General features: G+C 50.9%; 3 protein-coding genes across 5 annotated transcripts; 1 reads left to right on the top strand and 2 right to left on the bottom strand.

Moving 5' to 3' along the window:
• Positions 1-791: 791 nt before the first annotated feature.
• On the top strand, positions 792-83,696 carry BICDL1 (BICD family like cargo adaptor 1; the record flags this gene model as incomplete). 3 transcript variants are annotated; one of them, XR_013997211.1, is made up of 10 exons in its annotated part: positions 792-1,220; positions 8,382-8,597; positions 57,144-57,260; positions 59,843-59,989; positions 65,961-66,140; positions 66,681-66,899; positions 74,494-74,624; positions 79,367-79,487; positions 80,166-80,274; positions 82,285-83,696. XR_013997211.1 is itself a non-coding variant. In XM_081113352.1 (10 exons), 10 exons carry the CDS (start codon positions 792-794, stop codon positions 82,444-82,446), a joined length of 1,866 nt encoding a protein of 621 aa, XP_080969478.1. In that variant the 3' UTR covers positions 82,447-83,696. The 3 variants fall into 3 exon arrangements, 2 of the variants coding, with proteins under 2 accessions (XP_080969478.1, XP_080969479.1); XM_081113352.1 differs by lacking the exon at positions 80,166-80,274 and adding an exon at positions 68,002-68,145; XM_081113353.1 differs by lacking the exon at positions 80,166-80,274.
• On the bottom strand, positions 45,419-56,298 carry LOC308534985 (uncharacterized protein; the record flags this gene model as incomplete). Its single annotated transcript, XM_081113707.1, has 5 exons — positions 45,419-46,194; positions 46,244-46,900; positions 46,990-47,539; positions 55,971-56,066; positions 56,260-56,298. 5 exons carry the CDS (start codon positions 56,296-56,298, stop codon positions 45,419-45,421), a joined length of 2,118 nt encoding a protein of 705 aa, XP_080969833.1.
• A 569-nt stretch (positions 83,697-84,265) lies between the features above and the next one.
• RAB35 (RAB35, member RAS oncogene family) lies at positions 84,266-101,815 on the bottom strand. The gene is made up of 6 exons (XM_081114103.1): positions 101,547-101,815; positions 96,177-96,227; positions 92,442-92,565; positions 87,862-87,986; positions 87,647-87,771; positions 84,266-86,446 (listed from the first exon to the last, which is right to left on the bottom strand). The coding sequence occupies exons 1-6, from the start codon at positions 101,596-101,598 to the stop codon at positions 86,318-86,320; spliced, it is 606 nt and encodes a 201-aa protein (XP_080970229.1). The 5' UTR covers positions 101,599-101,815; the 3' UTR covers positions 84,266-86,317.
• Between the last annotated feature and the right edge of the window lie 2,740 nt (positions 101,816-104,555).

Below are 104,555 nucleotides of genomic sequence, written 5' to 3'. Positions count from 1 at the left end.
CGGAGGGCTGACGGCACCGGCGCCACCTGGCGCCGCCGAGGAGCCCCGGGAGCCAGCGAATCCCGCGCGGCGCGGCGAACAGGTGCCCGCGCGCGTCAGGCGGCGGCAGGGGGCGGGGCGAGGGGCGCGGCCGGAAGCCCGGGGCGGGGTGCGGGCGGTCCGGGGAGCGCGAGGGGCCCCGAGAGGCAGGAAGGAGCTCGCCGGGCTGCGCGGCGCGCGATGTGGAGCCGCCGCCTCGGCGCCTGCAGCAGCCGCCGCCGCCGCCGCTGCTGCCGGGGCCGCCGCCGCGCGGAGGGACATGGAGCGCGGCTGCGGAGCGTGGCCGCCGGCAGCAGCAGCAGCAGCGCGCGTCGGAGCGACAGCGGAGCGCAGCCGGCCCCGTGAGGCGCTGCCCGGCCGGTGGCGGCAGCGGCGGCGGCAGCAGCCACAGCAACAGGGCGGCTGAAAACCCGGCGGCGGCGGCGTTCCTCCCCGCAACCTCCCCTCGCCGCGCCGCGCCGCGCCTCGCGGCCCTCAGTCCTCCTGCGCTCGGCCTCCCCGGTGCCACCCGCCTCCGCGGCGCGCCGAGCCGAGCAGCTGAGCCCGGGGGCGGGCGGAGGGGCGCGTGCCGCCGGCGTGGGGGAGGGGCGGGCCGGCGCGCGCCGCGCCCAGGACTCGCGGGGCCCGGGGGGCGCGTGCCGCGGCGCGAGGCGGGCGAGGCGAGGCGCGGGGCGGTGCGGCGGGGCCCCTCCCCCTGCAGCCTGGCGCGCGCCGGCCGGGCCGCACCGCTGCGGGCTCCGCGCGCGCGGGCCATGTCCGCCTTCTGCCGGGGCTTGGCCGGCCGCGCTTCAGCACCCGCAGAGCCGGACAGCGCCTGCTGCATGGAGCTGCCCGCCGCGGCCACGGACGCCGTCGGGAGCCCCGTCGCCGCCGCCCAGGTCTCCTTCCCCGGGGGCCCCGGGGAGCTGGAACTGGCGTTAGAGGAGGAGCTGGCGCTGCTGGCGGCCGGGGAACGGCCGTCCGACCCCGGAGAGCAGCCTGCGGCCGAGCCCGGGCCTCTGGCCGAGGAGGCCGGACTGCTGCCCCTGCCCGCCCAGGACCCCGAGCTGCTGTCGGTGATCCGGCAGAAGGAGAAGGACCTGGTGCTGGCGGCCCGGCTGGGCAAGGCGCTGCTCGAGAAGAACCAGGACATGAGCCGGCAGTACGAACAGATGCACAAGGAGCTGACCGACAAACTGGAGGTGAGTTCGTCCCCGCCGGGGTGGGTGGGAAGCGGGGAGCCCCGGCACCTGCCAGGCCCTGGGCAGCTTCCGGAGCCACTCACCCGCTCCACCCCTCCCTTGCTCACCTGGAAGCGTGGGGGGCGGATGGAGGGTTTCGGATTATCAGACCAGGGCATCCAGTGAATACACCCGCTTTGCCACCCTGTTCACGGCAAATGGGTGCATGCCCGCTGTGGGCCAGTCCACAAACGGACCGTGCACAGCATCTACCATAGAGCTGACAGCACGACTAACTCATACAGCACTGGGGTGCTGTCTGCACACTGAGAAGTGAGAAAGGGTAAGCATTTAAAATATGCTTCAGGTTTTCAGAGAAGTAGTTAATCTCTAATCAGGGTGTTAGCCTAAAGCTTCCCAGCTTGGGCATTCAGGCCTCCAGGTGCCCTTGTCTTCACTTCCCGGCGGCTCAGAGTTGTGGGAACAAGTGCTCCTAAAGGAGCTTTTTATAGCCTTCAAATACTCGGGGATTAGGGAACGTGGTTCCATTGCAGCCAGGCAGGCCTGGGCTCGGCACGTGACCGCTGGTGGTGGATTTAATGTGGACCTCAGTATTTATGTGTATTTAAACGGCACTTTCCTGTGTTCTGGGTCTCACACGTGCAACTGGATGGCCAAATAGGAGAACCATATCGTTTCAACTATTATACATACCCCTCAAAGGAGCTAGAAGATTTCTGCCGTTTCTTGCCCTTAACTAGAAAAGGGTCTTAGCCAGAAAGTGGCATGGAGCACCACCAGCATTTCTAAAAATTAGGGAGATTTAAAAAGGGGAGGCGTCTGTGGCAGTGGAGACAAGCTTACCTTTTCTCGGCCTGTGCATTTACTATTGTTACCCACTTTGGTTGCAGCCAGTTTTTTGTTTTTTGTTTTTATTGGTTACAGGAGAATAGTACAGTCCTGAATAAGGTCTGAAATGGACCCTAGTCTGGTTCTATATCACGTGCTACTGGTCGAACGGTCAGAATGTAGGCTCCAAAACTTTTCTAGAATACGATCTAAGTGTGTCTGTAGTCCAGCAACATACCGAAAGTAAATCAGGGAGAGAAAAGGGAAACCAACGAGTGCCCTGTAGTTCAGTTGGCCTGTTAACTAGGTCTGCCAGTCGATGAACTCCCGAGATACCTTTCTGAAAAGCGGTTTGTGAAACCTATAGGTAGACTGCCAAAAAGCAGCCCAATGAATTGAATTGTTTCATTTTCACTTGAAGTAGAGGTCTCCAAATAAAAGGGTGTCTTTTTTTAAAAAAGAGATTTGATTACACGGCTCTATATAGAAGTACTACTGCAGAGATTTATCCTTGATTTGAAATTCCTTCAGTGAGGGACTTGATTGAAGAGACAGCCGACTTGAAAGGACCATCATATCAGTCGGCTTGATGAGTGGTAGATTTCAGCGTAATCCTGAGAGTGCAGTTACACACATCCTGGGTTCCGTGTGGAGCCTTTAGACATTTCTTCAACAAAGGAAAAAGGATTTCAAAATTCAGTTCCCAGAAAGGTTCTGTTGTAAGTGAATAAATTACCTTTGACTATAAGATAGTTTAAAGCGCTTAAACTAGTTTTTAAAATCTTCACTGCTCTGCAGGCCAGCACTATGAACGCTAGTTAAATTTCTGGAGGTTGGTTGCCCAACAGTGTGAATGTACTTAGCACTACTGAACTGTACACTTAAAAATTAAGACGGGAAATTTTATGTTATGTATACTGTGGCCCCCCCTTATCTGAGGAGATGTCCCAAGACCCCCAGCAGATGCCGGAAACCACAGATAGTACCGAACCTCATATGTACTGTGGTTTTTCCTATACATATATACCTATGATAAAGTTTAATTTATAAATTAGACACAGTAAGAGATTAACAATAATAATAAAATAGAACAATTAAGCCGAGAACTTTTACCTTTTCACTTACAGTAAATACTTCACAGCTTCCCCGGTGGCTCCAAATTGCCAGCATTACTACTCTTGTGTTTTACAGCCATTGTTAAGTAAAATAAGGGTTACCTGAACACAAGCACTGCAATACCAGGTTAGTCGATCTGATAACCCCGAGGGCTACTAACTGACTCACTGGCGGGAGTGTCTACAGCTGGACAAAGGGATGATTCACTTGCCAGGCAGGATAGAGTAGGAGGATGCGAGATTTATCACGCTTCTCAGATGGGCGCAAAATTGAAAACTTATGAATTGTTTATTTCTGGAATTTTCCATTTAATATTTTTGGACCAAGCTTGACTGTGGGTAGTTGAAACTGTGGAAAGCGAAACTACAGATAAGGGGGGGAATGCTGTACTTTACCACAATTTTAAAAAATAATGTTTTTTTTTAAGTTTATTTTTAAAAAGCCAAATATCGAGCATTATTAAAACTGTGTGATGAAGAGTTCAGTTATACTATTTCTTCTAGATAGGTTTGAAAATTTTCTTTAAAATTTTTAGTTTTGCTCTGGCCAGGGGACTTGGTTGGTTGAAGTGTTGTCTGGTACACCAGAAAGTTGTGGGTTCCATTCCGGGTCAGGGCACATACTTAGGCTGTGGGTTCGATTCCCCCGTGAGAGCACATACAGGAGGCAACCGGTAAATGTTTCTCTCTCTCTCCCCCTCCCCCTTCCTCTCTCTAAAATCAAATTTTTTAATCTACAATTCATGGTAAATAAAAGGAAACAGGCCCAGAGAGACTGTAGACCCCAAGAAGGCAGGCACTATATCAGTTGTTGTTTTATTCTCACCCAAGCATATGTTTCACTGATTTGAGGGAAGGAGAGAAACATTGATGTGGGAGAGAAACATGGATTGGTTGCCTCCCCTACAGGCCCAAATCCACAACCCAGGTATGTGCCTTGACTGGAAATCAAGCCCTCAACTTTTTTGGTGTAGAGGGTGACACTCCAATCAACTCAGCCACCCAGCTGGGGTTCTAGTACTATTTTTTTAAGAGGGCAAAACAAGTAAGATGAAATGATTACATAATGGGACTCAGTAGTAAATTTAGGGAAGCAAACCTAGAAGGTCTTTATTTGCATTCAGTGCTAGGTCCACTTTAAAAAAAGGTCTTTTTTCTTTGTATTTTTTAAGAATCATATCCTGGACTTAGGAGAATGGTGTTGCTTTTTCAGTTCTTTGCAGAAATCCATTTCTGTGACAAAAATTTTGGGTAGGCTAATGGTACTAGATTTGTTTTTTCAGAGTTTTAAATAAACTTTTTTTTTTTAGAATGATTTTAGATTTTCAGAAAAATGTGGAAAGATGGTGCAGAGAGTTTCCATATGCCTTGCACCCAGTTTCCTCTATTACTAACATCTTACATTAGTATGGTACACACTATAATTAAGAAACCAATACTACCTTGTCAGTGTGGCTCAGGGGTTGAGCCTCAACCCAGGAACCAAGAGGTCTCTAGTTCGATTCCCTGTCATGGCACATTCCATGGTTGCAGGCTTGATCCCCCAGTGTGGGGAGTGCAGGGGGTAGCCAATCAGTGATTCTCTCTCATCACTGATCTTTCTATCTCTCTCTCCCTCTTCCTTCCTCTCTGAAATCAATAAAAATACATTATTTTTTTTAAAAAAAATAAGCCAATTCTGATATGTTATGATTAACTAAAGTCCTGAGTTTATTCCGATTTCCTTAGCCTTTACCTAATGTATTTCTCTGTTCCAGAATTCCATTCAGGATACCACATTACATTTAGTTTTCATATCTTAGTCTCATCTTTGCTGCAACAGTTTCTTAGACTTTCCTTCTTGTTGTTGTTTTTTTAATTGATGTTTATTCATTGATTTATTTATTTATTTATTTATTTATTTTAGAGCTAGAGGAAAGGGCGGGGGAGAGAGAGAGATAGAGAGGGAGAGAGAGAGAGAAACATAGATTTGTTGTTCCACTTATTTATGCATTTATTGGTTGATTCTAGTATGTGCCCTGACTGGGCATCAAACCTGTAACTAACTGAGCTACGTGGCTAGGATGAATTTCTTTGTTTTGATGACCTTGACCCTTTTGATATTAACTTTTTCCTCTGTGGAGGTATAATTGACCTATAACATCATGTTGTTTCAGGTGTAGATATTAACTTTTAAGATACCATATAGTCCTGCCGAAACGGGTTTGGCTCAGTGGATAGAGCGTCGGCCTACGGACTGAAAGGTCCCAGGTTCGATTCCGGTCAAGGGCATGTACCTGGGTTGCAGGCATATCCCCAGTAGGAGATGTGCAGGAGGCAGCTGATCGATGTTTCTCTCTCATCGATGTTTCTAACTCTCTATCTCTCTTCCTTCCTCTCTGTAAAAAATCAATAAAATATATTTAAAATAAAAAAAAGATACCATATAGTCCCAAGAAACAAGGAATAGCATGGGCAGAGCCTCCGGACCTCCACACTTGCTGACAATTCTGCCTAGAGCAGCGGTTGCCAGGTGGTCCGTGAGGTCTGAAAGGTTGGCGACCACTGGTTTAAGGAAACCTTTGGAGCAGCGGTTGCCCACCAGTGGTCCGCAGATCACTGGTGGTCTGTGAGGTCCGAAAGGTTGGTGACCACTGGCCTAGAGTTTACTGGTTAATTCAGCACTTAATTGAAATATAATTCTAGGAGAAACCCTTCTTTTTTCAGAGTAGATAAAAAGCTACATTTTGTATGTTTATAAATAGGAAGGTCTTAATTCCTCTCCCCCCCACCCCCACCCCCAAGTGTTGAGAAACCTGCATTAGGAACTTTGTCTCATGTCCAAAGAAATGCAAGGACAGATTGATCAGACCACCTGTCCTCGGCCCCGCCCCTCAAGCGGATTGGCTTGTTGTAGTTGCTTGGTCGGGCTGTTCGCTAACAGCTGTTTGCTGCATATTTTTAAGTCTCTCTGTTCTTTTAGAACACAAGCCTGATTTATCTGGCCTCTCAGTAACACTGTGAGTACTGAGTTCTTGCTGTTGCCGTCTGCTCAATAGTTTTCATTTTGGAAAAACTCGATAAAACCAAGAATTACCATTTTAAGATTGTAATTATCCCTTGCTTCTGCATTTCATCTCCCTGAAGTGTCTACAGTGAGTAAAACATTTCCTTTTGGAAGTTTAGCAATATGAGGGAAGCATCGCTAGAGCATGACATTCTCATGCTGACGAGCAGAAGCCCTCCCTGGTCATTCCTTTCCCCACATGCTCCAAACAGAGGCTGTATAAAGTACAACCAAAAAGTGACTTTTTCAACAAATATACTAGCGTGGCTATAATCAAATGAGTGGTTCCCTTAAGGTGATCAACTTGAGCTGTACATTTATTTCAATATTTATTAACAAACTGCCTTTGCTAATGTGCTCGGAACGTTAGTTTTGGATCACTGCTTTTATCTTTTGGCACATTGTTTGGACTGTTCTGTAATGGTAAATTTTCATCTTTTGGAGGTAAATTCGACTTTCAGAAACACTCACACCTCACCCAGAGCAAAGTAAGGAAGGAATAGATGTCAGGGTGACATGACATCACCTCTTTTAGACACATCTCAGATGTGAAGTAATGGGACTGATTTTCTTGTGTAACTACACTCTGGCCCTTAAGGCTTCCCAAAAGAAGCATTCCAAAAAACATTTGAAAAGTGAAATCTTGGATAGATGGATAGCCTAGCTTCCCAAGGTGAAGAGATGACTGAGTCCTCTGAAGGAGATTCGCATGCTCCTGTTAGCCTGTTGAAATAATTTCATGCTTGATATCAACCTTCAGTGCATCAGATCTTGGGTAGATGGGCGGGTAGGTGGGTGGGTGGATGGATGGATGAATGAATCGATGCCTAGGCCTCTTCCCATTCTTAACTAAATCACGATCTTTGAAGCTGGGGTTCAGGTGGGTATATTTTTGGAAATTTATATCAGAGCTTTTCTGAAAGACGGAAAGTTGAGGACCATCGCTTTAACTTATATTCATATAATCCTTTAGGTATAGACTTGGCTTTTTTTTGTACATACTATGCTTTCAAGTAGGAGAACATACTTGCCTCTGAAAAGAGGCAGCTATATTCATCGCACAGAAACAGAAAGATGTTCTTATTTCCTTCAATCCAAAAGAATCTTTTTCTATTGAGCTGCTACTTCCAGTCATTTATACTTTTTCCTGCATACCATTTCTGACTCTCCACTTATTTCAGGTATCAGCCCGTCCCACTGGGATAAAAACTCCACGTAGGCAAGGACCATGTCTGTTTTGTTCATCACTGTGTCCCCAGCACAGTGGCTGGCTCATAGTAGGCACTAAAGAATGGATCAGCAAAAAATATGCAAGGCTACTAGGCCATGATTTAGAGCAGGCCTGAACCTGGCCTTGCCTTAATGATTTTGAAATACAGTGCTGTATATATAGCAACAAATATTTATTGAGTGGTGATTTAGAGCACTAAACAGTCAAATGACTAGACACAAATCCCAGCTCTGTCATTTACTAGTATTGATCTTAAGCTCATTACTTAACCTCTTCTGTTGCCTCATTTGTAAGAAAAGATAGTTCATCTGAAGGATCTCTGGAGTTCTTTCCGTCTCTGAAAATTCTGTCTGGTATTGTGCCAGGCATAAAAGACGCTTTCAACAGAAGCCTTCTTAAATAGTCATTTTAAGTTGTTTAAATGTATAGTTCTGCTAATTAGGCAACTTGCTAAATTTCAAGTGAATTCCTAAGTCTAGAGCCCCATGCCCAAGGACAAGAATAAACATAATAACTTCAAGTATTTTCCATAGGAATGGCATTCCCTTTATGAAACCAACTCCTTTTCTACTCTGGACGAAGGGAATATTTTCGTAGCTTTGAAATGGGCAACTTTTCCCAGGTGGTAGTGTTTTGTTGTGCTAAAAAAGAAAAGTTAGGAGAGGCCCTGGCCACGTAGCTCACTTGGTTAGAGCATGGTCCCAATATACCAAAGTTGTGGGTTCCATCCCGTCAGGGCACATACAAGACTCAGCCAATGAATGCACGAGTAAATGGATCAACGAGTCCGTGTTTCTTTCTCCCTGCCTCCCTTCCTCCCTCCCTCCCTCTCTCTCTCTCAAATCAATACACAAACAAAAAAAGTTAGGGAAGTGTGCAGAGAGAAAAATGAAAGGCTGTAGAATTTTTAACAGGTTTTTAAACCTTCACTTTTCACCCAGCACTTAGAACAAGAGAAACACGAACTGAGGAGACGATTGGAGAACCGAGAAGGAGAGTGGGAAGGGCGTGTGTCCGAGCTGGAGAGTGACGTGAAACAGCTTCAGGATGAGTTGGAGAGGCAGCAAGTTCACCTACGGGAGGCAGACCGGGAGAAAACACGGGCTGTCCAGGAATTATCGGAACAGAACCAAAGGTTGTTGGATCAGCTCAGCAGGGTGAGTCCCAAGTTAAGAACTGATGGTGTAACATTCTTCACTGAATTCGGAAGCTGAAGTAGAGCGTCTGTATCATGTCAGTCATGTATATAGTAAGCGTCATTCTCTCTTCTGTTGCATTTGGTGTTATATCAAGTTGAATATTTTTCACCTGTAAGGACTTAGCTGTGCCAAACTATGAATCAGGAGCCAAGACCTTTCCCGGCAGGGCCAGCTATTGAGGCTTTCACAATCACTTCACTTGGGGGTGTTCTCATTTTTGAAATGAAAGAGTTGTGTTTAATGATTTCTGACATTCCTTGTAGCTCCAAAAGTCTATGATTCCTTTAACTAGAGAAAGCCCATCACTGGTAAAATTATGTTAATGCGTTTAGTTCATTATCAAATGCCTCCGTCTTTAAACTGAAAAGCTTAGGGAAGATTTCTAGGGCAGATGATTTTTATTGATGTTGTCTTTGTGAATATAGATTCCTTCGTATTATTTAAATATGAAAGGAGGTATGTGTATCTGTATTTAAAATTTGTTCTCTTTATTTCCACACTAAGTAAAAATTTTTAAAAAAAATTCTTGTAGCATTTATAGGGTGGTGTCATGAAAGTACTAATTAACCAAGGTCAAACCTGTAAAATCATTGCAAAGAAAGGGTTTGAGGGCTGAATAGGTGGAAACCTAATTTAAATATAGAACATACCTTTTTAACAAATGCAGGAATGTTGTTAATGCCCTGGTCTCTAAATCCACCCACTTTTGAATTAAGAGCTGCATTTACTATTGTACCTAAGTCCTTCTTGTGTGTTGAAAAGAAAGCTGCTAACTCTTTAGTTACCAAAGGAAAAAAAGAACTTCTCTGATCTCATCCCTAAGCATTAATATTCTTTTAAAAGAATTTTTAAAGTTGATTTCAGAGAGGAAGGAGGGGAGAGAGAGAGAAACATCAGTGATGAGAGAGACTCATTGATTGGCTCCCTCCTGCACGCCCCCTACTGGGGATCGAGCCTGCAACCTGGGCATGTGCCCTTGACCAGAATTGAACCCGAGAACCTTCAATCCAGGCCAGCGTTCTATCCACTGAGCCAAACCGGCCAGGGCAGCACTAATATTCTCATGAGAGCGTGCCTTTGTCTGCATGGTTCGTTTTTGGTTCTTAGATCTTTGGGAAAGGCTTGGCTAGAACAGCATATGGTAAATTCTTGGTGTTTCCACTAATTCCATGACTAACACTTGTATGAGGTTATTTCACTAGTCAGTTGCTCCCAGTGGGTACGCTGAGACTATTAAAGCCTTCATTTCTCACAAGGAAGTGTGAAGTAACTGCTACTAATAGAGAAAGGAAGAGGAAGGGGAGGTAGAGAAGGAGAGAATGGAAGGAGGAGGGAGAATGAGAGTAGGGGAGGGAGAAGGAAGAAAGAAGGACAGGAGAGAAAGAAAGAGAAAGAGATGCATTCATAGCAGAATGTATCTGAAAGGTGGCCCTGGCTGGGTGGTTCAGTGGGTTGGGGTGTCCTCTCAGTGCACCAGGGTTGTGGGTTCCATCCCCAGTCAGGGCTTGTGTAGGAATCAACCAATAAATGCATAAATGGGTGGAGCAACAAATCGATGTTTCGCTCTCTAAATTTTAAAAAATTTAAAAAAACAGGATGTTATGAAAGGTGAGAATTCAAGCGCTAGATCTAAAGGTCTTAGCTGCAGGTGTCCTGTCCAGGAAATCCAGTCACCATTTGATTGGCTGGAAAGGAAGAGTTGGACAGGCCTTCAGGAGGTCATTTCCAGGGCCAGCTCACAAACAGCGTTTCTGACTCAGTTCTAAAACCATTTTCAGCAACTGGGAAGGAAATCTCCAGGCTTGTGAGATTGTAGACAGGTTTTTGAGTCTTCATTATTCATGAAAGATTAAACTAACCATATCGGCCTCGCCACATCGATTTGTTTGTTCAGGAACATTTATTTCATACTGATTCTGAGCAAGTATTTCTTATGGAGACTTAAGAAAGGAACCCAACAAGCCAGAACAATGAGAGGGGAAATTATTTCTTGAGGCTAAATTGACGTTCTGAAAGAACTCTAGGGAGCCAAGAGAGATGACGGGAGAAAGCAAACATTAGCATGACATAGGAAAGAGCCCAGAGCTGGGAATGTAGATGCTTTTCATTAGCAGGTGACCTTCTTTGTGCCTCACTTTCCTTGTCCTTAAAATGGGGGTAAAATTTGTGCTGCATCAAGTACTGCTGACGTGAAAATAAGATAAGGTGATTATGTTAAGTCGTATAAGAAGGTAAGGATTGGTGTCGGTGTGGATGGTTCTTTTATGAAAGCAGTGTCTTTATAGTTGAGGTTCCTTTGCCTAATTTCTCTGTAGAAATTCCCGATAAGCAGCTCCCAAAAGATCATAGGAGGATAACATTTCCACTCGATCTAGATTCTTCGTATCCTCTCTGGCCTTGAATGAAGGCCCTTGGTGAGTTTAGTGGCCCTTTTTCCCTTTCTCTTTTTAAGCAGGACAATTCCCTGGGGTTTCTTTCCATCAGCAGCCAGTTTAGAGTACATTACATTTTCATTTTATTAACTGGGTATTCAGGAACTTGAGGACTCGAGTGGTACTTTGAAGTGAATTCAGATTCTCCTAGGACGAGAAAACAGCCAGCAGAAGTAATAGAAGGCCATACTGTTCTTGCAGTGTACATAATGTGCTTTTATAAGCATGAAATGTATAATATCGAAAATGCAGTACAGTATTTCTGTGGTGCTTTTGTTCAAAGTATTTTAAAATGTATTTCCTTTGCTGCCATGTTTTCCAAGGCATTTGTTTGTTTGTTTTTTAAATATATTTTTTATTGATTTCAGAGAGGAAGGGAGAGGGGGAGAGAGAGAGAAACATCAGTGATGAGAGAGAATCATTGATCGGCTGCCTCTTGCACACCCCACACTGGGGATCAACCCCACAATCTGGGCATGTGCCCTGACCAGGAATTTAAGTGTGACCTCCTGGTTCTTAGGGCGAAGCTCAACTACTGATCCACGCTGGCTGGGCTGTTTTGTTTTTTAATAATAACTCTATTAAGATATAATTCACAAACCATAACATTTACTTTTTTAAAGTGTACAGGTCAGTGGTTTTTAGTATATTTACAGAGTTGTGCTACCATCTCCACTATCTAATTATAGGATATTTTACGCCCCCCCCCCAAAAAAAACACCTGTACCTATTAGCAGCCACTCCCCGATTCCTCCTAACCCTCTACCCCCTGCCCTGACAACCACTAATCTCTGTCTCTGTGGATTTGCCTATTCTGCACATTTCATGTAAGTGGAATCGTACATACTAGTATGTGACTCTTTGCGACTGGTTTCTTTTCCTTAGCATAATGTTTCCACGGTTCATCCACATTGGAGCAGGTATTAGTACTTTATTTGTATAGATGAAGAGAGTTCCGCCACGTGGATTTAACACATTTTGTTTATCCACTCATTATTTGATGAACATTTGGGCTGTTTCCACTTTTTGGCTACTATAAACGTTCATATACAGGTGTTTTCTGTGACTAAGGTTCTTTTCAGCTCTAAAATAGGGTGCTGTGAGCACGTGAATCCCATGAGCTTCTGGATCCTCATTACGATGAAGGAAGGGAAAGGTATTGTTCTGACTTTATAGCTGGGAAAGCCTTAGGGACAGAAAGAAAGATACGTGACTTGATTAAGGATCTTCCTTTTTAAGCTGATTGGGCCTCAGTTTCTGATTTCTGAGGCAGCAATTAAGATCATAGGCAATGGAGCCAGACAGCCCTGGGACCAAACACAGACTCTGCTATTTACTAGCTGGGCGAACACGGAAGTTTTTTTCACCTTAGTTTCCTTCTCCATGTAGTAGAACAGTTATATTATTTCTGGTGCGTGATAGTGATGTGAGGACTAAGTGAGAGAATGTAGATTACAGCTCCAGTCACAATATCTAGCATATCTCAAGTGCTCGATAAGTGTGGTAGCTGTCATTATAATCATCATGCCCTCGTCGTGTCAGTGGGACTTCTGCATTTGAGGAAACATGGATTCTCTCACTTGAGAGTGTCCCCAGCACATGCCAGTGTGTGAAAATGTTTTGTTTAGTAGGTCAGTCCCTATGCAAAAATATTTGTGTGAAATTGAGTCGGGTTTACTCTATGGCACCCTGTATTCCCTGGACGCTGGTGCATATGCCCTGGGTACGCCTGTATCGCCTGTTTATTTGCTTATTTGGACAAAACGCCCTCTAAATTCTCTTCTGGCTTCTAAGATCATGAGTCTTGTTTTGTGAAACTCAGGCTGATGTATTTGGAGAAAGTGGAATTCGCTTCCTAAGTTAGAAAGCAATGCCACGATGGCATTGACAGTGGAGTTTCATAGGACATGGTAGACATTTATCATCCAGACTATGTCAGGAGTGGAAAGAATACAGCGGGCCTTGCTTTCACAAAGGGCTCCTGGCTATCCTTGTTGTCTAAGGAGAGTCTCCCTTGAAAAGCTTGAGATGGCGGATTGGTGGGAAGCCTTCTGACACACAATACAGTATTTTTCATGGGCATTACAGCAAAAACCTCCAGAGCCCCAGACGACTCTTCTCAGCAGCAGCAGCAAAGACACCAGGGTTCTGATCCGTATTAAAGAGTCTTGAAGTGGTTATTCACTTATTTCTCCTGCTACAGCGTGTACCACAGTGTAGACACCGTGGAACGTTCTTGCATTCTCTGTGTGTGCGCTGACAAGCCACAGCAGTGATTTGAACAATGTAGAAACAGTCTTGTTCATTATAAGAAGAATATCAGCAATCGCAGGCTTCTTATTTGGCCTTTTCAGGCTTTAGAGGCAGTTGAAATAAGATATTATTTTCAAAATGAATCTCAGTGGTGTTAGAAACGCCAGTCAGAGTTAAAAGAAAGCATTTTCATGGTACGAATAAAACCCCGCTCGCACATTCTTGCAAACACTAAGGTCAGACTTGAGCACCTGGTGACCAAAGAATGGGAAAAGCAATTGCTTTCTTCTTACAAAAAATGGGGTTTAAAATCGCTTAGGGACTTCTAAGGTTTTTCTTCCCCCAAATACATAGCTCTAGAGTTTGTAAAAACTGGCCAGAAAATGTTCTTACACTTTTCCCTGCAATTTTAGGCGTGATCTGTCAGTCACACCTTTTTTCCCATCTCCTTCCCTCCTCATCCTACCAACAGCATGTGTGTGGTCCTAGCCCATTTTCTTCACTAGGAGTTAGGGCTTCAGGCCCCTGCAGGCTTGAATGTATACAATCTTAGTGATTCTTTGGTTATTATGTATTAGACTAGGGGCCCGGTGTATGAAATTCATGCACTGAGGGGGGTGGGTGTCCCTCAGCCCAGCCTGCCCTCTCTCACATAGTGGGAGCCCTCAGGGGATGCCCTAGTGACGGCTTAGGCCCGCTCCCTGCTCCTCTTGGAGAGCGGGCCTAAGCTGCAGTCTGGCCTCCCTTTGTGGGAGGTGACCAGGCTGATCAGGGGAAGGCACCAGCCCCATCACCCCGCTGCTGCAGCCACTGCCAGTCACCGCAGCCAGCAAGGTGTTTTCATCAACACGGACTCCAGTCCCTTCACCATGAAAAAATGACAACTTTCTTTAGGCATTTTCAAGATGTGTCTTTCATATAATAATAATTTCTTTATTATCTTTTTTTATCTTCACCTGAGGATATGTTTCCATTGATTTTTAGAGAATGTGGAAGAGAAAGGGAAAGACAGAGAGAAACATCAAAGTGAGACCTGGGCCCTTAGATACTAAATATTTTTAGTTTGTTTTTGGAGTCTTTTAGTAAACAGAAGTGTGTACTTTTTTATATATATATATTTTTTTATTGATTTCAGAGAAGAAGGGAGAGGGAGAGAGAGAAACATCAATGATGAGAATCATTGATCAGCTGCCTCCAGCATGCCCCCTACTGGGGATCGAGCCCACAAAAATGTAAGACTTGTCTTTTGCATTTAGATCTTTAACCTACCTAGAATGCATTTTTAGTATTACATGACATAGGAATCCAGTTACATTTTCTACGTGAATTATTGTCTCAGCACTGTTTATTCCCCCATGGGTTTCTAACGCTGCTGGATTTCTTAATGGAAAAGAAAAATCTTAATGTTTACTCTTGACTAAGAGCCAAGATAACTTAAAATGAAAACTTTAGAAGGTTGTAGAAAACTGTATTAGTTTGCTAGGACTGACATAACAAAGTACCACAAACTGAGTGGCTTAAAGAACAGAAAGTTCTCATCTCACAGTTCTGAGGCTAGAGGTCCAAAATCAAAGTGTCATAGGGTTGGTTTCTGAGGGCCATGAGGCCGGATCTGTTCCAGGCCTCTCTTCTTGGCTGGTCGATGTCTGTCTCCTCCCTGTGTCTCTTTCCTCTTTGTATATTTCTCTGTTATCAAATTTCCTCTCCTTGTAAGAACACCAGTCATATTGCATCAGGGCCCAGCCTGCTGGCCTCTTTCTGACCTGATTACCTCTGCAAAGACTCTGCATCTCCTGATAAGTCACATTCGGAGGCAGTGGGGTTTGAACTTCAACATATGAATTCCAGCCCATAATAAGAACCATTTTTAGGTGTGTGTTTTTCAACAGGTCCAGCTCTTGGATCTTAGGAAGTGCTGTCTATGAGAGGTGTTCACAGTGGTGCCAAAGGCACATGTGCCGACAACCAGTTGACTAAGGGTTGCCATGACCAATGGGGGAAGGTTTATAACCCTTAATTTTATTCTTTGAAAAAGTCCTAGATCTACCTCTCCCATCACTCTCCCTTCATGACTAACTGGCATTCTGTTCTTTTGAGTAAAAGAGTAAAACCTTTATTATTTTTTAGATCTTCTTTAATTGAACATTCAGCAAACATTTATTGAGCAAGGCATTGGGGATACAGTGGGTAGCACAAGGCCTTTGTTGTGTGAAACCAGTAGGAAGGGAGAGCGATAGAAATGACTGAACAACTAAACAGATCCGCGAGAAGGGGGGTGTGATGGCAGATGACCAGAAAGAAGGGAGTGACCTTAGGAGGGGTCCGTAGGGAAGCTCTGCTGAGGAAATGCATTGGAGGTGAGACCTGTGGGGTCCTGGAGAAGCTGGGAACAGGGTTCTTTGATGGGTTCCGTTAAACTGTAAACTCTTTGAGAACAGGGACCACGTCGAGCTTGTTTATGGTTAGAGACAGGTATCGAGCAGAGTGGGCGTTCAATAGACGATTGTTGGTTGGCCTGACTGGAGTGGCTCAGTTGGTTGAGCATCGTCCTGTGCACAGAAAGGTTACTGGTTCGATTCCCGGTCAAGGCACAAGTCAGGGGGCATACTGAAGGCAACCAATCAGTTGATGTTTCTTACTCTCTCTAAGCATGTCCTCAGGTGAGGATTAAAACAGAACAGGATTGTTGGTGGTTATTTTTGTTAAAGTGACTATCTAAGGTGCACGACATTAAAGAAATATTTAGAACTACTCTAACTTTCTGAAGAACACACTGTCCCTCCACGCACTCTGCAGAAGAACACTTGACTCTTTCAAACTCACTCGTATGCCGCGTGGGTGTTGTTCGAGAACCGGTGGTCAGAGGGGGACTGTGGACATAAGTGCTGTGACAGGCAAGCTGCAGGTAATGGGAACTCAGTTGCCCAGAGAGCTAACATTGTCTTCATGGATGCTCCTGGGATTGCATAAACACCCAGTCTTCCATGAATTGAGAAGAATGACTACAGAATGGGCAGAGCTTTTGTGTCTTGACTTAAAGCCTGCCAGTACCTGCATTGTGCCGTATTTCTCCAGTGGCCGGTAGGTTAACCAGTTAGTGCTGATGGAGATAGAAATGAACATTTTGCTCTGCCCCCCCATGATCTTGCCTCATGGGAGGGTTGGCCATGATTTGGGTTTGGGTGTCATTATGGCCCCCCCTCCCCCCCCCCCCACTTACAGGGCGCATAAACAAAGAACTCCCTGTCTCCAACTACCTGTCATCTTAGCTGTTCTTAGAACCCCAAATGGTCTGTAGTGTGCACATGTAGGCAGACATTCCCCTTCGGAAAGCTCATAATGACTGCTTTTGGACAGAGCCTCCTGGAGGATGTGCAGTTGGTCCGTGCATTCACCTTAAAATCATTATTTCCCCCCTGATTACTTGTTCCAGTGCTGTGCTGTATTCTTTCAGCTTTTATTTCCCAGTGCCCTCCCTCTTAGTCATTTCCCCTTCACTGCAGCTCTACCTGTGTCTGTAACAAACCTTTCTCGAGTCCTCACATCCAGAAGTGTGGTCATGTGTCCAGTCACTATGACTTTGGATAATTATTATTTAATTATGCCCAAGAGAGGAGCTATAGTTGGGGCAATATTTTTAAAAGGGGCCAATTCAAAGGCTGTGTGAAGCCCCAAAAAAGGTTATAGAATCACAGATGGAGAAGGGGATGAAAAGAATTCAGCAGGAAGTTCAGCTTAGGTCCAAGGCCAAGGGAAATCAAAGCTTGCCTTTTAAACTAGAAGGACTTCAGCCAAGAGGTACCTGGAGGACTGGTCTGAAGGTTGGTGATGAAGAGGTTGAAATAAGGGAACAAAGATTCCCTTGTAGTTCAGGTGAAGCCTGACAGCTTGAAAGCTACGTCTATGAAAGCTTGGCGCCCAGTGGTGTGTTCTTTTGTGAAGCTTGGTTTATCTAGCTGGGATCGGGGTGGCTTCTTCAGGGAAGAAACCTTACTGAATGTCCCTTACTACATATTCAGGAATTCTAATTTTGCCTCTGCTTTTAAGTTCCTACTCATAGATTTTTTAATTAAAAAAACAAACGCCCTGCCCTAACCGGTTTGGCTCAGTGGATAGAGCGTCGGCCTGCGGACTGAAAGGTCTCAGGTTCAATTCCGGTCAAGGGCATGTACCTGGGTTGTGGGCACATCCCCAGTAGGAGGTGTGCAGGAGGCAGCTGATCGATGTTTCTCTCTCATTGATGTTTCTAACTCTCTATCCCTCTCCTTTCCTCTCTGTAAAAAATCAATAAAATATATTTTAAAAAGCAAACAAACAAACAAAAATACAGGGAAAATCCCCATGATCCTCTGTCAGAGAAAAAACTAAAGACGGTACACCAAGGTTACAGGTTCTATTCCCCATGAGGGCACACACAAGAATCAACCAATGAATGCATAAATACGTGGAACGACAAATCTCTCTCCCTTCCTCTCTTTCTCTAAATCAATTTTAAAAAATAATTCTGTTATATTGAGGTGAAATTTTGAGTTAAATTTCCCATCCAAGCTCTCAGTACCTGAGGCTCTGTACTGGTACCTTTTGTTAGGTGACTGAAACTATAGTCAGATGAGTGCCTACCCCCCTGTGACTTCTGCCCTCTGTGGTCCCCCTTCTCTTTCTCCGCAACCCCTCCCCGCCCCCCAACTCTCAGCTCCTAGAAGAGTTGTTGTCGGTGGGGTGAAGTGTGTAGAAGGAAGTTGATGCAAATAGGTGTTTTTGTTTCCTGCCTGTTTGGAGCTGTATTCCTTGGTTTTGCCTCTAATGTCTTATCCACACACAAAGAATATAATGTGCATACTAGCTGGAGCTAATCTTCCCTGAAAAAACTAATTTTCCTCTGAAGTGTAAGCTGGCTCTTGTTCTTTAAACAGTTCCTGTGGGATTAGCAGTTCTGCACCCAGTAACTTCTTGATACACACACACACACACACCCGGTTCCCAGGTTTCTCTCTCAGGGCTGCCGGCTTAAACTGTGGCCATTAGCGTCACAGTCTCTGCCTCTGGTGGGTGACACAGCCATTTTTGTTTCTAGGACACTTTCCTGTGAACAGCAGCTGCTCATCAAAAGTAGTTTTGGTTGCTGAATTGGGTTTTGGTGGGTTTTTTTTTTTTTTTTCCTTTTAGGGTGGGGACTATTGTTTTCTTCTGAAAGTCTGCTTCATTGCAGGCGTTGCGTTGCCGAAAAAAGACATGGCGGTTATTAGTCAGACTGTCCTTGAAAGAAGTTGGGAAAACAAGGTTATTTCCCAACCGAACAAGAATAATTTGAATTTCCCGAGGATGCTCCTGTGTGAGACCTCCTCTCGCCTCTTACCACTCTGTGACGAAGTCGCGGTAATTACTCTTCATCTGACCGAGAAGGAAACTGCAGATCAGAAGCTGAGTAAGGTTGCCCGGAGGCCTTGCTCGGTTACAGGTTAACCACCGGTTTGGAGATTGGTTTTTGTACATTTCCAAGGTGGGGCGTCAGTCAGAAACAAAAAGCTCCTCAGCGCATCTCCATCCGTGGGCGTATTTTTTAGGTGGTAGTTGGCTGCATGTTGTCTGGGTGCCCCAAACCTCAGAGTCACCGTGAATCCAGAAGTGGGGGTCCCCGTTTAGCAGTTTCTGTTTGTTGTCTCAAGGTGTCGAGAGGGTCCCTTGAGCTGGAACAGAAAAGGGGCTTTGCCTGCGGGAGCTCTCCTGGGTGAAGACAGCCCGGCCAGCGTTGCCAGATTGGTGTTGTTGCTAATTAGCAGGTTAAACACACCAGGGGGCAATTGCTTATTCTTTCCGCAGATGGGTGTTTTTATTGGTAGATTCGTGTCTTGATTATTTGAGCCTGTTCTTAATTATTTACCCGGAGAGAACCATGCCTGGTTCAAGAGTCTTCAGGTTGGTTGTGTTAGTGACAGCTGTACCTAGTTCTGATTAGCTTTTTCTTTTCTTTTTTTCTTTTTTGTTAATCCTCACTGGAGGATATTTTTCCACTGATTTTTAGAGAGCGTGGAAGGGAGGGGGAGAGACAGTGAGAGAGAGAAACATTGATGTGAGAGAGAGATAAATTGGTTGATCTCCTGCACACGCCCCAACCAGGGCTGGGGAACCGAGGTGTGTGCCCTTGACTGGAATCAAACTTGGATCCTTCAATCCACCGGCCAACGCTCTATCCACTGAGCAAAACCGGCTAGGGCCTGATTATCTGTTTCAAAAGAAGAGCACCACCCTGACCGGTTTGGCTCAGTGGATAAAGCATTGGCTTGCGGACTGAAGGGTCCCAGGTTCGATTCCGGTCAAGGGCATGTACCTTGGTTGCCAGCACATCCCCAGTCGGGGGCGTGGAGGAGGCAGCTGATCAATGTTTCTCTCTCATCAATGTTTCTAACTATCTCTCTCCCTTCCTCTCTGTAAAAAATCAATAAAAATATATTAAAAAAAAAAAAAAAGCCGAGGCCGGTTTGGCTCAGTGGATGGAGCGTCGGCCTGCGGACTGAGGGGTCCCGGGTTCGATTCCGGTCGGGGGCATGTGCCTGGGTTGCGGGCACTTCCCCATTGGGGGATGTGCAGGAGGCAGCTGATCGATGTTTCTCTCTCATCGATGTTTCTGATTCTCTGTCCCTCTCTCTTCCTCTCTGTGGAAAATCAATAAAATATATTTAAAAAAAAAAAAAAAAAAAAAAAGAAGAGAGCCTAAGGTTCTAGCATTAAATCTAAATTCAAGTGGCAACCCAAGATTCATCAAAGCCAAAGATTTTGATGAATAACTGTGGAAGTAGATCTTATTAATGCTGCTAGCTTTGACTTAATATAATGGCAGCCAGACTTTTTTTTTTTTACATTGAAATTTGAGTTCCTTCAGTCCCTGTAGACAGCTTAGGGCTGTGGTTCTCAACCGTGGCTGCACATTAGAATCACCTGGGGATCTTTTAAAATCCTGATTTCTGGGCCTCATCCTCCGGAAATTCTGTTTCTTTGTTATGGGGTGGAGCCACATTAGTAACAAACAGAATTTCTGGAGGATGAGGCCCAGAAATCAGGATTTTAAAAGATCCCCAGGTGATTCTAATGTGCAGCCAAGGTTGAGAACCACTGGCTTAGTGTCTCGTATTGGAGGAGTGAAAACAGTTAAATGAGCTGCCCCTGTCTGGTGTGAGGTGGGGCCTCCAAATTTTGTACCTGCCAAGTGGGTTGCGGGTGATAGAAAGATTGGAATTTACTGGCAAGAAAAAAAATTGGCAGCAAGCTATGCATACGCTTGTTACCCAGGCAGGTTAACCCGGAGTTCCGGTTGCTACATCTTGTTGCCTTGGAAAGAAAATATCTGTATTCAGTAAGTAAACATAATCAGCAGAAAAACAGGTAATGTTTTGCCTCTGAGCGCATCTTCATTGGAATCCAGGAAATAATCCACCGCTATCCTGTAATTTTCAGGCCTGAAAAAGAATGTCTAGTCCATTGGGAGCAGAGGTTAATAAAACGTTTGCTTTTCAGAGATTCTTCAGGTTTGATTGTGTTTTCTTTTAAGTTGTAACACTTTGAAGAACCATTACCAAAATAGAGAACATGGCTCTCTTGGGACGGGCGCCACATTTCACAGCTGAACGCCTGCTGGGGCCTCAGCCTGTGCTGTCTTTAGGGACCTGGGCCTACAGCCTCTCTCGCCTCCCTGTGAACCAAGGAGCATTACGCTGTTGGGAGCTGAGTTGTGCAAAAGCTGGTGGTATTTGTAACGGCATCCCTGGGTGAATACAGTTTGTTTCAGTACTTTAAGATCAGAGGTAAATCCACAAATGCTCACGACTGAGTGAAGCTGCCACTGCTATCCTCATCCTCCAACTTCAGATGGTTTTGAGAAGGCCTCATTGTTCCTGTTGTGTTTATTAGTTGTATACGTTCAAATGTATGAAATATTTAATAAAATACCACGTTTATCTGTATCTATGTAGTGAAGCTCCTCGTAAAAAGGGTTGTGCTGTCGGAAAACAACAACAATCCATGTGTGGAAAATGGGTGGTTTAGATCAGTGGTTCTCGAACTATGTTCTGAGGAGCCCTAGGGCTCCCGAGGTGCCTCAGGACTATTACAGGGAAGAGCTGAAAGGGACAGTGAGCTGGTGGGTGTCCATTCAAGGAGGTCCCCCATCAAGCCCCGCTGGGCCGGGGGGCACGGCCTCAGGTCCCCTGCCCGGGCCCGGCGCCTCGCAGCCTCAGGTCCCCGCTGATTGCTCATTACGGCTCCTTACGGGAACCCCGCCTCTGCTGTGGGCGCAACCATCTTGTGTCACGGGAACCCTGCCTCCACTGTGGGTCCAGGAATCTTGTGACTGCATGATGGAGTGAGGGTCAATTTGCATATTGCCTCTTTATTATATAGGATACATACTATTCTGTCCCAAGTAAAGAAGCAGTGGTTTTTTTGAACTCAGGTATACCTCTGTTAATCACAGATTTGGGTAAATTTCTCTGAAGCTGTAACTTGATCGAGAATCCCTCAAATTTTTTTTGAAAGTGGATATGTTTTTAGATTGCCTTGGGGTGAGATATATCCATGCATGGTTACATTAGATAGGATAAAACTGTTATATCAGACTAGAGGCCCAGTGCATGAAATTCATGCACTCAGGGGTAGAGCAGTCCCTCAGCTTGGCCTGCACCCTCTCGTAGTCCGGGAACCCTTGGGGGATGTCCGACTGCCACGGAGGTGGGAAAGGCTCCCGCTGCCACCGCTGTGCTTGCCAGCCATGAGCCCAGCTTCTGGGTGAGCAGTGCTTGCCCTGTGGGAGCACACAGACCACCAGGGGGCAGCTCCTGTGTTGAGTATCTGCCCCCTGGTGGCCAGTGTGTGTCATAGTTCCACTGTTTGGTCGATTTGCATATTAGCCTTTTATTATATAGGCTAAACCCTAAGATCTCAATGGCTTTACATAATAGAAGTTTATTTCTCATTCCCATAAAGTTATGTTTTAATGGAAAGAGTTGGCCTGGGAACACTGAAGACCTCACCACCACCCTGTCACTCACTTCCATGCTCTGTCACTCATGGACCTTTACTAAACCCTCACTCTGGGTCTCAGTTTGTGTCAGTAAAACAAGGGGATCTGGAATCTATGGTTCTCACTCTCTGAATGTTCACGTGATTATATGTGATGGCTACTAAGAAGAAAATCCTTCAGGGGCTGTTCTCATGCTGTGTGGTACATGGTGAGCCTGGTCACTTATAATGTTGCCTTTATGTGCAGAGCATTTTCATTTGCAGCTGGGATCAGGGCTTCTCTCACCAAAATCCAGTGCCTCTCTCTATGTAATGAGGAATAGAGAAAGACTGAGATGATTGGTGCTACGACAACATTTATTTTCCATCTCAGTAGTGACACAGAAGGGACTTTCCCTGAACCTGAGCGATGATGTGGGCAGTGAGGAGGTGTTTACCTGTTTTTCCTGTTTAAGATTAGGCAGCATAGTACTCAGGTTTTATGAGGCTGCCATTCCCAACTCTCCACAGATGAGTCAGATCTTCCGCATTGCCCTAGCGTTACTCGTTGCATTCAGTGCTGCATGACTGTCCTTTGCAGAACTGGAAGAATTCCCCCTACACGCACCTCTCGTCATCAGTCGCTAGGTTACAGCGTTTTACATTGTCCCAGTCTGGTGATGTTGCTATGGATACCAGTTATTCCTCCTCCTATGACACTGTTCTGGTCAGGCTCAGAGTGCAGACAAGACGTAACTGTGAGGTCAGCTGTTTAGAATATGGCTTTCCCTCTACCTTAATGATAAGATCTAAGTAATAGCTATCAATTCCGTGTTTTCTAATATAGAAATTAAGGAAACAAGGCATAGCTGAATCCTGGGCGCACCACGCCTTCACTTGGACCTGTATTCCATTATTATTCTACAGAAGTAAAGCTAACAGATTTGAACTTGGAATGAGAGAGGTGCTGTGTTGTGTCCAGCGCATGCTCCAACAGAACAGCATCCTGCCTCCTACAGGGAGGGCTCTCCATGGGAGATGGCCATTATTTTTTGACATGTCCCTCAAAGGTTAGGGACATTGAGAATGTTCTTGGTCAAAATTTGTCAAACTCGATTGATCTCAGTGATAAACCCTGTTTAAATTTTATTGCCACTTAATATCACACGTGGTTATGTTTGTCTTCCTGCGAGGTTTTAGACAATGTGAAGGCGGGGACTGTGTCTCTAACTGGTTTTCGCCCCCATCTGTGCATAGAATAGCAACACACACACACACACACACACACACACACACACAGCACACACACCACAGCAGGGAACCAGAAAACGTGTGTTGATTTGTTTTGGAGACTGAAAGAATAGGCCATTACTAACTGGACTTTAGATTTCTAGCATGTTGTAAAATGGCGCGAAACCCCTTCATAATACAGTCATTGAAGATTGCGCTTAACCCGTGTTATTAAGCTGGCATCTCGTCTGACTCTTTGATCTCACAGTTGAAGAAACAACAGAGGCCCTAAGAGGATGTGACTCATCTAAGGTCACCGAGCAAGTAAAGCTGTGGTTTCTACAAACGTGTTATAAAAAGTCTAAAAAAAACCCAAAAACCAAACAACAGTTTAAAACATTTGCAGTAGAAATAATTCTGTGTGCTTAAACAATCGTGTTTGGTTTTATGCAGTCTGTTTACTTAGAAATGGGGCAGGCAGACATACGATTAACTTTAATAGGAGCTCTAAGAAGACCATACCAATTTTTATTTCCAGTCAACTCAAAGCCTTGCAGTCCACTTAACATTTGACTTATCCCTGAAAATCCAGGTTGAAATTGAACATAGCATAGGATCCAGGGCAGCCTTTCAAAATTAACATCCTGTTTAAAAATGGGCCAAATTTGGCCCTAGCTGGTTTGGCTCAGTGGGTAGAGCATCGGCCTGAGGACCAAAGGGTCCTGGGTTCAATTCTGGTCAGGGGCATGTATCTTGGTTGCAGGCTCCTCCTCTGTCCGGGCCCTGGTCAGGGCTCATGCAGGAGGCAACCAACCAATGTGTTTCTCTCACGTCGATGTTTCTCCGTCTTTCCCTCTCTCTCTCTCGCTCTTCCTAAAAATCAATGGAAAAATATCCTCCGATGAAGATTAACAAAAAAAACCCCAAAAAACAAACACACACACACAAAGAAAACAGGCCAAATTTGAATTAAAAAGTCATCCCTTGCATGTGATGGCACTCCCCTAAAGGGAAAGGAGTTTATTTACCAGATGGAATTCTTCTCTTTGGGAGCCACAAAGTGAATGAGAACATGTCTTCTGAAACACGGACTGCCAAAGGCCAAGGGTGTCCGTTATGGACTTTGTCAGCAGGGAAGACCAGACAAATCCCATGAGATTCCGCAAAGTAATAAGGCACAAGCGTCAAACGATGACACATCCTTCCAGGGGAAGCCCCCTCCTCCCTGGACCAAAGAATCAGAGAGTCTGCCCCCCCCCCCTTCTCTTCTCACTGCCACAGCCACGGCCACAGCCCTTGTTGAAGCTCTCTGAACTTTAGGCAGTAATTCCCCCCACATCTCTCTCTGCTTTTCGGCTCTGCCCCTCCACTTGTCCCATTGTCAGATTACCTTCCTTCATGGGAGTTCTGAACAGCTCGTTGCCTTCAGGGGGCTCCCGTTAGCCGACCAAATTAAGTTGCGACCCCTTGGCCTGGCATTCAAACCGGGTACCACCTGGACCCAGTGCACATTTCCTACCTTCCCACCTGTGACCTGTGCGTCAGGCACATTAGCGCGTTTCCCGAGGATGCCCAGTGCTCTCCCGGCTCACGTAGTCCCCTCTCCTTGCCACCTGCTGGAATCTTCCCCGGCCCCAAGGCCAAGCTCAGTTGCCACTTCCTTTATGAGGTCTTTGCTATTCTTTCCCCTCCATTTTTCATCTCCCCTCCCACGGACCACAAAGAGCACTTTCGTACCTTTCTTTTGTCCAAAGAATAGATGCTAAGTTTTAGAACAGCATTCACAAGTAAGCATGTCAGACCTGTGGTTCAAGTGTATAGCAAATTTGACTGTTTACTAAAAGGTTTGACCTTGAGAATCAGTATTTTACTTCCTTTACACTCCATTTTTAGGGAATATTTATCTTTCATTAACTTTTGAGATATAATTGACATATAACATCATAGAAGTTTTAGGTATACAACATAATGATTTTGTATTTGTATATATTGTGAAATGATCACCAAATGCACACGCATTTTTGCTGGGTTCCTTCACCATTGCTTATATCGGTGGCTCCCAGTATCTCAGTATGAGAACCCTCACCCTTTAAAGATGTAATCCAATTACCGTCTACAATATTTTTGAGCACCCTGATTGAGGTATAATTTTCACTTTATAAAATGCACCCATTTTAAGTACAGTTATTTTTAACAAATATAGATTATTGTGCAACCATCACCGTAATCTAGTTTTAAAACATGTTCATAGTGCTCTCCTGCCCCCCCAAAAAGTTCCCTTTTGCACTCAGTCCTCACTCTTACCCCCTCCCTCAGCCCCAGGAAAACCAGTCAGCTTTCTCTCTGTATTGAGGTACCTTTCTGGGTATTCGGGGTGCGTAGGTGGAATCACACACTACAGTTTTTGTTTCTCTTTCCCCAGCACAGTGTTTGTGAGGTCCGCTCAGGCCGTGGAACACATCAGTAGTTCCTTCTTACTGCTGAACAGTGTTTCGTTGTGTGGACATACCCATTTCATTTCTCCATTCACCCGCTAATGGGCATTGGGATTGCTTCTAGTTTTGCCTACTAGGGACACTGCTGCTATGAACAGGAAGTTGATGTAGGTACCTTCCTTTCTGGGGACGTGTGTTTCATTTGAGCAGATACCTGGGAGCAGACTTGCTGTACGCTATTTCTCTGTGCAACTTTTAAAGAAACTGCCAAACTGGTTTTCGGAGAAGCTGCTACCATTTTATATTCCCATCAACAAACGTATGAGGCTCCAGTTTTTTTTTGTTGTTGTTGTTTTAAATATATTTTATTGATTTTTTACAGAGAGGAAGGGAGAGAGATAGTCAGAAACATTGATGAGAGAGAAACATCGATCAGCCGCCTCCTGCACATCCCCCACTGGGGATGTGCCGGCAACCCAGGTACATGCCCTTGACCGGAATCGAACCTGGGACCTTTCAGTCCGCAGGCCGACGCTCTATCCACTGAGCCAAACTGGTTTTGGCGAGGCTCCAGTTTCTCCACAAAAGGGCTTCCTGCTTGATATTAAAGAAAGGACTATAGATGCTCACGATAACAGATGTCACTTTAGTATCTGCAGATTAATAAAAAGTATACAAGTGCTGTAACCGGTTTGGCTCAGTGGATAGAGTGTTGGCCTACAGACTCGAGGGTCCCAGGTTCGATTCCGGTCAAGGGCATGTACCTTGGTTGTAGGCACATCCCCAGTAGGGAGTGTGCAGGAGGCAGCTGGTCGATGTTTCTCTCTCATCGATGTTTCTAACTCTTTATCCCTCTCCCTTCCTCTCTGTAAAAAATCAATAAAATATATATTTTTTAAAAAGTATACAAGTGACACATGATTAGGGACTTGGTAATAATTTTAAAAGGGTTTCTACAGGCATACCTCCGAGATATTGCAGGCCCGGTTCCAGACCACCACAATAAAGCTGGTTGTAATCCCTTTGCTGGTGGAGGGTCTTGCCTTCAATTTGTAAAAAAGAAAAAAAGAGGTCTGTAAAGAGCAAAAACGAGGTATGTCTGTATTCTGTAATCACAACAGCACTTGGTGACATGATGTCACTGCACAGGAAATGCTCCGGATGCACTCTCAAGCAATCCAGCCCTGAATGGTTTGGCTCAGTGGATAGAGCATCGGCCTGCAGACTGAAGAGTCCCAGGTTCGATTCCAGTTAAGGGCATGTACCTTGGTTGTTGGCACATCCCTAGTGGGGAGTGTGCAGGAGGCAGCTGATTGATGTTTCTCTCTCATCGATGTTTCTAACTCTCTATTTCTCTCCCTTCCTCTCTGTAAAAAATCAATAAAATATATATTTTTTAAAAAGCAATCCAGCGTCCCCAAGGGTCTGTAGTTGTGACCTACTTGTTTAGAAATAAATATAAACTACCTTATGTCTTTTTGTGAGTCATCTGCCAAATAGGGACCTACCTCATGAAGTTGTTTGAAAGACATGTCAAGCATTTGGCCCATAATAGGTGCTCCCTTAGTGACACCTGCTAGTCCTAGGAGTCAGCTGGGTTAATAGAAGGAGCAGAGGCTTGGAGCCGCACAGGTGAGGATTCTGGCTCATTTGAAGCAGGTAAATTACTAGCGGTCTCTCCTCTACACAGCCTACCTTGGAATTGAGACTGCGTGGATTCTTGTAAACACCGGTCTTCATACCTAATTCTTGCTAACTTCAAATTTCTGTTTGCGTCTACCCATTTTCTCTAGTTTCATCTTTGTTGGATAGGAGCCTTCTTCTCCCCCTCCCTCCTAGTTTATCCAAGTCACTTCAAAAATGTTCTTCCTGCGTTCTCAACAGGTAGCTCATCCCTGTTGCCCATTGGGGTCCACCTGGGCAGCTTTTGCGCTGAATACAAATGCCTCGGGCCCACCCCCAGAGATTCTGATTTAACTGCTTTCGGGATGTGACCCGGGGGTTGAGGTTTTTAAAAGCAGGTGATGATAACGTGCATCCAAGGATGGGAATTACTATTCTAGTGTGAACCCAGGATTGGGTGGCAGCTGTTCCCGCCTAATGTAGCATCAGCAGCCAACGTTACAAGAACAGGCAGACCCCGTTCAATTGCGCCTCACGGATGTTGTGTTTTTTCCCAAACGGAAGGCACAAACCTCCACCAGCGAAAAGCTTACAACTCGCTGTTCTGCAGGGGTCTGAACCCGAACCCGCAGTATCGAGGCACGCCTGTATCTTGATTCCTTTGTCAGTAAAGGGATTGAGCGAAATGGAGCCTCTGGGATACCCTGTTATGTGAAGGCAAACCCCTATTCTGTAAAACTACCCCGAGCCCACCGCGGTGAATGAAGTGTAACTCCAAACTCTCAGAGCGTTGCTTGGTTCTTGTCCAGTTTTTCTGTAACAATTAACGTGACACCAAGCCCCTGGGGGAGCCGCTCAGGTAAGACTTTCTTCCACCCAAGTATCCAGTCAGTGTCTGAAAGGAGGGTGTGTGGACTGAACGCAGGAACCTGGCTGGAGGGAGTCAGGGCCGTTTCATCGTCCTCGTCCTTCCAGGAGGCCATGTGCATCGTGAAATGGACGCAGGTTTGGGCACTGGGTGAATCGGGTTTATTTTGGCCGTGTTGATTACTAGCTGTGTTGGTTGAGCTTCCGAGAGTTTGCAATTGCACATTGTCTTCTCATCAGGAAAAAAAACTGATTATTAAAAACAAAAACAGAATCATATACCTTTGTAGGTTTGCTTGGATTTTAGACTATATATAAAGCCCTTAGCATGTGTCCTGGCTTGGCAAATAGCCTTATTGATATGACTAGCCGTGCTGTGTCTCACTAATTGGACGTGAAAGCCGGGGACAACGAAGCCGGAGACTGCATTAGACTCATTTGTCTCTCTGGTGCCCTGTGCTCAGGTTATAAAATTCGATGTATAGAAAATAGAAAACTTGATATCTTTTTTTAAAAAATCGGACTTGTTGATCTCCTCGGTAAATAATTAACAGAGATGTGGCAAGTGAATGTTGCTACACATTTTAATGTCAGTATTCCTTCATTTTTGTTTAATGAGATTCATGGTCAAAGTCATGCAATGTCATACAACCCAGGGACAAAAATAGCAGTACATAGTATTCAGCAAGAAATGCTTCAGTAGTTTCAACAAGTTTGATATAAGCAAGAAAATAGGTATGAGGGACAGCTGTAAACAATTACCAGGCAAGGAAGGAGAGAGAGGTCAGAACGGGTATGAAGGATACAAAATCAGAACATTGAAATTTAATTCCTTTTTTCCCCCCTAGCTCTGTCCGTAAAGGGCCAAGAAGCAATGAAATACTGGTAGTCATGAGCACCCCTAGTGCCAGATTTTACTTTCTAAATAGCGTCCCACTAAAAGGAACCAGGCTTCCTGGAGAAATGAATAATTCCAAGCCTGGGGTAGGACACCCTCTTGCGCTACAAGCAAGAAAGCTTCCAAAATCCAGTGGCATAACTATACGTTATTGAACACAGACTAGTGGAGTTGGGTCAGAAGGACACAGACGTCCATTTGAAGGGACTCCGACTGGCTAACGTTGGGACAATCGGAGCCTCAGGGAGAAAAATGGCTGCAATCGATTTATATTCACGAACATGTGAAGATCCATGAGTGTGTATTGACACTCAGAAGAGAGAATGCCCAATTGTCAGCATTAGCAATTACTCCAATATCAGCTCCTTACTCTAAGTATTGGTAAAATTAAAAAATTGAGCATTTTCCCAGGAGCAACTGTGTGTTGTGTTTTTTTTAAGGTCTAGGTGATAGGGAAATGCTGTTCTTTACATGAAAGCAGTTTTAAGGAAAAAAGAAAAGGGGCAAAAACAATAGAAGGTAAGTGCAAAGCACCTGTCACAGGGAGCTGTCCTAATAACGGAGTTCAGGAGGTTCGCCTGTGGGAGGAAGGACCGGCCACTGTGCGGCCTCCCAGCACGTGTCGAGTGGGGGCGCGAAGGAGGGTCCTGCTGCGTTGTCACGGGGCTTTAGCTTGCTAGTCAGCTTTTTTCTTTCTTCGCTGTCTCTGAGGGTGTGATTATTGGTATGGGGTCTCCGTGCGATGGCTTGACAGAGATTTGGGAGTTGTTTTCCCCATGTCCAGCTGAGTTGGAATTTGTGTTAAACTGTGGTGGAGCCCTGGCCGGTGTTGGGCTCAGTGGTGAGAGCGTCGGCCTGCGCACTGAAGGGTCTTGTGTTCGAATCCTGGTCCAGGGTACATGCCTGGGTTGTGGGTTTGATCCCCAGTAGGGGGTGTGCAGGAGGCAGCCGATCGATGTGTCTCATCCAAGGCTTCTTTCTCTCCCGCTCTTTCTCTCAAAAATCAATAAAAACATATATATTTTTTTAAATCAATGGAAAAAATATCTTCAGGTGAGGATTAACAAAAAATAAAAACTGTGGTGGAAATTCCGTGAGGAAATGGGGATTATATAGAGAATATGAGTTATTGACTGTTTTGGTGCTTGAGATGAGAAGAGAATGAGAATGATGGGGTAATCGCAAATCCCTTAGCAGGGAAGTTGAGCCTCCTCCTCCTCCCCTTGTGGTACCTCTCCACCTGGAAATTGCCTGGGAATAACACTTCCGTGCTTTATAGTTTGATCTGTTATGTTATCTGATCTGAGACCCAGAGCTGTATTGTTTGCTGCAGATAAGGAAACTGCGACCCAGAGAGGCTGGGGTTTGCCCAGTGCTGATCGGCTAGGTCCTTCCAAACGGCCCTGTTGTCCCTGTCTGTCTTCTGTCATGGATGTTTTCCTCAGACTTCTTTCAGAGCTTAAAGAATTCCATTTGCACTCCCCAGGTGTTGTTGAAAATATGGCTTTTCTTGTGGAAAAATATATGCTCCAGATTTTTCTTTTTTTAAAATCCTTGCGCAAGGACCTATTTTTTTTAAGTGACTTTAGAGAGCAGAGGAGGGGGGGAGAGAGGAACATTGATGGGTTGCCTCCTGTACACACCTGGACCAGAAATCGAACCCACAACCTAGGTATGTGCCCTGACCGGGAATGGGACCCGAAATCTTTTGGTGTTCGGGGCAGCGATCCAACCAACCGAACCACCCGGCCTGGGCTGTGCCCCGGAAAGTTCTCTCGCACATAGTGTAGTGAGCGTCCAAAATAGATTTGGTCCCCATAGGACCAGTTTAGCTATTTTAATCCAGGACAGAGGCTAACATCATTAACGCCGTTATTCCCAATTAACGCATCTGTTTACTCTCAGCTTGCAATTGTGGTACAAGATAAGCTAACAAGAAGATTCGGAATCAGAAGCACTAAAATGTTGATTGTCATGTACCTAAATGGTGTTTTAAGACAGCGTCTTAATAGAGGCAGTGGTGGGTATTAATCTCTCTCCTCCTTACCTTACCCCTGGACTGTCGAAGACTCGGGGTTCACCGAGGACAAGGCTGGCTGTGGAATGGCTTGTCTCTCCGGTAGCGTCTCATCCTGGGGTCATGACCATCGGTGCATCCGGGGCCTGGAATGGAATGCAGCTCCGTGGTTTCCTGGGGCTACCGGCCTTATGAGGAAAGCCAGTCTGGCAGTCCCTCCAAGCCTCATTTCACTGGAGTTTTCATTAATAAGAAAACATCTCAAGTTCTGTTTTGCTCTCTGCCTTTCAGACTTTTCTGCTTCACTGGCTTTACCACCATTTCAAAGGCCCATTTGTCAGTCACCTATCGGAGAACTGATCCCTCCCAAAAGAGATGAGTATTGAAAATTAAAAAATGTGTTACTGCCCTGGCCGGTGTGGCTCAGTTGGTTGGGCATGTCCCATACACCAAATGGTCAGGTTGTAGGCTCAGTCCCCAGTAAGGGGCACGCAGAAGGCAGCTGCTCGATGTTCCACTCTCACGTCGATATTTCTCTCTTTCTCTCCCTCTCCCTTCCTATCTTTCTCTAAAAATCAATTTTAAAAATCTTAAAAAGAAAGAAAACATTACTTTGAAAAAGGCAGCAATGATATAGTGGTAGCTAGAAACCTAGCTATTCAGGCAGTCTGCAGATTCCATAGTTACAGGTAATCGAGGAGTCAGGGGAAAGCAGCAGCTGATGTAAGAAAACAGGGCCCTCAGAGGTGGTCGTGATCCAAGAAGCCAGTGGGGAGGCTCTAGCAGAGTGTGCTGAACACAGGTAGGCCCTGATTCGGAAGTGTGGGGCCTTAGAACCTGGCTGTTAGTGCTGTGGTCAGAGGCCTTAAGTCATGAAGGGGAGGCATGTTAATTAAGATCAAAACAAGTGCCCAGCCAGCGTGGGCTCAGCAGGTGAGCATCACCCTATGAACCAGGAGGTCACAGTTCCATTCCCAGTCAGGGCACATGCCTGGGTTGCGGACTTGATCCCAGTGTGGGGCAAACAGGAGGCAGCTGATCCATGATTCTCTCTCATCACTGATGTTTCTCTCTCTCTCCCTCTCCTTTCCTCTCTGAAATCAATAAAAATATTTTTTTTAAAAAAAGATCATGACAGGGAGGACTGTGGAGCCCCAAGGGCAGCTATAATTTCACCGGAAGGTTAGCCCCGTTTCCCCTCAGTCGGGAGGACAGAGACCCCTCGGCTTCATCCTCTAGAACACCGTCTCTGACGTTGCCATTGCTATAGCTGCTCGTGTTCTTTTTTATTTCTGACTTGGTTGCCATCAGTGGAACCCTGGAGTGAAATGTTGGTCTATGTAGAATTTTTCCGGAGTGTTGACAGCAGCTTTCCCTCAAAGCGGGCCATTATAGCATCAGTCCCAAGGATTGTGTATCAGAATAAAGACTCCAGGGCCAAGGGAGTCCAGGAGACATGTAATATTATGTCTCTCTCTCTCGGAGAGTTGCAGCGTATATTCATATACTAAAGGGTTTTGTAAGTCTTCTAGGAAAGAAGCCTACTGGACCCAATGTCTCCCAGACTTTTTAACTCCAGAATTTTGTTTTTTGTTCTACTAACTTTCTTTTGAACCAGTATTTCTCTCTTAACTTGGGAAATGGAACATACCCTTGGAATTAATAACTATATGCCAGGTGGACTGAGCTTGAGACAAGTAGAGAAGATTTAGATGATCGGTAATGTAGCCCCAGGATTTAGAGAGAATTTCAACATCTCCTAAGGGAATAGCTCAGGGGCTAGTAATGATGAGATGGGTGTATTTTGGAAAGTGGGACAGGCCTGCATCACTTGGACCTAACAGGACGAGGAGGGTACCTCAGGTTCGTATTAAGCTCTCAGATTTACAGAACTGACATTTCCACCATCGGGACCCTGTGAGGTAAAAGAGGCAGATGCTGTCTTCATTTAACAAAAGAGAAACCGCAGGTTAAATGGCTTTTCCCAAAGTCACATGACATGGCTAATTATGTAGTAAAATGAGTATATCTAGAACTCTGGGCTTAGTCTGCAAGTCCAGGGTTTATGCCCACATCACCAGAGTGGTTGCTCACGTCTGTGCTAATGAGCGCTTCTCCTATAGAAGTGTACACCTTCTCTGCTTCGCTTTCTTCTTTTCCCGGGATGAGTGCCTCTAGTTCAGTGGTTCTCAACCTTCTGGCCCTTTAAATACAGTTCCTCATGATGTGACCCAACCATAACATTATTTCCGCTGCTACTTCATAACTGTCATGTTGTCATGTAAATATCTGATATGCAGGATGGTCTTAGGCGACCCCTGTGAAAGGGTGGTTCGACCGCCAAAGGGGTCGCAACCCACAGGTTGAGAACCGCTGCTCTAGTTGCCTTTCTACCCCTGAATTCTTTGTAGCCTTTGCTACTTCCCACAGCATCAGAGTGATGAGCAGTCTAGATATCACAAATACCTAGTTTGTCATCCTGCTTCGCAGAGGATCACAAACTTTAGACCTGGACAAATTTCAAATTCCTCGTATAGAACGTGATTCCAAATATGAATGTAGAACCTACTGTGTGTCGCCTTTTTTGGTTTCGTTTCCATAAATTCGGCAGACGTTTACTGAGAACCGACCACCAGCTTACCGGCCAGGCATCACGTTACCCTGCAGTCCCTTTTATCTTCTGATGCATTTCATCCGTGCACTTTACTCCTTAACACTTCGGGATGTATGTCACTCGCTAGAGTTCAGTGTTTGTTTACAGTTCCTTTTGTGTTTGTGTGTGCCAGGCGCACGATAGGTGCTTAACAAATGTCCATCGGTGTGTGAAGGACTCCATCAGATCAAAACACAGGAGAAAGAAGGGTTTGCGCATGCCTGAAAGTAATAGAACCCTATGGAGTCTGACAGGGTCACGTCGGCTGTCTTAGTAACCTCAAAATAAAATTCCTTCCAAAAATAAAATAAAATAAAATAAAATTCCTTCCACATCTTCCCTTCGCCCCTTTACATGCATCCGGGGCCCCACCTGTACCTGTGTTAGAACATTCCATTCTCAGAGGCCACGCATTCCATTCTCAGAGGCCAGGGAGAGGAAATCTTTCAGGGAAATGAGGCCAGAATAGGTCAGAGCTCCTCTTCCCAGTAGTGGCTTTCGGGTCATGAGCAATGACAGGGATAAGAAGCATCTGATGAAGATTGAATGGGAGGATTGTTTGTCTGTTTAGCCTATTTCATGGCCTAATCAAGGGATCCTTCATACAGGCCCGTCACTTTCAGGCTGACGATGGGTTAAAGAATCAACAGTTAGTTTCTGCTTGTCCACATTCCACCCACTTTTCCAGGACTTGGCTGGCAGTTCATCTCCTCCTAAAGGCTTCTCTCACCATTCCAGCCCAGGGATTGCTCCATCTAGTTGGCATTCATTATTCACTGCCTTGGGAATTTTGTTTTGCTTGACTTATTTTTTTAACTAACCTTTTTTTTAAACCAAAACCGTATCATCTGCTGCACGAACTATTTCATAACCTGCTTTTTAAGTTAGTGATCTCCACTTTTCTACTCCAGTAATTTTCCCCTCTAAGTCAGCGGTTCTCAACCTGCGGGTTGCCAACCTGTGGGTCGCGACCCCTTTAGGGGTCGAACGACCCTTTCACAGGGGTCGCCTAAGACCATCGGAAAACACATATAATTACATATTGTTTTTGTGATTAATCACTATGCTTTAATTATGTTCAATTTGTAACAATGGCAATACATCCTGCATATCAGATATTTACATGACGATTCATAACATTCACATTTCCCTAATTGATCTCCAGAAATGTCCTTTACTCTTGGTTTGCACATCAGAATCTAATCCAGGACCGTGCCTTATTTTATTGCGTTACATGTTACCCCTTAAGTGTTATTTATTTTAGTACAGTTTCCCCATTGGCGTTGACATGTTTTAAAAAACTGGGCCGGTTGTTCTGTAGGAAGTTCCAGCCTCTGAATTTGGTTGTTTTCTCATCGTGACATTTAGCTCATTCTTCTATTCTGTGGAACCTCCTGTTAACTGGAGGTTCTATATTACAGCGTGGTGGATTCTAGTCAGACCTTCTTGGCTAGACGATACGCACTTCTGATGCATAACATCAGATGGCATAGGCTGGTTGGTTGTCCCCCAGACTAGGGAGATGATGTGAGGTCCTCCCTTGTTCAGTTGTGTTTCTCCCCTTTCGACAAGAAAAGTAGTCGATGGCGTATTCAGGCATTGACTTTTGAAAGATTCTTTTTCAGCACCACCAAATACTGGAACATAATTTCTCTTCCTTCGAAGCCATTGAGCATTTTGGTGAAAATAGCATATCACCAACTAAATTTTCCCATGAAGATTTCCAACATGGTGTTTTGGTCTCTATAACTTACTGTTCTGAATTCTGAAAAGTGAACCAGTTTGGAAGACTAACAGAAATTACACTTTATCTCTAAGGTTGAAATTCGGAAGACTTCAGGTACAAGGGATGGGCCCTGCCATCTGTGGAAATGACAGAGAACTGCCTCTTAATGGGCACAGGTGTGGGAACATGCACAGTGCAACCAGGGTGATTCAGGAAGGAAGGACTGGGCTTATTCTCACTATAATTATAATACTCAAATTACATACCATGGAGGTTAAGAGCTGCCGGCTGGCATGGGTCTCCCTCCCTGGATTGGGGTGCGGGGCTCCAACAGGAGCATTGGGTCCTGGGAAGTTCATACCTGGATGGAGGGGGCATGGCATGTGACTTCATGACCCCGTTTGGGACATGCGATCATCCAAGACTCTTCCTAACTGGAATTTGGCTTCACACGCCAGTTTTTTTCAAGCGGTGCAAGGGATCCGTAACCTTCATATTTATTTCTCACCACTGCTGGTGGTCAGGAGTTGGGCATGAATTAACTGAGCCCTCTGCTCAGGGCCTCTCAAGCCCCTCCACAGCACGACCCCCTTCTTCTCCTGGAGGAACCACTCTCCTAACTTTGATGGTAATCAGGCCTTTCCTGCAGCGGTTCTCAACCTGTGGGTCGCGACCATCGGAAAACACATAGCATATCAGATATTTACATTATGATTCATAACAGCAAAATTACAGTTATGAAGTAGCAACAAAAATGATTTTATGGTTGGGGGTCACCACAACATGAGGAACTATATTAAAAGGTTGAGGCATCAGGAAGGTTGAGAACCACTGCTTTACAGCGAGTTTCACTTGCTAATTATGTATCCATAAAGAATACTTTATTTTTCCTATTTGGGAATTTTGCATTAATAGAATCATACAGTGAGAATTATTTTGTGTCTGATTTCTTTCACTTAACGATTTGATTTTATAGTTTATCCATGTTGCTACAAGTAGCTTCAGTAATTTTCATTTGCTTTGGCATATTATAATCCACTAGAGACCCGGTGCATAAAATTGGTGCACGGGTAGTGTCCCTAGGCCTGGCCGGTGATCAGGGCCGATTGGGGCCTTCCTTCTGACTGCTGGCTGGGACCTCCCTTCATTCAGCGCCACCCCCTGTGGGTCAGCACACGTCATAGCGAGCGATTGGTCTCCTGGTCGAACTCCTGCAGGGACAATTTGCATATTAGGCTTTTATATAGAGACTAGTAGCCCTGCGCACGAATCCGTGCACCAGTAGCTTGCTGCCGCCCTCCTGTAGCTCCCTCTGCCCCTCCACCCCGCCCCGTCATAGCTTGCTGCCCTGCCCCCTCCTGTAGCTCTCCGCCACTTGCTTGTAGCTCACTGCCCCACCCTCCTGCTGATCCGTGATCCAGTCATTACGTGGTCAGCCATTACATAATAACCATTTGCATGTTAACATCTTTATTATATAGGATTATATGAATATATCATACACCTGTTTTATTGGTGATGGTTGTTTATAGGTTTTAGTTATTAACAAATAGTGCTGTTATAAATGATCTTGGGCATATATTCTGGTGAACACAGCTCACATCTCTGTGGGATGTACACCTAGGGAATTGCTAGTACATAAATCTTTAACAGCTTCTTTTATTATTCCTGAAGCTGGATTCCTTGCAGTAAAATTAATGGCTCAGAAGATGTAACCATGGAAGTCGATTTCAGAACCACTATGATTTTGCTCCATGATCGTCAGTAAGATAGCCTTTACTCTAGTCTTATTCTTTCTGCTCTGGTGCAGACCAGCCACGCTTCGTTCAGCCTGTGGAGACGAGGTATAGAATCAGTAAGCAGTGTCCTTGCTCTGGGAGCATCAGACTTGGTTTCCCTCAGGTTCATCTGGAAATGTGCCCCTTTCATGCTGCCTGTGGCCCGTGCTTGCGGGTTGACATAGCAACTATGTCTGACTGGCTGGCAAGCTTTGAACCGTTGGGGAATGTCACTGCATAGAAACATCAATTCACCACGATCAAATGTGTAAATAAATATGTTGATGCAGTATATTGTCTTTTAGGATTCACTTTTCCAGAACTTAACGTCTGTCATTTGAATGTTTGAATGTATGTGCTTTTGGGTTGTTGCTTTTACTTTAACAAATGGAACCCTTAGCTTGTTCTTTCCGTGGCTCGCGTCCTTCCTTGAATGCGGGGCTACATCTTATTCATTGCCTAACATATCGCCTTGTCTGTGGTAGATGTCCAGTAAGTATGTGCAGTGGGTCACCGCATTATTTGGGATTGCTGCCTGTGTTGTATTTTTGGTCTTCCTTAGTGTGTTTGGTTTACTAATGAGTGATCCTTTTTATTGAGGAGAGCACCTTCTCCGCCAGCTGGGAGCTCTGAGGTGACAGGTTATTTGGGTTCTCGTTGGCTTGGAATAATTATTCTGCCATTTCGTTGCGCCTCTGTCTGAGTGTGCTCCAAATTTTCATTTCTATCTTTTCAAGCTTCCTTGCTCCCAAAAATGTTCTGGCTTATAAGACTGCAGTTAATTAATAATCTCCATCAGGGCACCCAGATAGGCATGGAAGTTGACTGACAGGAAGGAAGCAAGTGTAAATAGGAAGGTGCATAGCAGTGAGGTAGTACTTTATGCCTGAAAGCCTTCACAGACATTCATCAGTTTTCCAACACCTTGAAGAAGAAGGGAATGGGTTTTTATTATGTATTTAATATCTGAGAAAGTGAGATACGCTTTTAATCTTTTTAAAAAAATACATTTTTATTGATTTCAGAGAGGAAGAGAGAGACGGAAACATCAATGATGAGAGAGATTGGCTGCCTCCTGCACGCCCCCCACTGGGGACCAAGCCCGCCACCCGGGCACGTGCCTTTGACCAGGAATCCACCAGGACCTCCTGTTTCATGGGTCGACGACGCTCCATCACTGAGCCACACTGGCTGGGCTTCATGTCTTAACTCTTCCTGAGAAATGGATGTCACTTGGGAACAACTTACTTTTGTAGCCTGGTTTACATAGTACTTTTTTTTTTATCAGACGCACCCTTTGACCTTCCATTTTTCTCAGGAGAAAACTGAGCTTCAAAACTTACTGGTTTCATGTACACACAGCCGACGAGGCACTTTCTGGAAGAAGTAAGCTGCTCTTGCTCCCTTACCACCTTGGAGAAATAAGAAAATAGAACAGATGCCAGCCCACAGCACTGATGAAGTCTCAGTGCCCCCGAGGACGGTCCGGCAGTGGGTAGGGTTCATTTGTCTCATATTTTTTATTTTTTAAATTTTTATTTATTGATTTTAGAGGGAGGGAGGGAGAGAGAGAGAGCGAGGGAGAGGTTGATTGTTGATCCATTTATCCGTGCATTCATTGGCTGCTTCTTTCCTGCCTTTGCCCTGACCGGGATAGAACCCACAACCTTGGTGCATCGGGACAAAGATCCAACCACCTGAGCTCCCTGGCTGCGGCTGCCCCGTGTTGTTAAAGGCCTGAGGAAACAGGCCAGACTGCTTCCGTGAATTGCTTGTGTTCAGCCAGTGAACCAGGCAGGTGGAACAGGCGATCTGTGTCCCAGCACTTTTTCCTGACACCAGTTTTAAGCCTATTTTTCCGATCCAGACCACATGCTCAGCATGCCTCTGTGACGCTCATTTAGCAGAAGGGACTGGCCATCGCTACACCTTTCGTCTCCCACTCAAGAAAACAGAATGAGGGAACCTTTTGAATTTGCTACTATTTATATTGTTTAACGAAAGTATTTGCTGCATTCCTCTATTAGTAATAACAAATTATTTGCAGCATATATCACAGCTGGTCGTGACTGACACCAATATGTTCATAGTTATAGCTTTATGGAAAAGTTTTAATTATTTTTTTCAAAATAGTACTTGACATTGTTAGATGTCTTCAGTACTTTTGATTTCTTAAAAATAAAAATCAGCAGACTGTGCCTTCTCAGCCACTCACATCCTCTGTCGTTCCTTTTTTTTTTTTCATTGTTGATTTTCTTTAAGTCATTTTTTGTCAACTCACTGCCTGTTGTGAGCCCCGCCCTTTCTGGATCCTGGAGAAGTTGCCAGAGAAGTTGGGCCACCCTTTCCTTTAAAGAACCTACGGGTTAGCACCGTGATAAGCTTGTTTTTGGGGAATAAATTGTCCTACTGGAGAAGTCGGCCTCTCCACAGTTCAGTGCCCTCGTTTAAGTAGCAGGTTAGTAGCATCTCCCCGGTAGGTGTTGTTATGAAGACTCGGTGAAGTGGTCAGTGTGACCGCACTGAGCGCTGTGCCTGGCGAGGTCGGCACTCAGTCACTGTCCACTCAGTTTGCATTTAGGGCGCCACGGAAGGCACTAACCAGAAGATACTCTATGATATGAAGGCCATTTTTAAAAAATGTGAATTGAGAGACAGAAACAAGAACTGAGAGCTGGAGCTTATGAGGAAAGGCTTCATGGAGAATGGAGGGTTCAGGGAGGCTCGGAACTTGATGATGGAGCTGTAGGTGTAAGGGTAAGGAATGGGCCGAAGCCGGTTTGGCTCAGTGGATGGAGCATTGGCCTGCGGACTGAAAGGTCCCAGGTTCGATTCCGGCCAGGGGCATGTGCCTGGGTTGCGGGCATATCCCCAGTGGGAGATGTGCAGGAGGCAGCTGATCGATGTTTCTCTCTCATCGATGTTTCTAACTCTCTATCTCTCTCCCTTCCTCTCTGTAAAAAATCAATAAAATATATTTTTTAAAAAAAGGGTAAGGAATGGATGGACTCTGCTTTGGAGGGAGAATTGAGGCTCCCCTACCTCCTCCGCTTACAGAGAGTCTCACCAGCTTTCTATCCCCCCATGTGATATCTGTGTGGCTTCCCCAGGGACTCCACAGAAAGTAATTCTGCACCCCGTGGTAAAGCCCTCTGGGGTGATTGTGGTCAGCATTACTATTATTTGCAAGGCAAACATCAGATGATATGTCATCTTAGTGAGGCAAGATACAACAAGTATTTTCATCAACAAATCCCCAGATTTGCTGGTAGAATGGCCCACAGGGAGATGACCAGACTACTTCAACTCTGCTTTTCCATATTTCTGTGTGTAAACATGTAATAGGAGATGATTTTAAGAAAAAAATCTTGCCATGGATTTTTTTCTATAAGGAAATAGCATCACGCTTGAATTCTGTTTGAATCGTTTTTGCAAAATGGACATAACAGATGAGGTAAATCTGAAGGGGGGGGGGCATTTAAATCTAATTTATGTAGAGTTTTGTGACTACTGGTTAGTAATTAGGGGGCAGTGGTAATAACTGGCATGATTCATCTTCTGTCAGTTTTGTTCAAATGCAAGGGAAGATTTAAAAATAAAATTCTCGTGCTCGCTTCGGCAGCACATACACTAAAATTGGAACGATACAGAGAAGATTAGCGTGGCCCCTGCGGAAGGATGACACACAAAATCGTGAAGCGTTCCATATTAAAAAAATACATTAATAATAATAATAAAAGTCTTTAAAATTTAATAATTTAATAATAAAAATATTTAAAAAGTTTTTCAGGTAAAAAGTGAACTCATTCTGGCCCTGGCCAGTGTGGCTCAGTTGGTTGGGCATCACCCCAGGCACCAAAAGGTTGCCAGTTTGATTCCCAGTCCAGGCATGTACCCAAGTTGCGGGCTCGGTCCAGGAGGCAGCCAATCAGTGTTTCCCTCTCTCCCTCTCCCTTCTTCTCCCTCTGAAAAATCAAGAAATAAAGTTTAAAAAGTGAACTCATTCTGTAATACGGGAATTTTATAGAATTTGTGTAGTTCCCTCTGACATTTCAGAGTATGTTATAAGCAGCTGTAAGTGAAAAATAAGTGAATTGATGTTTTTCCTTGGATTCAGCAAATTTGTCTGCAGTGTGCCCGGCACATTCCTGAGCGCTGGGATTATGGCGGCAGAGGCAGCGAAGGCCCTGCCCTTTGGAACTGGTATCAAGGGCCGAGAGGCAGTAATTCAGTTAACAAAGGCGTATATATCAGGCGTGATAAGTGCCATAGAGAAAAGCTAAACGGAGGAAGGGACTAGAGATTGACACGTGAGGGCAGGTGCACAAAGGAGGCCTCTCTGATGGGATGACATTTGAGCAGAGGCCCGAGTGAGTGAGAGACAGACCTTGTGAAGGTGCCAGGGCAGAGAGTGCCAGGCGGAGGGATCGCAGTGCAGGCCGTGGTGTAAGAATGTGCTCAGCGTCAGCACGGCGGCCAGGAGAGTGGAACAGAGAGGATGCAGAGGACACAAGAGGAGATAGTGCCTGGCCAGTGGGGCTCAGGGGTGGAGCGTCGACCTATGAACCAGGAGGTCAGGGTTCGATTTCCAGTCAGGACACATGCCGGGGTTGCAGGCTCGATCCTCGGTGGGGGGGGCGGGGGGGGGTGCAGGAGGCAGCCGATCAATGATTCTCTCTCATCATTGTTGTTTCTATCTCTCCCTCACCCTTCCTCTCTCTCTAAAATCAATGAAAACATATTATTTTTAAAAAGAGGAGATAGAGAGGTGGTTGGGGCAGGAGAAGGAATCTTGTACAGTCTTTTAAGGCACGATAATGACTTTATTACGTGTTTTATTCTGAATAATACAGAAAGCTTCTAGAGGAGTTTGAGCAGTGACATGCTGTGACTGTCTTTATTTTTTAAATACGTTTTTATTGATTTCAGAGAGGAAGGGAGAGGGAGAGAGAGAAACATCAATGATGAGAGAGAATCATTGATTGGCTACCTCCTGCACACCCCCTACTGGGGATTGAGCCCACAACCCAAGCATGTGCCCTGACGAGAATCCAACAGTGACTTCCGGTTCATAGGTAGACGCTCAACCACTGAGCTGCGTCCACCGGGCGTGACGGGTGCTAGGCTTGCTCTGCGCGATGGAGAGTTGGCTGCAGGACGCCGCTGGGAGCAGGGAGACCAGCTAGACCAGTGGTTCTCAACCTTCTGGCCCTTTAAATACAGCTCCTCATGTTGTGACCCAACCATAAAATTATTTTCGTTGCTACTTCATAACTGTCATGTTGCCACTGTTATGAATCGTTATGTAAATGTCTGATAGGCAGGATGGTCTTAGGCGACCCCGGTGAAAGGGTCGTTCGACCGCCAAAGGGGTCGCGACCCACAGGTTGAGAACCGCTGAGCTAGGCGCTCCCTGCAGTCCGTAGTCGGGTGGGAGAATGGAGGCAGGGAGACGTGGTAGATGCCGGATGTTTATTTTACTCGGTAAATACTCACATAGTGCTCATTATGTGCCAGCACGGCTTAAACGGCTTTAAAATACCAACCCCTTCATGCTCAGATCAGCCCTCTGAGGTGAATTTCGAAGGACAGCCCCCGGGATTTGTAGCTGGATCGGATGTGGGTATAAAGGGAAGGAAGGGAGTCCAGGGTCATTCCTGTGTTTGGGCCTGAAATGCCTCGGGATGGAGTTGCCATCTCCTGAGGAGGGAAGACGCAGCACCCATGGGTGGAGGCCGTCAGCCCGGAGTGGGGTTTCTCTGCATGTGAGCTGCCCAAGTGGACGTGGTGAGAAGGCAGGTGGCTGGGGTCAGAGAAGAGGTCAGGGCTGGAGATAAATTACAGAAGAGGTCTCAAAGCATTCTGGAAGAATGGCCAACCGGAGGTCTGGTTTTTGCTGCTAAACCCCAGCAGCTGTGGTGACAGCCTTTTTCTCAGGCACAGTCGTGTGTGCTGGCGTTTTCATGGGCTTTGGGATCAGACGTGCATTGTGAATACAAGCGCCATCGTTTGATAATCTGAGTGGCCTCAACTGTGTGACTTAATCTCTTCCAGCTTCTGTTTCTTCAGCTGTGGCAGTGGTTCTCAACCTTCCTAATGCCGCGGCCCTTTAACACAGTTCCTCATGTTGTGGTGACCCCCAATTTCATTGTTACAGATTGAACATAATTAAAGCATAGTGATGAACCACAAAAACAATATGTAATTATAGATGTGTTTTCCGATGGTCTTCGGCGACCCCTGTGAAAGGATCGTTCGACCCCCAAAGGGTCGCGACCCACAGGTTGAGAACCGCTGATCTATGGAGTCGGTTAACAGGACACACCCCACACATAGCATTCAGATAAAGTGAAGTAAGGTATGTTACCTAGATCCGCGCTCAGACATAGCGAGTGCTAAATACGCATTCATCGTCTTCCTTCCTTCAGGTTTACTCTGTTGCATTCAACCCTAACAGGACACGAGAAATCTAAATCTGAAGCCTACTCCCACATACGCTGTTTTGAGAGGGCGCCTGTTTCATAACAAGCTCCGAAAAGGGCTTTCCGATCTATCAACTATCAAAAAATAACCTTTTAAAAGGCAGGAGTTTAGTGAGGTTTACAGAAGGCTCGGGGAAAGACCAGGGGTGGGTTCTAAGGAGAAAAGTTTTCACCTGAGAAGCAGCGTGAAGGCCCAGGTAAAGCACCCAGCGGCAAATCCGCGGATCCGTCACGGGCACTTCGCACGGAAGCCTGAGCCACGGCGACCTCACAGAGGGAATGGTGCCTTTCCTGGCATGGGCTGTTTACATCAAAGGGAATTGCCTCATTAATTCTCCGATGATCCTGCTCGTACTTTACAAAGGGACACTCTGGGGGTTTAGCTTAATCCCACTTCCATTTTCTACCTCAGAAAGTACTTACGTAAGGTTTTCAGATTTTACCTCGTACAGCAAACATTTCAGCCCCTAATATGTGCCGTGTACTTTTTTAGGGAAACAAAGATAAATAGGAGGTGCGATTCCTGTCCTTGCGTCCTTCACCGTGTAAGAGAGGAAGCAGACGTGTAAATAAATAAAACAGTGGGTGGTAAACAAACAAAATAGAGTGTAATAGGACTGCGAATAATGTTGTAATTCTCTCCTGGCAGATTATAAAAGCAATATAGTGGTTGCCTATGGGAAAACTGGGCTGTTCAGGTTAAGAATTTATCAGGTGAAAATTTTCAGGGAGAGACATTCCAATAGGCAGAATGCTGGAGACAGGTCCAGGGGAAAGAAAAAGGCTTAATTGGATTAATCGTTTGTTTTTACAGTGGTGGGAAGAAAGTGGCCGCCACTGTGAAAGCAGTTTCCCCTTAATCCCTCTCCAGCTCCAAACAAGAACGTTTGAACTTCTTAACCTTCCTTTCGAAGTCTAGACGCGTGCCCTGGTGAGCCCTACGACCAAAAGGGAAAAAAAAAGTACTGGGATTTTCTTTCTTAATGAGGATTAGACGTGGCAGTTATTTTTTGAGGGACTCCATTTGTCTTCCAGTGAAGAGTTCCTGAGTGCTTCCCCCGCCATTCCCATCGCTGCCCCAAATTAAAATGGACGAAGTAGAATGCCATTCCAATACCCACCTTCCCCTGGCCCTTCCTGTTTATGCTGAGAAGATGATTCCTGTCTTTTCCAAGTCTCTTCCCGCAACCTCCTCTGAAGCACAGACACGTCACCTCCTGGGAGCCCTCCCACACGCAGTGCTTTCAGCCCTGAGCGAAAGGGCGGCGGCTCCGAGAGGCGTGTTTGGGGACAGCGCACGCGCGAGGTAACCGGACAGGAATGCTGCTCTCCGGCCTGCGTTTGTGGGTCCACCTTCTTCTTTGCCTCCGAGACCTTTCGGGGCTTCTCTGTTCTTACCCACCATCCTGGGTGATGACCCTGCCTACGTTCCCTGCAGCGCTGCCACCAACCTGGGTGATGGCCCTGCCTACATTCCCTGCAGCGCTGCCGCCATCCTGGGTGAAGGCGCTGCCACCATCCTGGGTGAAGGCCCTGCCTACATTCCCTGCAGCGCTGCCGCCATCCTGGGTGAAGGCCCTGCCTACATTCCCTGCAGCGCTGCCTCCATCCTGGGTGAAGGCCCTGCCTACGTTCCCTGCAGCGCTGCCGCCATCCTGGGTGATGGCCCTGCCTACGTTCCCTGCAGCGCTGCCGCCATTCTGGGTGATGGCCCTGCCTACGTTCCCTGCAGCGCTGCCGCCATCCTGGGTGATGGCCCTGCCACCATCCTGGGTGAAGGCCCTGCCTACATTCCCTGCAGCGCTGCCGCCATCCTGGGTGAAGGCCCTGCCTACATTCCCTGCAGCGCTGCCGCCATCCTGGGTGAAGGCGCTGCCACCATCCTGGGTGAAGGCCCTGCCTACATTCCCTGCAGCGCTGCCGCCATCCTGGGTGAAGGCCCTGCCTACATTCCCTGCAGCGCTGCCTCCATCCTGGGTGAAGGCCCTGCCTACGTTCCCTGCAGCGCTGCCTCCATCCTGGGTGAAGGCCCTGCCTACGTTCCCTGCAGCGCTGCCTCCATCCTGGGTGATGGCCCTGCCTACATTCCCTGCAGCGCTGCCTCCATCCTGGGTGAAGGCCCTGCCTACGTTCCCTGCAGCGCTGCCGCCATCCTGGGTGATGGCCCTGCCTACGTTCCCTGCAGCGCTGCCGCCATTCTGGGTGATGGCCCTGCCTACGTTCCCTGCAGCGCTGCCGCCATCCTGGGTGATGGCCCTGCCACCATCCTGGGTGAAGGCCCTGCCTACATTCCCTGCAGCGCTGCCGCCATCCTGGGTGAAGGCCCTGCCTACATTCCCTGCAGCGCTGCCGCCATCCTGGGTGAAGGCCCTGCCTACGTTCCCTGCAGCGCTGCCTCCATCCTGGGTGAAGGCCCTGCCTACGTTTCCTGCAGCGCTGCCTCCATCCTGGGTGAAGGCCCTGCCTACATTCCCTGCAGCGCTGCCTCCATCCTGGGTGATGGCCCTGCCTACATTCCCTGCAGCGCTGCCTCCATCCTGGGTGAAGGCCCTGCCTACGTTCCCTGCAGCGCTGCCGCCATCCTGGGTGATGGCCCTGCCTACGTTCCCTGCAGCGCTGCCGCCATCCTGGGTGATGGCCCTGCCACCATCCTGGGTGATGGCCCTGCCTACATTCCCTGCAGCGCTGCCGCCATCCTGGGTGAAGGCCCTGCCTACATTCCCTGCAGCGCTGCCGCCATCCTGGGTGATGGCCCTGCCTACATTCCCTGCAGCGCTGCCTCCATCCTGGGTGAAGGCCCTGCCTACATTCCCTGCAGCGCTGCCTCCATCCTGGGTGATGGCCCTGCCTACATTCCCTGCAGCGCTGCCTCCATCCTGGGTGAAGGCGCTGCCTCCATCCTGGGTGAAGGCGCTGCCTACATTCCCTGCAGCGCTGCCTCCATCCTGGGTGAAGGCGCTGCCACCATCCTGGGTGATGGCCCTGCCTACATTCCCTGCAGCGCTGCCTCCATCCTGGGTGAAGGCGCTGCCACCATCCTGGGTGATGGCCCTGCCTACATTCCCTGCAGCACTGCCTCCATCCTGGGTGAAGGCCCTGCCACCATCCTGGGTGATGGCCCTGCCTACATTCCCTGCAGCGCTGCCACCATCCTGGGTGATGGCCCTGCCTACATTCCCTGCAGCGCTGCCTCCATCCTGGGTGAAGGCGCTGCCACCATCCTGGGTGATGGCGCTGCCTATGTTCCCTGCAGCGCTGCCGCCATCCTGGGTGATGGCCCTGCCTACATTCCCTGCAGCGCTGCCTCCATCCTGGGTGAAGGCCCTGCCTACATTCCCTGCAGCGCTGCCGCCATCCTGGGTGAAGGCCCTGCCTACATTCCCTGCAGCGCTGCCGCCATCCTGGGTAAAGGCCCTGCCTACATTCCCTGCAGCGCTGCCGCCATCCTGGGTGAAGGCCCTGCCTACATTCCCTGCAGCGCTGCCTCCATCCTGGGTGAAGGCGCTGCCACCATCCTGGGTAAAGGCCCTGCCTACATTCCCTGCAGCGCTGCCGCCATCCTGGGTGAAGGCCCTGCCTACATTCCCTGCAGCGCTGCCTCAGGGCTGGCGTTTTGCATCCTCCGTCAGTCCCTGTGCCAAATTTTCTCAGACTCTTCAAGATCTGCCCTCATTAATATTTAATCTTTTAGACATTTCTGTGCCGGTGATTTGAATGTCGGGTGTTTTGTTTTTAATGGATTGGTTGCTCCTTCTTTCTTGCTCTGAGCCGGGAATCCAACCCAGAATCTTGGCGTATTGGGACGACACTCTAAAGCAGGGGTTCTCAACCTGTGGGTCACCAACCTGTGGGTCACGACCCCTTTGGGGGTCGAGCGACCCTTTCACAGGGGTCGCCTAAGACCATCGAAAAACACATATAATTACATATTGTTTTTGTGATTAATCACTATGCTTTAATTATGTTCAATTTGTAACAATGAAAGTACATCCTGCATATCAGATATTGACATTACGATTCCTAACAGTAGCAAAATTACAGTTATGGAGTAGCAACGAAAATAATTTTATGGTTGGGGGTCACCACAACATGAGGAGCTGTATTAAAGGGCCGCGGCGTTAGGAAGGTTGAGAACCACTGCTCTAAAGTTTAGAGTCTAACCCAGCCGTGGGCAAACTACGGCCCGCGGGCCAGATCCGGCCCGTTTGAAATGAATAAAACTAAAAAAAAAAAAGACCGTACCCTTTTATGTAATGATGTTGACTTTGAATTTATATTAGTTCACACAAACACTCCATCCATGCTTTTGTTCTGGCCCTCCGGTCCAGTTTAAGAACCCATTGTGGCCCACCCCTGGCTAAACTACTTGAGCCAGCCAAGGCAAACATCAGATCTGAAATCACATAATAGTGCTGAAAATGACAAAAATAGCAACAGCTAGCACGTCTAGTACTTAGTGGGACCAGGCACCTTCGAAGCCCTTTGCACGTATTAATTTATTCCACCCTCACAATGACCTTTTGAGGTAGCTACCACTTGGTCCTCATTTTACAGGTGGGGAGACATTCTGCCTGAGGTCACCCAGGGAAGCAGCCCGTAGAGAAGAAAGACGGTGTTTCTTTCTGAGCTTGAGTTTGGAACAGTTTTCGCACAGGAGCTGAGTCTTTTTTGTCTTTTTTTTTTTTTTAATATATTTTATTGATTTTTTACAGAGAGGAAGGGAGAGAGATAGAGAGCTAGAAACATCGATGAGAGGAACATCGATCAGCCGCCTCCTGCACATCTCCCACTGGGGATGTGCCCGCAACCCAGGTACATGCCCCTGACCGGAATCGAACCTGGGACCCCTCAGTCCGCAGGCCGACGCTCTATCCACTGAGCCAAACCGGTTTCGGCAAGGAGCTGAGTCTTATGCATTTGTCTCTGTCCTTAGTTTCAAGCATAGAGAGCAAGTGTCCCGTCCACATTGGAATTAGTGCACAGGGCCAGGCCATCAAGTTAACACACAGGATTGTGTGTCATTTTGGTTCAAAAAAAAAAAGACTTCGTGAATCAAAAGCTCTGGTTGTGAATACAGTATATTGGGAATATCTGGGGCCTGTCTTATTGTAGGAGCCCTCATAGAACATTTAAAAATAAAAACTGAAAAATATATTTTCTCTGAGTTCTTCTGAAGTGGTTTTTTTTTTAAATTTTTATTAAGTAGCAATAGGACCTGGACATTGAATAACGGCCCTGTTTTAGAAACAAAAGCAGATTAACAATTAGCATCTGTCCTTTTTTCCTTTTTCAACTTGGTGCCCAAGTTGCTGGTCTTTGATGCTGAAGGATTGCGTTGGTGACAGTGGTTGGAAGGAGGATAATGAAACTGTTATTGTGCTCTTCCCTTAAAGTTATTTCCAGTGAAACAATGAGCCGTGGCCCCCATCTAGTGTGTACACACACGTAGAAAGACTGATGGGGGGTCAACAAAATGCTAACAATATTTTAAAAGCATTCTGCAGTGGGGTTCTCTTTACATTTAAATTGAAAAATAGATTCAATTGTTTTGAAAATAGCGTTCTAAATTAGCAAAGTTTTCAACTTCAGTACATTACAAATGATTTTAAATAGTTCCCTCTCTGTCTGAAATGAGAATAAATTCAAGGTAGTGGCTCTAACGTCACTTTCACCTCAATGAGCATTTTTGAGAGGGAGCAAAGGGGGGCCGGGAAAGGGGTGCTCTGTGTGGAGGCTGAAAGGACAAGTGCAGAAGCTAAAGGTCTGGTGGGAATTCCCGCTCAGCACCTACCAGCACAAGTATGACCTTGGGAAAATGACTCACCCTTGGTGTCCTCATCTGCAGGTAGAGTCAGACCACCTCCTTCTCCCGTTATTGTGAAGATTAAATGAATTAATAAGCATGAAATGCTCACACCAGGGTGGAGCACGTAAGAGATGCTTGATACGTGAGGCGTTGCTATGGTGTCATCATCCGGATTGTCACTCTCACTGCCACGCCCGAGGTAGTTCAGGCCTGTTATTCATCATGCCCTGGCAAAAAAGAAAAAAAAGTTGATATTTTTTTTCTTTCCTTTTTTTTCAAATACAAGCCAAAGTTTATTTAGAAAGTCCCAGGGGTACAAGTAAGTCAGCTGGGCTGCATGGGCTCAGGAAACAAGTTACTGAGGCAAAAGACGGGTCCTTGGAGCTTAGGAGAAAGACAGGCAAGGAGAACACACCTGGGGGAAGGAGGTGGGGAATGGCAGGCTCGCAAGCGAGGCACGCGGCCACCGACCTCGAGTCTGACATGCTTGCTCGGAAGAGAGTGCTGGGGAAAGATGGGGGTGGGGAAAGGCACAGGTGTGGTCTAGAGAGAGAGCACTGATCGTTTTTCTTTTTAAAAATGTTTTTGTTGATTTCAGATAGAGGGAGAGGGAGAGATAGAAACAGCAGTGATGAGAGAGAATCATCGATTGGCTGCCTCCTGCCCGCCCTCTACTGGGGATCGAGCTTGCAACCCAGGCAGGTGCCCTGACTGGGAATGGATCATGGACCTGGTTCATAGGTTGATGCCACACCAGCCTGGCTGAGAGTTTTTTCTTAAAGCTCAGTAAGTCAGGCAAAGTATTAAAATAGTATATCTTTCCTGCTATGATTTCTAAGTTAATTGGTTCATTTTTTTCCTTTTTTGACAAACAAGTTAAATGGATGCTCACATGTAACTAATGCAATTTCCTTTCCTCCTTTTAACAAGAAAGTATATAGTTAACAGTTCTGCTTTGGCCAATTTAAACAAATTTAATCTAAATGTTCCATTTGGGGGAAATGTTCGTATGTTATTAATCACGTCAAGAAGAAGAGTAATCACGGAACAGCTCTGCTCAGGGGGGAGAGCGTAATCTGTCCAAGATGGTCCACTGACCACATTGAGCATTTGGGGAAAAGGAACACAACATCCGTGTTGTTTTTTTTTGTATTGTTTAAAGTATTACATGTCTCCTTTTTCCCCTTGATTAACCCTGCCCCCCACCACCACTCCTACCCCTGAGGGCAAGCCCCCACCGCCCCGGTGTCTGTGTCCATTGGTCATGCTAATATGCATGCATACAAGTCCTTTGGTTGACCTCTAACCCCTCTCCCCACCTTCTCCCTGCGGTTGGATGGTCTGCTCGGTGCCACCTTCTCTCTAGATCCATTTTTGTCCATCAGTTTATGTTGTTCATTATATCCCACATATGAGTGAGATCATGTGATATTTATCTTTCTCCGACTGGCTTATTTCGCTCAGCATAATGCTCTCCAATTCCATCCGTGCTGTTGCAAATGGTAAAAGTTCCTTTTTTTTATAGCCACATAGTATTCCATCGTGTAGATGTACCACAGTTTTCTAATCCATTCATCTGCTGATGGGCACTTAGGCTGTTTCCAAATCTTAGCTATGGTGAATTGTGCTGCTGTGAACATAGGGGTGCATATATCCTTTCTGACTGGTGTTTCTGGTTTCTTGGGATTTATTCCTAGAAGTGGGATCACTGGGTCAAATGGGAGTTCCATTTTTAACTTTTTGAGGAAACTCCATACTGTTCTTCCATAGTGGCTGCACCAGTCTGCATTCCCACCAGCAGTGCACGAGTGTTCCTTTTTCTCCGCATCCTCTCCAGCACTTGTCGTTTGTTGATTTGTTGATGATAGCCAGTCTGACAGGTGTGAGGTGGTACCTCATTGTTGTTTTGATTTGCATCTCTCGGATGATTAGTGGCTTTGAGCATGTTTTCATATGTCTCTCAGCCTTATGTATGTCCTCTTTCAAAAAGTATCTATTTAGGTCCTTTGCCCATTTTTTTATTGGATTGTTTATCTTCCTTTCATTAAGTTGTATGAGTTCCCTGTCAATTTTGAAGATATAACATTCGCAAATATGTTCTCCCATGCAGTGGGCTTTCTTGTTGTGTTGTTGATGGTCTTTTGCTGTGCAACAGCTTTCTGTTTTGATGTAGTCCCGTTCGTTTATTTTCTCTTTAGTTTCCACTGCCCTAGGAGCTGTATCGGTAAAGGTGTTGCTACTAGTACAACTTATATCTGATATTTTGCTGCCTATACAACGTCCGTTTTGTTTTGCCATTTTGAAGATTTATTAATGATAACAACCCAAGCACTCACATTATAAAAGGAGCTCGCTTCAGATAGCTCAAGGGCTATTTAAGTGTTAAACTCTTCAGCATTCTTTAACAGAATTAGAGTTATTTCTCAAATGTCTTGTTTTTATAATCATCCAAGCTGTATGGAATGAAAGTAAGAGAAAATTTGAGAATATTAGAAATCAATATCTAAAGTCTAACATGTTTCATAATACCCACTGGAGGCAAAGTATTGAGAAGCAGACATATTTGTACTCTGTTGGTAGGGATATAAATTAAGGCAATGCTCACGGGGGGACAGTTTGGCAATACCTATCAAAATGAATATGCGGATCCTTTTACCTTGTGATTCCACTCACAAGAATGTATTCATTTCTAGGACAAAGATAGGTAAGCAAGGATTTTTTTGATTTTTTTGCAGCAAAGAATTGGAACACTCTAAATGTTCACAGGTAGGGACTAGTTCAATAAATTATGGTATATTTGTATAACTAAGTATCAGACCATTGTTAAAAAGAATAAGGTAGATCTACATATTGACATAGAAAGACGTTAAATGTGTATTTTTAAAGGTAAGTTTTTTGGTAATGTTTTCGACAGATATGAATAGAAAATTCAGAGAAGAAACAACTCCAGTGGGGGTGATGTCAGCGCTATCACTAGAGAACGGGACTTTAACTTCCATTTCGGTCCTTTGGTCTCTCCTCCCCCCACTTTTTTAAAATTCTGAACGTTTGTTACTCTCATAGAAAACAATTTTGAGTTGAAGAACAAGAAAAACCAGAGCTGAAATCACACCATCCTTTTTGTATTATTGATTACCGATGGCATTCTTTGCCACAATTCTGCCGCCACTGTTCCTGGCTACTTAATCAGACGTGGTAGCCAAAACCCACCATGTGCAGAAATAAACCATGAGTCCTGTCCTGCCATTTTCCATGATCAGAATGAACTGTTCTAAGATCAGGCCGCCGCCACCTCCTCGTCCAAAACCTGGAAGGAGGAAAATTCTTATTTCCAAGGGCCATGACTGCTGCCCTACACCTAGGTAGGAAAATTTGCATCTCCAAGAGAGCTGTGGCTCCTGGAGATTGGGTGGCTACTGAATAGCTTTGAAAGGTCACCAGGAGACCAGAACCGAAAGGTATGGCTGCGAAATATTTCTGTATTTCCCCCTATTTTCTAGCTTGACCCACACCTTCATGATGTTGGCTGAGTCACTTAACAGGCTGTTTTCAGTGCCGACCCCAAAGTGGACTGTGTCTGTGACAGCACCCTGTGACGTTTACATGGTGTTCTCAGTACCTGTTTTTTTGTGTGGATTTTTAAAATATTTTTATTGATTTTTAGGGAGAGGAACGTGGGGAGAGAGAGAAGCACCCACGTGAGAGCAAAACATCTATCGGCTGTCTTCCCTACCAGGGATCGAGCCCACAACCTGGGCACATACACTGACTGGGAATCCAGCTGGCAACCTTTTGGTGCACAGAGCAACGCCTAACCAACTGAGCCACACCAGCCAGGGCTCAGTACTTGGTTTTTAAGAAAAACAACTGATCCTTGGAAAGTTTAATGTTTTACACAGTTGCCCTAAATTTGTAGCAATGCAATATTTCTTTCTTTATTTCCCTCAACTTCAGTGATTTGACTCAACCCACAAAGTCCTGAATAAGAAATAGGGAAATGGGTGTTCCTTTAGACCAGCGGTTCTCAACCTGTGGGTCGCGACCCCTTTGGCGGTCGAACAACCCTTTCACAGGGGTCTCCTAAGACCATCCTGCATATCAGATATTTACATTACGATTCATAACAGTGGCAACATTACAGTTATGAAGTAGCATCGAAAATAATTTTATGGTTGAGTCACAACATGAGGAACTGTATTTAAAGGGCCAGAAGGTTGAGAGCCACTGCTCTAGACCCACCCTTTTTGTGTTACTGTGTGAAGGAGAAACATGTCTATAATTTGGGAAAGAGGGGTTAAATTACATAACAACTCGTCCACATATGATGGTGGAACAGGAATTGTAACCCTGACCACCTGACTCTCTTTCCATCAGGCCACCTCCTCTCAGGAGTGGAGTGGGTCCCTTTGGTTACCCTGGCTAACTAACTCTCCTACTTGAAGAACTTCAGAGAAGCTGGGAAATTGATTATGGAGCTAAAAGGGCTTTGTAGGTTTCCTGATACTTTGATCAGAAAGCATTTAGAACATTCGAGTTGTGTTACTTAATTTATGTGCAGAAATAGATAATATTCATTCTGATGGGTCTAAAGATCTAAGCCAGATTCCATCTCGGAAAAAAAGAAGAAAATCATTTCTGTTGAAAGGTGCATTAGTTCCTTGCAGATGGTAGCTTTATCCGTCCGTCCGGTTGATCCATCCCCTCCATCATCATCACAGGCAAATGGCTGGCCACCTGGTTGGAGGGGGAGCACAGAACCTGTCGGGCAGGGACCAGGGCAGTGCCACTCCCTGTCAGCCTCCACCTCCCTGTCTGCAGAATGAGGCCAGTGATTCCTGGGTTCCTGCTTCGTGGGGCTCTTGGCAGTTCAGATGAGAGTGTAGATTAAAGGCCTGTGAGCACTGTGTCCTTGGCACATCTGAGGAGTCGGACATTAAAGGAGGCCTTATGCTCAGTGGTTACGCACTCAGATGCTGGAGTCGGGCTTCCTGGGGGGAAGAGACGCGGTTTATTTCTAGGGAGGTCGCTTTGAGAGGAGACACGTCCACAGGACCACACCTGAGACCACCTGGGCTAGATTTGTAGCCTTCAGTGCCCCTCTGTGGCTTCGGTGTCTCAGGATTCATGTCAAGGCGGTGATGCGCAGAATAAGGTCAGCTGCCTGAACTGCCCAGCACTTTGCAAATCTACACGTATTTGAAACCCTGGGAGGGTTTCAGCTGCATTCAGCGCAGGCAGTCACACTGCAGCACGTATGAGATGGGATTTTCCTCCTGGGCCCTAAATTCTATTAGAAGAAATTTTAAGAGTCTTAAATAAAATTGCTTAGTGCTAAAAAATAAATAAATAAACAGAAATAAAGAAAGAGAGAAAGAAAGAGAGAGAGAGAAGCCTTGCTAAATTGGACTCACAAAGTTTGGTTTTGAGAGTGAGCCATAGAAATGGGAAAAACTATTTCAAGATCAAAGAAGGCAGCATCGCAGTCCTAACTTGAGAGTGAGATGACCCAAAGTTTGCCATTCTGATGTCATCGCTTACGGAGATGTTGGGCAAGTGTCCTCACTTCCTGTTCCCTCAGGAGTAAATTGAGGGTGCTAGGCCTTACTTTGGTAAGACAATTGAGACAATGCATTTAAAGCATTTAGCATGGTTCTTAGCACATAGACTTGGTAAATATTAACGTTATTTTTAGGCAAGGGTGACTGACATATTTTTAAGTGATTAAGAAGTCTAAAACAAGCTGGCAGTGTCTGAAATTAAATTTAGAATATGAAGGAAAAAGTGGTTTCATTTTATTTTGTTGTGTTTTATTTATTGATTTTAGAGAGAGAGGGAAACCTCAATTTGTGGTTCCATTTATTCATGCATTCATTGGTTGAGTCTTGTATGTGCCCTGACCAGGGATTGAACCCGCAACGTTGGTATATCGGGGCGATGCTCCAACCAACTGAGCTACCTGGACAGGGAGAATTGTTGTTTTAAAATTAGAACTATAAGTTAAGATTCTTCTTACGTGCCTCTCTAGTTGGGGATGGAGGGGAGGGGCAACATTTGTCGAATCTGTGGGACCCAAAAGAAGACAGACAGTTGGTTATATCGCCCTTGAAGATAAAAAGAACCATTGAGCCTGTAACCATTACCGCGAAGGCCTCATTGAACAGCTGGCCGACCGTTTCGGCGTCATGGCGTCCCACCTTCTCCAGAAAGCCTTTCCTGAGCAGCTCGGCACAGGTGATCTCGCCGGGAACCGTAAAGCTTACTGACCCCCATTTCGACCCAGAAAAGCATGGAGCCGTCCTTGCCGGTCCGGTGGCTCTCCTCTGCACTGGGCAGTGTTCGGGGAGCGCCTGAGTGGGGCTGGGCTGGAGCCCCGGAGGAAGACTCGAGTTGTGTCTTATCCAGGGAGCAGGGAGCGTTCTTTCAGAATACTCGCCTGCCTGCGTATTCGAGAAGGTGCTGACCCGCCATGATACCTGGCGTTGCTGTTTCAGCATTAGAGAATAAGTGGGTTAGGGTGGGAAATGAGCAAGCACCTCAGCCAGCGCTCCCCCAGAGAATTAAAAGTTACAAAATAGCCCTGGCCGGCGTGGCTCAATGGTTAGAGCACCGGCCTGCGCACCAGAGGGTCTCAGGTTCGATTCCTGGTCAAGGGCACGTACCTAGGTTGCAGGTTTGATCCCTGGCCCCAGTTGGGGTGTATGCGGATGGCAACCGATAGATGTTTCTCTCTCCTCCCTTCCTCCCTCCCTAAAAATCAATGGGGAAAAATATCCTCTGGTGAGGATTAACAACAAAAAAGATGTTGCAAAATAATGTCCTTGAGGAGTGAGAGGCATAACTCCTAACCGGCAGGACGGAGTTTTAAATAGTGCCGTGCTGAGTGGACGTGAGCAATGCAGACCACGATGGCCCCCTGGGCCCCGCTGAGGAGCTGGACGGGAGAAATACCGCATTTCTCCGGTTGTAGGTCTGTCTGTCTGATTCTTTCGTGTAACTCACCGAGGCTTTGCTGAGCTGCTGCTGTGAGCCGAGTCAGGATGGTGATGGTAACCTTTCCGAGCTGACTCCTTTCTAGACCTTTGGCCTCTGACCAGCAGAGTGGTCTGGACCCCGACAGAGCCCTTGATGGTGGAGGTGGGGGCGGGGGCCTGTCTCGTGTGGGTGCTAGAGGACCTTCGAACCCGGGGAGGAAACCAGCCTCTCATCTTCTCCTCAGAGAATAGAGTTGCAGAGAAATAAGCGCTTGAGAAAGGAAAGGCAAAAAACCGGAGCAGCCGCTGTGGCGCCCCCTCTGAAGGTCTCTCTGCTTGCAGGCATCGGAGGTGGAGAGACAGCTGTCCCTGCAGGTCCACGCCCTCCGAGAGGACTTCCGGGAGAAGAACTCGTCCACCAGCCAGCACATCATCCGCCTGGAGAGCCTGCAGGCCGAGGTGAGCCCCGGGCACGCCGCTGGGGTGCAGGTGCTCTCCTGTTTGCGGGCGCTGGGTCCGGTCTTTCCGATAAGGAGCCCTCTGACCCGGGAACCAGAGCCCTGCGCTCTCAGATCCTAGAGAGACAGGGCAGCGAGAGGCTAAGCGGGGAGCATGGCCACGCTCCTGGGGAGCCCGTGGTCTGGAGGAGAAGGGAGCTGAGTTACTGCTCAGCGTGTTGAAATCATGAGTGACCTGCTTTGTACTGAATATGTTGATTCCTCCAAAAGCATCGGGCCCATCCTCAGCGGGAGGTGGGAAGGGGCTCTTCCCTCCCTCCACTCCACCGGGTCCCGTTTACCCGCCTGAACGGGCTATTCTCACCTCCAAAGTGAGCATAGTAGAGTAGCTGCTTCGAGGGTGGTTGGGAGGATTTGGTAAGTTTACACGTGGGAAGCGCTGGGTGTGGTGGTTGTAATGTTATTGAAAGTGGACTCGTGGCCATCGGGGTCTGTGGCCCTGCGTGGGCGGGAGGGCAGAGCAGCGTAGCACTGAGGAGGCGATCCTGGGAGCACGCAGGTGTGGGCGGTGAGGAGAAGGGGGGTCATACCGGCACCCAAACAGGCTTTTTCCTGGGAGGCTGCTCCCTGATCTGCTCCGAGGACCCTCAGCCACGTGCCCGAAAGAGCCGCCCGTGGCTGAGTCACACTTTGGAGGACAGACCAGGGCCGGGCACACGGGCACCCGCTGTGGTTAAGGAATCCGCCAACCTGGTCAGGCCCGAGGCGGGCTGCTCCCTGCTTCGTGAAGGACCCAAAGATGTTTTCCTAAAGTCTGTCCGCGTCTTCTCTTTCCTCCTGCCTCTCCTTCCCGACCTCCCTCCCTCCCCTGGGATGGAGCAGCAGGTCCTTGAAGTAAGTAGCCTGCTCCGTGGGCCTGGCATGCCTGTCCGTGTCCGTCTGTGTGCATGACTTGCCACTCACCTGCCGCCGCCAGGGTCTGACTCCCCGAGTGGCCTGTCTTCTCTCTCCCCGCACCCCCCCCCCCCCCACATCCACTCTTCCCACACCCTCACTGCACAGGCCCGTTCCTCGGAACGTGCATTGCCAGATTTGGTCACAAGTTCCGGGGGACGGGGGCGGGGGAGGGGGTGTTGTCCGCCTCCTGCCGATGCCTCGCTCCCAGCAGCACTGCTGTTGTTAAAACCCAGGCTGTGAGGTTACTCGTTTCAAACAGGTGACTTCATGGGCCCGGGTGGTCTCTCAGAACTGGCTCATGGCTTCACGGAGTGGAGCTTGGGAAGCAAGGGTGATGCAGGGGGAGGAAATGGAAGGGCCAGAGGGCGTTTACATGAAAATCAACTGGAGTAAGAATTCCCTTGGCGGCTTCGTGGCTTCAGGGAGGGAAGAGTGGGCCCATTCACAAAAGGGGCTGCTCCCTCCGTCCCTCACGGGCGCATGCTTGCCAGACAGTGTTTCTTTGTTTGGCCAGACACCTGATCTCTGGACAAAGGCCACATACTTGGTTCCCCGGGACATGGGCTGGTGGCCATGGAGATCTGTGCCCAGGAGCAGAGAGGGAGGGCAGCGGGGAGCAGGGGAGAGGTGCGGAGGTCCTCGCAGGTCCCCCTCAGTGAATGTTACCCACACGAGAACCTCGCAGCCACGGCAGGAGGCTGCGGACAAGCAAGACACTGGTTGAGAAATCAGTCCAGCAGGGAACTGATAAGTAGGAGGAGCCGGGGGACCTGCAGGGGCTCCAGAAGCCCCCCAAGGCCACTGGCATTTGGGGGACTTGGGAAGGCTTCCCGGAGCCCTGAGCGGGGCGGTGTTTGGTGGTGAAGCAGCGCTGGCCCGGCTTCCGCCTGCAGACCTGGAGGCCAGAGAAAACTTGGCATCCCTTGCCCCTGTTTTCCTGAAACTGAAGCAACCAGACAGACCTTCCTAAAAGATTTATGTCTCTGGAGACTGGCTGGATACTCTGTGTACAACACACCAGCCTGTCTCCTGAAAGGAGAGAAAGTGCTCCTGTTCACAAATTCAAGCAAAAAAGATAGCGTAAGTCAGCTACCCCTGTGTGCCTGCGTGCGCCTTCCCAGGACGCAGGCTCGTGTCGGTACCTGCCAGCTCCCCACTAACTCGGGTCTGAGCGGGGACCCCCAGAGCCAGACCTGCCAGCAGGCGGGCAAGAGAGCCTGGGACCGGGGGGCTCAGCGGCTGGGGCGAGCAGGTCGTCTGCTTGTGCGTGTGACGGGAGAAGAAGATGGGCGCAGCGGGTTAGGTTCCACTCCCAGGAAACGGGGGTCGAAGTCAGGTTGTGGGCGGCAGGGTGGGGCTCTCCTGTCTTATCTGTGGAAATTCCACAGCACTACCCGTCCCTTTCTCCGCCCGGCACCCCACATCCCAGCCTTCCCAAAGCTCCACGCCCACCCCTTCCCAGGATTCTCGACGGGAGGGGCGTTCTCTGTAGCCAAGGGGTCCGCGGCTGCCATCTCAGAGGTGGGGGCCCCGGGCAGAGGGCGTGCGTGCTTGGAGGCTGGTCCCTCCCTCATCCGGAGCCTCAGCCGGGTGTCACTGCACCCCCCGCCCGCTCTGTCCTGGCAGATCAAGATGCTGTCGGATCGGAAGCGGGAGCTGGAGCATCGCCTCAGCGCCACCTTAGAGGAGAACGACCTGCTGCAGGGGGCGGTGGAGGAGCTGCAGGACCGGGTGCTGATTCTGGAGCGGCAGGGCCACGACAAAGACCTGCAGGTACTGACGGGCCAGACAGAGCAGCGCTCAGCTGCCCAGCTAGAAGGAAAGGCTGGGAGGCCAGCGCCACCTCCCACCTCCCTCCCACCTCCCACCTCCCACCTCCGGGGTCAGCAGTGGGTGCAGGCTCCCCCGGGCCCGGTGGTAGCTCTGGGCTCGCTGAGTTGGCTGGGCTGGCTCTGCTCAGAAGAAATGCTTCGCCACCCACGGGTCATCCTTCCATTTTGTGCTGAGCCGCTCGCCCCAGAGCAGTTGCACCGAGTTCTCTCTGGGCCGTTCACAGGCTGGGACAGAGAGTGCGGAGTGTGGCTCTGCCTCGGGGGGCGGGGGACCTGCTGGGGCTTTCAGAGGGAGCCGTGACTGTGCTGGCTCACAGCGCTCTGCTGCTCCCCGGGGCGGGTGGATGTCGTTGGCAGGAACCAAGAAGCTGCCCACTGACCCGGCAAGACTCGCACCCTGCTTCTGCCAGTTGCTAGGAGAGGCACAGGCTGACCCCTTTGTGAGCCTGATTAGCCCTTTTATTTCTCACTAAAGGAAATTGCTTCATGGCCGTGTCTGTCCTTTATTGGGAACTGCCAACCGGCCTCAGCTGAATCCCCAAGCTCACACTTAGCAAGAAACAGCCCCCTGAACGAGATAATCGCTCCCAGCCTCCCCAGAAATGGAGTGTAGCATCTGCCACGGAGAAAGCCTTGCTGAGCAGGCCTCGGAGCACCGGCCGTGGCTCAGTGCGTGCTGCCTGGGCATCCCCGGGCGTGCCCGGGCGGGGGGTGGCGCTGCCATCTGTGTGCAGGTGGTCAGCCCGGTATGCTGGCGCTCCAGGGGGTCCCCGCCCACAGGCCAGGCCACGGAGGCCCTGGGCTCGGTGGTCAGCTGTTGAGGGAAGCCTTGAGATGTGGGATGAGGATGCATTTTAGGCGAAGATCACTTGTTACTGACACCGTCAGCCGGCTGAGCTACCGTCTGAGTGATTCACCTCTTTCAGGGCAAATTAGGGATTTTTCTCCCTCCGTGTTTTTTGTACGTTCAGCTTGGAACTTGGCCCATAGCCAAGTTGAATAGAAAACGATGTTAGAAGGAGTCTGCTCATGTTTTCAGGTTGATGGTGTTAATAGCGGTGAGTGTCTGGAAGCTTCTTTACAGGGAACTAAGCACCTTTGCACACGCTCTAAAACTGAGGGCTAGAAAAAATGAAATGCTTACCCGCAGCAGCCTAGCCAGTCAGTGGAACCCTCGCCGCCTGCAGGGCCTGGTGCTTGGTGCTGACTCCCAGCCGTCACTGGCCTGCGGGTCAGGGTCGCACCGGCCCTTTACCCGTCCAGCACCGTGCTGGGGGCTGCGAGGCAGAGCAGGGAGAGGAGGAGGAGAAGTGCAGGAAAATGGAACAGTTGCCCCTGCCTGGAAGAAACGTTCCGTCTAGCACGAATTCACAAATGAAACGTCTTTATTTCCCATCAAGAATTGGGGCCCTCGGCCCTGGCCGGCTTGGCTCGGTGGATAGAGTGTTGGCCCGCGGACTAAAGGGTCCCGGATTCAGTTCCAGCGAGGGCATGTACCTCAGCTGCAGGTTCAATCCCGGCCCTGGTCAGAGCACGTGTGGGAGGCAACCAGTTGATGTGTCTCTCTCACGTCGATGTTTCTCTCTCTGTGTCTCTCCTCCTCCCGTTCATTCTCTCTAAAACTCAATGGAAAAATATCCTCAGGTGAGGATTAACAACAAAAAACAAAATGAATTGGGGACCTGGGGCTGGGGCACAGCCAGGACTAGCGTGGACCGTCCGCACTGGCCGGCACAGGGGGCTGCATGTTCTCTCGAGTCCCACGTCACCCACAGCCACGCCCTCACCACGGGCACATCGCTGCCGTCTGACCAGGCTTCCCTGAGAGCGAGAGGCTCGCTCGCCCAGGGCCTACAGCAAGTCAGGCGCTTCCCACTCCGATTTGGAAAGTCTCATTTTTCCCAACTGTGTGTAATTCCTGTTCTTTGGTTCACATGAAACACCTTCCGCTGCTGCCAGTGACCAGCCTGCTCCAGAAAACCCTTCCTGTTGCCAAAATGGCCCGTATGATAAATAAAAACCCCAGCTTACTCTGATGGTAGTTGAACGATCTAAAATCGGATTTGTGAAATGTAGAGCTAGTGGCCTTGGGATGTATATCATCCATGGTTTTAATCTCTTTACTCAGGGAACGAGAGGGAGGCCAGCAGGCAGGGGGACAGGCCTGTCACAGCCGAACTCGGCCCCTCCCCGCCTTGGACCTGGTTCACTGTGTCAGGGGGTTCTACTGTGAAACCACTGACCAAATCCAACTCCCGTTTTTGTTTTTTTCCAGGCTGCGAATAGGAATAAAAATTATTATTTATTGAGGGTCCAATAATTCTTTAAATGAAGCTAAACTCTTGATGTCCAGCAAAGGCTGTTGTCCCTTTACGAGCCCTGCACCTGTCCTAGCCCACACCCAGCTGAGCGTCTTACAGATGTGCGCACGGCCCCACTGTGGGGCGACCCAGAAAGCGGCGATTTGGCAAAGCACTTCACGCTCACCGTCTCCGCTCCTCGGTGTGAGATGAGGAGGGGGCCCCACTCCTGCCGGCGCTCGGGCGTGAACTTGTTATACTGTGTGAACACAGGCATTGGGTGTCTTCCTTGCTCATACATATAAGTACATTGGGTGTCATCTTTGTTATGAAGGATGACAGTTCCCATTTTAGAGCGTTCTCATAGGTAATAGACCCGTCCCTGGTTTGGTTCGTGTGTGTGTTTCTGCATAAGCCTGCGGATCGGCTATCGACCAGAGCGGCGGCCCCGCCCTAGTGTTCTGCGCCCTCGAGGTTATAATCCGTTGGGCACCTGTGCGTGTGCGAGTGAACTAATCCCGTCCCGTGCACAAGCACTTGTCCTTGTCTGTGCAGACGCCTCCGGCTGAGGCCTGTGTGGAGTTGCCTGGAAATAATTGTGAAGCCCTCTGCCAATTTAGGATGCCGTTTGCAATCGTGCCAAATGCTTCCTAGGAATGTCTTTTTTACTTTATGTTTTTAACCTTCGTTTCTTTTTTCTGAGTCTCCTCAAAACTGGGGCTGGAGGCCTGCCCACTGGACCAGTGGGTATTGCTGATCCATGGGAGCCACGCAGAGCAAGCTTGCCAATTCCTTTCTCGTGCTCTGCACCCAGGTTCCAAGCTCTTCCTAGTTAAGGCACATCCAGACCCCCGGTGCCAGCAGCCGACGGCTCCCCGGTCCCGGCCGGTAGGGGGGCTGTCGGGGCGCCTAAAAGGCTGGCTGCAGGCTCCGCAGGGCAGCTTGCTCCATTGGTGAGCGAGAGCTGCAGAGTTCTGAGCTGCTGCCGGCACCCCTCTGCCTGTGCATCTCCACTGGAGCCACAGGTCCACCTGGAAAGTAACAGTGGTGTCTGTTCTCTTTTCTTAATCCTCACCTGAAGCCATAGTCATGGATTTTTAGAGGGGGAGGGAGGAGAGAGAAACACCCACCGGTTGCCTCCCATACGCACCCCAACGGGGATGAAGCCTGCAGCCTAGGCATGTGTCCTGACCAGGAATCAGACCCACAGCCTTTGGGTGCGTGGGAGGATGTGCGACCAACTGAGCCACCCCGCCAGGGGCTGAAGTGCTATTTTATAAGAAGATGAATTAGTTACATTTAAATCCCAGGAAGTTCTTCTCACACCAGTATATTGGGGCGGGGCGGGGGGCGAAGGGCACACTACAAATTCAAGAGCAGGGGGGGCAAATGTGGGAAACGTTGTTCCTGTGCAAGTGCAGTGTGTGGACATGTGCACAGCCGTTAGCAAAGGGATTCGATGCTGCAGTTAAGGCCTTCCGCTAGAAGCACGTGTAGCGAGGGGTGCGCCGGCACGAGCATGGCTGCACCGGTCACTGGAGGCGACCCTTACGTTCAGCAGCAGTAACGGCACCAGGGAGCAGTGGCCTCTTTGGACTCCTGCGAGGGGGGTTTGGGGTGGGAAGGAGTGTCGAAGCAACAGCAAGAGAGAGGGACGGAGCCCTGGTCCATAAGCCGTGACCCCTGATGGCTGTCCCCTCTCTACCCTATCACTCTCCTTCTCTGAGCCCCGGTGCCCCGGTGCGGCACCAGGGCTGTGTCCATAAACCGCGAGGTATGACACAGAAGGCAGACGCTGCTTTCCCCCGGGTTTGGGAACTCTTGGTGTTACTACTTGGTGTTATTCCATGTCCCACCCCCAGGACTTTTGCAGACAACCTTAGCTTTGTCACTAAAATACAACATGCGTGTAGTAAAGAGCACAGCTCTTCAGCAGACAGCCCGGTGAATGTGTACAAGTATGTACACCTGTGTAGCCACCACCCAGCTCTGCACAGCCTCTCATCAGCAACCCCCCGCCTCCCTCCCAGGCAGTAAATCCCCTGCCACCTCCTCAGAAATACCCTCTGCTCCGGCGTTCTTACACCTCAGTGCAGTGTGGGCACTGTTTGTAAGTGGAAGCATCCGTTATGCATTGTTTGATGCCTGGCTTTGCCCAACATTATGACTGTGAAACTCATCCGTGTGGTGGTACGTAGTGGTGGTGTGTGCCTCGTTTGCTGTGGGGTAGTATAGCCCAGTGGTTGGCAAACTGCGGCTCACGAGCCACATGCGGCTCTTTGGCCCCTTGAGTGTGGCTCTTCCACAAAATACCGACTTCTGCGCATGGGCCACCAAGTTTCAATCGCACTGTACATGTGCGCCTGCACGTGGTATTTTGTGGAAGAGCCACACTCAAGGGGCCAAAGAGCCGCATGTGGCTCGCGAGCCGCAGTTTGCCGACCACTGGTATAGCCATTCTATTTTTCCTGGCATTTGGATGGTTTCCCACTTGTGGCTCTCAGGGGTAATGCTGCTGTGAACATCCTGCTTGTTTTTTGGCCACACACCTGGTCGTTTGTGTTGTAAGAGTGGAACTGTGCTCTGGTCGGTGGCTCAGTGGTTAGAGCCTCGGCCCACACACCAAAGGGTCATGGGTTCGATTCCTGTTAAGGGCATGTACCTGGGTTGCAGGTGCAGGAGGCAACCAATGGATGTGTCTCTCTCACATTGATGTTTCTCTCATCCCCCCCCTCCCTTCCTCTCTCAAAAAAAAAATCGCTGGAAAAAATATCCTCAGGTGAGGATTAACAAAAAAAGGGTGGACTTGCCGGTCATAGGATAGGTGTGTATTTCACTCATTAGAAACCGCCAAACGGGTTTCCAGGCTACATCTTCCACCCACCTGCTGTGGGCGTCCCAGCTGTCCCACGTCTTCATCAACACGTGATACTATTTTCCTATTATGTATTTGTCTTAGCCACGTTTCGGTATTTTGCCTTTGTGTGTGTGTGTGTAATTTTTTATTGTGGAGAATTTCAGGTGCACTCAGAAACAGAACAGTGTAACGATGCCCCATGGCCTACACACCACCGGCCCCTGGCCGGTCCTCCGTACATCCACTTGCTCCTCTCGTGTATTGTTTTAAAGTAAATCCCAGAATTTTTATGATTTCATCTGCAAATAACAAATACCTCTAAATGATAAGAACTTGAAAAATATAACCACAAGACTGTTGTACTTAAAAAATTAGCAATATTTTCTTAATATCAAATATCCAGTGGGGGTTCAAATTTTCAATTGTCTTATGACAAAATCATAATTGCTTTTTATGTTTTTCGTTTGAATCGAGGTACAAATTAAAGTAGGCCGACCCATGGCAGTCGGTTGGTGTCTCTTAAATCTCTTTAACCTACAGGTTCCCCCTTTATCTTTTTTTTCTCCTTGAAATGTGTCCGTGGAAGAACCTGCGCTGCTTGTCCTGTGGGATTCCCCAAATCTGAGCGTCTCTGACGCTGCCCCTGGGGTAGCCCAGCCTGCTTCTGCCTTGTCTGCATTTGCCGTAGTTGGGGGTTGGAGGGAGGAGCTCCCTGTGGCCCCGGCCTGACCGCCCCTATGCTGTCTCCCCGGAAGCTGCACCAGAGCCAGCTGGAGCTGCAGGAGGTGCGGCTGTCCTGCCGCCAGCTGCAGGGGAAGGTGGAGGAGCTCACCGAGGAGAGGAGCCTGCAGAGCTCGGCCGCCACCAGCACGTCCCTCCTGTCCGAGATCGAGCAGAGCATGGAGGCCGAGGAGCTGGAGCAGGAGAGAGAGCAGGTGCTGTCCGCCCCCTCCCCCCCCCCCCCCCCGCCACTCTGGCACATGGGGTTCGCGGGTGACCCGGGCGGGCCCTGACTGGGAGCCCCCTGCTGCCCGGCGCCCGCTGCCTCAGTGGGAGCCTGTGCGAGCCGCTAGGCCTGCTGGCCGGAGCCTCGTAGGAAAGCTTGTTCACTGGTCGTTAGCCTCACCTCTCACACGGACAGGGTCCTAGGCCATTCGTGATCGCCCACTGGCTGCTTCTCATAACCACTCCTTCCGGATCGGGTCGTGCACTGACTCCCCCAGAGCAGCCGCCTATGGAGAGAAGCACTTTATTTGGCAAATGGGAGGGACTAGAGGCCAGGGAACATAAGAATTGGGATGCTGTATAGATGTCCGGGGCCCATAGAACTACCCATACTCTTGGAACAGGTGGTTTAAAAAAAAATTTCTGCCAGAACAGGATCTTAGACACTTGGGTTCATTTACTAGAAAAAGATGAGCGGGTGGCAGCACTCTCTCAAGCCCATAATCGAGACTAATTCTTTCGTGGGGCAGCTGAGACTGCAGCTCTGGGAGGCCTACTGCCAGGTCCGCTACCTCTGCTCACACCTTCGAGGCAACGACAGCGCCGACTCGGCCGTCTCCACGGACTCCTCGATGGACGAGTCTTCGGAAACCTCGTCTGCCAAGGACGTGCCAGCCGGCAGCTTGCGGACGGCCCTCAGCGAGCTCAAGAGGCTGATCCAGAGCATCGTGGATGGCGTGGAGCCCCCGGTAAGAGGCCGGGCTGAGCTGGGGGGGGGCGGGGCCGTCCCCTGCAGGACCTGACGGGTGGGAGCTTGAGACCAAGTCCTGAGAGAGGCTCGCCCTGGAGCTGGAGCCTTAGAAACCCACCGAGTGTCCCTGAGCCTGACCTCTGAGAGCACCGAGTGCCAAGCGAGGAGGGCTGAGAGCCGGGGTGCCGGGCGAGGAGGGCTGAGAGCCGGGGCGCCGGGCGAGGAGGGCTGAGAGCCGGGGCGCCGGGCGAGGAGGGCTGAGAGCCGGGGCGCCGGAGGCCCCAGGACCCTCTCTCCGTGCAGCAGGCACAGGCCATGGGCTCAAGTGCCAGGGCTTCCTGGGAAGCTTGGAAGCCAGGGCTTTGGGTCCAGGTGAACACTGCAGGTGACTTCCCTGTGGCCCGTTGGCCCTCGGGTGGGTTAGCTGGGCACCGGCACAGGGGGAAGGGCCGGAACTGCTGAGCGTGTCTGAGTGAGCACCGCGGTGAGGCGATCCACAGCAGGGCTTTCTGGAATCCCAGGTGCGGCTCTCTGTGGAGGAGGGGGCAGTCCAGTGGGAGGCTCCGGCAGGCTGGCATTGCTCCTGGCTCCGGGACCGCCTGCTGCCGGCCTTCTCTCTCTCTCTCTCTCTCTCTCTCTCTCTCTCTCTCTCTCTCTCTCTCTCTCTCGCGGCTGTTTCTGCCCGGGTTTCATAGAGCAGCTGTGAAGGAAGGTGGAAGGCTGGCCATCCTTAGCCGCACGGGCCGCGTGGACCTGTGGGATGGGCTGCAATACGGAGACTGGGTCGTGGGGGGCACAGGGAGCGGTTGGGGGACGTGGGCTGTTTACGCCACACAACCTTCCCTGAAGCCTGAAACAAACCAAGTACATGTCTAGCTGCTGCTTGCTGACTAGAGAATCTCTCTCCTCTAATCTTCCTTCCTTGCTTTGTCTCTCTTCTCTCTCCGTCCTGCTGTCTGTCCCGCCTCCTGCTATCTTTCTCTCCCCCGAACGGAACCATCTTTCCACTGGCCGCCTCGTCGCTCCCCTCCACCCTCACCTCTCACCATCTCTGCACTCGCCATCCCCCTGCTGGGCTGGCTGGCTCGGTCTGCTGTCAGAGCTCCCGGAGAATTGAGGCTGACTCCTTAGAAGAACAGATCAGGCAGACCAGCGAGGACTCGCGGGCCCTGAGGGAGCTCATGGAGGGAGAGAGGGGTAAACTGAGGCAAAGCCTAGAGGAGCTGCAGCGACTCCACGGTCAGGTGAGCCCCGGCCTCGGTCCGGCGCAGGGGGCCCGGCGAGCTTCCTCCCGTGTCCCGTTGGGAAGTGGCTCCCTCTGCGGCTCCTCGGGGGGCGGGACCGAGGTTGCAGTGAGGTGGGCGTCTTCCATCTTCCAGAGGAGAAGCCAGTCCCGGGTGTAGCCCAGAGTCACCGTCAGGGATGAGAACGGCTGGCCCGCCGCCCCCCGCCCCCCCCCCCCCCGCCCCACTACCTCTGCGGAGCCGGAGATGGGGTGCTGCCTCCGCGGAGCCGGGGATGGGGTGCTGCCTCCGCGGAGCCGGGATGGGGTGGTGCCGCGGAGCCGGGGATGGGGTGCTGCCGGCCGGGGATGGGGTGCTGCCGGCCGGGGATGGGGTGGTGCCGCGGAGCCGGGGATGGGGTGGTGCCGCCGGCCGGGATGGGGTGCTGCCTCCGCGGAGCCAGGATGGGGTGCTGCTGGCCGCGGATGGGGTGGTGCCGGCCGGGGATGGGGTGGTGCCGGCCGGGATGGGGTGGTGCCGCCAGCCGGGATGGGGTGGTGCCGGCCGGGATGGGGTGGTGCCGGCCGGGATGGGGTGCTGCCGGCCGGGATGGGGTGGTGCCGGCCGGGATGGGGTGCTGCCTCCGCGGAGCCAGGATGGGGTGCTGCCGGCCGCGGATGGGGTGGTGCCGGCCGGGGATGGGGTGCTGCCGGCCGGGATGGGGTGGTGCCGGCCGGGATGGGGTGCTGCCGGCCGGGATGGGGTGGTGCCGGCCGGGATGGGGTGCTGCCGGCTGGGATGGGGTGCTGCCGGCCGGGGATGGGGTGCTGCCGGCCGGAGATGGGGTGGTGCCGGCCGGGATGGGGTGGTGCCGGCCGGGGATGGGGTGCTGCCGGCCGGGATGGGGTGCTGCCGGCCGGGATGGGGTGCTGCCGGCCGGGATGGGGTGGTGCCGGCCGGGGATGGGGTGCTGCCGGCCGGGATGGGGTGGTGCCGGCCGGGATGGGGTGGTGCCGGCCGGGGATGGGGTGCTGCCGGCCGGAGATGGGGTGCTGCCGGCCGGGGATGGGGTGCTGCCGGCCGGGATGGGGTGCTGCCGGCCGGGATGGGGTGGTGCCGGCCGGGATGGGGTGCTGCCGGCCGGGATGGGGTGCTGCCGGCCGGGATGGGGTGGTGCCGGCCGGGGATGGGGTGCTGCCGGCCGGAGATGGGGTGCTGCCGGCCGGAGATGGGGTGCTGCCGGCCGGGGATGGGGTGCTGCCGGCCGGGATGGGGTGGTGCCGGCCGGGATGGGGTGGTGCCGGCCGGGATGGGGTGCTGCCGGCCGGGATGGGGTGGTGCCGGCCGGGATGGGGTGCTGCCGGCCGGGATGGGGTGCTGCCGGCCGGGATGGGGTGCTGCCGGCCGGGATGGGGTGGTGCCGGCCGGGGATGGGGTGCTGCCGGCCGGGATGGGGTGCTGCCGGCCGGGATGGGGTGGTGCCGGCCGGGATGGGGTGCTGCCGGCCGGGATGGGGTGGTGCCGCCGGCAGTGCCAGCACCGCTCAGGCTCCGGGGTTTCCAGTCGCTCTTGAGCAGGGACGTCTGAAAACCAAGGACTGACCTCCAGGCCTCTCCTCTCGGTGCCTCGCCTCGGCCAGCCCGTCCCTCAGCTTTAGGGGGACGTACGCTCCTCCCCCCGTGGTCCTGCCTCCTTCCCCGGCTCCCAGAGAGGACGCCCACATTCTGACCTGCAGAGTTTCAAGGGCTTAGGAGCCAGCCCCACCCGGAAAGGAGCTTCTGAAACGTGTCCGAGGAGATAAACACAGACTCTTCCTGGTGACCAGGGTCAGGTGTCGAGGTTCTGTCCGCTTGTGGGGGACACCGAGCAGGCAGCCTGTTAACCCTGCCCCCACCCAGCCTGCCCCCTTCTTTCCTCGTCCAAAGGCGTCACCCTCCTGCCACGCGGGGCTGATGAGAGGGAAGTGCAGCCTGGCTTTCGCTCCAGTCGGTCAGTCTTACCTTTCAGAGACCCCCTGGAAATAAACTCATCTTTTTGGGTCGTGTCCCTTAGACTTCCTAGTAGGACTCTCTTGGGAGAAATGGGGCGTCCCGCCCACAGCCGTTCGCCCCTGCGCTCCCTGGGAGGGACCTCCGGCAGGACAGGCTGTGGAGAGCCGTAGCTTGTTCCAGGCCACGCGTGGGGAGTGGGTCTGGGCAGCCCGCGACATTCTCAGGCCTGAAACCCAAGGCCCTTGGGTGTCGTTGGCCAGGAAGTGGTTCAGGCGTGGGGACGGGTCTGACGCTGGGAGAGTAGACGCAGGAGAATGCGGATCCGAAAGTTCTGCGGATTAACACAGGCCGTGTTCACCCCAAAGCCCGTTCACATTCCTGCCTGGTGCTTGCCCGCTCTTGGTCTTGGCTGGTTTTTGTTTTGTTCTGTTGCTTCTCAGAACGATAAAACGAAACCCCAGAGGGCGTCATCGCATTCAGAAGCGTAAGCAAGGCGTTGGTGGCTGAGAGTCTGATGTGGAACTTTTTTCTTTATTGATTTGAGACAGAGAGAGAAACATGTTTGTTGTTCCACCCATGTGCGCATTCATTGGTTGATCTTGTCTGTGCCCAGGCTGGGGATCCCACGCACAACCTCACCATGTCGGGGCGACGCTCCACAACCATGCTCCCGGCCAGGCCTGAGCGTGGCTCTGAAAGGGACAGCCCCGTGGTTCCCCACATCGGGGTCTTCTCTCTGGCTTCTGCGCCGGAGGCCTCTCCCTGACATGCACGTGGTCTCAGCCTTCCTCAGCCATCAAGGTCCCGGTCAGGTTTCGCGTCCTCAGAGCTGCCCCGGCCCTGCCGTGACATGCTTGCCCTCGCTCACATCTCATCTTCCCAGTCCCTAGGCCCCCACGCAGACTAGCTTGAGGTCTGATGTACCTTTTATCTTCTCTTAAAGCAGCGGTTCTCAACCTGTGGGTCGCGACCCCTTTGGGGGTCGAACAACCCTTTCACAGGGGTCGCCTAAGACCATCCGAAAACACATATATAATTACATATTGTTTTTGTGATTAATCACTATGCTTTAATTATGTTCAATTTGTAACCATGAAAATACATCCTGCATATCAGATACTTGCATTACGATTCATAACTAGCAAAATAACAGTTATGAAGTAGCAACGAAAATAATGGTATGGTTGGGGGTCACCACAACATGAGGAACTGTATGAAAGGGTCGTGGCATTAGGAAGGTTGAGAACCACTGTCCTAAAGCATCTAGCGTGGTGCCTTGTCAAACACAGAGTTGCCCAGTGAAAGCACAAACAAAGCCCTAGATATATAACTTCAGGATGTTTTCTGTGATGCTCTTCAGTCGCGAGGACGGCCACCTTATTTGGGAAAGGTGGGCTTAGGGTGGCTGTGCCCTGTCGTGTAAGAAGCCAGATCAGTCCTCAGGACCATCAGCAAGTTGTCTGCGGGGGGCGGGAGGGGGCGCACGGAGCTACAACCAGGCGTCGGGCACCGTGCGGGGTGCTGGATGTTACTCATCTCCTTTGATCCTCACAACAGCTTGATGGTGGGAAATACTTGTATTCTTGCTTTTTATGAAAAGTAGGTGGAACTGGGAGGGCGAGTCCCTGTCACTTCTAAGGCAGAGAGCTGGTGGTCTCTATCGTGGCCAGGTTTCCAGGCCAAAGAAAAACGTTCTTGTTGAGCCCGGCCAGCATGGCCCAAGGGTTGAGCGTTGGCCTGTGAACCAGGAGGTCACGGTTCGGTTCCTGGTCAGGGCACATGCCCGGGTTGCGGGCTCAGTCCCCAGTAGGGTGCGCGCAGGAGGCAGCCGATCAGTGATTCTCATCATTGATGTTTCTGTCTTTCTCCTTCTCCCTTCTCTGAAATCGATGAAGTTCTTGTGGAGCTTTATCTGGAGCATATTAAATGCCGGCATTGCCTGCCTAGCACGTACTTTTATCTGTTGCTTACTCAGCGTGGAACACCTGGCTGGCCCACGCCGGCCCGCGTCACGTCAGGGCTCACATGGTCCCCGGTGCCTGGCTGTCTCTGCCAGGTGCTTTCTGCGTCCTGAGTCCTGGGCTGCCCAGCTGCAGAGCCTGCTGCCAAGTGGGGCGAGGCCGGGCTTCTCACCCGCTGCCTCGTCTGCCTCGGGATGAGTCGCACATGTGTGTCCTCCTCTGCAGGGTGAGCCGCACATGTGTGTCCTCCTCTGCAGGGTGAGCCGCACATGTGTGTCCTCCTCTGCAGGGTGAGCCGCACATGTGTGTCCTCCTCTGCAGGGTGAGCCGCACATGTGTGTCCTCCTCTGCAGGGTGAGCCGCACATGTGTGTCCTCCTCTGCAGGGTGAGCCGCACATGTGTGTCCTCCTCTGCAGGGTGAGCCGCACATGTGTGTCCTCCTCTGCAGGGTGAGCCGCACATGTGTGTCCTGCCTCTGCAGGGTGAGCCGCACACGCGTGTCCTGGCCTCTGCAGGGTGAGCCGCACATGCGTGTCCTGCCTCTGCAGGGTGAGCCGCACATGCGTGTCCTCCTCTGCAGGGTGAGCCGCACATGCGTTTCCTGCCTCTGCAGGGTGAGCCGCACATGCGTGTCCTCCTCTGCAGGGTAAGCCGCACATGCGTTTCCTGCCTCTGCAGGGTGAGCCGCACACGCGTGTCCTGGCCTCCGCAGGGTGGGCCGCACATGTGTGTCCTCCTCTGCAGGGTGAGCCGCACACGCGTGTCCTGGCCTCCACAGGGTGAGCCGCACATGCGTGTCCTCCTCTGCAGGGTGAGCCGCACACGCGTGTCCTGGCCTCCGCAGGTGCCCCAGCCTGTTCGTCCCTAAGGCTGCTCGCCCTGCTCAGTGGAGCTGTCCCACCTCAAAAGCACCAGGGCCTGATGTTCCTTACCAGGCTCCCAAGAGCACGAAACCCATTGCCGTAGTGACAGCAGGTCGCCCTGTGTCCTCTTCGTGATGGGTGTCCTCTGGGTTCCTCCCCGCGGCTGCTGGCACCGCAGCTGCCACTCGGCCGCCTTAGCTGGGGAGTCCCGGGGCCTGGCTCAGCCTCGTTCTGTGGGGATGGTTGGGCTTCGAGGAGTAAACCGAAGGTGGCGTCTCTCCCCTCGAGGGAGGGACAGACCTGTGTGGATGGAGCCTCCCCTGGAAACAGGTCAAAAGTACGACTGATATGTAACAAGAGGGCAGGAGGCATCCGGCTGCCGTCGGATCTGTCACCTGTGAGAAGGGGCCCGCCCTCCCAGTCATTCAACAAATACGTCTTGAGAGCTCCGCCCGCCAGGTGGCAAACGACAGAACTCAGTCCCAGAAACGCACCCCGTTTCACTGAGGCAGGAAGAGAAGGCGTGGGCGGGAGACCTGACCCTTACAGAGCCCGCGGGAAGGCTGGAGAACGGAGCCAGGACAGGAAGGAGCCGTGGGCAGTGGCAGCAACCGGCTGTCCATGTAACGCCTTCCCAATGGCCTGCGGCAGTCGGGCGGGGAGGGGGGTGTAGGAGGGGCGGGCGTGACTGGCGAGGCTGGGTCCACGCCCAGGTGCCTCAGAAAAGATACGTCTTTTCCCTTTGGACTCCCCAGTCGGGGAGGATATGCCCCGTCTCCCACCGAGACTCACAGCCAGGAATGCCCCAGAACAGGGGGGGAGTTTGGATGGTGGCTAGCCAGGAAAATCACAGCTGTCCACTCCTGCTCAGCATTCTGGGATTAAGCACCATCGAGTCAGGCTCCGAGGTGCACGGACGCTGGGGCATGCTTCCTGCCGTCACCGAGCGCGGTGTGCCGGGGTCACCGTGGTGCGTGGGGTGCGTGGTGCCAGCAAGGGGGCTCCCAGCCGAGGACGGGCTGTGGTGTCCTCTGAGGCACAGGGCACGGGAAGGGTGGCAGGTGTGAAGGGAAAGGTGACAACATCGCTTAGGTATGTGAGCTGCATGTGCTGTGACAGGGGGAGGGGGGGGCAGCGTGAAGGTGGAGGCGCCAGGCCGGGCTGAGTCTGTCGCAGGGATGGGACCAGGTCCCGGGCTCTCACCAGCCAGGTCCTGTGGGTGGCAGCTCCTTGGTGTGTTTCAGAGCCTGGTGCGTGTGTGGCCTCCTCCATTAGTTCCCTGGGGTTGCCTTGGAATAAAGGAGGTGGTGCGGTGGGCCGGGTACGGAGGGGATCTGGCCCCACAGCTGCGGTCCAGGGCCGCGGACCCCTGCCTAGGGTGTGGCATCCTTTCTCTAAGAGAGATGGGCCTCCCGCGGGCAGCGGGCAGCTACCAGCCTGCATGGCACAGGCCCCGCGCCTGCCTGGAGTTGCCCCTCCTCTCTCCCTCTTGGAGGGAGACCCCAGCCAGCAGCGGTGGCATCGTCACGCTCACCCCCTTGGCTTCCCTGCAGGTGACTCTGCTGAGTGTGGAGATGACTGCCCTCAAGGAGGAGAGAGACCGGCTCAGGGTGACGTCTGAGGACAAGGAGCCGAAGGAGCAGCTTCAGAAGGCCGTCCGGGACCGGGACGAGGCCATTGCCAAGTGAGTGAGCGCGGCTCCTGTCCCTCCACGGTCATCACAGGAGCCTGCCTGTGCGCTCCGGGCCAAGGTGACATCCTCAGAGGAATGTAAAAGTGAAAGAGTGTTGCCCTGCTACCCACCCTCCCCCCACACCCGTTCTTCTCTCCAGGCAGATGCTGCTGAACGCTGGGTGGGCGTGGCCTGCAGACCTCTCTCTGCTCATGTGCAGGCCTGTGTGCAATGCAGTTGCCGTGGGCTTTTGAAAAGCATCAATGGATGATGCTCTACATGTGTTTTTTTCCCCCCACTTAGGTCTGAGAGAGCCTTCCAATTTCATTATAAATGTACTAGACGGCCGGGGCACAGATTCATGCACCGGTGGGGTCCCTCGGCCTGGCCTGCACCCTCTCTCAATCTGGGACCCCTTGGGGGATGGAGGCCCAGTGCACAGATTTGGCCCGATCCCCGCAGGCCAGGCCGAGGGGCCCCACGTGCGCCAGGCCACTAGCATGCATATAAGATCTTTGGTTAATCCAGCGGTTCTCAACCTGTGGGTTACGGCCCCTTTGGCGGTCGAACGACCCTTTCACAGGGGTCGCCTAAGACCATCCTGCATATCAGATATTTACATGACGATTCATAACAGTAGCAACATTACAGTTAGGAAGCAGCAACGAAAATAATTTTATGGTTGGGTCACAACATGAGGAACTGTATTTAAAGGGCCAGAAGGTTGAGAACCACTGGGTTAATCTCTTCCCGTCCTCCACCCTCCTCCCTTCCCTCTGAGATTCATCAGTCTGTTCCATGTTTCCATGCCTGTGCGTTGAGTGTCTGTCCCCGGTAGCATCATAGCTACCAGACGAGCAGCTGGACAGTCACTTAGACTTTTATATATGTAGATATCTACCTGGACATTATTTTGGGGTGAGTTTTTTTAACTTTTATTATGGACATTTTCAAGTATACACAGAAGTGGAAAACAAGCTGGATCCCTTCTTACCCATCTCTCAGCTTCAGCACTGACCAGCATGTGGCCAGGGTCTGACATCCCCACCCTCACCCACCTCCCCACTAGAGGGTGTGGAAGAAAACCACAGCACATCCTGTCCACTCTCTATAAACACTTCAGTGTGGATCTCTGCCAGGAAAAGGCGCTTTCTGTAAAACACGACCCGCACTGCGGTTATCGCACTTGAAAACAGTTACAGTGATTTCTTACGCCACCCAGTGTCCAGGGCTCAGGTCTTCCCAGTGTCCCGTAAATCTTTCTGTAATTAATTAGACGCAGACTCCGAAGACTCCGTTTACTTGATATGTCCCCAAAGTCTTCCCTCCATTTCTTAAATATTGCCTTTATTCATTGAAGAAAGTGGGTTGTTTCAGAGTTTACATTCTGACTGTGATTGCATCCCCAGAGTGTCATTTAACATTTTTCTCTGTCTGCTGTATTTCCAGGAAACTGTGTAACTTTTTAGTGTGTGTTTTCTTGAGCTGAGAAGAAAAGTATAAATGCATTCTCTTACATTCAAAAAATTTGGAAGTACATAAGCAAAACACGTATTTCCCTATTCCCCATCTTGTGTTAAATTGTTGTTAATCCTCACCCAAGGATATTTTTCCATTTTTTTTTTTTTTTTGAGAGGGGCCCTAACCGGTGTGGCTCAGTGGATAGAGTGTCGGCCTGCAGACGGGAGGGTTCCAGGTTCGATTCCGGTCAAGGGCATGTACCTTGGTTGCGGGCACATCCCCAGTCGGGGGAGTGTGCAGGAGGCAGCTGGTTGGTGTTTCTCTCTCATCGATGTTTCTAACTCTCTATCCCTCTCCCTTCCTCTCTGTAAAAAATCAATAAAATGTATTTTTTTTAAAAAAAAGAGTGGAAGGGAGGGGGAGAGACAGAAAGAAGCATCGATGTGAAAGAAACACACCAATTGGTTGCCTCCTGCACATGATGCCCCAACCAGGGCCAGGGATTGAGCTTGCAACCGAGGTACATGCCCTTGACCTGAATAGCATCTGGGACCCTTCAATCCGAGGACCAATGCTCTATCCACTGAGCCATACCAGCTACGGCCTAAATTATTTCTTTATCATGCACTCAGTCTGTACCCTATTCACTGAGTGGAAGGAGATACAAAGTTCTAAAATTGTATCTGCTTTTAGAGTGCTTTGCAACACATTAATAACATTCGTGCATCACTTTGCTGTTTGCAAAACACTTTTATCCTTTAATGCTCCCAGCCACAGCAAGGGGTAGAGAATTTTAATCCGTTTTACACATGAGAACAGATTCTTTCCCCAGGATCTCAGCCCAGTGGTGATGACTGGCCTCCACCTCAGGCCTCCTACTCTTGTCCCCACATCCTTTCCCCTTATCATGTGGCTGTTTGTCAGGAACTAAAAGGAGCTCATTTGAAACAGACTGTAAATATGCCTTTTAAGAAAATAATAGGATACCTTTTAATTTCTGACTTTAAAATTCCCTACACCTTTCCCCTTCTCACTTCCTCACCCACTCCTCCCCACCTTTCTGTTGTCTTCATTCCTTTTCATCATTTCTTAGTTTTACCTTTGGGTCTCTCTCTATCTGGTCAGAGCCCCATATCAGTTCATTTAGGAATTTTACACTCATTGAGGCTCACAAACCTGTATGTTGACCAGTGAACTTTCAAAAAGAGTCTGGAGGTTTTGGCTAAAAATACATGATAGTATTCAAGGGTGTTAAAGTTTGTAGGTTGGGAACCCAGCTAGGCAGAAACCCGCAAAGGGTTGCAGAGAAGAAAGGAGAGTGAGGAGGTCTTCAATCCCGCATTCTCAGCCGGGGGATTGGCCCAGGAGTTCCCAGGCCGCGGTCAGCTTGTCTGGAGGCACCCTCTGCTCCTGGGCTGCCAGAATCCTACGGTTCCCTAATGTGATCTCACTAAACACAAACAAACTCGAGGGCTAGCAATCCAGCTTATAAAAACAAAAAGGAGCCCGTTGCTAGTGTTTTTATTTAAATGAGGAATTCTGGCCTCTGAAATAATTCCTTTTAAAATCTCTGGTTGCTGTTTGCGTTAGTGGTTTCTGCAGTTTTGCTTTCTGGCTTGGGCTTCTCGTGAATGACAAGCACTGAGATCCCCAGTGTGCAGCCTGAGGCCGGGTAGGCGGTGGGGAGGCGCGCCCCGCTTCAGGCGCCGGGAAGAAGACCCCTCCTCCGAGCTCGGCCTCGCCCTCCGCCCTCGGCCCTCGGCCCTCGGCCCTCGGCCCTCCGCCCTCCGCCCTCGGCCCTCCGCCCTCGGCCCTCCGCCCTCCGCCCTCCGCCCTCCGCCCTCCGCCCTCCGCCCTCCGCCCTCCGCCCGCAGCGTTAGTCAGCACTTTCCGGGGCTCCAGGTTGCTCGTGGCGCCACCTGCCGGGAGACGCCCGGGAACTCCAGAGGCGGCAGCGGGGTGGGGCGCTGGGATCCTCTCCGACAGGCTGGGCGTCCATGGCAACCGGCTCCACGGGGGAGTTCCGCTGTTTGCCACTGGCCAATAGCAGCGGGCGTGACGTGTGACGTGGCGGCTGGGGTGTCTGAGACGCCGGCGCTCATTGGACAGGCTCCGCTCTGGTCCCTGCAGCCGCATTGCGGGCGGCAACCACAGCGGTTGTCCTGAGCGGCTTGTCTAGAAGGGCGGGCGGGCGGGGCGCCCGTCTGGAGCAGTGGGGTGTCAGGGGAGGTGACTGATTGCTCGGTGGACTGGAGGCCAGTGAGGAGGTGACGGTCATGGTGATGGCCTGAATGCTTTACCCCAACTGTCCCGCCTTCCAGCCATGCTTAGCCCGGTGCGTTCCTGAGGCCAGAGCTGGGCGGCCTCTGCAGGCGGGTCCTCGGGTCGCCGGCCCTGTACAAGGAGGACACTTTCGCGAGTCTTCGTGTCGAATGCAAAAGGGATGAAGACAAGGACTAAGTGATGCTCATTTTGGCAGCGAGGCAACCAGTGCCGCCTCTGCAGAGGCGCCCCGTTAGTTTGCATTTTTATGCCCATCCCTCCACCCCCTCCCTCCCCATTAATATTATTTTGCATTGAGCTGGAACTTAGCAGTGTTGGGCAAGGTTTACGAAGCAGTGTGTGTAAACATTTCAGAATGTGAAAATGCCGAAGTGTGTGTGAGCACTTCCCCATCGATGATCATCATCCGGAGATAACAAAGTAGACGTTTTTGCCTGTGGCCTTGTATACACACAGGCACTTCTTCTTTTCCGAAGCAAGTATATCTGACCTTGTTTTCTGGTGCTTTCCGCCCCCAGGTCCAAATACATGGTGAGTAATTTACCACCAGCCCCTCGTTGTTGGCTTCTATGGCTAGCTGAGCTGTGATCATTACCACTCTGTGGCCACCTTTGCACATGTATCTCCTAGATCCCTTAAGAGGAGTATTGCTAGTGAAAAGGCGGGACCAGGAGGACCAGGTCCCCACCTCTCACAGAGACTGGCCTTTTGGGAGAAGGATTAGCAGCTCCCTAGTGAGGCCTCGGGGGTCTAGTCCTGATTCAAGCACCATCCTCTTAACCACTTCTTGTCTGTGAGTGTGGGTGACAGATAATCCTCCCCAGGCTGTTTAGGAAAATGGAGAACAGTCTGTGAAAGCATGCTGCGAACTGTCCAGCCTTCCAGAGGAGCATCATGGTTACTGTTACTGTTTGTTACGAGTTTAGGGTCAGAGCGGTTTCCTCATCGGGTGGTAAAGAGCCAGCCCCTCTGGCACGAGGTGTCCATGCTCACGGCTTGTCTGTTTCCAGGAAGAACGCTGTGGAGCTAGAACTCGCCAAGTGCAAGATGGACATGATGTCTCTGAACAGCCAGCTGCTGGATGCCATTCAGCAGAAACTGAACCTCTCCCAGCAGCTCGAGGCTTGGCAGGTAAGGGCGGGGAAGACGAGGCTCCGGAGGGGTCTGAACGCAGGCAGCGTGTGAGGAGGAGGGTTTGGGACTGGAGGGTCCGGTGTGCATGGGTGAGCAGTAGCCCTGTCTCACCTGCTTCCCCGTCCCCGGGAGGAGGCCTGGGGGTGCTCTCAGGAGCAGCGGGGCCCAGGCTGTGCTGCGTGGGGCTGTGGCGACCTCCAGGCTTTGTGTGAATCGGCTGGAAAGAAACAGCTGTTGAGGTGGAGGGCCCAGGAAGCCCTGTATGACTGAACGGAAACAGAGTCAGGTGTAGCTCAGCAGCCCTGAGGTCGCTGCAGCTGTGGCCCTTCCTTTCTCCAAGGCCACTGCTTTTTGCGGAAGAGTCCATCCTGGTGCGAGCCGGGGACAGAGCCAGTGCGTCCCTCTGGGGCCGCTGCTTTCAGAGCCAGCAGCCCACCCCTCAGGCCTGACATGCTCTCCTCTGAGCCAGGGCTGTCCTGGCTCTTGGTAACGAGGCCGCGTAGTACAGTTCAGGACATGGGTATGACCATTCGTTAGACACCTGTGGCTCCAGGCGAGCCCGCTGTGGAGGGGCATGGACTGCTGCTGCAGGGCCCTGAGCTCTGACCCTCCCTCCACGCCCAGAGCTGGTCCCTGGCTTACGTCCTGTTCTTTTCTCTTCTCTCCTGGCTACAGTTTGCTTCCTCAGGGCTTTTTACTATCTGGCTCCTTTGGTTTCTGATCTAGTGGCCTTTCTCAGTTCCCGTATCAACAGCTTTAGTTGTACACCCCTCCTGCCTTTGAGGTGAGATTACGCTCTCATCCCATCTACCCTTACTCCCTCTACCATGAAAGTCCCGTCCCTGTCGCACCTCATGGCCCACCGCGTCTGCGTGCTGGAGTCCGGCATCATGTCTGTACTGTGCGCCATGCCATCGCGCCCCGGCCTCTCCTCCCATCATCACCACGCCGTAAATTGGGCAGCATGTGGCCCGGTACCGACAGGCTGAGCCTGGTTTCTTGGTAGCACCTCCTCATAATTGGGTCACTTTGCTCACAGAGATAAGGGCAGGTGTGGGATTATGAGCAGCTCATTTATGCGCGAGCGTGTGTGTGTGTGTGTGTGTGTGTGTGTGAGAGAGAGAGAGAGAGAGAGAGAGAGAGAGAGAGAGAGAGGGAGATGTTCTAAAGCAGCGGTTCTCAACCTGTGGGTCGCGACCCCTTTGGGGGTTCAACGACCTTTTCACAGGGGTCGCCTAAGACCATCGGAAAACACATATATAATTACATACTGTTTTTGTGATTAATCACTATGCTTTAATTATGTTCAATTTGTAACAATGAAAATACATTCTGCATATCAGATATTTACATTACGATTCATAACAGTAGCAAAATTAGTTATGAAGTAGCAGCGAAAATAATTTTATGGTTAGGGGTCACCACAACATGAGGAACTGTATGAAAGGGTCGCGGCATTAGGAAGGTGGAGAACCACTGCTCTGAAGTGATACAAGCATGAAAATGCGGTATGCGATGTGCCTGCACCAACAGGCCGCTTTGAAAGGGCTCCTTCCCGCAGGACACTCTGCGGTTCCTGATGCTGCATTTAACCACGTAGGTCCTATTGAGCACAGCTACGTGCAGGCACTGCTGTGGGTTAGAACGGGACTGGGCTGCAAGCAGGGAGCATGTCCCCTATTTCTGAGAGGAGGAGGGTGCAGGGAGGACGAGGAAATGCTGCCAGTCGGATGGAAGGAGAGGTGGGAGGGAGAACAGGATGTGGCCAAAGGAGAGAATAAGAGCTCCTCGCCGGCCGGGCGGCCGCCTGGTGACGGCTAAGAAGTCTTTGCTTCACACCGAAACCTGCAGACAGTGGCGTGACTTCGCTGGTGAGAGCTGGTGAGAGTGTAGATGGACAAGCTGCTCGGGGAGGGCCAGCAGCCCACCCTGCGCTCCTCCAGTGAGCGGCCGCCTGACCTTGGCGACCCTAGCCCGAGGCTCAGGCTTCTGCCAGGACATCCCAGGGCCCGCGGGGCTCAAGATGCTGTGCTTCCTGCTGATGTGGCCTAGACAGGGCTGCCTGGACTTCCAAGCCAACAGTGTCCTGCGGTGCTGGCGGCAGAATGCCTTGTCGAAAGGAGGCTTGCACAGAATCGGAGTTTAGCAACTAGAATAGAGTGGAGCTGTGTCCAGAGGCTCCTCTGAGGTCAGAGCTGCTGTTCTGTAAGGTGGAGTCGGATGAGGGGCATTTTCTAGGCAACTGGCCCAAATTGGAAGGGGAAAGGTGCTCCCCCAGTGAGGAGGCTAAGGGCCTGGGCCTGTTGAGCAAGACAAGCCCTGAGGCGGTGATGGGAGCCTCGCAAGGAGGGGTTGTGCGCGTGGTTGTTGGTAGGCAAGGGAGGCACCCAGGGAGTCTGTGTCCCCGGCACATGCAATTGCCAGTGGGGTAGCTCAGGCGATAATTGGAGAGCTGGCAAGCTGAGGTTGCCAGCAGGGGCGGGCACTCACCCAGCCTCAAAGGTCATAGGAGGCAGGGCAGAGGGCCGGTCACCGTGGAGACAGACAGGAAGATACCAGCTGCAGGCACTCTGGCCGTCTGGGGTCAGCCTAGGGGCAGCACTGTGGAGAGGCGAGCTCAAGCCCTGAGATGAGGTGTGTGCCTCCTGTGTCCTGGCATCTACACTTGCTCTTAGTTGGGGCAGCCCCTCCCTCATCTCCTCCCTCATCCTCATCTCACCTCATCGTGTCACCTCCCTGCCCACCCCCAGTGTCAGACTCTGCCCTGCTCAGCCCCCCGCTCTGCTCCCTGCAGGACGACATGCACAGGGTCATTGACCGGCAGCTGATGGACACGCACCTGAAGGAACGGAGCCGGCCTGCTGTCGCCCTCTCCAGGGCCCGTGGCGCAGGGCGTGGGGTCGAGCCCAGCACCGCCGAAGGCAAACGGCTGTTCTCATTCTTCAGGAAAATTTAAGTTGGGAGGAGTCAGGCCAGCGAGGACGGGCGGACTGGAGGCGAGGAAAGGGTGCGGGGGAAGCCGAGAGCACTGTGTTCCTGTGCAAGGGCTCCCCTGCTGGGCTCCGGGGCGCTGCTGCCCGCCGCACTGGGGCCATGTCCTCCAGGAGGGCCTGCCTGGCCTCTGAAGGCCGCCCTGGGTGGAGGGACAGGCAGGAGCCTGTCCCCATGGCCCAGCCCAGCCCAGCCTGGGCTTCCCTAGGATCCGCTGCTGTTGAGCAGGGCTCAGGCTGCCCAGAGCGGCCCACCCCTCAGTGGCTCCCATGCCCAACCCCAGGCTGCTGCCCTCCCTGTGGGATCTGGGGAGCAGGAGAAACAGGCCCTCCCTGCATCCTCAGGAGGCTGCCCCTGCTGCCTGCCCATGGGGCCGAGCCTGCAGGGCACCACGCCCAGGCCTGAGCCTCCCTCCTCCCCAGCCCTGGCCCAGGGAGTAAGGGGAGGCGGCCCCGCACCCTTGTGCATGCACCTCTCAGGAGCACCTCTAGGCAGGAGACCCAGCCTGTGGGGCCTGACGGCTGGGGCTGTTCGCGTGCGCTCGGCCACAGTGGGCTCTGCAAAGGCTTGGCCGAGGCCATCCGAGCCCAAAGGAAGAAGGGCCTGCCCCCAGCGCCACTGCTCTCCCTCCAGCCTGTGCCGGTGCAGGCCTCCCCCTCAGCCCGTCTTCTCGCAGGTCCTCTGCAGGCTTGAGCCATCCAGCCCTTTCCCTTCGTGGGCCAGGGCTGGGAGGGGTCCCCGCCTCCCAGCCTCCTGCTCCCCTCACCTATACAAGTTCTTGGTTCAGCCAAGCAAGTCCAGGACACAGAATGGCCCCAGAAGGCTCTGCAGCCACCTCCACCTCAAGGGCAGCACTGTCACCACGGGCGATGCCTCCAGGGACTGCCCACCAGGCCTGCGGGAGGACGAGTCCTGCAACTGCTGCTCCCTCGGCAGCCACGCACCTTCTCTGAGGCCCTCGCTCAGAGGCACCGGCTGAGCCAGCCTCGAGCTGCCTCCCCTGGGAGCAGCCCAGGAGGGATGGGCGGAAAGAATGTACCTATAGATATGTACATACCACAGTGCTGTACTTTTGTATGTAGCAATCATGTAAATACATGTATGGATTTTATAATATACATATTATATATAAATCTATAAATGCATATTTTTAGAAAAACAGCACACCACTGCTTCTTTTGAAAATAGTCTCAGAATAAATTGAATTTCTACAGAGTTTCCTGCCTCTGTCATTGGTGCCCGAAAGGGGTGTTAGAACGCAACTTACCTTTCAGGACCGCCACTGGCTGGCATGCAGAGGCAGAAACAGGGAGCCCCCTCATACACAGGGACCCAGCCAGTGCATTCAGCCAGGAAGGGGCACCTCCCCGGGAGGGTGGAGGCACCCTGTCAGTGACAGCTGTTGTGGGAGCAGTGGCCGAAGGCGCTGCCTCCACGCCCACCCCAGCTGGGCTCCCTGCCAGTGAAGGCTGCCGTTGCCCAGCCACGGGCAGGCAGGCCCTCCAGCTTGGCAGAAACTTCAAGCCCGAACGAAGTCACGCAGGCGAAGCTTCCACTGCACCCTTCCGGACGTGAGAGAAACAGGGCGCTTCCCCTGGCATCTTCGCACTGCGCTCAGCCAATGCATCAAACCAGAGAACCTCCACGTGGACCAGCCTTCCATGGAGAAAGTGAACTGGGCTTCTCAGTCCCTGGGCCTCAGGCAAGAACCCACCAGAGCTGGACACAATGGTGGAAGAAGCCAGGCCCACCCAGAACACAGCTGGAGGACAGGAAACAGGCCCTGAAGAAAATTTGGCAGCTTGAACCTTTATTTTTAGTACTTTTTTAAAAAAGCATAATTAGAAACTTTCAATACAGAAATAATCCTAGCAAACCATTTAAAAGTTTTGTTGTTCGACAGGATTTCGCATCAGGTCCACAGGACATTGGCCCAGCCCTGTGAGCACCCCACCCCCACCCCCACCCCCCATTCATGCGAACAACACCCAGCAGGACCGGCAGTCGTCACCAAAATCACCCGCCACCTGGGCCTGGACACCCAGCGGCCAGAGCCACGGGGGCTTCTAGCCGGGGCTGGAAACTTCCAGGACCCCCTCCTCTTATTGCTGGAGTTTGCAAGCACTGCCATTCAGCACCACCTTCATGCTCAGAGTGGAGTGTGCTGCCCACCCAGGACCCATGATCAGCCACCCTCCACAGCACCGCCTCCCCGGCCCACACAACTCCCCCAACTCATCCTGCAGCTCCAGAGTGAAGGCCTGTCACGTGGAACCACAGTGTTTTGGCAGTTTGGGGAAGTGGGGAACCCCACGTTTTGATTAAAAACCCCTCAACAGTGTTAACGAGGAAAATCTGCAGCGTGATCTGTGATGTGATTGTCCAGTCGGCTTCAGCTGGAAATCGCCAGGGAAGGAAATCTAGTCAAACACACCACGGTGTTGAAATAAATTATTCCCAGGTTACGTGATCCTTTTAGGGGAAAGGTGAATGAAGTGTCCCAAGGAGGAGGAGGAGGGGACAGTGATCAAGTGTAGATAACCCTGGTTTTTCCTCCGAGGGACCAGGGGAGTCAGAGCTGGCTGGCTCCCAGCCGCAGCTGCCATTCCTTCCCACCTGCTAAGGAATCCTCGTGCTACCTTTGCACCAAGACAGTTGTCAGTGACCTGAGGCTGCCTGCCACCCAGCTCAGAGGCAAGAGGCAGCATCCCCAGTCCAGCAGCACCCACTCCCCACATCAAAGACCCAGGAACTCGGTGGGAGGCCCTGGACCCACACAGACAAGGGTGGGAGGCCCTGGACCCACACAGACAAGGGTGAGAGGCCCCTTCTTCCCACCAAGCAGCGTCCAGGAAGGCAGAGAGGCTCTGCCAAGAGCCCGGCCCCACAATGACAGGAAGCCATTCACTTTTTCTACAAACACTGGACCCAAAGGGGAGGCCACAACTCTTGCTGCTGTGCCAACCGAACCTCAGGAAGAGAAAAGAAGTGTGAGGAACTTAATTCATTTGATTTGGCTTCATTTTCTTAGCTGTTAAAATAATGCTCCTAAGCCCCATCCCTGCGTGAACACACCCTGTCTTTCTGCTGGAACTGAAACAGGTTGGTATAAATAGAAGCACAGCTCCCCTGGGTTTGTAGCTTAGAGGCGTCTAGAAGGCAGGACGAGAAATCTGTTGGCCAAAGGGCAGGAGTGACTCCTGTGGAACCGACGGGCTGGGTCAGCTGAGGGCAGGGCCTCTAATGGGAACCCCAGGCCTACATCAAGGCCAGGCCCCCCAACTGCCAGATGGGTAGGAGATGGGGAGGGCGGGAGCTGAGCAAGGCCCTACCTGCCAGGTACAGAAGTCAGCGATGGCCTGCAGGAGAGAATGAGGAACGTGGAGCCCATTCCACCAGCCCAGGTTGGCAAAAGACATGGCTAGAACTCGATCCCATCTCCTCAGGAAGCTGCTGGCGGTAAGATGGGAGGGGGAGGGAGGGTCTGTTGCAGCAGGCTGGCATTAGGGAGGCAAAGCCAGAACAGGACGAGGGTGAAACGGCCGGTTAAAGCAATATACATTATGTACAAACGGGTTAATCAGTCCGCTCGCTGGCAGCATCCTCGCTGGGCCCAGGCGCCTTGGCCAGGGGGCAGGGGCACCAAAAGGGAAGGGCAGGTTGTCCAACACCTTCTTGGTACTCGAGGGGGAGGGGAGGAAGTGCCGATGGCGCCTCCAGATACAAAAACGTGGAGAGAATTCTTAAATAACGGCACGAAACGGAGCCTGTCCCCGAGGGGCCGGCGGGCCTCGGGCCGGGAGTGGCCGCAGTGCAGTCTGCAGGGGCTGCGGGCATCAGCAGCAGCGTTTCTTCCGTTTACTGTTCCTCGTGAGCTTCACCACGTCGTTCTGTTGCTGCTGCTGCTGTTTTGCTAGGTTGTCTTTCTTTGCTCGGAGGACCAGCTCTGTGATGCAGTTGAACATCTGTGAGGATGAAGGAGGCAGGGCGGCCTCAGACCTGGTGCGGAGGCCCGTCTCGGCTGCGCTGCCGCTGCCAGCCGGCAAGGCCACCTCCCCACCTCCCAGGGCCCAGCTTTCTGTTTCTACTTGTGAATTCTTTGGTCTGTGTGTCTTCGCACCCTTTTAGAAGGAGGTGGTGACGTGTAGAGGTCAAAGAGGAACACCAAAGACCAATGAGCTTGTGTCCTGGAGAAGTCACTCTCAGGATTTTCCAATCTTTCTTTTAAAGAGAGAAAGAACCCCTTTCCTTCAGCTGGACTCTCTGGACAAGACAGATAAAGGTGCCCCTACTAGTGACTGGTTAGAGGGCCCAGAGCCTGTCCAGGCCAGGCCACCTCACAGCACAGCCAGCCTAGAACCTAGACCCCAAGACACCCTTGCGCTGCCAGGATTCACCTACCGGCCCACAGTCCTGTCCTCCGCTCCAGCAGGAACGGTATCATCAAGCACTTGGCAATTTGCTTCACTTTCCCCTCACAACCCAAGGCGCAGGGACTCTCCCCCCAGATCTACAGAGGAACACATGGAGCCTAGAGCCCGTAGGCTCCGCCCAAGGTCCCACGGGCCCCACCCCACAGGCTCCCAGTGGAAAGGCCCGTCCTGTGATCCCAGCCCGACTGAGGCGCAGGGCGTCCAGGAGGCAGTGGGGATCCAGCTTCCCTGGGCCTCTGGACTCCACACACCATGGGCAGGACTCGCCCAGAGCCTTGAGTGCGGCCAGCCTGGGCTCGAGGCGAAAGGCCCGGCTTTCTCCCAGGCTCCCGCCTGCTTTCTAGCCGGCCCTGCAGGGGGATGTGTCCACAGCAGGTGTCACCGGAGCTCTGGAGGCCAAGGCCACAGAAGCCCGAAAGTAGGAAGAGGGGACACAGTGGCCGGGGCAGGGTCAGTGCGGCAGAGGATGAGTGGACACTGCCTGGCTGTGGTGTGGAGCTGGGCACTGTTCCTGAAGTTGGAGCCTCAGTTTCCCATTTGAAACGGAATAATTTACCTGAGAGGACTGTTCAGATGTGAGCTCAGACTTTAAAGGCCTGGCAGCTACTATGACATGTTCTGTCAGCCACCTGGGTGCCCGCAGCAGGCTAGCAGGGGGAGGAGCAGGACTATGGTGGTGGAGCAGAGCCCGGCCCTACTCCCTCCCTGTCCCTGCTCTGGCCTTGGTCTCACCTCTTCCACGTTGACATTCTCCTTGGCACTGGTCTCAAACAACTGGATCCCCATCTGCCCGGCGAATTTGTAGGCATCTTCTGTTTCCACCACCTTCCGCTCAGGGTCATCATTCTTATTCCCCACTTGAAGGCAAAGCAAAGTCAGCTGGTCCTGCAGGAGTACCCCGGGCACCCTCCCTCCCACTGTCCCCACGCCAGTGAGCCCAATCTCACCTAATATTCGGCACACGTCGTCACAGTTCTGGTTAATTTCATGAAGCCACCGTTTGACGTTGACGAAGGACTCGGCACTGGTGACATCATAAACCACGATGACCCCGTGGGTCCCCCGATAATACCTGTAGGGCCATGGTCTGTGTCAAAGCTTCAGCCCACACAAGACCTGCCTGCCCACTTGGAGAGTGGCCGGGACCTGGGAGGAGGCCAACCCTTTCCAGCAAGACACCCAGAGGCTCCTCTCGCCTGGCCCTGCCGGCCGGGCTCGCACTGTGCTCAGCCAGCAGCACTGAACCCCACGCGGTCCCTAAGGCAGCCAACTAGGTTGTTCGGGGTTGGCCACTAGCTTGAAACGTCTTTGAGGTTGTCATTTTATTTTTAAAATTCAGGCAAGTTTTGCATTTGACATCATATTATCCTTGGTGTGTGTTTTTTTGTTAATCCTTACCAAGGATATTTTTCCACTGATTTCTAGAAAGAATAGAAGGGAGAGAGAGACATCGATTGGTTGCCTCCCACACGCACCCTGACCAGGGCTGAGGGATCAAACCTGCAACCCAGGTACATGCCCTTGACTGGGCATCGATGCCACACCCTTTGATGTGCAGGCCAACGCTCCATCCACCAGCCAGGGCTCGCTATCCTTGTTTTAACATTCGAAAATGTTTCTCCTCAAATTTTAGTAAAATGCCATTCCAAGAAGATGTGCCATTTGTGAAATCTGCCATGGTCTGCACTCCCTCCCCAGGAGACTGGGGGGCACCTTACATCCTGCCACTCATCCATGCCAGGGGCAGGGAGAGCATGGAAGCAGTATGGCACGCAGGCAGTGTTGGGAAGAGGGTGTCCCACATATGCCACCATCCAAACGTACAGACCCTGCAGCCTGAGGTCAGCTAGAACAGCGGTCGCCGACCGATGGTCCATGGACCACTGGTGGTCCGTGAGGTTCAAAAGGTTGGCGACTGCTGAGCTAGAAGGTCTGGACGGCAGGAGGGTATAAGCACTCCCCTCCAGACACCATGTCCCCCTTCATCCCTGTGGTCCGGTAGGCCAGATGGAGGACATCCACCTGGGGAGGAAGAGGAGGACAAGGCCTCCCACTTCCACTTCCCTGGAGAGCCTTCCCAGACCCAACAGCCAGGGGACTCTCCACCCGATGCTGTGTAACCACTCAGAGCGGCAGAGACTCACTTACCAGGGGCTTCTGAGAACGAGGTAAGAACCAGTGCCCAAGCTCTGCCATCCGCTGCCTTGGGAAGCCCCAAGAATCGAGCCATTTAGGTACTGTGCCCCCAGAACCAGCCCTGTCCTCTACCCCCAGCAGTTGCTGAGAGTGTCAGATTATTACCAGTTCGGCTTCGTGGACACCCCTCTGAGCAGCTACAAGTACACGAAGAGACCATTGTCCCCGGCCAGCAAAGTGTGCAGAGGGAATGTATTTCCAAACTCTCCTTTGCTAAGACTACTGAAGATGCCAAGAAATAGCCACGGCCCCAGCCCAGTCCACCACAAAGCCCTCTGCTCCATGGGAGACTCCGCCCCCTCTGGGGTCCAGGTGAGGGCCTTTCACAGAAACAGACTCAGAGCTCTGGCCAGGACGGTGCCCGGGCCTTGGGTACCTGTTACCACCGCCATCAGTAACCACTTCACTCACCACGATTTAGCTCCGTACCGGCCCCCACCCCACGCTTTATATCCACTACCTAATCAATCCACTACCTAATCAATCTACTACCTAATCAATCCACTACCTAATCAATCCACTACCTAATTAATCCTTGCAACAACTTGTATGGACAGGGCGGTTGCCATTTTACCAGTGAGGACATGAGGCCGAGTGACCTGCCTGAAGTCACACCGCCAAAGTCAGGGCACCTGGATCTACCTCCAGGGCCAGGTATCGTCACCTCCCTCTCCCTCTCATCTCACTACCCCACACCTCACTCCTCCTCCCCAAACCCACACCCGACAGCCACCCTCTTGGTCAGCAAGACCCGGCTACCAAGAGACAAACTGTGAGGGTGACCACAGGGCTCGTTCTTGGCAGGCTAACGGGATGCGCTTTTGGTTTCTCTTTCAATGCCCTGAATCAGAAAGGCCACACTACTGTACCCTGACCCGATCCCTGAAAAGAGAACGAACTCCCAACCTCTCCCAAGTCTCCTTCCTTCCTTCAGCTACCATCACAAAGTGGCCCCTCGGCATGGCCTGCAGAGCCTCCTGCCTCATGAGCGGCAGAGTCGGGGACCCCAAGATGGAGCTACCCTCAGCCCCCCCGGCACACAGGATGGCCAGCAGGGGCCAGGCTGGTGCCACAGCACAGGGTGCAGTGCTGCCTCTTCTCAAGCACCCTGAAGCATACTGCCCTCAGGCAGCTGAGGAACTCCAGTCTCCCCAACAGAATGAGGAGCTGTGCACCCCTCCCACCTGCCCGGAAAGAATCTGGTAGTCAAGGGAGGGGCAGTGGCTCCTCTGCTAAAAGGGCCTGGGCACCCAGGGCCCTCTGCCCTGCCCAAAGCATTTCTCGCAGCCACAGGCCCAATAATCTTGGCTGCCCTGAATTCCTTGACTGGTTTTAACCCACAGGAAGCACTAGAGCATCTACCACAGTCCCAGTCTCTTGGGGGTGAGGGGTCAGTAGAGAGCAGGACTGTGGACTGGTTAAAGGCAAGAGCTTTGGTATCAGACCTCAATTCAACTCCTGACTAACCAAGCTAAGTCCCTTCACCCTCTCTGGGCCTCACTTTTTTGTTAATAAAATGGAGGTAATCACAGGACTGTTTTTATCAGGATTAATGAAATGAAGTAGGTAATGTCCTTTGTGACAGTCCCAGCCCCAGGTCAGGAGAGCTGGGGTCAGTGCCTTGGTCTGACCATGAGGTCGAGTTCTTGGTCATGCTTGAGCCTGGACACACCAGCCACCTGAAGATGCCCATCCTCCCTCCCAAGGAGCCTCTGACCCCAGTGCCCTCCTTAGGGCCTCGCAAATAGGCACTGAGACACCAGAGGCTCAGGTAACTCATCAGCAAGTAGCAAGAAAGCAGCACTGGGCAGACCCCAGGACATGACCCCTGGGGCTGGGGGCTTCTTAGACCACAGTACATAAGCGCTCACTACAGAGCTAGCCCAGCAACAGAAACCCCCCAACACTGCTCAGGATCCAATCCCTTGACCAGGCTACCCAGCCAGCACCCTCTGGAGCCTCGCCCCACCCCCCAATGCTCCCAGCCACCACTGTAGAGGCTCTTCACCCCTTACACTTCCCACTCTCAGAAAATCCTGCAGCCAGCCTGGGTCCACCTCATCTGCACGCTGAAGGGAGGAAAGGCATCTCTGGCTGGAGAACTTCCTCACCCACCTTCCCAAGAGCCCCCCCCCCACACAGGGCTCACTGGGGGGAGACACAGGAGAGGCCGACCAAAGAAGCAACTACTACGGGCCAGATACCACCATGTGCAGCCCAGGCTCTGCCACCCACGGGAGCAGGACCCCTCTCGGAATGGGGATGACAGCAGACTGCCTGCAGGGGGCTCACGGAGATGTTCAGGAAGCCCAAGCACAGATTACCTGGCACACAGGACTCGGCATCAAAGCAAAGCCTGTGAGAAACCGAAGCACAGACATTTAGGCAGCTTGTCCACGGTCACACAGAACTGAAATGTAAATTCTGAACCATTGCCCTGGCTGGTTTGGCTCAGTGGAGAGAGCATCGGCCTGGGGACTGAAGGGTCCCGGGTCCGATTCCAGTCAAGGGCACATGCCCGGGTTGTGGGCTCAATCCCCAGTAGGGGGCATGCAGGAGGCAGCCAATCAATGAGTCCCTCTCATCATTGATGTTTTTATCTCTCTCCCTCTCCCTTTCTCTCTGAAATAAAAATATTTAAAAACAAAAAAACTTGATACTTAAAAAAAAATTATGAACCATCTGCCTTCAAAGCCCTGCTCTTTCCTGGAACCTGTTCCGTTAACAGCCCAAGAACCAAGAGCCCCTCCACAGGATTCCCCTGTCGAGCTCCAGCTGGGCTCTCCTATTTGCAGCTGCGAGTCACAAAGGTGCTGTGGCAGCCCACTGGGTGAGCCGGGTTCCCAGTAACCAGCTTTGGGGAGGCCAAGTAGTGGCCTCTCAACGGCCTGCTATGCACCAGCGCCCCTTCCCACCCTCCCAACAGAGAAGCCAGCTCCCAGAGACAGGGTGGGTGGTGGGAAGCTGCACAGCTGACAGCCCAACAAGGTAAGTGTCTGACCACCAGGTGAAGCCAATATCACTGTCATCCCATTTCCAAAGGGACCAAAGGCCAGAGGGTATGCTGACTGACATGAACTGTCCTGCCAACCCCAGAGCCAGGTACTCAGCCACTGCCCACCCACAGCAGCAGCCATATCTCATCCCCTCGTCCTCACATCCTTAGGAAGAGGAGGGCTCAGCTTGACACCACCGACTGTGGCCAGCAAGGAGCTTACCTCCTGACAGTCCGGGACCCACCCTGACATTTCCACCATGACCTGGGCTAGTTACTCAACTGTGTCCAACGTCGGTGGCGAGGGGTCAGAATGGGGGCAAGTGCCTGACTCACGTGGAGGTGATGGTGCGGAAGCGCTCCTGCCCAGCTGTGTCCCAGATCTGCAGCTTCACTTTCTCCCCATTGATCTCCACGGTCCGAATCTTGAAATCCACTCCAATCGTGGTGATGTAGCTGCCTGCAAGCACACACATTAGCAAGGTCCACAGGTGCCCCAGTCAGACTACACTGCACTCACTCTGGGCCCAGCATGATCGAGGTCCCAGGGACATAGTTCTGAGTAAGAAAAGACAAGGTCCCTGGCGTGATGGAGCTCCATGGAACCATAGTCAAGGCGAGGGCAACAGACATGATATAATGAAACAAAGAGATAAAAAAGACAATTCCAAAGTGATGAGCGCCACAAAGGAATAAAACCAGAGATGTGACTGGGGAGGGACAGGCTCCTTTAATTAGAGTGGCGGGACTGTTAGCTATGGCCTGAGAATAGTGGGAGGCCTAGCATGCACTTTTTTTTCTATTCTATTCCAAACGTTTTTAAAGACCCACAAATTAACTTCCTAACACACAAGTCATGACCTGCAGTTTGAAAAACAATGTTTGAGGCAGAGGAGACAGTAGCAAAAATAGCAGTGGAGGGAGGGGGTCAAGTAAGGTCAAGCACAGAGTCAGAGGCAGGTAGGGAGGGGGTGCCAAGACCTGATCTCAGGGCACCTGCACCATTCGGAGAGCTTGGGCTTTCTGTTGTGTGTGACGGGAAGGCACTGAAGGTTTTAATCAGAGTATGAGCTGCATTATAAACAGCTCTCCTGTGGCATCTGTGTGAGAGAAGGAGCAGAAGAGAATTTCTGGCCAATGTCTCAGTTCTGTCCAGGCTTACAAAGGCCCGAGTGCTAAGACATGTTTTCACTCCAATGGGAGCTTACTGTATAACACAGTGCTGCAGACAGGACACACACAACTGACTCTGTAAAGCAGTGGTTCTCAACCTTCTGGCCCTTTAAATACAGCTCCTCATGTTGTGACCCAACCATAAAATTATTTTCGTGGCTACTTCATAACTATCATGTTGCTACTGTTATGAATCGTAATGTAAATACCTGATATGCAGGATGGTCTTAGGCGACCCCTGTGAAAGGGTCGTTCGACCAGCGAAGGGGTCGCGACCCACAGGTTGAGAACCGCTGCTATAAAGTATCAAAACTCTAGAGCAGTGACGGCGAACCTTTTGAGCTCCGCGTGTCAGCATTTTGAAAAACCCTAACTTAACTCTGGTGCCATGTCACATATAGAACTTTTTTGATATTTGCAACCATAGTAAAACAAAGACTTGTATTTTTGATATTTATTTTATATATTTAAATGCCATTTAACAAAGAAAAATCAACCAAAAAAATGAGTTCGTGTGTCATAGGTTCGCCATCACTGCTCTAGAGGAAAGGTCAAAGTTCAAGGTGGGGTGGAGATCAAGGAAGAAGTCATATTCGAGCCCAGCTTGAAAGAATAGGTAAAATGTCAAAGGCTGAGATTAGGTGGGAGAAGACATCCCACCCAGAGGCAAAACACTGAGAGAAAACACTCAGAAACAAGCCAGCCCGGCATTCGGGGCCCTGGGCACTGCCGCTCTGGATGAGCCAAGGAGTGTGACCCAGCACCTACTGCTGCAGGCACTCAACCGGCAGCTGGTGGCTGAATGAATGAGTAAGTGAGAGCTTGGGAAACGGCAAAAGAATGAACAAACAGTAGGAGCCAGAAAGCTGGAAAGGTGAGCTGAGAACGAATGATGAAGACCATAGGTTTTCAACGGGGAGGACTGTCTCCGCAGAGGCAATGTCTGGAGACATTTCTGGTGTCACAAATGGGGGAGAGGGACCCATGCTACCGGTGAGTGGAGCCCAGGGATTTTGCTCCATATCCTTTACGGAACAGCCCCCACAACACCGATCACAGGCCCAGAGTGTGAACAGTTCTGAGGTGGAGAAACCTTGCTATAAACTCTGCTCACCTAAGAGAGGGCCGCTAAGGTTTGAAGCAGAGGCAAGCCCCTGACAGAGCCATGTACTAGCTAGATAAATTCAGCAGTCTGACAGGGGAACGGGGGGTTAGAGGGAGCTGCTGAAATGCTTCAGGCTAGAACCAACTAAGATACTGGTGGTAGAAATGGCAAGAGGAACGAGAGGGCAAAAGAGAGCCCTCCAGGAGTGGAAGCCATGAGGACGGGGAGTCAGAAGGTCATGAGGAAAAGGAGTATTTTTCAGCCTAATGATAAGCTGCCCCTTAAGTGACCATTCTTGAGCAGAAGCAATAACAAGCCGCTGGTCGGAACTGAAAGATTCCTGAGTCCCAGGCACTGTGACCTGCAATGTCACAGGTGACCCTCACAATAGCCCTCTGTGGGAAGGACGGTGATCAGTCCCACTTGACGATGAGCTGAGACTTAGTCAGGCTCATGGTCACACAGACAACTCTTTCCACATCACACCACCAGTGGTGCTGCAGGACGACTGCTGGGAGAAACCCACTTCTCCACCAAGAGAGGCGGTAGCCATGTAATCACTTCCTAGTTTTAGCTCATCCCTTAACCACATCATAGGGAATTCCCTACAAGACAGTCACAGTTCATCCTTGATCAGAGAGCCCAAGCTAGCCTGAAGTCTCTGCAATGAACCTGATGTATTCAACAAACACATCCACTTCACCAACATCTGGGAAATACAAACTTAAATGAGATAGCACTGTTTGCTAATTGGTTTAGCAAAAATGAAGACTATCCAAGACCTAGCACTGATGGGCCCTTTATACCCCTTCATGCCCAGCCGGTGCGGCTCAGTGGTTGAGTGTGGACCTATGAACCAGGAAGTCACAGTTCGATTCCCAATCAGGGCACATGCCCGGGTTGCGGCTCGAAACCCAGTGTGGGGTATGCAGGAGGCAGCCAATCAATGATTCTCGTCATCATTGATGTTTCTATCTCTCCTTCTCCCCTCCTCTCTGAAATCAATAAATATATATATTTCTTTTTTAAGTAAAATAAATAAAATAAACCCCTTCAGTGGGAGTGTCAGTTCACTTAGTACAGCTTTGAAAGCTCAGTTCAGAGCACTGTGAAAAAGTTAAGTGCACAGACGCCGACCTCATGACTCCTCATCTCTGCAAGAAGAAACATAAAGTGTAGCCCAAGAAATGCAGCCTCACTGAAACCAGAAGCTACCAGAAAGCACGCACACATCAAGAGCATGTTAGTGAGCCATGTGCATCCATGCACAGCCAGGGGAACCTCAAAGCCTTTCAAAAGAACCAGAGGCCTGTACGTGCCGTGGAAGGGTGGTCCCTGATGCCCTGAGGGGAAGGCAGGCTGTGGCCACTGCATGTGGAGTGAAGAAAAGTCGAAAGACAGACAATGCTGAGCAGAGGCTACCAGGGCACCAGAGGGGTAGGTAAAAGGACAGCTTTCATTTTCCACTATTGAGTCTTCCTGTTTGAAATTTCACACAGGCATGTACTAACTTGCGATATTTTTTTAACTGTTTTTTTTTCTTTTTTAAATATTGAAACACAAATAGACCCAGGGTGAGCAAAGTATGGGCCTGTAAAGAATTTTTTTTTTTAACTAAACAAATGAAGACGAACGCAGAGGCTTCTAACCTGTGGCCTCCCCTGCGTCCCCCTCCCTCAGCCTGCAATCACACTGACAAGGTTTGCGACATGAGGCAGAGGCAGGTGTTCTGGCGCCAGGCAAAGGGATTTCAAAACTGAAACATCCCAGCAGCACCTCAGGGGCACACTCACCTGAGAAAGTGTTGTCGGCAAAACGTAAGAGTAAACTGCTCTTTCCCACACCTGCAAGAGAGAGAGCAGGCGATGAGAGGCAGCACGGGTCCCTCCCTTCCACCAGCCCTTCCTTCTGCAGGGAGGTGACACCCGGGTCCTGAGTTTTAAACCCAGTGGGACGGAGCTCCCTCCTCAATGCTGTTTTCGATCTGAAGCAGCCACACACCAAGAGCATCTCCCCCACTCGATCTCTGATCTTCTCCTCGGTCCCAGTGTAAGGCAAGCTGCCCCCAAAGCCCAGGGGAGAAATGAGAAGGACTCGTGCCCAGGTCCTGTGCTGAGGGCTGGCCCCAGCAACCCAGAGGAAGGTACCAGATGACAGAAATAAAGCAGGGGCAAGTCACCAAATGAAACTGGCCCCAAAGTGCATCTGAAATGTGGTCCCTAGAAAACTGCACATCATATGTGGAGCTTCAGTTTGTGTGCAGCGTGAGACAGGACCTGCAGAGCTGCAAAGAACCCGTGAGATCACTGGGGCTATTCTGCAGGTGAGGAAACAGGCCCAGACAACTCGAACCAACTGTCAGCCATGCTACACGTCAGGACACCGTCAGCTGCACCAGTGAGGAGGGGTGTCTGCCATACACCTATCAGCCCCACAGCTCCCATGTGCACAAAGCATTTCACTTGCCGCAGCATCTGCTGGCACACAGGCTCCCAGCACAGGCGGGACCCTTGTAAGCTTGGCTTCCCTTTACTTCAACACACAGCAGCTTTAGCCTTCCAAGTACAACCTGTCCTGTGTGCATCCCCTGCCCCCGCCATCCCCTAAGGCCAGCTGGGTCAACTGACCACAGAAGGAAAGAATTAGCATGCAGAGAGAGCTGTGTGTGGTGGGCACTTTGATGCTCCTCTAACTCCAGCTGCATCTGTTAGGATCAGGATGTGGCAACCGAAGCTCCAACAAGCTAAGCAGCTGGCCTAGGGCCTCAGCAGGAAGTGTGAGCTGAGATCTGAATCCAGAGCTGATATCTGAATCCACTCGGGAGTGCTAAAGCTCTTTCCAATACATACTGCTGGGGGAGTCTTTCTGCATCTGTGTCAGGAAGGTGAAAACAAGACCCCAAAGGGGCTCCTGCATCTCACTCTGGCTGACTTTTAGCAGCAGTGCTATCAAAACTAGACTGGAAGAGAACTTAGTCTAGGGTCTCAGAAACCCCCCAACTAAGTGCAAATTGTGAGTATATGTGCATATTTGGGGGGAGGAGCCCATAGCATTCATCAGCTCCTCAGAGAGGGCATACCTCCGCCCCCAGCCCCAGCTGTGCCTAACCACTAACTAACCCAGAAATCCTCTCAGCAGTCCTCTTGGATGATCTGACTGGAGACTTCTCCAGGTGAGTACCCCACCGGGGAGGCCCAGGGGAACTTGTTTCATGGTAAACCTGGGTCTGACCTTCCCAAAGGCAGGCTGGGGGTGCTGTGCCCCATGGCACCTGCTGCTCAGCCGGGGCCAGCAGCACTCTTGCTCAGAGCCACTTCCTCATTGCTGCCTCCACAAGGCTTCCTGCTGAGCCAAGAAGAGCCCAAGTCCTGGGCTGGGTCCCTCCCAGTGCTCTGCCCAATGCCAACACCCCATCGGTCCTGCCTGCTCCTCTGCTTCCTCCTGGAGACTTCTGGGTCCACTTACTCAGCTAAAAGCTGTGTCTGGGCAACGAGGCTGAGTTCCTCCAGGAAGGCAATCTCGCCTCACCTACCCTGGACAGTTAATGTGCTGGAAGCCAGGCCCAGCACTTAGTAGGTGCCAACAAAACACTGTGTAATGAATCATGACTAAGTGGATGCCAATCACACTGACAGCTATGCTATCTAATGCTGACTGCAGCATTAATAGGAGCCAAGGGAGTGCTTTTCAAACTTTGGGGGGTGGCAGAATCCTTTTATTAAGTTAAAGGTTACCTGACTCCCGTATATCTAAAACAGGTAAGGGGAGGTGCTCTCTGCAGGAAGCGGTGAAGCAGCAGCGGAGTTGCCTCTGGGTCCCCTTCACTCCCCCCAGCTCCTCTGCAGAGCTTCTGAAAGCCACCAGTCTGCAGAAAGACCACACCAACAGCTCCTCCGAGCCTCCAGGTTGGGCCTGACACCCACCTCCAGCATTGCTCTCCCTTCCAACGGAACAGACACCCACCCTCAGAAATGCCGTCTCCCAAATACCCCTGCAGAGGCTGCTTTGGGAAAACACGCTGCGACCATCATCCCAGAGCACTGGCCTACGGGAGGAGTGACAAGTCCCACTCCACCTTCCCCACAGCTGAAGTCAGCAGCTTCCCAAGTCCAGCCGCACCATCCTTCACCCGGCAAGGAGCAGAAGCGGCACTCGGTGCCTTGTGGCAGCCGGGGCGGGGGGGGGGGGGGGGGGGGGAGTGCGCGCATAGGATTATTCTGCAAACACTTCACACACACTCTCTGTCATCACCGTGCTCCCTGCATCACACCCCTCTCTCCCTTGCTTTCTGCCTTCTGGGCTACACAGATGCTCCGACCCTCAAAAAGCCTCCACAGAAGTCCCCACCCTCAGCCCTGCTCCCCCCTTGGGCTATGGTTCCCTCACTCCTCTTGGCTTCGGTTCTAGACTGTTGAAGACCTTTAGACCTTCAAGTAGAGTGTTCTCAATTTCAAACCTGGCTCGGTAACTAATTCACTGGAAAACCTCCGACAAGTCACTTCCCCTCTTCAAGCCTCAGCTCACACTGTGTGAAAGGTTTCACTGGCTCTCTGACGACCACCCCAGCCTCCAGCAGGTCTCGTGGATCAGATGAAATGCTGTTACACATTAGAGCCAACGTTGGAACATAAGAGAGAGTAAGAACCTTAGGCATAAAGAAGAGCTGCAGCCCTAACCAGTTTGGCTCAGTGGATAGAGCGTCGGCCTGCGGACTGAAGGGTCCCAGGTTCGATTCCAGTCAAGGGCATGTACCTTGGTTGAGGGCACATCCCCAGTAGTGGGTGTGCAGGAGGCAGCTGATCGATGTTTCTCTCGCATCGATGTTTCTAACTCTCTATCCCTCTCCCTTCCTCTCTGTGAAAAATCAATTAAAAATATTTTTTTAAAAAAAGAGCTGCAGAAGCTGACGGAATGAATTCTAGAAGTATGTACAATCTGGCAGAGTGGGAAGAAGAACTCTAGATTTATAAAGAAAGAAACATTCACTGAGGGCCTACTGTTTGCCAGGCCTGGGACCAGCTGCTCACACACGAATCCATGTGTGTTAACTCCTGGCTTTGCCTCTGATGAGCTGTGTGGCTCTGGGCAAGTCAGTCAACTCCTCTGAGCCATAGTTTGCTTTTCTGACAAACTGCGCAGGCACAGGGGAGAAGCCGATGGGGGTGGCCGTGAAGTCATGGGCAGGCCGTCAGGAAGCACCCACACAGGAGCCCAGGCCAGGGGAGCACATGATGCTCGTCTCCTTGCTCAGTTGCCAAAGATTCGTTTGAACTTCCATGGTGACCATCTCCCGGTCTCCGAAGCATTTGGCTTTGAGGATCAGCTCACTGTCGGGAGAAATTAAGCTGCAAAGCATCTGCCTTCTCTCCACAACACAGTCCTCTACACACTGAACTAGGAGCCAGTGAGTCTTCTCCCACACTGACTCCTGATGAAAAATCAACACACCGTGCAAAATGCCCTGCGAAGAAGGGGGCCAAAACCATCCTTGGGTTTGACAAAGAAAAGTCAACAGGCCACATCTTCTTGCTGAGCTTATGCTTTTCATTTTCGGAATCAACACAGGCTCTGGATGTCTGGCCGAGGGAGAAGGAGCCCTGACCAAGGAGAGCTGACTTTAACTCCAAAAGAGAGAACCAAGACCAGGGCTGAAATCAAATCCTGTCACGGCACACACTCCGGGCCCAGAGGAAGGCCGGAGGCCACCTCCGCGAGCAAGTCTACACAGCTTGTCTGGTTTTCTTTTATTCAGACCACAACCTCCTTCTGTCTCACTCCTTCCCCAACCACAGCTCCTCTTCATCTCTGTAGTGAACCCCTAATTTTTCCTCTTCCCTCTCCCTTCCACCAGTAACCACGGAAACCTCAGCCATCTTTCACCTGATCCAAACCACCAACCACATCCCAATGCCGCTCCCCGGGAGACCCAAACCCACCCCCTTCCCCGGCCCAACACTCCTGCCTCAGGTCTGACATCCCTTGGACTCGGTCCCCTCTCCTTACCAATGCGCGGGCTCCACCCCCTCTAGTCACGTGACCCCCGTGCCCACATTCAGCGCAGGTCTGGTCTATGAAGTCGGGTGCTCCCCGGCCTCCTTCCCCATCATTGAACCCCAGCGACTCAGTTACGCTCCTATAAACCTCCAGAGGCCTGCCGCCCTGACCTCTTGGTCACCCCATAAACCTGCGTACCTGCCACACTCCAAACACCTCTACACCCTCCACCCTTCCCCAGAAACCAGCCTATGCTCATCAGGACACTGAATATTCCTTCAACGACTATGTGTGAGGCACCTACTGGGTGCCAGGCACGCGCTGGGCAGGAGAGGCTGCAGGGCGCCGAGTAGGATCGCCAGGGGCGTGGGGATGCTGAGCGCTCGGTAACATGGGCTGCACCTCCATGCCCGGCCATGGACACGCCGCACAGAAGAGCAGACAAACACTGCACACCCACTGTGTGCGTGACCGCCCCAACACTCCGCCGGCCCGGGACGCCAAGCCTAGTGCCCCATTTTACAGACGAGGAACCGGAACACGGGGAGACAGAGCGACAGCAGCTCGGCGGGGCGGGCCCGGCCCGGTGCCTCACCTGCCTCACCTCTCAGCCTCACGGGACCCCGAGGCAGGTGCTGGGCACGGGCCCACTTTGCAGAGGAAGAGCCGCGGCTGCCGGGGACACTGCCGATCACATCCACAGAGCACACCTGCGCCGGGGCGGGGCCGCGCGCTCCCGGCTTCCTCTCCGAAGACCACCCGCCCGGCGAGGCCAGTCCCCGCGTCTCGGAGGAGGACACGGAGGCTCAGACACGCCAAGCAACGCGCCCAAGGTCACCGGCTGGGGAAGCTGGCGGTCCCGGCACTCGAACCCAGGTCTCTCCAACTCCAGAGATCGCGCGACTTGACCAAGGTCACACGTGAGGCAGCGGCAGGCGCGGTGAGTGGACCGGGCGCCCCAGCCCCGACCCCTGCTCGCCCGGCTCCTCCGCTCCGCCGCCCGACGCCCCAGCCTCCCCTCGGCGCACCCCTGGGGCCGGCGACCGCCGGGCAGCCCCGCCCGCCCGCCCCGCGCGGGCCGGCACCTCCCCGCCCGTCTGCCCGCCCCGAGGCCCCCGCGGGCCGCGCCCGGCAGGGCCCACGCCGCCTCCGGCCGCCTCGGCCCTCACCGCTGTCGCCGATGATGAGCAGCTTGAAGAGGTGGTCGTAGTCCCGGGCCATGGCGGGCGGGGGAGGCGCGGGCAGGCAGGCGGGGTCGGCGCTGGCCTCGCGAACCGCAGCTCCCTCCGGGCTGCTCCGGCAGCGGCGGATCCACTTCCCGAACAAACAGCCGGAACTGACAGAAACACCTCCCTCCGCTCCCCCTCCTCCTCCTCCTCCTCCTCTTCAGCAGCCGCCGCCGCCGCTGCCGCCGCCTCTCTCCTTCCCGCCCCGCCCCGCCACTGCGCAGGCGCAGCGTCCGGCACCGCCTGTGCGCAGCCGCAGCGTCGGCCAGCCGCGCCCTCGCCGCGCTCGCTCACCGCGCATGCGCTCTGGCAGTCCCGCCGGCGCGGGCCCGCTCGCCGGCTTCTCGGGAAACATCGCTGCGGCGGCTCGCGGCCCTTAGGGCTCGGGAAGATGAGCTGCTGTCGCGCCCGAACGGAAAGAAGCCGAGAATGGCGGAGAAGCCCGGCCGTGGCCCGGGACGAACTGGCTCCTTCGACTTCAAGCCCCGCAGTCTGCGGAGAGGAAAAGAGGCGCGCAGGGACCGTGGGAGCGGGGCTGACACCGGGCCTCGGACGCTCCGCCCTCTTTCTGCCTGGACGCCGCCCCCGGGGAGCTGGCTCCGGCCACCGTGTCCCGAGCCCGTGGGAGGGACGCCGAAGCGGTTGGCGGCTGCCGAGTGCTCCAGGAGAGGAGCCGCCTGCGGAGCCTAGCGGGTTAGGATGCGGCCTCCTAGGTCCGCTCTGGTGGAAATCGCCTCCAGCCGGCAGTTCCTGGGGCTCGAGTTGCCTCCTTGGTAAAATGGGGCGAGTATTCGACGCCGAGCCTGTTAGATCGATGCCCGGTGTGGTTTTTGAGGGGAGGGAGAGAAGGGCTGAGGATGGGGAGGAGCTTTGCTTTACGTTTTATTTATTATTGTGCTTAAACTTACAATGGTCACTTCCCATAAAAGAAGCAATAAAAATCCAAAATAAAGTAACTAAAATCATCATCTATGCCAGTATGGAAAGAATGTAAATATTCAAAGAATATAAATAAAATATTAGGTAGGATTACAAAAGACAGACATATCCTTAAACCAAAAAATTAAAAGTAAAATAAAACAAAAAATTTTTACTATAAAAAGTAATGCTAATAGATGGGTGGAGCAACAAATTGATGTTTTTCAAATCAATTTTTTAAAATAATGCTCATAGTTTTTAAAAATAATGTACAGTTTACCAAAAAGTACAAGTTGCTCCTTTTCCTTCAGACCCACTTCTCATAGGTAATCTCAGTGTTTCTTGGATACCTTAAAATGCTTAATAAATATATATTAGATGGATGAATAAATCTCCTTCGGTGAGTATTCTGTGCCTGTGAAAACACATGTGCGCTGCCTTTTGCTGCATTATGGTACCCGCATGGTTGAACTGTAATTTAACCACTCTGCTGGTGATAGGCGTTTATGTTGGTTACAATTTTTTTGTTATACAGTGTTGCAGGGAAGATCCTTGAACAGGATATGGAGTGTCTGGCTACAGCTTTGAGTTTTTCCAGGACCTGAGAATCAGTGTGGTGGTGTCAAAAGAACCTGGGCTTGGACTCTGACGGTACCGGTACCGAGAGAAGAACTGCTCATTTGACCGTTGAGAAGTGGCCCTTCTTGGTCCGGGAAAGGTTAATGGGGTCGCCTTTGATCCAGCCCTGTTAGTGAGGAAGTGTCAGGGAAGAAGGAAACATCAGTGTGGCCACCAGCAAGCACGCTCAGCCCTGGCCCACCATTGAGGCCGCACTCCAGGCTGTCTGCTCCACCTGCTCTGGAGGTGGAGAGACTGTTTGAATGCCAGCTCTGAAATCCTGGCTCCGGCCTTGAAAAGCTTTGAGCTTTTGGATAAGTCACATCACGGTGTCTCAGAACCCCAGGTTCCACACAGGCTAGTGGTGAGGATTGGAGCTGTGTTTCTAAAGCACCAGCACATGTAGGCATACTAAGTTTTACTGTGTTTCACACAAAGATTACAGCTCATGAAAGCTCAGATAGCATTTTTTAGTAATACTGTATTATGTTTTCTAGACATAATGCTTCATACTCAAACTACAGTAATAGTGCAGATGTGACTTTTACATGAAACTGACAAACCAAAAAATCTGTGCAACTGGCTTTATTGCGATATTCGCTTCAGGGCAGTGGTCTGGAACCGAACCCACACGTCACCAAGGCATGCCTGTGGGCATATAACAGTTAACCACAGTCATTGTACATGGGCCCATCATACTTTTAGCCATTTCTTACTGTAGCCTCTAGCACACAGGTCCAAGGCAGCCTCCTGACATCAGGGCTGCAGGATACCTGTGAGTAGAGCAGAACTGGCCGTTGTGAAGAACAGGTGCCTGGCTTGCCTGTCTTTGACATTAATTCATTTATTTAGTAACTAATTGTCTAATGAGTGCTGTTTATTATGTGCCACAGATAGTAGAATAGAGCCTTTCCCTCCAGGAGCTTATAGTCTCATCAGAATAAGATACACTCATGAGGAATTAAAAATACAAGACAATACAATAGATAAAAGAGCTATCAAATAAGCAGTCTAGACTGCAGAGGAGGAATGCTATCACTCTCAGCTAGAATGAGGGGAAAGAGATTTCATACAGATTTCCTGATGGAACTGGAATTGAAAGAGCTTTGAATGACAGGTGTGTTTAAACAGCCACTGTCACAGTCTGTGAGAATCATCAATTTTGTCTTTCAGGGGGAATTCCCTGTAGGTCAGGAGATGTGCCTGACGTCCCAAAAATGAAGCTCTGAGTACATTTCCTGTAGAAATACTATTTTACATTTATTTAAACTATAATGATGGGAGCAGTGTTTTGGTAGGTAGATAGATGTGGATAGATACTTTATGTGTGTATACAGATAGAAACCCCCTGACTTGAGGTAAGAGTCAGTGTATAACACTGACGGTAAGCTTCGTTCCGCTGTTCTGAACAGACAG

This window comes from Myotis nattereri (assembly GCF_964212035.1).
Source record: "Myotis nattereri genome assembly, chromosome: 19".
In the NCBI taxonomy this organism is placed as follows: Eukaryota; Metazoa; Chordata; class Mammalia; order Chiroptera; family Vespertilionidae; genus Myotis; species Myotis nattereri.
The sequence above is the reverse complement of the archived record's forward strand: the minus strand, read 5'-3'. Positions and strand labels throughout refer to the sequence as shown.

Coding starts and splice junctions, on each gene's coding strand:
- RAB35 (XM_081114103.1), bottom strand. CDS start 101,598: ATGGCCCGGGACTACGACCACCTCTTCAAGCTGCTCATCATCGGCGAC. Junction 92,566..96,176: donor TGCCGACAACACTTTCTCAG/GTGAGTGTGCCC, acceptor GTGTGCTTGCAG/GCAGCTACATCACCACGATT. Junction 87,987..92,441: donor TTCCGCACCATCACCTCCAC/GTGAGTCAGGCA, acceptor ATGGCCCTACAG/GTATTATCGGGGGACCCACG.